General features: G+C 44.1%; 3 protein-coding genes across 3 annotated transcripts; all 3 read right to left on the bottom strand.

Annotated features, from left to right (window-relative positions):
- Window positions 1-29789: 29789 nt before the first annotated feature.
- Window positions 29790-99893, bottom strand: LOC105876178 (uncharacterized). The gene is made up of 12 exons (XM_076008462.1): window positions 99098-99893; window positions 97477-97617; window positions 88589-88756; window positions 47811-47867; window positions 46848-47477; window positions 45518-45754; window positions 45226-45345; window positions 44886-44979; window positions 44445-44557; window positions 43600-43643; window positions 36217-36464; window positions 29790-32776 (listed from the first exon to the last, which is right to left on the bottom strand). The coding sequence occupies exons 1-11, from the start codon at window positions 99104-99106 to the stop codon at window positions 36239-36241; spliced, it is 1839 nt and encodes a 612-aa protein (XP_075864577.1). The 5' UTR covers window positions 99107-99893; the 3' UTR covers window positions 29790-32776; window positions 36217-36238.
- On the bottom strand, window positions 72598-92020 carry LOC142874253 (myosin-7B-like). The gene is made up of 2 exons (XM_076008463.1): window positions 91378-92020; window positions 72598-79077 (listed from the first exon to the last, which is right to left on the bottom strand). The coding sequence occupies exon 2, from the start codon at window positions 74684-74686 to the stop codon at window positions 73883-73885; it is 804 nt and encodes a 267-aa protein (XP_075864578.1). The 5' UTR covers window positions 74687-79077; window positions 91378-92020; the 3' UTR covers window positions 72598-73882.
- A 274-nt stretch (window positions 99894-100167) lies between the features above and the next one.
- Window positions 100168-125461, bottom strand: LOC142874349 (uncharacterized). The gene is made up of 5 exons (XM_076009212.1): window positions 125308-125461; window positions 117435-117502; window positions 113340-113435; window positions 105774-106079; window positions 100168-102275 (listed from the first exon to the last, which is right to left on the bottom strand). Exons 1-5 carry the CDS (start codon window positions 125459-125461, stop codon window positions 102210-102212), a joined length of 690 nt encoding a protein of 229 aa, XP_075865327.1. The 3' UTR covers window positions 100168-102209.
- Between the last annotated feature and the right edge of the window lie 18718 nt (window positions 125462-144179).

Raw genomic sequence — 144179 nt, 5'->3', positions numbered from 1 at the left:
GAAGGCAGCTGTGCCGTGCTGGGTGGCGCCCGGCCTGCGCGCTGCCCGCAGCCACTCTGCCGCGTCGCCGGGCGCTCGGGCGCAGGCGGACGGCGCTGGGCGTCGCGCCCGTGTGGGAGCGAGCGCGGCTCCGCGGGTGTTCTCGCCGCCGGGAAGGGCACTGAGTTTTCTCCCGCCGGCTTCCAGAGGGAGGACTCGCATCCGCCTCGCCGCGCCTCGCCTGCCCGTGTCCGCCAGGCGCGCTCTCGGCGCCCCGTGCACAAGAGGCGTCTTTGCGGGCGAAGACCTGCCCGCGCCGAGCAGCGCGGCTTCCCAGCACGGGGCGCGCCCGCCGCCAGGCCGCCTCCCGGGGCCGCACCGCCGCGCGCCGCGCAGGGGCAGGTGCTGCGTGGAGGCGTTCCCAAGCTGATAAGGGGGAAGACGCTCCAGGCAAAGCGAACAGCCGGCAAGCCCCACGGCCTGAGCGCCGGCAGGTGGCGGGTGCGGGGAGTCAGGCGGGTGCAGGGAGGTGGCCGGTGCGGAGAGGTGGCGGGTGCGGGGAGGCGGGCCCGGGTGCGGGGAGGCGGGCGCGGGTGCGGGGAGGCGGGCGCGGGTGCGGGGAGGCGGGCCCGGGTGCGGGGAGGCGGGCGCGGGTGCGGGGAGGCGGGCGCGGGTGCGGGGAGGCGGGCCCGGGTGCGGGGAGGTGGCCGGTGCGGAGAGGCGGGCGCGGGTGCGGGGAGGCGGGCGCGGGTGCGGGGAGGCGGGCCCGGGTGCGGGGAGGCGGGCGCGGGTGCGGGGAGGTGGCCGGTGCGGAGAGGTGGCGGGTGCGGGGAGGCGGGCCGGGGTGCGGGGAGGCGGGCCCGGGTGCGGGGAGGCGGGCGCGGGTGCGGGGAGGCGGGCGCGGGTGCGGGGAGGCGGGCCCGGGTGCGGGGAGGCGGGCCCGGGTGCGGGGAGGTGGCCGGTGCGGAGAGGTGGCGGGTGCGGGGAGGCGGGCCCGGGTGCGGGGAGGCGGGCGCGGGTGCGGGGAGGCGGGCGCGGGTGCGGGGAGGCGGGCGCGGGTGCGGGGAGGTGGCCGGTGCGGAGAGGTGGCGGGTGCGGGGAGGAGCCCTGCAATGGGAGGCGAGGCTGGTGCAGCCCCCACTCCTGGGGCACTATGAGGAATTTCGATCTAAATTTCAAGGACAAGAACCATTTGAGGATTTTAGGCAAGGGGGCAAGTTGGACGGGTTTATGCTGGAGTGTCGACTGGATCTCTGTGAAGTCCCCGGAGAAGCGTGCGGGCGGGCGGGAGTCGTGCCCCAGGGAGGAGAGGCCTAGCTACCGGGGCGCCGCCTGGGCGCTGCGGCAAGCAGAGGTCATCCAGTCCCAAGTTAAAGAGCTGTGTAGAGGTTTTTTATTTATTTATTTAATTTTCAAACTTCTTTTATTTTCTTTTATTTTTTAAGTGTGCATGCAAGGATTTCTTCCCCCCTTTTTTAATTTCAGCGTATTATGGGGGTACAAATGTTAAGGTTATGTATATCATCCATGCCCCCTACCCCCTTGAGTCAGAGCTTCAAGCGTGACCATCCCCCAAACGTTGCACATCTCACTCACTGTGACAGGGGCTTGCTCTGTCGCCCAGGCTGGAGTGCAGCGGTGCAATCATAGCTCATTGTAGCCTTGAACTCCTGAGCTCAAGCCATGCTCCTGCCTCAGCCTCCGGAGGAGCAAGGGTGACTGAGGGTTACAGGCGCACACCACCAGGCACGGCTAATTTTTTTTTTTCTTATTTTTTATAGAGATGGGGTCTTGCTGTGTTGCCCAAGCTGGTCTTAAACTCCTAGGCTCAAGTGATCTTCCTGCCTTGGCCTCCCAAAGCAAGGTTTGTTATTTAAACAGAGATTATTTAATCTATGTAAGTATTAGTAATAACATTTTGTTTAAAACAGGAATACGTTTTTGGGCTTTGCATATTTTTATATAGCTGCTGCCCACATGTGCCTACTTTGTTCCCCTTCCCTCTCCTTCTCTTTCCTCCCTTCTCCTCTCTCCTCTCTTCTTCTTCTTGGTTTTGTTTTTAAACATTTTTATTTTTTATTTTAGTGTATTATGGGGGTACAAGTGTTAATAACATAACATATATTGCCCATGCCCCTCTCCCACTTCGAGTAAGAGCTTAGATCCTATTTGCAATTTCTCCTAAATCCACTAGGTGGAAGTAAATGATGAGATTTTATTTTTCCATCCCATTACAATATGTGCTCACATTAAATATACAAAAACAAAAGATATTTATTATACATCTTTTTAGAAATATGAAAATTCAAAAGAAGAAACTAAAATTAAACAATACCTATACTATATCCAAAGCTAAACTTTTTCCATGCAATTTATCTTAAATTCCTGTATTTAGTGCTTAATTGGAATCATATTGAAAATATTGTTTAGTTTCTTGATTTATTTTACCTACCGTTGTATCATAAACATTTTTTTCTGTATTATTCTTAAAATTTTAATTTAAATTTATAATTGTTATATATCGTATATACATCTATATCTCTATAGGTACGGAGAAGACTGTTATAGACAAGCTGGTGTCAGTAGCCACACAAATAAAAGTTCCCCACATCTCTGGCCTTTCCAAAGATATAGTCACAGAATTTAACTCGAAGGTCAAAAAGAATGCACATTTTAAGACTCTTGATCTGTTGCATTGTTGCTTGCAAAATGACCCACCGGTGACCAGGCTTGTCACACCTTTGTCTGATCCAGCCTGTCTCATTTCCCTCCCAAATCGAGATCAGCATCCTTTTTCATGTAAAGGAAGTCTTACTCGCATGACTTTACTTCCTAATACATAATGGTAACACAGCTTAGCCAAACTCCTGGATGGACACTGATGTACATAACCAAACTGATTTTTCTTGATTATGAATTGGGCAAATGTAATCAACCTCACAATAAAATTAAAGCAAGAAGAAATGAAATGGCCCCCAGATGGTGCCCTAGAATGAAAATGAAGGTAAATGAAGCCATGATTATTTTTCTTTCTTGTCATGATTTCTCTCTAAGCAATGTTGATTTTGACATAAATATGTTCTAAGGAACTGTTAAGCCTGACAAAAGCAAATGCCCAGACTTAAGAAAATGCAATGTCCAGGGATTTAGCCAGAATTAATGGAAGTACAGAGAGTTGAAAATGTTCAAACTTTAACACTTGGCTATATGGTATTTGTTTGCCAGTTTCCTGAAGAATCTCGTAACGTGCCTAGTGAGGACTCGGGAACAGTAATGAGTCTAGGTCTTCATTTCTAGGCAGGATTCCTAGACCGCAGATTTTCTCTCTTTCATGAGGCATTGCCCCTCCCCCATAACCCCAGGGATTAGACCTAGGGTTATACCTATGCCAAGTAGGAAGTCTGGGATGTATGTTTTCTCCGATGTTCATTACCAAGCCACCACTGGTCTGTTTTCAGTCAATATGGATTAATTTGGCTTTTCTAAAATTTTACATAAATGGAATCATACAGTATATACTTTTTATGCCTGGCTTCATCCACCTGGCCTAATTATTTTAAGATGCATTCCAGTGTTGCCTGAATTAATATTTCATCCCTGTGCCATTGTATGATAGACCACACTTTGTTTATTCATTTACTTTTCTTTTATTATTTCAGAATATTATGGGGGTACAAATGTTTTACTTACATGAATTGCTTGTGTACAGTTTGAGTCAAAGTTATAAATGGGTCCATCACCCAGATAGTGAGCATTGTACTCATTAAGTATGAATTTACCCATTCTCCCCTCACCCAACCTGCTTGATTTCCATTGAATTTTACTGCCACATGTGCATATGAGTGTTGATCTGCTAGTTCTAATTTAATAGAGAGTACATGTGGTGGATGTTTTTCCAATCCTGTGATATTTCACTTAAAAGAATGGTCCCCAGTTCCATCCAGGTTGTTACAAAAAGTATTAGTTCACCATTTCTTTTTTATGGCTGAGTAATACTCTGTGATATACATATACTACATTTTGTTAATCTGCTCATATATTGATGGGCCCTGGGGTTGTTTCCACATCTTTGCAATTGTGAATTGTGCTGCTGTAAACACTCAACTGCAATTGTCTTTTTTATAAAATGTTTTTTTTCTACTTTGGGTAAATACCCAGTAGTGGGATTGCTGGATCAAATGGTAGGTCTACTTTTAGTTCTTCGGGGTATCTCCATACTACTTTCCATAGAAGTTGTACTATTAATAGTTTGTAGTTTCACCAACAGTATATAAGTGTTCCTTTCTCTCCGCATCCATGCCAGCATCTGTTGTTTTGGAACTTCTTGATAAAAGTATCCATTTACTTTTCGATGAAGATTTAGATTGCTTCTAGATTTTTAGATTTCACAAAAAACTACCATAAACATTTATATGCAAGTCTACAGATCCATGTTCTTTTTTTTATCTTGAGAGAAATACTTTGGAGTGGGATCATATATTAAATGTACATTCAACATTTTTTCCTTTTATTTCATCATATTATGGGGGTACAAATATTGTTAGGGCTACAAATATTTCCCCTGCCCCCCTCCCTCCCCCTGACGTGCCAGAGATTCCAGCGTGTCCAATCCCCAGGTGGTGCGCACCGTACACATCATATAAGTATACACCCCTCCCCCCCTCCCACCTGGCCACCACTTGATAAAAAGATTTTTTTTTTTTACATTTTGGTTACATTGTATATCTTTGCTTCTCTCTAAGAAGGGCTAGAGTTATGCCCTTCCCCTCTAAAATGCTCGCCACATCCCTAAGATTGGGTTTCTCCCCCCACCAAATCCCTGGTGAACATTACCACCACTTGAGAACCATAGTTTTAATCATTCAGTGCCAATTTGATGGCGAGTAGATGTGGGGCCCATTTTCTATATCTTGTGTCACCTCACTGTGGATAACGGGCTTAAGCTTAATCCAGGATAGCATAAACAGTGCTAGCTCACTGCCGTTTCTTAGGATTGAGTAATATTCCATTGTGAGCATATACCACATTTTAATTATCCACTCATGAATTGACGGGCACTTGGGTTGTTTCCATGACCGTGCAATAGTGAATTGTGCTACCATAAACATTCGGGTGCAGATGTCTTTGTAATAGAATGTCTTATGCTCTTTTGGGTAGATGCCCAACAATGCTATTGCTGGGTCAAATGGTATTTCTATTTCTAGCTGTTTGAGGTATCTCCAAATTCTTTTCCACAAAGGTTGCACTAATTTGCAGTCCCACCAGCAGTGTAAGAGTGTTCCTGTCTCTCCACATCCTTGCCAGCACTTGTTGTTTTGGGATTTCTTGATATAGGCCACTCTTACTGGGGTTAGGTGGTATCTTATTGTGGTTTTGATTTGCATTTCTCTGATGATTAGAGATGTTGAGCATTTTTTTTATATGTTTGCAGGCCATTATTCTGTCTTCTTTGGAGAAGTTTCTGTTCGTTTCTGTTGCCCATTTCTTGATGGGATTGTTTGATTTTTTTCTTGTTAATTCTTTTAAGTTCTAGATAGATTCTTGTTATTAAACCTTTATCAGAGGTGTAGAGAGCAAATATTTTCTCCCATTCTGTGGGTTGTCTATTTGCTCTACTGATGGTTTCCTTGGCTGTGCAGAAACTTTTTAGTTTGATCAGATCCCATTTGTTTATTTTTGATGCTCCAGTGATTGCCTTGGGGTCTTCCTCAAAAATTCTTTGCCTAGACCAATGTCTGATGGGGTTTTCCCAACATCTTCTTCTAGGATTCTTAAGGTTTCATGCCTTAAGTTTAAGTCTGTTATCCATCTTGAGTGAATTTTTGTGAGAGGTGAGAGGTAGGGATCCTGATTCACTCTTCTGCATGTAGCTAACCAGTTTTCCCAGCACCATTTATTGAAGAGAGATTCTTTTCCCCAGTGTATATTTTTTCAGCTTTATCAAAGATTAGATTACTATATGCACATGGTTTCATCTCTGGTATCTCAGCTGTATTCCAGATATCCATGCTTCTGTTCTTGTGCCAGTACCAGGCTGATTTAACTATTATTGCTTTATAGTACAGCTTGAAGTCAAGAAGATTGATGCCTCCTAGTTTGTTCTTTTTATTTAAGATTGCTTTGGCTATACAAGGTTTTTTCTGGTTCCATATAAAGTGAAGAATTATTTTTTCTAGATCTGTAAAGAATGCTTATGGTATTTTGATGGGGATTGCATTGATTCTGTAGATCACTTTAGGTAATATTGATATTTTAACTATATTGATTCTACCAATCCATTAACAAGGTAGATTTTTCCATATGTTTAAATCTTCTGCAGTTTCTTTTTTTAGTGTTTAGTAGTTCTCCTTGTATAAATCTTTTGTATCTTTTGTTAAGTATACTTCTAGATATTTAATTTTCTTTGGGGCTATAATAAAGGGTATTGCATTTTTGATTTGAGTTTCTCCTTGATGGTTCTTGGCATATATGAATGGTTCTGACTTGTGTATATTGATTTTATAACCTAAAAATTTACCAAATTCAGTTATCAAATCTAGGAGTCTCTTAGAAGAGTCCATGAGGTTTTCTAGGTATAGTATCATATCATCGGTGAAGAGTGAGAGTTTGATTTCATCTGCCCCCACTTGAATGCCCTTAATACCCCTCTCCTGCCTGATTGTTATTGCTAGGACTTCAAGCACTATGTTGAATAGGAGAGGAAATAGTGGGCATCCTTGTCTAGTTCTGGATTGAAAAGAGAAAGATTTCAATTTTTCCCCATTTAGAATGATATTAGCAGTGGGTTTGTCATAGATGGATTTGATCAATTTAAGGTATGAGCCATCTGTGCCTACTTTGTTAAGAGTTTTTATCATAAAGTTGTGTTGGACTTTGTCAAATGCTTTTTCTACATCTATTGAGAGAATCATATGGTCTTTGTTCTTGATTTTATTTATGAAGTGAATTGCATTTATACACTTGCGTATGTTGAATCATCCTTGCATCTCTGGAATAAAGCCCACCTGGTCATGGTGAATTATTTTTTTGATGTGCTGCTGAATTCTATTTGCTAAAATTTTATTTAGGACTTTTTCATCTGTATTGATGAGGGATATTGGTCTGTAATTTTCTTTTTTTGTTGCATCCTTTCCTGGCTTTGGTATCAAGGTGTTATTGGCTTCGTAGAATGAGTTAGGAAGGATACCATCCTTCTCAATGGTGTGGAATAGTTTCTTTAGTATAGGTATGAGTTCATCTTTATATGTTTGGTAGAACTCTGAAGTGTAGCCATCTGGCCTAGGACTTTTCCATTTGGGCAGGTTTTTAATTACTGTTCAAATATCTCAGCTTGAGATTGGTCTTTTCAGGAATTCTGTTATCTTCTGGGTGAACTTAGGGAGATTGTATGAATCCAAGAATTTGTCCACTTCATCTTCGTTCTGTAGTTTTTGGGCATATAGTTTTTTATTGTAGTCCAATATAATGTTTTGTATTTCTGTGGTGTCTGTTGTGATCTCTCCTTTTTCATTTCTTATTGAGTTTATTAAAGTCCTTTCCCTTTGGGTCTTTGTCAATCTAGCAAGAGGGCCATCGATTTTGTTTATCTTTTTGAAAAACCAGCTTCTGGTTTTGTTGATCTTTAGTATAGTTCTCTTGTTCTCCATTTCATTCAGTTCTGCTTTGATCTTCATTATTTCTTTTCTTCTATTATGATTGGAAATTGTTTGCTCTTCTTTTTCCAATTCCTTAAACTTATTCATTAGGTTATCAGTATCTAAGCTTTCTGTTTTTTGGATGTGAGTGTTAATTGCTATTAGTTTTCCTCTCAGGTATCCACAGGTTTTGCTGTATCCCACAGGTTTTGGTAAGAAGTATCACCATTATCATTTTGTTCGAAGAAATTCTTGATTTCTCTCTGAATTTCTTCCTTTACTCAATAATTTTTCAATAATAGATTGTTTAGTTTCCATGATTTTGTGAGGGGTTGAGTGTTTCTATAGGAATTGAACTGTAATTTTATACTATTATGGTCAGAAAAGATACAAGGTATAATTTCTATTTTCTTGAATTTTTTGAGATCTGATTTGCAGCCCAGGATGTGATCAATTTTGGAGTAGGATCCATGGGCTGCTGAGAAGAATGTAAATTAAAGTTTATTTGGATGGAATGCTCTATAGAGATCTGTCAGACCTTTTTGGTCATATAGCAAATGACCTATAAAGGTAAGCCTATCAGACTAACAGAAGACTTCTCATCTGAAACCTTACAAGCCAATCCCTCCTGGGATAGTCTGATAGGCTTACCTTTATAGGTCATTTGCTGCTTTCATCTTGCTTCATGGAGAATTGTTTCTTTCACATTTACTTTGGTCAGCCTAAAAACCATGTGGTGAGGTGATTGCCTTTTCATGTTGAGTCTTCCAGGAATTCTGTGTGCTTCTTGTATTTGGATATCAATATTTCTAGCCAGGCCTGGCATATTTTCCTCCAGTATTCCGTGAAATAAGTTTTCTAGCTCTTGTGAATGTTCCTCTTCCCCCTTCTGGCACCCCAATCAATCTGAGATTTAGCTTTTTAACATAATCCCACACTTCCTGTAAACTTTGGTCTTGTCTCTTGTTTCTGTGTTCCCTTTCTTCTGATTGGTTTAGAGCATAGGCATAGTCTTCAAGTTCTGAGATTCTTTCCTCTGCATGGTCCATCCTGTTCTTTAGGCTTTCCACTGAATTATGAAGATCCTTGCTTGTTTCCTCCATTGCCAGAATTTCTGTTTGGTTTTTCTTGATAGTCTCAATTTCTTTGGAGAATCTTTCATTCATTTCCTGTATGGTTCTTGTGGTTTCCCTATGTTGTGATTCTATTTTCTCTTCAATTCCATTTAGTTTTGTAGCAATCCATATTCGGAAATCTTCCTCTGTCAGTTTACTCATATCATGTAAGTTGGTGTCAGATGATGGAGAATGAGTATTTTGCTTTGGAGGTGACTTTTCTTTCTGTTCCTTCATGTTTCCTGTAAACTTTCACTGGTTCTTTCTCATCTGCGTGCTTTATTGAGGATCGGAGGTGCAGAGACTAGATTATGAGCTAAAATCTGGAATTCTGGAGGCACAATCCTCGGCGGATCTGGGGATATGTGCTGTGAATCTGTACTGTCTTAGAGGAGTCTGAGCCTGTTGGGTTCTCTTTGACCTGTTGTCTTCACCATCTTTTAATAGAGATTAGTGAGATTGGAACCCTTGCTTAGACTCCCTGGAATTATATTCCTCTTGTGAGTGTGATTCCCCTATCAACTGCTCGTATGAAGAGAGGGGCACTCTGATGAGCTATGAGGTTATTCTCTCTTTTTGTTGCTTGTGGTTTGTGAGGGGAGGTCAGTTATCAAGTTTTCCAATACCTATGTAATGAACTCTAAACCCTTAAATGTGGTAAACAGGACTCTCAGCCTTTGGTGAGTGCTGTACCTCTCCGAGGGGATCCTTGGGCCCTGTTACCTATTTAGCTGGGGAGAGATAAGCAATAGGTATCGGCAAGCTTAAGAGATTATACTTCAGAGGTTGCTTGATCTGTGGCTAGAGGGGAGCTGCTAAAAAGTTATTCAGAGATCATTCACTGCATACATGTGGTAGCTCCTGGTAGAAAGTGTCTTTTGGTGCAATTGTTAGGGATTCTCGTTGAGATTTTCTTTCTCAGAACACAAGTCTATAATTTGGCAACTGCCTGGAAACCAAGGACAAGCCCTTGTATTTTGCTTTTAACAGATTATCCAAGCCAACTCGCTATAGTAGGGCATCAACTCTTTTTACTCCACCCCTCCAAGGATGGGGTTTATCTGGATGTTGTGAAGTAAAAGGCTCAGGGCTGTTGAAAATGCCTTGCCCAGCAGCACTGAGGGACCCAGAACAGAGAACGACCTGCCTGGCAACTCTGCTCCTGCATATGCGTGGTCAGGCCCTTCCCTATGGAATACCAGTGGCCTGGTCGCAGACAAGGACCTTCTGCAACCCAGGCAGGCCTCAGCCCTAAGAGCAGACTCCCTCGCTACTGCGTGTTTCCAGGGCTGGGTGCTGATCCTTTGGCTGAAGACTCTGTCTTCCAGGTTGCCTCCAGGATATGGGCTCATGTCTCAGCTTGGGTGTCAGTCTAGAGAGGCTGTTACTAAACCCTTTCAGGGGAGGGGTCTGGGTCTTTGGTGAAAAACAGGCCAGCAGTAGATACTAAGCAATAGGAGATAGCAGTCCAGCCTCTGGTTTCAGCTTGAATAATGGCTTGTTTCACTACTCCGCCCAGGAGTGGAGTCTGTAGTTTTGGAGAGAAGCACCTATCTCAAAACCCCAGAATGTGCTAGGGAACAGTTGTCCCATGTCAGAGTTGGAAAATCACTCTCTTTCCTATTTCCACCCTGTTAGGGCGGGTTCTATTCCTTAGGAGCAAGGGAGAGGCGGTTGGGTGGGATGGGGAACTGCCTGACCTCACCAGGGGACACTACCTGGGGAGCAATCTCTCTCCCTCTTCCCTCCCCTCCCTAGTGGGACTTGAGACACTGGGATCTGCCTCTTCCGCCCTCTCACTGGCGGCTTTTTTGCTGCTGGGGACCACTGAGAGGCTCCGCTGAGGGGTGAAAACTATCCCCTTTCCCTGCGTCACCAGCAGAGCTTGGGCCGCTGCAGACCCCTGGAGGGGATCCGCAGAGGATGACTCTCACCCCCTCTTCCGCCCCTTCACCGGCAGAGCTCAAGCGACTGGGGGCCATGGACAAGTTCCGCCAAGGGGTGAAAACTTTCTGTGTGGCCCAGCAGTGGGGCTTGGGCCACTGGAGACCCCTGGGGAGGGCCCAAGTAAGGTCGCGCTCCCTCGCTCTTCTGCTCCCTCCCCAGCAGCACTTGGGCCACCCGAGTCCACCGGACAACTCAGTCAAAGGAGCAATCTGTCTCACTTTTCTGTCCCTTCACAAGCAAGTGATAAGCCACTGGTGTTTATAGCTCTCCCAGCAAAGGCGACTTTGCTGCTTTGTTCCCTGGAGATTTCAAATTACTTTCCACTCCTGCCTCCTCTCCAAACTGCCTGACCATCCCTGTTACCTCTTCAGGCTGTCTTCCCTGCTTGCCTGGGTGTGGAGGTCGGTGAAGGAGAAGTCGTCCCCTGTGGGATGGATCACACAGCCGTTTGGCTGCCGCTGAGCACAGCCAGCTTGCACTCAATCCCCACTGTGCCACTCAGATTCTCAGACCTTCACAGCAAGTCTTCAGAGTCACTTTCCTCCTTTTCCCAGCACTGCTGCCCCTTGAAGCTTCCTGGCAATTCCCTGAAGCCGATCCTGTGGGAGAACTACCCACTCGAGTGATTCAGGCCGCCTTCTTCACCTCCCACTCCAAGAGCAGAGAGCCAGGAGGTCGTCCCTAATCCGCTATTTTTGATAATCAATCTACATTCAACATTTAAAAAAATAAATTTCATGTGTATATTTAAGGCATACAACATGATATTATGGGATACTTATAGATAGTAAAAACCTTACTACAGTGAGGCAAATTGATGTAGATACCCATTTTTTTTTTGTTTCTTTTTCTTTGAGGGAGGAGTAGCTAAATCTACTCATTTAGCATGCACCCCACATCCAGCACAACGTCCCCACCTGCAGCCTGCATGCTGCACGTTAGAGCTCTAGACGTGTTCCTCCTACATACAGGCTGCTTCGTGTCCTCCGGCCTACACCTCCCACTTCCACCCCTGGTAACTACTGCTCTATTCTCTTTCTCTGTACATTTGAAATTTTTTTGACATAGAAAGAAAAATACTGCATCATTTCACTTACATGGAATCTAGATTTTAAAAAGCCAAAAGTGTAACTTTTTAAGAAATCAACAGAAAGTTTTTGAAAGTAGTTGTATGATTTCAGGTTTCCACTAGCAGCATATGAAAATTACAGTGCCTGTATCTTTTTTCCAATACTTGATGTGGTCAATGTTTTTAATTTGAATCATTGTATAATATGTGCAGTGGTATTTCATCGTGGTTTCAATTTGTATTTCCTTGTGACTAATGATGTTTTATGTGCTTGCTTGCCAAATATGCATCTTCCCTGGTGAAGTGTTTAAATCTTCTGTGCATTAAAATGAAAATTAAATTACTTGTTTTTTAGTATTGGTTTTGAGTATTCTTTACATATTCTAAATACACTTCATTATATATATATATATAAATATATATATATATATGTATATATATATATATATATATATTTTTTTTTAGACAGAGTCTCACTCTCTTGCCTGGGCTAGAGTGCTATGGCATCAGCCTAGCTCACAGCAACCTCAAACTCCTGGGCTCAAGTGATCCTCCTGCCTCAGCCTCCTGGGTAGTTGGGACTACAGGCATGCACCACCATGCCCAGCTAATTTTTTTTCTACTTTTAGATGTTTGGCTAATTTATTTCTATTTTTAATAGAGGAGGGGTCTCACTCTTGCTCAGAACTGGTCTTGAACTCCTGAGCTCAAGCAGTCCTCCCATCTCAGCCTCCCAGAGTGCTAGGATTACAGGTGTGAGCCACTGCACCCAGCCCCTATATATGTTTTGAAAGTGTATTCTGTCAGTCCAAGCCTTGTCTTTTCACTCTCATAACAGTATCTTTAACAGTGTATTTGAAAAGCAGACATTTTTAATTTCAATGAAATCTAATTTATCAAAATTTTTTATGGATCTTGTTTTTGATGTCATATCTAAGAAATCTTTGTCTAAGCCACAATCATAAAGATTTTCCTCCTATTTTTTATTCTAAAATATTTTATAGTTTTAGGTTTACAATTGTGGTCTATTATCCATTTTGAGTTCATTTTTCTATGGAACAAGGTCTATTTTGCTTTCTTGTATATGGATATAAAATGATTCCAACATAGTTTTCTCAAAAGGGTATTCATTTTGCACCCAATTGTCTTTGCAGTTGCCTTTGTCAAAAATGAAATGACCATATATGTGTGGATCGGTTCCTGTGCTCTAAATGCCATTGATCTGTCTAGCATGAGGTCAGTATCACACTGTCTCTTCATTACTGCAGTTTTATAATAATTATTTAAATTGGGTAGTGTTATTTTTCTGTCTTTATTCTTTTTTCAGGTTGTTTTGGCTGTTCTAGGCTTTTTGCATTTCCAAACAATTAATTTTTGTGTATTGTATTCTGAAGCTTGTGTTATATCACAAGTGTTATATCACAAGTGTCACAACAGCAATACGTGATTTAACACTTAACACATAAATTTAACACATAAATCACTTATGGCTTTTGTATATTTGTATATTTCATCAACTTTTCTTTTACATAGACTACCATGTTGCCTGTGAATAAAAATAATTTTATTTTTTTCTTTCTAATATGAGTGTATTTACTCATTTTCCTTATCTTACAGCACTGTATAGAACCTCAAGTACAATGTTGAATAGCGATTATGAGTATGGACATGTCTGTCTCAGCATATTCTTGAGGATAAAGTATTTATTTAATCTTTCACCATTAAATATGTTGTTAATGGTAATATTTGTATTTGGCAGTTACTTGGTTGAGAAAGTTGTGTTTTATTCTTAGTTTGCTGAAAGTTTTTAATATAAATGAATATTGGATTTTATTTAATGATTTTTCTAAATCATTTTCTGCATATCTTAAAATAATACAGTTTAATATAGTGAATTGTATTCATTCATTTAAAATTTTTAAACTAGATTTTCTTTACTAGGCTAAATTCCATTTGGTCATAATGTGTTATATTTTTATGTACTTTTGGAATCAATCTGCTAAGATTTTATTTAGAATTTTTAAATTTATGCTCATGAGGATTGTTTATCTGTAACTTTCTTTGTGTGGTTTTGGTATCAGGGTTATATTGGCCTTATATAATGAGTTGGACAATTTTGTATAGAATAGTTGTATTTATTATTTGTTAGAACTTACCAGTATAGCCATCGGGGCCTGCATTTTCTTCTTTAGGAAAAAGATTCAACTACAAATTAAATCTTTAAAATAGACATAGGGTTCTTCAAATTATTATTATTATTTTTTAAGTGGGCTTTGTGTCTTTCAAGGAAATCTGTCCATTTATTCTAAGATGTTTAATTTATTGGCATAAATTTGTTCATCATATCCCTATATCATCCTTTTAATACCTACAACATCTGTAGTGATGTCATCTCTTTCATTCCTGATATTGGTAATTTCTGTCATTTTTCTCTATTTCCTAATCAAACTGGCTACAGTTTTATCAATTTTATTGATATTTGCCAGGAACTATCTTTTGGCTTCATTGATCTCCTGGATTGCTTTTGTGTATTCTATTTACAGATTTCCTCTCTGATCTCTATTATTTGTTTTCCTATACTTACTGTGAGTTTTGTTTTGTCTTTTCTACGTTTTTAAGGTGGAATCTGAAGTCAATAATTTGAGAGTTTTATTCCTTTCTCATCCAAGCACTTACTGTTCTAAATTTTCCTCTAAGAAGTATTTTAGTGGCATTCCACAAATTTGAATATGTTGTGATTTCATTTCCATTCAGTTTCATATACATTTTAATTTCTGTTTTGATTTTTTCTTGGCCCCATGGGTTATTTAGAAATATGCTAATTTATTTTCAAATATATAAGGCTTTTCCAGGGATATTTTTGCAATGGATTTCTAATTCCCTTGTAGTCAGAAAATATATTTGTAAAGCTTGAATATTTTCAAGATGATTGAAATTGTTTTTATGACACAGAATATGGTTATAATGGTAAATGTGTTGTTGCCATGTGCTTCTAGAATGATCTGTACTGTGCTGGTGTTGGTTGGAGTGTTCTATACATCTCAGGTCAAAAGTATGATAGTGTAGTTTAAGTTTTCTCTATCTTTATTAATTCTCTCTTTGTTCTATCAATTATTGACTATTGAGAGAGGGGAACAAAAATTACTGATACTAATTGGGATATTCCTATTTCACTTGCATTTCTATCCATTTTTGCTTTATGAATTTTGAAATCTCTCACGAAATTTCTCTCTACAAATAACATTATCACCCTTGTGAAGTACAACCCTGAGCCCACATAAGATTGCAAGTCTTCTTTTAGTTGACAGCTCTCAGGAGTAGGAATATAGAACTGATTAAATTATTCCAACTAAAGGCATTTGCATCTGTTGTGTTAACTTTAGGAGTATGCTTGATCTCATTGGGCTACTACTTGTGTAACTGTTCCTTAAATTATTGAAACTATCAACCCTATTGGAGAATCTGTCAAATTAGAATTATGACTTAAATTTAAACTATGTAATTTATTTTAGATTTGTGACTGGTTTGAAAGCTATAAAAGAATTTGATTCAATTTATTAACATAATGTCTAGTGAGATTTGTCATGTTGTCTTAAAGTGATAGCTAAGGTCACAAACAACTCTGTATTTTACAAAACAGCTGTTGGATGGAATCAGCCCCTGCACCCTGAGAGTTTACTGACAGCTTCCCGTTCAGAACTTCATCCTTGACTTGTAGACAAAATAAGATGGAGCCTGAGGACTGGGTTACTGAGGATGTGTGATGTTCACAGTTGGAGACCGTTTCTTTTCCTCCCCATATTTTGGGGGAGAGAAAAGGAGGTGCTCGCTCCCTGTGGCCCAGTGACAACACTGAGGAAATCACTGGGCAATGCTGGGGTGCTTTAAGAAGCAGAAGCGGAGGCCTCCTTGTTGGGCTGGGCGCTGCGGCCCTAGATCCGGAGGCGGCCGCGCTCCCGGGGACTGGGCGCGGGGACGGAGTCTGGAGGGCGGCTGGTGTCCCCGAGGCTGGCGCGGAGGCACTCACCATACACCTTACAGGAAGGGGGTTGCTGCCAGCTGCGGCCTCCGCCTGCTGCAGTCGGGCGCCGGGGCGGGCGGGTTAGGAGGTCCGAAGGGCCGAGGTCGTGCCAGAGAAGGAGACGGAGGTAGCGCCCCGGCCCAGTTTACGGAACCCTCGGAGAGAGCGAAGAGAAACTCAGGGACTCAGGGACTCTGCCCGACCGACCACACCGACGGGCTGTCCAAGGAGGGGCCGGGCGCCCCTCTCGGGCTGGAGGGCGCGTGCCTGCCTCGGCGGGCCCCAGCGGTGAGGCGCCGGCCGGGCGCCTTTGGGTGCCTCGTCGCAGGGCTGGGGCGCCTCCACCCCTGACGGGCCGCATCACCGCTCCCGCCAGAGCCTCCTGCCCGCTCCCGCCTGGGCGCCTCCACGCCTGACAGGGGCCGCGTCGCGCAAGCGCAGCTCCCGCCAGAGCCTCCTGCCCGCTCCCGCCTGGGCGCCTCCACGCCTGACAGGGGCCGCGTCGCGCAAGCGTTGCTCCCGCCAGAGCCTCCTGCCCGCTCCCGCCTGGGCGCCTCCACGCCTGACAGGGGTCGCGTCGCGCAAGCGCAGCTCCCGCCAGAGCCTCCTGCCCGCTCCCGCCTGGGCGCCTCCACGCCTGACAGGGGCTGCGTCGCGCAAGCGCAGCTCCCGCCAGAGCCTCCTGCCCGCTCCCGCCTGGGCGCCTCCACGCCTGACAGGGGCCGCGTCGTGCAAGCGCAGCTCCCGCCAGAGCCTCCTGCCCGCTCCCGCCTGGGGCGCCTCCACGCCTGACAGGGGCCGCGTCGCGCAAGCGCAGCTCCCGCCAGAGCCTCCTGCCCGCTCCCGCCTGGGCGCCTCCACGCCTGACAGGGGCCGCGTCGTGCAAGCGCAGCTCCCTCCAGAGCCTCCTGCCCGCGGGCCGGAGGAGCCGCGCGGCGCCGCCGTGTTGGGAGCCGGGAAGAGTGTGCAGTGGATACGCGGCATGCTGCCTCCAAACGGGCAGGGCCGGTCCCACGCCGTGAGATGGGAGCTCCAGCCCCCCGTGATAGGACTCCCGTGGACGCCAAGATACCGTAAAGGACCATCTGCCCAGTAAAGAGGGGCGATTTGACTCAAACAGTACAGAAGCAATTATGTAACCGAAAAGTTTGTACCCCCATAATATTCTGAAATTTTAAAAATAGACATAATAATTAACCAAAAGTAAATAAATAAAAGTGGTTATTGAAACAAAAAATAACAAGTTTCTTGCTGATAATAGCCCAAAGAGATGCTATTCATAATAAACTGGTTGAGTCAGTACTTTAAGAAATTTGGACTGGCCAGAGCCTGTAATCCTAGCACTCTGGGAGGCCCAGGTCAGAGGATCACTCTAGGTCAGGAGTTTGAGACCAGCCTGAGCAAGAGTGAGACCACGTCTCTACTGAAAAATAGAAAGAAATTAGCTGGACAACCAAAATATATAGAGAGAAGAAACTAGCCGGGCATGGTGGCGCATGCCTGTAGTCCCGGCTACTCGGAGGCTGAGGCAGCAGGATCGCTTGAGCCCAGGAGATTGAGGTTGCTGTGAGCTAGGCCGACGCGAGGGCACTCTAGCCACGGCAACAGACCAAGACTTTGTCCCCCCCCCCAAACAAGAAATTTGTATTATATAATTTTGCATTTGATTGTTTAGATTTACAAGTATAGTTTAAGTGTTCAGAGAAAGTTTGCCTGTTAGGTCTGTAAATCATGTGCCTCAGGCACTGCGTAATTGAGAGAATCAGATATATTACATTTTCTTACCTGGTATTCTTTTCAGTAAACTTTTTAAAGTGAAGGACAACATGCATCCAGAAAGGTGCACTAATAAAAGTATCCGATGTGCGACCTACTGCAGAACCAGCAGGGCCTCGTAGTCACACCCAACTGGGAGCTGGCGCCAGCGCCAAGCGGCCTGCCCGGCATCCCGCCCTTCAGTCCTGCCACGCTGCTTCCCAAGTGTAGCCACCATTTTGGCTTTTAAAACCCCAGATTAGTTCTGCCTGCTTTTGAACACCCTGGAAATTTAATTATTTCATAGGTAGTTTTTCTTTTGTTTTTGCTTTGTACTCTATTATGTTTTCAGAGTTCATCAATGTCTTTGTTCGTTGTCATTGCTTCATGAATTGTGTTTTTAATTCCCTCATTACCCTGAGGATGCTTCATGAATTCTATATAAGGATATCAAGTTTTATTTGCCCATTCTGCTATTGATGGACATTTAGGTTTTTGTAATTTTAGAATATTTTAAATAATGCTACTGTGAGCTTTTTGATACATGTGGTTTTTGGTACATGTGTAGACATGTCTACAGTGTATGTGGTAGAAGAATAATTTCTGGGTCACAGAGTATAAATATTGCCAAAGTTTTCCTGAGTGGTTGTAGCACTTCACATTGTCACTCCAGAATGCCTTCCAGGAGCTCCAAATCCTTGCCAACATGTGGCATTGATATTGTAAAGAAAATTTTTTTGAAAATTCTGTTCAGTTTTTCTAATTCTTTTTAGTGGAAGTTTACTGTGAAACAAGCTGGCCTGCTATTGCTGGGTCAAAGTCTTCTCCCATATAGTTTTAACATTTTTAAGAAAATTTAATTAAAAACTTTCGTAATCAAAGTTACTTGTTTAAGGGGAAGTAAATTTCTTAAATACCTATATAAATTAATTAGTCAGCAAAGCAAATTATTGTTATTTTAAACAGTAAGTTTTATGCATAGAATAACAAGATTTTTAAGTTGACTTGAAAGACTTCAGAGAAAACTAAGTTTCAATGTTTGTAGCCATGCGGAAATTAATCTTAAATCTAGCACCAGGGATTCTAAGAGTATTTTCAGCACATAAATTCTTTCTCTTCCTCCCCAGACTTTGAAGCAGCTCCCTCACTTGATGAGCACATTATCTATCTATCTGCCTGTTGGTCTATTTCTATTTTGTCCATCCTCAGAGATTCTGACTTCTTTAGTTCTACAGGAACAGGAGCAAAATGCATACATACGTGATTCTCTAAAAAGTCTGTAGTCACTGTATTGCACAAGAAAAGGAAAAATAGTAAAGGAAAATGTGAATTGCAAGAATTCCGAGGGCTGAAGGAGATTGGGGAGATGGTAAAAGGGTACAAAATGTCAGTTAGCTAGGAGGAATAAGTTCAAGAGATTAACTGTGATTAATCAAATATATACCTGGAAATTGCTAAGAGAGTAGGTTTTATGTGTTCTCACCACAAAAGAAAAAGATAAGTATTGAGCTAATACATACGCTAGCCATTCCACAATGGATACCTGTATCAAACCATCATATTGTATACCATAAAAAATAAACTTTTGTCTATCAAAAACTAAAATAAACTTTTAAAAAAGAAAGCTGCATTTTTACTCTGAGAGTTGCTGAATGAGCCAATGGGATTGATTTCCAGGGCAGCACAATAAGGGATTATTAGTCCTCCCAGAGAATGTTTAGCATGTGGTGGGCAAAGAAATGCCAATAATGCTGAGTTTGAAATATGGGAGTCTATAAAGAGCTAAGGGAGCAACAAGGACAGCTTTATTGCAGTGACAAACTCTAAATCTTGTTCTCATTCGTGCGAAGAAAAACCCTACTGTGCATCTGCAGACACTTAGGTGTGATAAATATGCACTCTATCCCTGAGGTTCCAGCATCATCTCAATCTGAGAGCTAACTGGCTGGCTAGTTGTCTTTGCTTCTTCCTGCTTTGTTGTTGTTCTCATAAAGGAGCTATAGACTGCAATGCTCAAGAGATACTGATCAGGCTGGATATAGAAAATTTCAGCAAAAGCTCCACAGCTCTTGTCATTCATGTGAAACTGGTGGCTCATTTTAGCCTATCCTGTCTCAGACAGTGGGCACATCCCTGGGGGTGACAGCGGGTGGAGGTTGGAGGTGGGTCTGTTTCCACCAAGCTGGCTAACTCAGGGTCCATCATTCAAATGGAAAAAAATCAGACAGACCCAAGATTAATCTGTTGGTGATCATCCCTTGTTGAAATATATAATAAGTCAATACATATTCCATATATGTAATATGTGCACATCACACATTACATACATACATACATGCACACACAATCCATATTACCATAATACAATTGACGCTTAGGTCCATTTGTACTGATCACCTTCCAAATGCTGGTAGTATTTGGAATCTGGAGATAGAGAGAAAAGTAAGACATTGTTCCTTCCTTCAAGGAGCTCCCAAGTTAGTAAGGGAAGACTGATCTATAAATAAACAGTGAAAAGCAGAGAGACCATTGCTAGGCAATAATACACTTAATAGATGCCAGAACTGTGCCAGAATGTTCTGATCTGTTCACTGTATGTTAATCCACTTATTTCTCATAACTGCCTGAAAAGGCAGTGCACCTTTATTGTCTCTGTTTGCAGATGAATATGTTGAAGCACAGAGAGGTTCACTTGACCGGCCATTCAGTTATGAAATAGCAAAGACAAGCATAGAACCCGGCACATTTAACCACCACCATGCTTCTACCCGTGTGCAGGCAACGTGTAGTCTGCTGGCTGGGTCCCTGCTGCCTGCCTGCACCCCTGCCGTCCCTTCCTCCTTCCCCACCTGGGATGGGCCCTGAGGCAAGTCGTGCACTCACTGTGTGTGCCTCGGCACAACGGTCCTCTCCGCGGTCCTGATGCTAGTGGGGAGACACCTGGAGCATCCTTACTGTTTGGCTGGTTGCTTCCACACCATGGCTGCTGCCCCTACACTGGCTGCAGAGGAGGTGTTGGATATAATGAAGCTGTCCCTTCCCTCTGCACCACACCAGTAGCGGACACAGGCCCGTCCTGAGTCCTCCACCATATAACTTAACACCTGCCTGGCAGCCTGACCAAAACATTAATGCATGTTTGGGACAAGTGGAAGGGAACTACAACGCAAAGCACAACAGAAAGCCAACGATGAGAAATGAGAGTGTGCCCAGAGTTCATGGCTCGACACTTCCTCCACAGGAGCACCCTGTGCACACACATGCACACATACCACACAGCTGATGCATCACACAGACACACACATCACACATCCTCAGACACACACACACACACACCCTGTAATGGGTACACAACACACACAAAAACACACACAACACGCACACACAGATACCACACCCACACAGGCACACAGCGTACACACATATACACCACACACACACACCACCCACACCACACACCACACACTTTGTCTACCAACTTCCCTGTCCCCAAACAAGAAAAAGACTAAGTGCATTGCCCTCAGCACCCCTGGCTACACCCAACCCAAATCCTTCACTCATGTGCAATCACAGTTTTTATTTTTAAAAAATAAAAACATTATTTTTTATTGGATTGGCCTTCTTCAGTAAGACTGATGGCCAGAAAGCTCATTATCTTTAGGAAAATAAACAGAGGAAGCAAGGAAGGAAGGAATAAGGGCAGGGAGGGAGGGAGGCAGTGAAGGAATGAGGCTATGAGGGAGGGGAATTCGTTCTCAGTCCTGGAGGGCGGCTTCCTCGCTTCGTGTGCTCCCTCTTTGAATCCGAATAGCTCAACCCAATCTAAGGATGCCATTTTTTCAGAATAACATTTGATTATTATTATGGATCATTACACATAATAATAATGTGGATGACATTTGAAGCCCAGGAGAAGAGGTCCCCTAGGGGGAGTGTGTCCTAGAAAGAATGTTAACATTTCATCCACATTAACGGAAGGGACAGAATGAATAGTGAATCAGCCAGTGTCCCAGGAGTCTTTCCTCTGGGCCTACTATCATGTGCCTCACTCAATGCTAGAATCACCCTATGAAGGCAAATTGTCCATTCTACACTATATTGGCATCTTTAAATGTTTAAATTAATACATAGTAACATTGACTTTTATTGGATGTGAGCATTATGAATTTTATCACATTGTATAGTATCATGTACCCCAACCACAATGGGGATACAGGACTGTTCCATCACTCCAAGTCCTTCATACTATGCCCTTTGTAATCATATCCACTCCCAAACCCTAAACCAGGCGCCCTCGAACTATGGCCCATGGGCCATATGCGGGTGTTTTTGCCCGTTTGTTTTTTTACTTCAAAGTAAGATATGTGCAGTGTACATAGGAATTTGTTCATAGTTTTTTTAAAACTATAGTCCGGCCCTCCAACGGTCTGAGGGACAGTGAACTGGCCCCCTGTTTAAAGAGTTTGAGGACCCACCCTAAACCTTGGCAACCACTGATCTTTTCTCTGCCATTATAATTCTGTCTTTCTGAGAATGGCATATAATGGTACAAATATATAACCTTTTGAGACTATGGATTCCAACTTTTGGTAAACATGAGTGGAACTGCTAAAATTATTTGTGTACTAGTTCTACCAATTACTGAGAGAAGAGTGTTGACATTTGCAGCTATAATTGTGGGATTGACTATTTGTCTTTCCAGTTCTTCCAGTTTGTGCTCCATATATTCTGGAGCTCTGTTGTCAGGTGCATTTGCATTTAAGATTGCTTTCTATTTTGGTGAATTAACACTCCTATTATTATATAATGTCCTAATTTGTCCTTGGTAATTTCTTTTCTCTAAAGTCTGCTTAATCTAATATTGGTATAGCCACTCTAGATCATTTTTAGAAATTAGTGTTTACATTGTATAACTTTTTCTATCCATTTATTTTTTAAAATAATCATTTTGAGAACAATTTCAGATTTACAGAAAAATTGATACAATATCACAGAGGATTCCCATGTACCCTGCACCCAGTATTCCTTATTATTAACATCTTATATTAGTATGGTACATTTGTGACACTTACTCAGCCAATATTGATACATTATTATTAATTAGCATCTATAATGTCTTCATATTTTCTTTGTTTTAAGGACTGCCTTTTGTGGTGTTGTTACAGGATCGAATCCAGGACACAGCATAACATTTAATTGCCATGTCTTCTTAGCCTCCTCTTGTCTGTGACACTTACTGCCTTTTTGCTTTTTTAAAAAAATCATTTTACATTTTTAAATTAAAATTTTATTGATAATTGTAGAATAAAATGCAACTGTAAGAAATAATACAGAGAGATCTCTTGCATACTTCGCTGAGTTTCCTCCAATTAACATTTTGCAAAACTAGCAGACTGTCAACCAAGATATGGACAATGGTACAAACCGCTGATCTTATTCAGATTTCCTGTTTCATTTGTGCTCATTTGTGTGACTGTGTGTGTGAGTGCATGTAGGTGTGTATTGTTATATACAGTTTTATTGTCCCTGTAGGTTCATGTGCACACCACCAGAGCTGAGATACAGCACAGTTCCACAGCACAAGGGTCCCTGTGTTGTCACTCACATCCCTCCCCTCAATCCCTAACCCCTGACAACCACTCATCTGCTCTCCATTTTCATCATTTCAATGTTTCTGTCACTGCACACATTTTATATAAATGAAATTTATATTTATTTCATTCAACATAATCCTATGGTGATTTCTCCAAGTGGTTATGTGCATCAGAAGTTCTTTCCTTGTCATTGCTGAGTAGTGTGCAGTGGTGTGGATGTACCATTGTTTGCTTCACCGTCTACCCATTGAAGAACTTCTGGGTTGTTTTCAGTCTGGGACGTTATAAATAAAACTGCATTCATGTACAGGTGGTTTATGTGAACAGAAGTTTTCATTACTCTGAGATCAATGCCCAGGAGTGCAATTGCTGGGTTACATAGTAGTTGCCTGTCTAGTTTTATAGGAATCTGCCAGCTGTTTTCCAGACTGGCTGTGCCATTTTGTATCTCCTTGTAGACTAATAACCACTCTCTTTCCTTTCTTGCAACAAGTTCTTTGATTGAATGTGAAGAAGAATTTCTGTCTTTAAAAGCTGCATTGAATCTTCAGGGAAAATGTGTCAAAACCTATGACTAATTCAACATTATCAAAAAAGGTCATCTTTCTGCGTCTTTGCCACAATGTTCTTTCTCCAAGTTCTTCTCCATGCATGTCTTTGTCTTATTCCATGTGTGTGTTAATTGTGCACCCTCTTTCCCTGTCGATCTTTGATGATCTTGCAAGTGAGGAACGAATCTGGTCTGGTCAATCCACAGGGATGGCGGCACGTGGAGGTGGGAAGCGTCTGCGCGGCGCCCTCCAGCTGTTCCCTCCCTAGCTGGCCAGCGCCAGCTCCGCAGCCTTTCCAGGACAGAGCAAGGCTGCCATCCTCACGCCAGCTGTTCTCTCACCTCTCCTGATGGACGTAAATCCTCCCTCGCCAGCCGGTGGAGGGGCGAGGCCGAGGGAGTGCGTTTGTGGCAGAGCCGGTGTGAGCTCACATTCACGCTGGCCCTGCTGAGGGCCAGCCAGCACGGCCACACCAGCTTTGCTCGAACTCAACTTTCCCACATCCAGGTGACACTGAAAGGTGGCAAAAGTATTTGCTTTCATGAAAAATACAGTCTCAAGATCTAAAAGTGACACGTCAGACCTATTGCTGCTTCTCCAGGGGTGACTGGAAATACACATGTGCACTATCGGCTTTTTAGGAGTGTCTTTGGTTTAATTCAATCAAGTCCCATTTATTTATTTTTGTTGCTCTGATTGCCATTGAGGTTTTCTTCATAAATTATTTGCCTAGAGCAACATCTAGAAGAGTTTTTCTGACATTTTCTTCTGGAATTCTTATGGTTTCATGCCTTACATTTAAGTCCTTTATCCATCTTTAATTTTTGTAAGCAGTGAAAGATATATATCCTGTTTCATTCTTGTGCATGTGGCTATCCAATTTTGCCAGCACCATTTATTGAATAGGGCTTTTTTCCCCCAGTGTATATTGTTGTCTACTTTGTCATAGATCAGCCGGCTACATGTGGATGATTTTATATCTGGGTTTTCTGTTCTGTCCCATTGGTTTATGCCTCTATTTTTGTGCCAATACCATGCTGATTTAGTTACTATATCCTTGTATTAATAGTATAGTTTGAAATCTGGTAATGTGATGCTTCCTGATTTGTTCCTTTTGCTTAAGGTTGCTTTGGCTATTCAGCTCTTTTCTGGTTTCATACGAAGCATAGAATTATTTTTTCCAGATCTGTGAAATATGAAATTGGTATTTTGACTGGGATTGCATTGAATCTGTAAATCACTTTGGGCAGTATGGACATTTTAACAATGTTGATTCTACCAATCCATGAACATTATATGTTTTTCCACTTGTTTCTTTAATGCCATCTGCAACTTTTCTCTTCAGTGCTTCATAGTTATATTTGCAGAGATATTTCACCTCCTTGGTTAAGTATATTTCTAGGTATTTTAGTTTCATTGTAGCAGTTGTGAATGGTAGTGATCCTTTTATTTGATTTTCAGCTTGACTGTTATTGGTGTATTGGAATGCTACTGACATGTGTACATTGATTTTGTAACCTGAGATTTTGCTAAATTTATCAATTCCAGGAGTCTTTTGGTGGAAACTTTAGGGTTTTCTAGGTATAAGATCATACCATCAGCAAAAAGTGATAGTTTGACCTACTCTTTCCTGATTTGGATACCCTTAATTTCTTTCTTTTGCCTGATTGCTCTGGCTAGGACTTCTAGCATTATGTTGAATAGAAGTGGTAACAGTGGGCATCCTTCTCTTGCTCCAGTTCTTAGTGAGAATGCTTTTCCCCATTCAGTGTGATGCTGGCTGTGGGTTTGCCATATATGGCTTTTATAATTTTGAGATATATCACTTCTATGCCTAGCTGGTTGAGAGTTTTTATCATGAAAGGGTGCTGAATTTTGTCTAATGCTTTTTCTGCACTATTGAGATGATCATATGATCTTTGCTTTGGCTCCTGTTTATGTGGTGAATAACATTTATTGATTTCCATGTATTGAACCATCCTTACATCTCTGGGGTGAAGTCCATTTGGTCATGGTAGATTACTTTTTGATATGCTGTTGAGTTCAGTTTTCTAGTATTTTATTGAGATTTTTGCAACTATATTTATAGGGAATATTGGTATGTAATTTTCTTTTTTTGTTCTGTCCTTTCCTGGCTTTGGTATCAAGGTGTTACTCGCTTCATAGAATGAGTTGGTGAGGATTACCTCCCTCTTAAAGTTATAGAATAATATCCACAGAATGAGTACTAACTCTCCTTTGTAGGCGTGGACAAATTCAGCTGTGAATCCATCTGGTCTGGGACATTTTTTTGTTGGAAGATTTTTTATTGTGGCTTCGATCTCATTGCTTATTATTGGTCTGTTCAAGAGTTCTATTTCTTCCTGAAATTAAAAAGGTTATGCACAGCCAAGGAAATAATCAACAGAGCAAATAGAAAACTTACAGAATAAGTGAAAATATTCACAAGCTATACATGCAATAAAGGACCAGTAACCATAATCTACAAAGAACTCAAGCAAATCAGCAAGAAAATAAAATCAAATAACCCCATTAAAGGTGGGCAAAGGACATGAACAAAAGATTTTGAAAAGAAAATAGACAGCCAATAAATATATGAAGAAATACTCAACATTGCTAATCATCAGAGAAATGCAAATTAAAACCACAATGAGGCCAGGTGTGGTGGCTCAGGCCTGTAATCCTAGCACTCTGGGAGGCTGAGGCAGACAGCTTTCATGAGCTCAGGAGTTGGAGACCAGCCCAAACAAGAATAAGACCCCATCTCTACTAAAAATACAAAAGTGTTGGCCAGGCATGGTGGCACAAGGCTGTAATCCCACTACTCGGGAGGCTGAGGCAAGAGGATCATCTGAACCCAGGAGTTTAAGGTTGCAGTGAGCTATGCTGATGCCACTGCACTCTAACCAGGGTGTCAGAGCAAGATTCTGTCTCTAAATTAATAAATAAATAAAACCACAATGAGATATTACCTTACACCACCCAGAATGGCTTTTATTAAAAAGTCCAAAACAATAGATGCTGGCCTGGATGCAGAGAGAAAGCAACATTTATACAATGTTTGTGGGACTGCAAATTAGTACAACCTCTATGGAAAACAGTATGGAGATTCCTGAAAAAACTAAAATTCAACCTACCATTTGTTCTAGCAATCCAACTACTAGGTATTTACCCAAGGGAAAAGAAGTCATTTTATCAAAGAGACACCTATACTCAAATGTTTATCACAGCACAATTCATAATTGCAAAGATGTATAATCAACTGAAATGTCCATCAATTCATGAGTGGATAACAAAATGTAGTATATGTACACTGTGGAATACTGCTCAGCCACGAAGCAGGATTACTTAATGCTTTTTGCAACAATTTGGATGGAACTGGAGACCATTATCCTAAATGAAGTATCTAAAAAATGGAAAAGCAAACAACACATGTACTCGCTATTACATTGGAACTAACCGATGAGCACACATGTGCATAGATGGAAGTAAAACACAACTGAAATAAATTGGGGGGAGGTGTAGAAGGAGTTGGGTGAAAACCTACCTACCAGGTACAGTGAACACTATGTGGGTGATGGGCACACTTACAACCATGACTCAAACATTATAAAAGTGATTTATGTAACCAAAAATATTTGTACCTTCCTAATAGTTTGAATATAAGCAAATAGATGAATAGAAGAGGAAAATGTTAAAAATAAATTTTAAGAATAAATAAAGAAATATGTTGGGCTAATAAAACAAGCGCCGTTGGGCTGCAGGGAAGGAGCAGGGTTGTGCACCTCTCCACTTCTGCACATGTATTTAAGTCACTACCGGCCCTGAAGCCTGAGGAGTTCACAAAGCATTGTGTGATTTCAGACTTAAATTGGTAAAGTGAAGGTGGATATGCAAATCTTCCTATTCAGGAACAGAGAATGAGTCCCTGTGGAAAGGAGAGGAAAGGAGAGGGGCCGTGAGGAAAGGCAGGACAGCGTGCACAGCGCGTGTTTAAATGAATGCTTTGCTGGCTGGTGGCCTGCAATGAGGCAAAGTATTGTCTGAAAATCCTCCAAACCCAGCTTCCCCTATGCTTCCTGGAGGCCCTTAGGGAGGTGCTTAGCCATTTGTGGAAAGTCAAGGCGTAGCACCATCACATAAAAGCATCGTACTTAGCAGTAAACTCAGGGTAGACTCTTCATTTTCACTGAAACATCCAAGAGGAATCTGGGACACAGCACGGTTTTCTAGGGTATAGAAAGGTGGATTCTAGATTTGAAGGATTCTAGATGTGGTAGGTTGACTAGATCCCAGTCCTTGCTCTCTAAATGCCCAGTAAATTTCCAGACTTCCCCCCAGAGGTGGAATGGCCTCCAGTGGGAACCACTGGTATCACACAGTGCTCTTAGCAGCACTGGAACAATAGTGTCTCAACTGAAATAAAAGGAAACTGAGGCTCAGAATGAAAACGTGATGCCCTGTCACAGTTAGCCGGCTACTACGTGGGAGAGCCGGGATGGAAATTCGGGTCTGTGTGTGTCAGGGCCCAGCCCTTCCACGAGGCCATGCTGGCGCCAATCTCGCTTGGCTGAGTGAATAGATGAATCAAAAAGTAATAACTGAATGAATGGCCCATATTTGAACTCACAGGTCTTCTACAGCCCCAACCCCCCCTTGCAGGGAAGGAAACTGAGGCCTGCACAGGCTATTTGACTTTGCACTATGGAAGGACTTGTCCACACTCTGGCGATTTCACATTCCGCGAACGCAGCGTGTTCTCCCGGGTGGACGTGAAGACACTGGAGGCAAAACCACGGCTGCTTTCACTGTGTGGGTCTTTACTGCTTCCTTGTGTTTTGTGACCTGCTAACGAATCTCGGCTGTATTGCAGAACTGGGCTTTTTCTTAGCTGTGAGGTTTGGAAAATTAAACAGGTTGAACTAATGTTGCTAGTTTGTGACCTTTTAATGTTGAAAAACTGCATCATTTCTCTCAAAGACAGGTTATCCTCAAACACTTCCACTATTGAAATGATACAGTTAAAAGTATAAATGAAACAAGTTCTAAATAAATTCTAGTTATCAGCCCTTTATCAGATGTGTAGCTTGTGAAAATTTTCTCCCATTCTGTGGGTTGTCTGTTTGCTCTCTTGACAGTTTCTTTGGCTGTGCAGAAACTTTTTAATTTGATCAGTTCCCATTTATTTATTTTTGTTGCTGCTGTGATTGCATATGGGATCTTCTTCATAAATTCTTTGCCTAGGCCAATGTCTAGAAGAGTATTTCCAATGCTTTCCTCTAGAATTCTAATAGTTTCACACCTAAGGTTCAAGTCTGTTACCCAGCGTGAGTTGATTTTTGTGATAGGTGAAAGGTGTGGGTCCTGTTTCAGTCTTCTACATGTGGCTATCCAGTTTTCCCAGGACCATTTATTGAATAAGAATTCTTTTCCCCAGTGTATGTTTTTGTATGCTTTGTCAAAGATTAGTTGGCTATATGGGGATGGTTTTATATCTGGGTTCTCGGTTCTGTTCCACTGGTTAATGTCCCTGTTCTTGTGCCAGTAACAAGCTGTTTTTATTACTATAGCCTTGTAGTAAAGAATGGGCAAAGGACATGAACAGAAATTTTTCAAGAGACAGAATGAATAATGGCCAACACACAAATGAAAAAATGCCCAACATCTCTAATCTTCAGGGAAATGCAAATCAAAACTGCAATGAGATATATATCACTTGTCTCCAGTAAGAATGGCCTTTATCAAAAAGTCCCCAAACAATAAATGTTGGCATGGATACGGAGAGATAGGAACACTCCTACACTGCTGGTGGAACTGCAAACTGGTTCAGCCTCTGTGGAAAGCAATATGGAGATACCTTAAAGCGATACAAGTAGATCTACCATTTCATCCAGCAATTCCACTACTGGTCATCTACGCAAAAGATCAAATGACATTTATAAATGGGAAACCTGCACTCGAATGTTTATAGTAGCACAGTCCACAATCGCAAAGGTGTGGAAACCTAGGTGCCCATCAATACATGAGTGGATTAACAAAATGTGGTATATGTATACCATGGAGTACTATTCAGCTTTAAGAAACAATGGTGAGATAGCACCTCTTGTATTTTCCTGGATAGAGCTAGAACCCATTCTACTAAGTGAAGTATCTCAAGAATGGAAAAACAAGCAGCACATGTACTCACCAGCAAATTGGTATTAATGGATCAACACAATATAGGAATAACATTTATCGGGTCTCAGGCGGGTGGGTGGAAGGGGGGAGGAGGAGATGGGTATATACACACATAATGAGTGAGATGTGCAAAGTTTGGGGGATGGTCACGCTTGAAGCTCTGACTTGAGGGGTGAGGGGGCATGGGCAATATACGTAACCTTAACATTTGTACCCTCCATAATATGCTAAAATAAAAAAAAATGGAGAAACAAACGAAAAAAAATTAAATAAGTTTGGTAGATTGGGCAACTCAACACAAAACACCCAATTAACTCTGCAAAGTGATTGATAATAAGGTTTCATGAATAATGTGAGAAAATGACTTCACTGCATTTGAAAGAAGCTAATTTTCAGAGAAAGATTTGGAAAGCAATTTCTAATTGATAATGTATAAAAAATTTATGATCACTAATTATTATTATTGCCCCATTTAGGAGAAAGCATCAAGTACTCAGCATATCTGTCTTTAGTAATCCTTATGAATTGTAAAATATTTTTTCAATTTTACATCTGAGAAAAGTGAGGCTGAGAAAGTTAAAATAAATTATAGGATCTGGAATCACAAAGCCAGTAGTGTGAGACACAACAATCCCACCTGGGTTTGTCCTGCTCCAAAGGCGACATCTTAAACTTACACCCTGTACTGTATTTATGGAATTTGCCCAGTGCACCCCGACCTTGTGTGTTCAGTGCTAAGGTTATGAGAAGCATTATGTATTTATGTAGCTCAAATGCCCCACATTAACTGTGACTATCAAACAAAGCTATACTCTTTATTAGTTCTAATTTTATTGAGGCAATCATGCACATAATTTTTAAAAAACACTAATAAAGATTCCAAATGAGAATCTTCTCATCTCTGCTTTTGCTGAGGCATGAATACAATAGACGAGTCCTTTCAAAGCAAGGCCAAGATAAAAGAGTTGCACAATCGGTGTGCTAGGAACCTCCCTTCTCACTGAGCTTACCAATTGCACCCCTCAAACAGGCTGGGCTGTGGTTTCCCCTCCTCCCAGGCCAGGTACGAGGTGGGGCTTGCCTCTCCCTTCTAGCTGAATGACTTCTTGCAGTCGGTGCCTGACAGCATATTACAAGTGCTGCAGGAAAGAAGCCGACAGCCAGGACGCCACATGCAGGAAATATTTAACTCAAGGATAAGTCATGAGGTGGAACAGCTCACACAGAAAGTAATTCAGAAATATGTTACTACCTTAGTCTGTTCAGGCTGCTATAACAAAATACCAGAAACTGGGCAGGCATCCTTCTATTCAGTCTTCAAAATTCAACCAGAGGTCATCTCCCCCAGGAAGTCTTCCCTGATGAACCTTCCCACTGAGAGTGAAGTCACTTCCTGCAGTGTTTTCAGTTCATGCATGCCACATGGTATGGTAGTGACACTTCCTTACTGGAGCTTCCTGAAAGCACAGCTATCATCTTGTCACTGTGCCCCAGTGTCAGCGGAAAGCCTGGGGAAGCGGATGCTCAGGGAGTGTTCTCCTACTGGAACAGATTAATGATCAACCAGCCACTGGGATTCTGACAGCCCAACCTAAGGGAGACAAAGTCTTTCAAATAAAATGCTCAAGAAGAGCTGCTTGCCCCCATGTCTTTGTTTGAGAATCTTGCCCTCTGCCTTGGAGAATGGCTCTGTATAGTCAGAGAAGGACTGGGAACAAAGGCCTTCGGGTTTCTTACTTTGCCACTCAGTGTCCATTCTTTTCCTGTGGCAGCAATCCTTAAATTTTGCCTTAGGGGAAGCAACTCTAGGTCCCTGGGCTACAGATGAAGATGCTTCCACCCCAGAATTTCCCAGTTGCCTTAGCCAGTGACAGGTTGAGAGATGCCCAGAGCCAGCACACAGAGATCAAGGAGATGACCCCAGGCTTGGGCTTGGGCTTGAGCAGAGCCGTGTGCAGGAAGAAGTTAAGTCCGCCCATGCTGAGCGTGGATGTGGAACTCACAGAGAGGAGGCAGAACTAGGAGATGAACCCTGACCCAGGCCGGGATATTTTAGTTGTATGAGCTAACTGATGCACTTCTTCATTTAAGCCTGTTTGGACTGGATTTTCTGCCACCCCCAACAGAGAATCCTAACAGATTCCAGTAGTTAAAGACATGCTGGGTTGATCCCAGTACATGCACAGAGACATGCAAATACGTGAACATATAATTTAAGGCACAGATGAGTACAGCTGTCTTTTGTGCTCTATTATCTTTCAGGGCAGGTCAGGGGACAACAAAATCTATCCCCCTGCCCAGCTGCTGACATAGTTTTGCCCAAATAAAGAGCTACGTTGAATGGATGCACCAGGAAAACAGGGTGAGAAGTGGAGGCGGGAATGGTTTGGTTCCTTCCCTGTGAACAGAAATGGTCCCAAGGACTGCGGAGACGGAAAGGACGTTACCCACAGAGCAAGAGGCTGCTCGCGGTCCCTGTGCATCTGGACGGGCCAGATGGTGCAGGTGACACCTGCGAGGCACAGGAGCGTGCACAGAGGATCGGCGAAAATCTGACCCTCAATAAAGTTGACTTTTCCAAGTAAGAAAGGTAAATTAATATTTTCTTTATAAATTGTTAATTTCTTTGACACACGCATCTGAAAGCTGCACATTCTTTAACAAGCGTTTTGTGAAGTTCCATCAGCTGCCACGCAGCAGCAGAAGCGGGAGAACAGGGACCTTCTCGCCCGCACTGGCGGGGACGCAGGGACAGAGTGGCGGGATGGGACGGGAGAGGCAGGGGGGCAGTCAGGTGGGGCAGGTTGCAGGTCCTGCGGCTGCCCGAGTGCCGAAGTGTCACTGGACGTGCCCCCAGCGAGGGGGACTTCACCCGGGGGGCTTCCGCTGGGAATCCTGGCTGACGGGGCTCGTCTTCCCTCCTGAGGGAGAGTCCTGTGGAGATCAGGAAATAAAAGACTCTCATAAACATGGCATATAAAAATCTACAATCACAATATACCTTTTACGCACAGTGGAAAAAATCAGGTATGATCAATCCAGATCCAAGGGGTATTTCACAGGACTTAGGAGTAGTAGGTAAGTTAAGTGGGAAAGGGTAGCAAAAGAATAGTATATAATGACACAAAGCCTCCTAGAGTTTAAGGGAACAGTACATATATATTTTTAAGGACAAGGTTAATGCAGGGAAATTCTAGGACAGAGAATGGCTAACTCTACCTCTTCCCCTTTGCTTCCCTCTCAAATTAATTACACACAGGGAACTGTGCCAATATGAACGAAATAAAGGACACGCAAGCATACTTGATGAACAGGCCACTAAAACGTTTTGGAAGCACACAAATGGTATAAATACAAAATTCCAGATGCTGAAAGCAACGTGGGGAAGGGCAGGAACGTCTTACTCCCTTTGCAGTATGCAAAGGCACACAGACACAAACAGGTGACCAAGGACACCACGAGACAGGAGGTGCTTAAAGTAAGATCACAGTGAGGAAGGACACTGTGGGCGACTGTAACAAAGCTTGGACTATATAATGCACAGCACAAAATGAAGCAGCAGTGGGCACATGTCCGTTTCACAAGGAACGTGCACTTGTCCTCACGCAGCCGTGCAGTGTCTCCTTCACTGCCTAGTGGAGGGAACGTGATGTTGGGGTGCCCAGAGGTTGCCGTGGACATCAACAACCAGTGTCTCGGCCAACAGGTAGAAGGTGTGGTATAAACTGAGGCAGGGCTAGCTGCATGAGTGAACATTTCTGTTAGGCTGGGAGGGGGTTTGGGTTCCGGCAGAGGCGGAAACCGCAGAGCAACCTGCTGTGTAACGCACACACCTGCCTCCCCAAACCAGCTCATGTTTTTCAAAGAATAAAACTCTCCTAAACTTGCTTTGCAGATATGAGAGCAATTGCTAACTGGTAGCTGCTTTTTCCCAAACAGTCGTCTTAAAAGTTTATTACCTTGAACAAAACAAAATAGCAGCTTACATGACGGAATATTTGTTTATGGGAGGGGGGTGGTGTCCTCCAAGCTTTGCATAAGGTGAAGCCTATTCTGAGAGATGTCCCAGTTCAAGACTAAGTGGCACAGTGAGTGTATAACGTGAGCACACTGTGCTCTCAAACTGTTTCCAAAACACACAGACATGTTTTAAATGGACTATTATAATAAGGTTATGGGTATAGAAACTAGTGGTTAAATAACAGAGTATCCTATGTTGTTTTTAACTATATAGTTTAGAATCTTCTTACCCAAAGACCAGTTATAAAGAATCCTTTATGTAGACTCCTTTATACTTTAAGAGAATAGTCAAAATGCCTAAGGGGTCAAGCGATCCCCTTTTTTTCAGGAAGGAAAAACTAATTAGAAAAATTTAACTGTTTATAGACACAGAAAGTGACAGAGAGGCTGGAAGTCTGCAGTCCCACTGCACAGACAGCTGCTGGACTAGACCACCCGCAGGAGTCTCCCCAGGACCACGTTATTCCTGAATTCCATCCAGCTCAGTCATGGTGCCCTTAGAATTCCAAAGGCGTGGTTTCTTTCCTTCAAGGATAAGCAGGGATTCAGAATTCTGATCCTGTTTTTCCAGTGTCTTTCACCAAAATCCTTCCAAAAGATTGGATCTTGGAAACCAGCAGGCTCTTCCTTTGTCTCACTTCCCGTATGCAGACCAAGCATAATCCTTGTTGGTGTCGGCTTCTGAACAGCCTTTCAGCTGGCCCGTCCTCTCCTCTTCTGCTGAGTCTCAGAGCAGAGCCTCAGGCCTCACCTTCACTGGGCTCCCGCCTCTACCCCCACCTTCAGTCTATCCACTCAACTGCCCAGAACTCCCTGAAAAATTAACTGGACTTTGTCACTCATCTACTCACCACCTTTCTGCAGCATGCTGAGTCTTGAGGATCAAGTTCAGACTCCTCTGCGTGACGTGCAAGTCACACATCCTTGGACCCTGCCATCTCTCCAGGCTTTGCCTTCCATCATTTTTCCTGCAACTGGACTTGCTGGCCCTCCTGATGACGTGCAGTCCCTTGGTAAAGCACCATGTTAGAAAACACTTGCAGGACCTGTGTTGTCCTATGCCTGAAGGGCTGGCATCTTCCATTCACTCTTCCAGATTCAAGCAGAGGTCACCTCCTCCATGAAGTCTTCCCGCATGCATCCCCCAATGAGAGCGCAATCACTTGTTGCTGTGGATTCAGTTCATGCAAGCCACACTGTACCGTAGCGACGCTTCCTTCCTGGAGATCCCTCAAAGACAGCTATCATCTTGTCACTGTGCCCCAGTGTCAGCAGAAAGCCTGACAAAGCAGGGGCTCAGGAAATGTTCTCCTAACAGAACAGACTAGTAAAGCAACTAGCCAGTGGGATTCTGATCATCCCCACATGAGGGAGACGGGGCTTTAAAATAAACTGCTCAAGAAGAGCTGCCTGGCCCTGCATTTTTGTTTGAGGATTCTGCCCTCTGCCTTGGAGAATGGCTCTGTATAGTCAGAGAAGGACTGGGAACAAAGGCTGTCAGTTTCCTTTGCCTGCCACTCAGTGTCCATTCTTTTCCTGAGGCAGCAATCCTTAAATTTTACTTTAGGGGAAGCAGCTCTAAGTCTCTGGGCTGCAGGTGATGTTCACTCCACCCCAGACTTCCCAGCGACCCTGGCTGTTACAGCAAGTGTTAGAGCGGGTGGTCCCAAGGACAAACTGAGCAGCACACGGAGAGTCAGAGAATCAAAGTTTATTCGCCAGCAGGCTCAGAGGGGTCCCGCCACCAAATTCTGAGCACATCTACCCGATTTTCCCCACTTTTATTAAGTTGGGGTGGTCCGAGGGTGGGGTATTAGGTGTAGGTTAGTTGATGTGTCGTGTAATCGGTTAATATTATGTTGATACGCCAGGCAATAGATGCAGTGTTGTGCTGATGCCAGGCCATAGACTAGCTGATGGGCCAGGAAAGAGGTCAGCACTATGCTGATGCGGGTCTTCCCTGAGTGGGGGTGTCTCAGGTGCTTGATGCGCCAAGTAATAGATGGGGTTTCCCTTATCATGGCCACCGACAGGTTCAGAGATGCCCAGAGCCAGCACACACAGATCAAGGAGACAAGCCCAAGCTTGGGCTTGAGCAGAACCGTGTACAGGAAGAGGTTGCGTCTGACAGTGCTGAGCTCGGCTGTGGAACTACCGAAGAGGAGGCAGAACTTTTTCGGAAATGGACCCTGACTCTAGGCCTGGACGTTTTTAGTTGCATGACCTAGCAGATGCCCTCTTTTATTTAAGCCTGTTTGGACTGGATTTTCTGCCACCTGCAACAGAGAGTACTAGCAATCCTCTTTATGTTCAATGTGTTTACTATAAAACAACTACTATTACTTGACACTTACCTCCTCAATTTTGTCCTCAATTTCAGGATAATATCAGTGCCTCCACTTGGAGTGTGGACCAGTGGTTTCCCTCCAAGAGAAAGGCTCCTGATGGCAGGGCAGTCAGGAAACACTGGGTTTTGCAGCTCTTGTAGGTGCAGAGTGAACCCGTGCCAACTCGCTGGGTGTTGAGAGCCGAGTTGAGGTGTGGTGGCCACGCTGTTAGGAATGTTTTCTGCAGCAGCTGGCAGGCTGGATTAGAAACCGTGCTGCAGAGATCAGAAAATTAGAGACTCTTACAAACACAGCATTTGAAAATTCACAATCACAACATACCACTTATATGCAGTGGAGAAAATCAGGTATAATCAATCCAGATCCAAGGGTATTTCACAGAACTTAGGAGTAATAGGTAAGATAAGGTAAAGAGTAGCAGAAGAATAGGATATAATGACACAAAGCCTGCTAGAGTTTAAGGGGATAGTACATATATTTTTTTAAGGACAAGGTTAATGCCGGGAAATTCTAGGACAGAGAATGGCTAACTCTAGCTTTTCTCCTTTGCTTCCCCCTCAAACTGCTTACACACAGGGAACCTTGCCAATAGGACAGAAATGAAGGATATGCAGTCATACCTGACAAACAGGCAACTGGAAAGTTTTTGAAGCACACAAATGGTATGAAGGTAAAATTCCACATGCTGAAAGCAAGTAGGAGAAGGAGAGGAACTTCTTACAGCCTTTGTTTATGTGAGAGGGATGATGTCCTTCTCACATAAAGCCTTTAAGCTATGCATAAAATCATGCTTATTCTAAGAGATGTCTCAGTTCAAGTCTAAGTGGTAAAGTGAACATATGACATGAGCATAACATGCTCTCAACATTTTCCCAGAACATACTGACATCATTTAAATGAACTGTTATAATAAGGTTATGGGTATAGAAGATAGTCAGTCATTATTTCATACAGTATCCTGTGTTGTTTTGACAATATAGTTTAGAATCTTGTTATCCAAATGAAATTTACAAAGAATCCTTTACAAAGACTCCTTTATCATTTATAAAGAATAGTTAAAATCCCTACAGGGTGAAAAGAACCTTTTTTTTTTAGAAAGAAAAAACTTATTACAAAAAATGTAACTGTTTACAGACACAGAAAGAGTGACAGTGGCTGGAAGTCTGCAGTTCCACCTGGCACAGACAGCTACTGGACACAACTACCCACAGGAGTCTCACCAGGACAGTATTCCTCAATTCCAGCTCAGCCATCGTGTCCTTGGAATTCCAAGGGTGTAGTTTCTTCCATTTAATGATAAGCAGAGATTCAGAATTCTGATCTTATCCTTCTAGTGTCTTTCTGCAGAAATCCTTTCAAAGGACTGACACCTGGAAGGGAGCAGGTTCTCCCTTTCCCTCACTTCCCCTGTCCAGACCAGCCATGACATCTTGTTGGTGTCAGCTTCCTGACAGCCTTCAGCTGGCCCGTCCTCTCCACTTGTACTGCCAGGGTCTCAGAGCAGAGCCTCAGATCTCATCTTCACGGGGCTCCCTGCCTCTGCCCCCACCTCCAGTCTATCCAACTCAACTGCCTAGGACTTCCTAAAATATTAACTCAACTTTGTCACTCATCTGCTCACAACCTTCTAGAGCATCCTGAGTCTTCAGGATCAAGTTCAGACTCCTCACCCTGGCATGTAAGTCACACATCCTGGGCCCCTGCAGTCTAATCTCTGCCATCTCACCAGGCTTTGCCTTCCATGATGGCTCCGGAAGCTTGACTTTCTGGCCCTCCTGGTGATGTGCAGTCCCTTGGTAAAGCACCAGGTCAGAAAACACTTGCTGTTTCTATGGCTAAAGGGCTAGCGTCTTTCCACTCACTCTTCAAAATTCATCCAGAGATTATTTCCTCCATGAAGTCTTACCCTGATGCACCCTCCCAATGAGAGTAAAATCACTTCTTGCTGTGATTCTAGTTCACACATGCCACATTGTATTGTAGGGACACTTCCTTCCTGGAGCTCCCTGCCAAAGCACAGCTATAGTCTTGTCAATGTGCCACCAGTGTCAGCAGAAAGCCTGACAGAGCAGGTGCTCAGTAAATGTTCTCCTGATAGAACAGATCAGTTAATAATGTAGCCACAGGGATTCCGATAGCCCCAGCATGAGGGAGACATGTCTTTGAAATAAATTGCTCAGGAAGAGCTGCTTGGCCCTGCATTTCTGTTTGAGAATTCTGCCCTCTGCCTGGAGAATGGCTCCATAGAGTCAGAGAAGGACTGGAAACAAACACCTTCAGTTTCCTTTGATTGCCACGCAGTATCCATTCTTTTCCTGTGGCAACAATCCTTAACTATTGCTCTAGGGAAACCAACTCTAGGTCCCCCGGCTGCAGAAGAAGTTGACTCCACCCCAGACTTTTCCCAGTGACCTGGGCCAGCAACAGGTTCAGAGAAGCCCAGAGCCAGCACACACAGACCATGGCGACAAGCCCAGGCTCCAGTTCTAGCAGAGCTGTGTGCAGGAAGATGCTGGGTGTAAACATGCAGAGCTCAGCTGTGGAACTACCACAGAGGAGGCAGAACTCGGAGATGGACCCCGACTCTAGGCCTGGACTTTTTTAGTTGTATGACCTAACTGATGCCGTTTTCACGTTGGCCTGTTTGGACTGGGGTTTTCTGCCACCCGAAACAGAGAGTCCTCAGTGACTCAAGTAGGTGAAGAATGCCGGGTTGTTCCCAGCACATGCACACAGACTCACAGATGCATGTGTTCACATGATGTTAAGGTACAGACAAACACAACTGACTTTTGTGCTGTCTGTCTCTCAGGGCAGGTCAGGGGTCAACAAAACGTACCCCCTGCCCACTGCCGACATTTTTTGCCACAGTAAGGAGCCCGGGTCAATGGATGCACCAAATACAACAGGAGGAGAAGGGGAGGCAGGAGTGGTGTAGCTTCTTCCCTGTGAGTGCAAAGGGTCCCAAAGACTCTGGGGAAAGAAAGGATTTTAGCCTCCCACGGAGCAAGAGGCCGCTCCGTCTGTCCCCAGGCAGCTCACTGCCGACCGGCCAGATGGTGCAGGGAGACCTGGGAGGCATGCCAGCATGGCGAGGCGGGCACGGACAGATGTCCCGCAGTGAAAACTGATCCTCATCAAAGAGACCTTTCTAAGTAGGAAATGTAAATCAACATTTTATTACAAATTATTAAATTTTTTGACATACTAATTTTAAAGGCAAATATTTCTTCAGAAATTATTCATGTTTCATCACAAGTTTTACATAGGAATTAGCAAAACATTTGTTTTTCTCACTTCTACAGTAGGCCTGCCACCTCGATGCAGGAAACAGTAAATGCAGCAAATATCTGCTGAATTCTAAGTCTGTACGATCAAACTCCCAAAAATTCTAATTACAACAGACAGCCCCAATATCACAATGGGCTGCATATTCTAAAAGTTCATCAAGCTCGTTGTTATGAAAGTTTGAACAATGTTTTTTCTCCAGAAAAGTGTGCAAAGTAATGGTTATATTTCACAGTCTAGCACACAATGATCTATATAAGCAAAACAGTAGCTGTATTACATTTAAATCTTAAAGAAATAGCAATGTTTTTCTTAAAATTCAAGTTGCATGAAGTTGAATTCCTATTAATCTTAATTGTTTTGTATCAAGAAGTGATTATCTTTCTTAAAATTCCAAGATCCTAAAGGACAGTAACTCTGGATTTGTTAGCTAGAACATCTAGCCCATATCAGACCATTCTAATACAAAATGTTTTAGTTGCCGATTAAAAGCATACTCAGTGATTAGGAAAAGCAGACTTAAAAATACAATGCAAAAAACACGTGTTTAACGTTAACTGTCATCAGTCCTCCTCTGCTCGATCTCTGTGGCTCAATGCAGCGCAAGTGGAGACGTGGATAAAATAATAAAACCCCTTGACAATTTTAAAATTTTTCCAGTGATATCCAATACTTTAAACTTCTTTGAAAAGATCCTGTTGTGCTTTATCCTAACACTATCACACTACTTCCTTGGGAGGTCTTCAAATGAAGGGAGTGTAAACAGCCTCATGCAGATATCTAAAAGCATACGAAAAAGTGGGGCAGAGCGTCCCTGCTGTGTAGCTTGTTCAGCAACATTATCTTGAGAGATTAGGTATACTTATTGTAAGCTAAGAAAGCTCCTCACATTCTTGTCTGAGCAGTTTATATTAAGAATGAAAGCTGGAATTTATTGAGCCTGTGCTCAGTGGTTTAAGACTCACTGTGAAACTACACCATCTGGACAGAATCAAACCATTCAAGATGTAATCAAGCCTTCTAAAGCCTAAGCCTAGTTGATGTGCACTGTTAGTCTGATGGTTGGGACCAGGCCATGTTTGGAAACGGATAACAGAAGTAGAGCAGCAGCCTCACAAGGAATCAGCAGAAAGTAGGCTGACCTTCAGCACGCCTGGGTTCAACATGAGCCTTACTCACAGTCCCACTCAGAGGTCCCTGTGTCAAAGCAACCACTTGCCAAAAACTATGCACCCTGCCCCCAGACCAAGGATCAGCTGTATTTTACCTCATCAATGGCTTATTTAAAGCATGTAGAGCCTTTGATTCAAACCTTTGCACAGTTTTTATCAGCCATGACCCTTCTCATGTTAGAATTTCATATAAACACATATAAAAGAAAAAAGTCCAACATATTGAAGGCTGAAAAATGGAAGTTATGTGCTTGTTTCTGAAGTTAACATAGGTCCAGGCATCCTGTAGCTCACTAGTATTTTCAATTAGTGAAGGGGTAAGATATATATAGATCAGAGAGAAGAAGAGAAAGCAATAATCCGCCTAAGAAGTAATCTGTTCAGAGAAGGCACACTGTATCCAACTGAAGACTCAAGCATCATTTCTTTGGAGACAGGTCTTGCTCTGTTGCTCCAGCTAGAATGCTGTGGCATGTCATAGCTCACTGCAACCTCAAACTCCTGGGCTCACGTGATCATCTCTCCTCAGCCTCTGTAGTAGCTGGGACTATAGGCCTGCACCACTATGCCCAGCTGATTGTTCTATTTCTGGTAGAGATGGGGTTTTGTTCTTTCTCAGTCTGGTCTTCAACTCCTGACCTCAAGCAATCCTACAGCCTTGGCCTCCCAAGTGCCAGATTTACACGTGTGAGCCACCACACACAGCTACAAGCATTATTTATAAGGGACAAAAACTTATAAGTAAAAATATGACCACTAGTAGTTCAGCTTTCAAACCCAATTATTTTCCACAGTCTTTCATTTTTCAGATAGAAATAAAAGGAAAATGCAGATATTACTAAAGCTGTGGGCACGGTCGTATACGTTTTCGCACTGAGGCTCTGTTCAGCTAAAGATAAAGACCACACTTTCAAAAGCAAAGTATTTCAATCATTCACGGTAAGGGAACCAAGGAGGCCCAGGTCAGGACCCGGAGGCATCAGCTTCAGTAAGGGAGGTGTCTGCAGGGGGAGCACAGAAAGGAAATGACTCCAAAGAAATTAAAGAAGCCTTAAAAACTGTTTTCAAAGAGTGAAATGAGTAACTGTAAGAAAGGGGAATTAGAAGAGCGCAGGCATAATGTGCAGTGCCTGGGGTGTGTGCACCCACAGACACAGGACGGGCACCAGAGGACAGCGCTGGTGTGCACACCTGGAAGAATCTGACTCTGCAACTCACAGTCACATATCCTGAAGTTCAGAAGGCGCTCAGTAGAGCAGTTCAACAATGTAGACGCTTTTGTAAAAATAAGAAAGGGCATGAAGCAACAGTTTTCTAGTCCCGTAGACTGAAATTTGTGACGTTAGAAAGTTCTAATTAAGTCTTCTACTGACATCTTCTAAGCCACTTTTGAACTAGAAGACATGATGGAGAACAGAACTATAATAAAAGAAAATCTACCAGAGAATAAACTACTAATAAGAAATAACTACGCAATCACTCTCCGCAAATTAGCCCAGTTATGATACTCAATTAAGTTCTTAATAGTTTTTAACCATAAGGAAAAATATAACGTTAAAACACATAGGAGTCAGAAAAAAGAACACTGGGAATGTACATATTGCTAAAGTTCACGGAATAATAAACATAGTCTTACATAACAAGCTTTACTCCCCATAACAATTCAAACTGCAGTGGTCTGTGACATAGGGAAATGATAAATAGTTTGGTTTTAGGGAGGAAGGAGGAAAGAAGAATCTGTGCTTAGGCTGTCATGTTAGTGAGTGAGCAAACATTTCTTTACACTAAAGAGAACAAATGGAAGGCTGTGATTAAGGAAACAGAAACCTTACAATGCAGTTTCAGGAAGTAAATGTTAGAAGGAAATACAAAAACAATTTTGGTTTGCTTTCATGACCAAACTGCTCAAATTAGGAGGATGCATGCTGATTTTTATACATTTTTACCCCAGGACTCACTTAGACTTTAGTCTCTTTATTTCTACTTTTGAATTTACTTGATATGAGACTCCTCTGAAAACAAAGAAGGAAAATCCATGCCATCCTGGGAAATTGGTTCTATACAGAATAAAACATATTTAACTACTCTCTACCAACCCACCTTTGTCCTTTTCTCCTCTCCTCCCCCCACACATAACCCTACCCTCATGTTCTCCGAACCTACCTAATTCTACTTTACTGATTCTATTGATTTCCTATTTCATATCCTCAAGAAAGTCACCCGCATATGATGCTGTCTTTATTGACAGATTACTTCATTAGTATTTTAAATCATGTTCATTCTATGTATGCTTGGCCCTGAACCAGATAAAAAACATTCAGAAGATTTTAGACTCTCCATTTCTCTTGGATGCTCAAGTGTCTCTCTTTCTTAGGTAGAGACAGTGCTACTACGTGGCCACCTGGAGCCTTTGGCAAACTGCTGAGCACTCACTGTCTCTACCTTGCTCTCTACATCTCCCAGAGGTGTGGCTCCTGCCTCAGGTCCTCATCCCGCTCCCCCACCACCCCCCGGCCTTTGCTCAAGTTATTAATGTGCACAAAATAATCTCTATTTCCCTATTCACTGTTGTACAATGAAACCAGGGCTTATTTACTATCTGCCTCCTCTAGGAAACCTCCCTGGTTTAACTCCATCCTTTCAATCATCACACACAGCGAGCCAGCCAGGAGGATGGTGCCTGAGATAAGAATTTGGAACCCTAGTATCTTGCTAAAAATTAGCACTCAAATTTAACTTACCTTCAGAGAATACTTACTGTTATTATCTCAATTTTGATTTAAAAAGCAGGAAATAAATAAGATGCTTCCATTTCTCTTGTGAAAAAACAAATTTTCTTGCAAACAGGTACAATTTTATACCATTTTTTTTTTTGCCATTCTGAATCACTGAGTTTCTATCATCTGTAGTTCTCTTACTGCAAATGTACCTATTTTCTCTTCCCTCTCTCGTGACACCAGGTGCTGTGTTATTCTATAAAAAAAGGCATTTTTGTCTTAAACTATTTGGTAAGTACAGTACAGTGAGGAAAAAAATAACTCATCTACATAAACAGGAGTACTCAGTCTTTAAACTGTGCTAAAACATCCATAGTAATGGCCAAAAGATCAGGAAAGGGAGCGAGGACAGCAACCTCTGCCCTCTCTTCTGGTAGAAAAGAATGTAAAAAAGGGCTAAGGTAGGGTGACTATGATAGCGGTTTATAATAATCAGTAAAGTAATAATTCACAGACTACTGAAATCAAAGTTGTTGAGATCACTGCTCGGCCTAACCCTAGCGAGAGGAAGACTGCTGCTTGAACTGGAATCATCAGCATGCAGCTAAGAGAAAATGAGAAAAACAACAAGCCACAACACACACCCAAATCGTTTCTTAGGAAACTAAACTTCTCATAACACACAGACCTCTCAGAAACAGTTCACTTGGAGAGATGTGGAATCACAGTGTTTAAAAATGACAACCACAAACTCAGGCAAAAGTATTTTTCCCACTGCTGGAAAAAGTCACAAAAAGTTATGTATTTATGTTCTTCTTTCCAGGCTTTTTCAAATAACTCTAAGTGTTCTGTTTACTTATTAAGCGTGATTATCTTGAAGTTCAAATAGTAGCTTATAATGGTCATAGGAGTTAGATTTGGCATTTGCAGGTAAATTTAGAAAATGATATATCTAATATGTTATACATATCTAGAAAATAAAACTAAGAAACTAGTTTACATAAACCGATCATTGACATAAAGGGCATTTCAGCTCTTCCTCTCTGATCACTCTTACCTCGACAGATTTCTCCTCCAGTAACCTATAGGTGGCACTGATTTCATCAGGTCCTTGTTGTTTCAGAGACTCCTCGATGTCTTGTTCTTTACACCCCATCCTCAGCAGAATCTCTAAAACAGAAGGGTAAAATACAGTTTATGTGTTTTGTTTGGGTAAGAAATGATTCTGTTACCAGGTAAAAAGATTTTCTTTATTAGACCTAAAAGATCACACATTTTCTAACACAAATGAGCACTTGCTTCTGAGTTACTGGGTGCTACTGTAGGAAGCTACATTTAGTTAAATTTCGAAATATGACAGAACAGATAAGCTGATTCATTATGAACGTGGGCTTAACGCTCCATTATTTACATCTTAGGCATATGCATGAATCCAAACAGAAATATGTTACTTACACAAGCACAGGCACACGTAAGCATGTAGGCACAGAGTAATTACCAATGCGTTTCTCATCGCGGGTGATTTTGTCTTCCACATACGGTGCCAGTTTCTCTGTATGTCCTAAGTTTACCCACTCGTTGTCCATAATTTTCTGAAAAGGTGAACTGTTCATTAGCAGCATAAAATAAAATATTCTAGTAATTGCAATATTTAGGAAACTTTATTTTCAACATTTCACTGACTATAGGTCAAAGGGTAACTTATTTTTTTTTAACGTCTCAATTCCTGCTTAAAATGTCCCAGACAAATATTCAGTATGCCACACAAACCAAGCTAAGTTCCAAAAATACTCTAAAAACTCTCCAAATTTGTTACTTATTTCCACTTGTGTGATTACCTGGAGAGAGTGTTTCTCAAGTGGATTTACCACCAGTAAACCCTTCAGCAGTTTTTTACACTCTCTGGAGACACAGGAGGGGATGTGGTATTTTCCTCTTCTGATCTTTCTTATTACCTCCTGTGAGCAGGGAGAGAGGAAAGAAAACTAGTGAGTCAACTTTTAGGTTAAAAAACAACAGAAAACCCACCAAAACCCCTAAACTGATAGAACATTAAAAGCATAAACCCATATAATTTTATAAAACTCCTTCTAGTTTTGTGTAATACATGGATACAACCGCTTCCTATACCTTAGGATTGTCCCCAGTAGAAAGCATGGTGCCAGTAATAAATACATAAAGCACCACCCCTAGACTCCAGACATCTGCAGTGGGGCCGTGATACTTCTTCCCCTCCAAGATCTCTGGGGCCATGTATAAAGTGGTCCCACAACAGGTCTGCAGTGGAGTGCCCAGGGTGAACTGTAAACTTAGGCCAAAATCGGTGATTTTGATGTTGTGCTTGGTGTCCAGTAAGAGATTCTCCGGCTAGAGGGAAAACATCAAAACAGAAATAAAATTTAACCAAAATATAATTAGAACTATGCAAGATTAGGCATTCCATAAAGAAGCTTTTTATAATGACATAAACATAATATCTCCTAATTAATAAAATGAGAAAACATTTTTTTCTAGAGGAAAAATACAGGTGAAAAATTTGAACTCCCAATTTTATCACATTAACAATCAATAACAGACATGAAGTGCTAGAATAATCATCATTAATTCACATATTAATTTAAATATCAACTGTCCCAAGATAAAGACAGGTTTTGACAGGTGTTTTTCATTTGTTTTGTAAAGACAGGGTCTTATTCTGTCACTGAGGCTAGAGTGCAATGGTGCAATCACAGCTCACAGCAACCTCAACCTCCTGGGCTCAAGCAACCTTCCTGCCTCAGCCTGCCAGGTAGCTGGGACTGCATGCATGTGCCACTATTCCTGGCTAATTTTGAATTTTATTTTTCTTACAGAGATAGGTTTCACTATGTTGCCCAGGCTGGTCCTGAACTCCTAGCCTCAAGCAGTCCTCTTGCCTGAGCCTCCCCAAGTGCTGGGATTATGGGCCACGGTGCCTGGCCCTTTGACAGATTTTTAAATTTAAAATAATCAGGGGCTTTAAGTGGATAGTCACATTTTACAAAAATTGCTACACAGCTCATACAGGCGAGCAGGAGCGTGTGGAGGGAGATTCAGACAGAGATGGCTGGGAGGACGCTCAGGGCTGAATCACAAAGGGCTGCACTCAACTAGTTTGGGTTTCCATCCTAAGGGCAATGGGAAGCCCCTGAAGAGTTGTTTATGCAGAGAAATAACAATCTCACTTGTAGTTTTAGAAAAGTCCATTCTGGGCGCAATGTGGGAAACACACGTGAGAAGAAGAGACAGGGAAAGTTGGAAGCAGAGAAGAACAGGCAGGAAACTAGTGCTATAATCAAGTATGAGATGATGGTGTCTGGCCTGGGACGGTTAAGAGACGGGAAAGCGAGTGAGGGTAAGAGATATTTAGAGAACAGCAGTAAAAGGACCTGGTGACTGAGTGGATGGCAAAGCAGAGGGACACCTGAGGGACAGCAGTCACCAGAATGAGCAGTGAAGGTTCACGTTCAGGAAGGAAGAGTTTGGTCTTTGAACTCGCTGTACCGAGTGCCTGAGGGACACTCCGGTGAAGACAGACACCCTTCTGTCGGCTGGCCCTGGACCCTGGGAGAGCCCCGGCTGCAAGAAGGGACTTGGGGGTCCTCAGCACACAGGTGCCCCTGCAGCTAAGGGAGGAACAGGACCCCACCGAGGGCGGGCAGGAGAGGGACGAGCAAGTCAACGCTGCCATGTAAGGCGAGCAGGGTGAGGACCCGGCTAAGACATGGGTGCAGAATGTCTGGAGAGTAGGCCGTGGCTGGAAGGGGCCGAGGGTGGAGAGGACTCGTGGGGAGAGACCTGTGGACATGCGCGGGCAGCGCTGCTGCTGAGAAGCGAGCGGGCGAGTGGAGGCGACAGGGAGCGGGACGAGGCGGACGTGCGGCCGTCGAGGGCCTTCCCTGTGGCCGAGACGGGGACGCGGTGCGGCTGCCCGCACATCCAGGTTCTGCCGAGACTGGGGGGTTTCTGCCCGATGTTTCCGTTTTCTCTGTGGAGTAGGAAACCTCATCCCATGCGGGGGAGGCCGTGAAAGAGTCGCACAGGCGCTGCTGTTAACAGGAGACGACGCCACCTGGAGAAGCAGAAAAGAACTCCAGGTGGCCCCGAGGCCCCTGTCCAGGCGTGGCCACGCACCTCCGGAGGAAGGACCCCGCATCTCTTGGCTGTGTGGTGACTGTCCTCCACAGACAACCACCAGCACCTTAACTGAAATGTGAATCCTTCTCATGGACCTCACTTTTATTTATTTCTGATGCTCTACCAGAACTTGACTGAAAGGATCCAATTATTATGAGACTGACTTTTCCCTTATTATGTTTAAGACAAAATCTAATGTGCGCCGCACTTGTGATGAGAGAACTGAACACGTGCGGGCAGAGCGCACACTTAGGACACCTCTACGCACCTTCAGATCCCTGTGCACCACCGACATCCTGTGGCAGTAATCCACCGCCGAGACCACCTGGACAAGGAGACACGGAAGGGTCAGTTCTCACAGCTGCAGATGCGTGATTAACATGAAATAACTTCGTACTGTTCACACGTGCAAAATGCTCAGCACCTCAGTGTGTGGATTTCTAAAAGCAATTTTCTTGTGCTTTCAACTTTTCAATCTGGAGAAATTCAGGGGTGAGGGCAAGAAGAGATAGGTGAGGATGTCATTCCTGTTCTCTCCAGTTCTAACTGCAGGTTTCTTCTTGGACTCTTCCTGCTGACATTCCACTTGTTTTTGAGCGTAACGCCGGGATCCAACCAACCGCCTGCATCTGGGGGCCCTGGCTGCCCCCAGGCCCAGGCCCAGATGGCTCTGGTGCAGCCTTCCCACGACTGTGTAACCAACTCAGAACCAAAGTATGCATAGTTAGTAGACTTACTTCACCCTCTGAGGCTCAGGTTCCTCTTCCTTAAAATGGAGGCGTGAGTGTTGTGTTGCGGTGCGCTAGGAAGAGTGCCACGCGCACTGTTGACAGGGACCCCACTTCCCGCACACAGCGTGCGTTAGTGGAGCTGCCATTATTCCTGTGGTCAGCACGTTAACTAAATTGTCTTACTGCCATTTCACATCTACTGGTAACTTTTTTAAACAATCTCCTTTTCTAATATTAAAGTTTAATATGCTCATTATAGAAATTTTAGGAAACATATAAAAGTATATACAAATATATGCCTGTATTACCACTAAAGAAGGAAAGAATCTCTTGTTGTTTTGTATTTGCTTCTAGTCTTTTCTTTGGTATTTTGCATATATATTTATTAATACTATTTTTTTTTTGAGACAGGGTCTTGCTATGTTGGCGCAGGCTGGTTTCAAATTCCTGGGCTCAAGCAATCTTCCTACCTCAGCCTCTTAGATAGCTGGGCTTATACGTGTGTGCCGCGTTCTTAGGCTATGAACAGTAACTTCTAAAGAAGGTTGAGAACCTGGATGTTGTCTAGGTCAAAATACGAGTGTTAGCCTAATTCCCTTGCAGTCATGTATGAAAGAACAGAGGCACTAACACTGCCAGCCCACCAAGAAAGAGGTGAGCAAAAAAGATAGAGCCAGGAATCTATTCTTTTTCTCTGAAAAGAATAAGAGCTCAACCAAACTAAAATGGCGTAAGTAGCAACTGGGCTGGGAATGGTGAAGGAAAACCCACCTGCTCATGAATATGGAAAGAAGGGCCTATGATCCTTGTCATAAACAGGAAAACTTTTTATTTAGCCAAAGAAATGATGACTTACAAGCTCCTGGAATGCATGGCAATTAGAAACAGAAAAAGCAGAAGCACCAGTATCAGGCTTGATTCTTCCAGGTCTAAAGGAGCGGTCTTAGGCAAACACCGCAGCAAGGAGAAGGGACGACATTAATGCCAAGCACTGTAAACCAAGCCATTAACCCGGCTCACTGGCCGGGAAACCTTGCCACACCGGCACTCACAGTCCACACGACGGCTTGTGCTGTGCATTGATGACGCATGCGTCTTGCTCTCGTGTGATGAGGACAGCTTTAAAGCACTGAAAGCTTGTGTTACTTTACAGGCAGCTTTACTTGTAATGTAAATCAGAATAGGTAGCATATACATATATGTTTTCATTACGTTATTTTGAAATGTTCACAATTTGATAAATGAAAAATTAGAACAGTAATATCATGGCTGTCGGCTCAAGTCGACGCTCAGCTGTGCGCCTTCATATCACGGCCGTTGACTAAAGTCGCTGCACACATCCATCTGTGGCTGTCAACTACAGTCGTTGCTGGGCTGTGCACGTTCATCTGTGGCTGTCGACTATAGTCAACGCTCGTACCGAAGTGGTTAATTGTAAAAGCGTGCACACACACACACCCCTCATCAGTTCTGGTCCAACTAATAGGTTTCTCCAATAAAGGCTTCAGAATTTCTGTGGGAACTTAAAATAAAAACCAGAAGCCGGGCACGGTGGCTCATGCCTGTAGTCCCAGCTACTCAGGAGGCTGAGGCGAGTGGATCGCTTGAGCCCAGGAGTTTGAATCCAGCCTGGGCAACACAGTGAGATCCTGTCTCTTAACAAAACAAAACCAAAACAACAACAAACCCAGAGTCATGGCCTCAAGATTGAGGTGAGTAAAGGTCTAAGCCTTTCTGATGAGTTGGACCCCAGCAGGTGGCAGATGGGGCTGGGTAGAGACGGCAGAGAACCGCAGCTGTGGGGTTAAGCGCCAACTGCTTCCTTGGAGAGGGTCCGGACGCAGGCGTGCTCTTGCTGGCTGACATGAGCCTTCCTCAGCTCAATAAGCCATATTCACATAAACGTCTGCAAGTCAGATTCTTCTGAGTCGGAGCAAAATTAAGTTGTATAAAGCAAAAATATTGGTTAATTTATAAAAATGAAGAGTACAGTTATGAAAAGGGCCAGATTGGTTTTCTAGTAAATATCTGAGTTTCCTTTCATACACCACAGAATCAAATATTAGAACTGGAAAGAACAACAGAATTCATCGAGTAGAATTTCCTCTTTATAGCTAGAAAATGCTGAGGATCAGAGAAATTAAATGATAGCCAAAGTTACTTTCAACTTTGATATTTAATAGATTTTAATTCAAAGTACCATTAGGATTTCTTAAGCTTTTAAATTTGAGCAACTCAGAAGTTAAGAAACTTAGAAATGAGTCCTTAACTGTAAATACCCAACTGAGCAAATCAAAGGAGGCACTGTTAGGAGAAAACCTGAAAATCAGCTAAAAGCACCTTTCCAAATGCAAAACTTTAAGTCTCTTATCTGTCATGACAAACTTATACGTGAGGAAAACAAAACTGAAAGGTTCTGAGAGAAATGAGGCCCTACTGCCATTTCAATGTGGACCTTGTAACTGGGAGCAGACAGAGTTCATTTAAAAGCAGGAAAGCACTTGCTCCTTTCCTCCATTCAATCAGCGGTTGCCAAATCAGGGCCTATATGGGCCACATCTGGCCCATCCCAGTTTTTGTAAATAAAGCTTTATTGGAATACAGTCATGTTCATTCATTTAGTGTTGTCTACAGTTGCTTCTATGCTATAACAGGAGAGCTACATAGTTGCAACAGAGACTGTATGGACCACAAAGCCTAAAATGGTCACTATGTGGCCCTTTACATAAAGAGTTTGCCAATTCCTAGTCTAAATAATAGCACTACATAGTTATTACAACGTTGAGGTTTGAAGTCAGAGTGCCTGGGTCTCTGAATCTATGGAAGGTCTGCTACTTGCACTGAATTCTGGGCAAGTTATGTAATCTTCTCATGCCTTAGTTGTGTTCTGTGGAGCAAATGGGCATAATGCTTCTTAACTCACAAGGCTGCTGCAAGATTCACATTGATGTAGCTAAAGTACTCACCCAGTGTCTGGCATGGTCAATCAGTAATAGTAATTATTACTAATAAAGATAGAAGAGTTAAGTCACCTCTATGCTTAAAACCTGCTCATTAAAACCCCCATGTCCTTAAAGAGCAATGTAAAGACAAGCAAAGAGGAAAATCACTAATTAACAGATTCAGTTCTATTTGGTCTTAGCTTATATAAGACAAAACTCATAAATTTTGGGATTCTGCCATTCTTCTTGCTAAAAACTTTGAAATGGCTTAATTAATGTAATCATAGATATTACATCTATAGTTCTAGATTTTTAGGGCTAAATAGTCAAAAGTGAAAGTTAAGAGTAAGATTAATGTTGACATCACAAAACCAGGAATAGGACCCATGGCGACCTCTCTAGCACAGTACCTTAGGTATGAAGGGCACCTAATATGATTTTCTCCAGCTCAATGGCCAATGTCTGCCACCCAGTGAGCCTTCTAAGCACTTACAGAGGCAAACACTTTTTGCTTCAGGGTCTAAGCATGATAGCTTTATTAAATTAACAAACTAAAGATGCAATAATTCCTACCTGGCGAAACTTCTCCCTGGCCTCCTCCTCATGCATTCTCCCTACCTCTTATAAATAATCATATACATTACCTACAATTGAGAGAAATAAAGGTAAGCAGAAGTCCCATTCTGAGAATTAATTTTCCCATCAATTGATAATGTGTCACTTTTAGTAATGCTTTCATTTTTAAATATAGGTATAAAGTTATCCAGAAATATGTGGAATTTAAACTAAGCTGGTCTTAAATTTAGCCATAGACATATAAGTTCACCACTAAAATATTTAAACTAGAGAAAAGCCTTAAAATTAAATTTTCATGTGCTTAATTATATAACATTTATTTTTAAGGGTATGATGCTTTTTTTTTTTTTTTTTTGAGACAGAGTCTCACTCTGTTGCCCAGGCTAGAGTGCCATGGTGTCAGCCTAGCTCACAGCAACCTTCAAACTCCCGGGCTCAAGCGATCCTCTTGCCTCAGCCTCCCAAGTAGCTGAGACTACAGGCATGTGCCACCATACCCAGCTAATTTTTTAAATATATATATATATATATATACATTTTTTTTTGGTTGTCCAGCTAATTTCTTTCTATTTTTTAAGTAGAAATGGGTCTCACTCTTGCTCAGGCTGTTCTTGAACTTCTGAGCTCCAATGAGGTATGATGTGTTTTTAATACCCTTTAATAAAAACTGAGTAATGAAGGCCAGGCGTGGTGGCTCACACCTGTAATCCTAGCACTCTAGGAGGCAGAGGCGGGTGGATTATTTGAGCTCAGGAGTTCGAGACCAGCCTGAGCAAGAGAGAGACCCCGTCTCTACTAAAAATAGAAAGAAATTAGCTGGACAACTAAAAATATATAGAGAAAAAATTAGCCTGGCATGGTGGTGCATGCCTGTAGTCCCAGCTACCCGGGAGGCTGAGACAGGACTGCTTGAGCCCAGGAGTTTGAGGTTGCTGTGAGTTAGGCTGATGCCACGGCACTCTAGCCTGGGCAACAGAGTGAGACACTGTCTCAAAAAAATAAAAATAAAAACTGAGTAATGAAAATTAAAAGTCAAAATGGATGAAGTTAGGTGTGTTAAAAGAGAAGTAGCGGCAAACACAGAGGATACCCTTTCCTCATGGAGTTTACATTCCTGCAGGGGAAGACAGAAATAAGCAAATACACAGAGTGTCAGCGATGACAAGGCTGTGGAGAAGTAGGGGAAAGAAACAGGTAGAGTGAGTGAGTGTGTGTGTGTGTGAGTGTGTGTGTGTGTGTACATGGACTTGCCTGCTTGTGTTTTGCTGACTGCTTGAGGGAGTGCACAAGGTGGTAATCTGGGGTAAGATTCTACAGCGAGTAACGAACAGCAAGGAGGCCATGAGGTTGGAGAAGCGTGAGCAAGGGGAAGGGAGGCAGTCGACGGGGCCAGGAAGGGCCCTGCAGGCCTTGGTAAGGACTCTGGCTTTACTCTCAGTGAGATGAGAAGCAGAGAAGATGAAATGACTGACCTCTTAAAAATAGATCACGGGCTGTCAGAGGGGAAGGAGGTCAGGATGAAGGGCAGGGACAGGGAGACCAACTGGGAGACTAGTCCAATAATGGAGCGAAGCATGAGAGCAACTGGGACGAGAGTGGAAAGTGCAGTGGTGGTGAGAAGTGGGGCTCAGGACAGAGCGAGGGTGCAGTCGGCAGAACCCTTGGATGGACAGGTTGGTGGCAGTTTACACAATATTAATTCTTTGAGGAAGAGAGGTGACATTTCGGGGAATGTATTATTCTGTCAACTGCTCACCAATTTAGAGTAAAGAAACACCACCTCTGAAAGCAACAGAAAAGAATACTGATTTAGAAAATTAGATATAAACTGTTTCTGGGAAAGAACACATGTGTAATTCGTACACATGAGGAATACCTCCATCAGCTTAGTGACAACAATCGACTAAAATATTCTTATACGTGAATTATACCTTGTCTCTGACATTTAAACTCTTAACCCTAACTCTGAATAAATAAATTTTAAATAATGGATAAACATAAAGATTTTTATATTATCATTTGGTTGCATAATGATCTTTTAAAAGGCATTACATACTGTCAATTCATTTAACTATACTGAATTATGAAGTCAACCGTCAGCTCAGTAAAATGTCAGCATTTTCTAAGCGAATGGCCTCTCTATTTGCAGAAATGTACACAATGTGAAAACAAGTGGTTAATAAGTGAAAACAACTAAAGATATGTGTAATCATTCATAAAACAGTTTCGACTCTAAAACATTAATATATTAAGATCACTAGCTGTGGTATAGTAACATAGATAAGGCCCAAGTGTGTCAATATAATTTTAAAATCTTTTTTCTAAATTCAAATGCAGTATAAGCTGGTTAAGAGATTTCTGGAACCATAAAGTCACGCTCATAATCACTAAGTTATACATCAGGAGTTCAACTTTTAAACCAGGAATTAAACCTAGATCTTTCTTTTTGTTTCTTATTAAAAATGTATTAGCACTCTGATTAAGTAACTGAAATGAAAACCTCTAAGGCTGTTTATTGTGGGGTGGGAGGAAACAACAAGCAATGGTTCCCTGCCCAGGTCAGGGGACAGGTAGCTGGATGGACCCTGGACAGCACCGTTCAGAGAGCCCGTAGTTCTAGTTCAGGTTCTGCAACCACATGGCTATGGAACCCTTGGCATAGAACGATGTGAGCTTTAGCTTCATCTATAAAAATTAGAGAGTTGCCCTAGATAATGTCTAAGACTCTAACTCTCAAGTTCTATGATTCTATCGAATGACAAGGTACAAGCCTGGAGGGCGATGGGTGGTCAGTTTAATGAAACTTTTCACAAGGGCTCGCATCTGCAGTAACCCAGGCGTCCTGCAGATGGACAGTGCTCTGTTGCGCTCGTTACAACAATGGCTGAGACAACACACCAGCACCATGGAGTAAGTGCTGTTAGAACGCCGCACAGCGCACCGAGCCCTCTGGGAGGGCTGGGCCACCAGGCCCACTGTGAAGCTCAGTGTGACGTGTTACTGGTCAGGGCAGCGAGGGCCACTGGCTCGCTTTACCCCACGTGTGTCTCTTCCAAAGCCCATCCTCTCTCTATTAAACCCGGATGCCCCTCAGATGTCTGTGTCTTGTCCCTATATGAGAAATCGCTATGACCTGGGCACCTAAGATACACAGGAAAAGAGAGCAACGACAGACTGACAAACCAGACAGGCTACCTGTCGCCAGAGGCTGGGCATCCAGGCCAGGCAGTGAGCCCACAGTGAGGCTGCCCAGCCTCCACTCCCTCAAGGGTACAAGCCTGTCACTCAGCCCGGGCTCACGCGTCATTGTGAAAGTCAAGGGAGATCAGGGAAGAGAAAGCACTTTCTACACTGCAGAGGCCCACACCATTAGCAGGTTATAAACATTACTCTATGGCATCTGCCTATGAGATGAGTAGCAAGGGTTAGAACCCCATAGAGATTTCGGGCCCTGCAATTAACCTTCGGTGCTTCCTACAATATCTGAAGTTTGAAAATCCCAACCAAATTCCCAAACTACACGTTTAAAACATAAAATGTACAAGTAATAGGTAGGACTAGGAAAAAGTGATGTCAGAGGTATGCCTACTAAACCCTATTCTTCTCACAACAGGTTTACTGTTTCTTATTTAATGGTAAACTCACTACAGCAGGGCCATGATATAAACGTCTGTCTCCAGGATTTACAGCGTGGACCAAAATACTAATGATAAAATAAAGCTACTATACTGTAGCGTGGGGCGCAGTGTCAACGCCATTACAAGATGGCGCCTGTTTCCGGCTTTGCCTAGAGCAGTAAACAAGTTCAGCGCACGCGCAATTGTCGGTTACCCTGTGGCGCAAGCATGCAAATGAAGGATCCTACTATGGACCAATGCTTTGGCGGCTCGACAGCTGAGCGGCCTATCCCAGCTTAGGGGTTGTGCTTCTAGGGTATATAGCAGCCTGCGTGCTGCCGGGCTGGGTCTTCCGCATCATGTAAGTCTAAAGGGAACCCCATTAAAGCACTGTCAGAAGAACTCCAGTTGCCGCGTCTTCCTTGCTGGCGAGGCGGGCGCGACACTATAGAGTTCAGCAGAAGGCAAGCCCAATGGCTTATAATTTCATACATTCTTGTTTGTTGAGTGCCTGCCGTGTGCCAGGCACTGTGCCAGAGGCAGGGGACAGGAAAGCTTCTGCCCTCCGCAGACAATGAAGCTCACATGTGGTCCACAAACTACAAGTCCAGCCCAACCTCAACCATAAGATGAGAATCTTTATAAAAGATAGAAGCTATATACATGCATTTCAGAAAATGTCTACATTTTCACAACCTTATAGGCAAATAATGACCAGTCCTTAATCTTTATTTTAAGGAAAATCTAGTCCTACGTACTTTAACCATCATCTCTGCCCTGGGAAAAGAGGGACACCATTGACATATTAAAACCTGATAAAGAAAATCATCTAAGCCACAACACACATTTACTTCAAACAGACTAATACATTAATACATTTAAAATCCAAATACTTGGGATAAACAAAATGTATCCACCCACAATGGAACACCACTCAGCCTTAGACAGGGAGGAAATTCTGAAACAGGCCATGATGTGGATGAACCCTGAAGACCTTATGCTGAGTGGAATGTGCCAGTCCCTAAAGGACAAATACTGCAGTCCCTACATGAGGCACCTAGAGCAGCCAAACTCACACAGCCAGACAGAATGGTGGCTGCCAGGAGCTGGGGAGGGGACATGAGGGGTTAGTGGTTAACTCTGGTAAGATGAAAAAGTTCTGGAGATGGACAGTGGTGAAAAAGGCAAAAAAGAAAAAAGAAAAAGGCAGGGGACACACTAGTCTTTTATATTGCAGGTGATTCTCTGATGCTTTCATAGAGTATAATTAGGCCAAACAATTGCCTCACACAGTAGTCAATAAATGTTTGAAGAACTCATGAATAAAACCATCAGACTGTTCCTTAGACTCTGATATGTTCAAATTGCCAAGAAAAACCATTTAAGAAAGTTAAGGCATATGTGGCTGCTGAACAGCATAAAAATAAAACCTTTCTCATACTCCCATGCACAATTTGGCTCTTTAGGGAAAATTATTTAATGCAAAATGAATTTTTAAAAATTTAAATCTATTATCAAAGATATGCCATTTAGTAAGTAAAGAACTCTAATCGGGGTGTAACTGAAGTAATTAAAAGACAAAAGAAATATGTTTATGTTAGCTAGTCCTAGGCAGTAGTGATAAAGTTTTCTGGTGAAAAGTTGTAATTTCAAATCCAGAGTTGGCTGGCTGGCTGGCCAAAAGGGTTGAAAGTAAAAACAGAGAAAAGAGGTTTTCTTTCTTCCTGATATCATATTCCTTGTGATTATCCTGTTCTTCAAACATCCTATATTTCACTGATTCTAAGATCTCTATTTTAATTAATATCCCTGATATTAGGATGATGGCTTTTTGGTAGCATTTTTCTTCCTTAGTAGTATATAAAAAATAATGCCTTTTAAATGATGGTGGCTTAGATTTGATGAAACAGAGCCTAAGCCTTTTGTTAAAGTATACAATCAAAACCAGCAGTTCTGTATCAAAGCTTTTTCCTTCCTGTGTTTCCATGTTATTCTTACATTCCATGTGCCTCAAGCACTCTTGATAGGCTAACTTTAATACTAGATGTTACCCCTCTCATTTCCTATAGCTGATGTTGATAATAAACTTATGTGGACTATCTTAAGAGTGATTTCACGCTTGAAATACTCTTTTTAGATTGTAGGAGCTATCACTGACATATAAAATACATTTTGAGACATATATTCTACATAAAGCAGTTAAATAATTTAAAAACAGCCTTATGATACATGTGGGATCAAAAGTTTTCATTGGATATATAGAGAGTAGGGTCAGTATTCAGTAATGTGCATATGTTCATTTTGTTCTTATAATACTACGAGGGGAGGTACTTCCTCATCTTAACGTGACCTCATAGCACCTAACACAGAGTTCTACACACGGAGGGCACATGAAACAAATCTTTGCTTTGTAAAAGAATTTCTGTCAAAATCCCTTTTGATAGCAAGTATCCCATCTTTTAAATATGATTCAGTGTACAAGTATTTTCTCTGGAACGTAGTCACAGCACAAAGTATTATAACCTTGAAAATATTAATTCCTTCTTTTTTCTTTTTTTTAGAAACAGAGAGAGAGATTTATTTTAAGGAGTCGGCTCATGAAATCGTGGGGGCTAGCAAGTCCAAAATATGCAAGTCAGGCTGGAGACCGAGGTAAAAACTAATGTTGCAGCCTTGACTCAGAAGACAGTCTGGAGGCAGAATTCCTGAAAATATTAATTCTGACTTCCTATAATTTCCTTCTCTCTACTAATGAAATACAATTACAGTTTCTAATATGTTAAAGAATCAGAAAATTATAGTTATTATCATTATAGATGTTTCTTACTGCACTAAAGCTTTAAATTCAAATGTTTAATACCTAAGCTTTTAAACCTCTCTTCTGTAATTTCAAAAAGCTAATACAAATGATCAAAACTTTGGATATGTATTCTATTCCCCAACCTGGGGTAGGGAAAGGGAAGGAGTCTCTTTCTACCATTTCTTGAATACATATTTAGCTTTATGACATGTTTTCAACAAGGCATTTAGACCCAAAAGTAGTCTAAATAGCAGAAAGTACCTGTATGTGGATGGTGCAACATCATCATAATTTTGATCTCTTGGTAGATCTAAAAAACAAAATAATACCCCAATATAAGATATTAAATATTATATTCCACCATTGCAATATAAATGTAAGTTGTCTCTTAGGTAATAAATTTATTGCTAATGTTTAATATTCCATATGTAAGACTAATATGAAAGTCTAGAGTCATTCTGAAGTAGCTTTATAAGTTATTATCAAATACTTCCATTTATAAAAAACAGCAGATGTCTCAAAGAGGGAGGGTACCACACGCTGACTTTCACTTTGCTATCTTGAAAACATCAAGATTATATTCAGGCAAGAATAGTTTTCTTATGATTAAATTTAGTCTGATTCACTATCTACTCAGGGGTCCCAATTTTGTATGGTCCCAGTGAATTACACCATGAGCATATTAGATTTATAATTCCAAATAATTCTATGAGAATATTTGGAACAAAACCACCTTGGGGAACCTCACTAGAGATGACAGGTAATTTAGCACGGAGGCTGTGATAGTCTGCTACATAGCGACCCTAATGAGTCACCCCTCACAGGTCCATGCTTCTGTGGAGTGCCTCTTCCATACTGACAGGAGGTGTGGCCATGCGGCATGCTTGGGCCACCGGGGCGTTAGCAAATCCAAAGCAAGCAGAGGCTGGGTAAGAGGTTAGGCATTGCGGGGCTTGCTCTCTTGAGCAGTGTAAAGACGCTGGTCAAGCCTCTGTTAGGATGAAGGGTGGTGTGTAGGCAGAGAGACCGGCTGTCCCGATTGCATCCAGCCCCCGCCGACCCACCAGCTGAATGCAGCCACACAAGTGGACCCTGGTGAGACCTTACGAAGAATCGCCCTGCCAAGGCCAGCAGAACGGCCAGCAGAGTAAGGAGAGACATTGAATTGTTGCTGTATATTCACGTATTATAAATTCAGAGAAGGGTCATATTATCGTGGCCTGGGTTAATATGACCTTGAAAAACTACAGGATTATACAGGCCACCTTATTGAACTCCCCTGCAAACAAGAGGATGCCAGGATAAGAAAGAAAAAGATCTTCCAAGGCCCTGCTCTCTTTCTATGGGGAATCTGACCAGAACCTGGTCGACCCGGGATACTAGCACCCACCCAGCAGGCAAGGGCTGGGAAAAGCCTCCAGAGAGGAGGAGCAGCTGGCCACGTGGGAAGGAAGCTGGTGGGAGCTCACAGGACTCTTGCTGCACTTGTCCCTACCCACTGGGTCTCACCTAGAATTGAATCAGCAGCTCAGGGGAGGTGGACATGGGTGGGATTTGACAGACCGAAGCTGTGAACCTGAGCTCAGAACTGAAAAGCATGGAATCGGATGAATAGCCTTTCCTGTCTGAAATACTGGCTCGTTTTTAAAGGCAGGAGCCTTTTATCTCCAACATAAATACTCCCCTTGCTGTTGTGGTCGCTCCCACATTTTGTGTTCCGAGATGACAAGACGGCCACCCACATCCCTGATGACCATTCAGGCTTGAGTTCTTTCTAGCTTCCCTCTGTCAAGCTAACACAAAAATCCTGTTTTCCAATCCACTATAGTTGAGTTGGTAGTTTTAATTTGAATCTCCCAATTACTTCCACAACTGCTAAATTAGCAAATCTCCAATTTAGATACCATATCAATATAGCTCAGGATACTGCACTTAGAGTGACACCCCGACCATGGCCATGGCAACTCTGCACCCTGTAGCCTCTACTTACCCTCCAGCATCAGCTCTGGTCATCCCAACTCCTTTCAGTTACTAGAACACATTAATACTAAGTTCTTTTAAGTCTCTTCTCCCTTTTCATCCTTGAAGTCTCAGGCAGAATCTCTGGAAACTTATATATCTAGGTCTCCTTTGTTTTCCATCATAGCCGTCTGTTCACTTCTCCCCTAGAATGCCCTTCAAGTTGTGATGATACATCTTTGTGCACCTTTTGTCATCACCCTGCCATGCATAGGAGCGTGCCTATCTCCCTTCACTGCACCTAAAACCAACCTGGCACACAGCAGGGACGCCTCTGTCTCACAAACGCCTGCATGAGAGCAGTCCTTGCCAAGAAGTGTGGTTTGCGCAGCCTCCTCCGCACCCCAGTGACCACACTGCTTGTGAAACCTGCACAGCAAAATGCTTGTCACAGAGTCATAATTATGAAGGCTGAAGAGCAGGTCAAATGAAGGCAATCATTTAAAATCCCACTAGCAGTGCAGTGAAACGGAACCAAAGTGAATTAGAGCCAAAGAGCAGGGAAAAGATGGGCTCTGATAGGAATTTAAGGGAGGGAGCGCTCACTTCTGTCGCAGACAGCAGGCACCGGGGAGGCACTAGACTTATGCAGGACTGAAAAAAAACTATGTCCACAGTTGAAAATGCCGTACAAGTGCTCTGCATATGTGAGCAAGGGTGGGGAGGTGCAACCAATTAAGGTATTTAAGGAAGACGAGGACCAAGTGACCCATTCTGGCCAGCGCAGTGTGTCCAAGTGTGGACTCTAGGCCGCCTGCAACAGACTCTCCACGGCACCTGTGCAAACGGCAGGTCCAGCGTCCCACCTGTCACTGGATATGAAATGAGGCCTCAGAATCCTACTTTTCACAAGCAGCTCAGGTGTGGTGGTTTTAAAGTATGTCCATAAATTCCTCCCCTCAAAAGGCAGAACTTAACATCCCTTCCTTCGAGTGTGGGCCGGACTTAGTGGCCTGCTCCAATCGACAGCATACGACAGAAGTGACAGCAGGGACTTCAGGGACTGACCAGACCCTAGCAGGCACTGCAGCTCCCTCCTTGCTCTGACAAGTCACTTGCTCCAGTGTCATAAAGACATTCAAGCACCTTCATGGACAGGCCCACGTGGCCACGCAGCGAGGCCTGTGCCCACAGCCGGCGAGGACCTGCGGTCCCAGCGACAGCCACGTGAGTGCCCCTGGACAGCGGGCGTGCCAGCCCGGGCAGGTCTTTGGATGACTGCAGCCGCGGCTGGCATCCGGCCGAAACCCCTGCAGACAGCAGAGCCTGAGTCAGAACTGCCCGGCCACGTCACTCCCAAATGCCTGACTCAGAAACGGAGAGATGGAAAGTGTTTTTTTCTGGAAGTTCTGGAGGAGGATTTTTAAGCAGCAGTAGATAGCACAGCACACACCACACTGAAGTTTGCGAAGCCCCGAGTCACAGCAGAGGTCACACCGGGAACGCACCAGGAAAACACAAAGGACAGAGGACGGGGCCAGACAGAGAGGGCGAGTAGAAGCTCACTCCCGTGGGCAGAAAGAGAAGCCAAAGACTCCCCAGTGGAGTAGCGTCAGGATGTCGCCAAGATGGCTTTCCGCATCCACCTCACTATCAGAATTGCGTATTAGGCAGAAACTGGCCACGCTGGGGCGCGAACGCTGTGCGATGTGAGGCGAGGGGGACGGGGAAGAAGCAGTTGCCAGTTACCAAGTGCTGGCTGTGTCTGACGCACAGACCAGTGGCTCCAGGTCTGTGACCTTATTTGACTTAATCATCACAACTCCAGCAGGCGAATATGATCCTCTGCAATTCACAGAGAAGGAAGACTGGGGCAGGTGAAGCAGCTCCTTCGAACCCCAGCTAGTCTGCGCGGGAGCCGGGATTCCAGCTCTGAGACGTCTGGCTTCAAAGTCATGCTCATCTCAGGATTCCACGCTGCTACCTTAGAAATTCCCTGCTAAAATAATCAACAACTTTAAGCTGCTGATATAGAAAAGTCCAGAGTAACACGTGGGCACTGGCATAGAACTTTTTAAAAAGTTGACAGTTTGCACAAATTGATATAAAAACGCCAGAGATTTCATAATCTGGGAACCACATGGCTGAAGATAGTTAAATCTGGAAGGAATAATTTATTGAAAGGAAAACATGAGCTTTAAGGAAAGTCCCATAAGGACCATACAACATATTTTTAAAGTTTTAATTATAAAAGGACATTTAAGTAAGAGCAATTCAACTGATTTCTACAATTTTTTTTTGAAACAGGGTCATGCTCTGTCAGCCAGGCTAAAGAGCAGTGGTGCAATCACAGCTCACTGTAACCTCAGACTCCTGGGCGAAAGCGATCCACCCACCTCAGCTGTCATTACAGGCATGAGCCACTGCACCCAGCCTCTACTATCTTAATTCACCTTATTTCTCCATATTCCCTTCTTGATCTTAAATATATACTAAAGAATTAAACATAGAAATGTCAGAAGAGGAAAGAAATATGTCCCAATAGTGAGGACCTGGAGTGTGCAGATGTTATCTTTGGAAAAAGACAATGTTACCAATCAATAGGAAACTAAAAAGAATACAAGAGAGGGCGCATGGGGGATTACAGGCATAAAACTAATCGAAATCCTCACCATCAAAGTGCTTGGGCTGCCTTCTCCAGATGCACAGGTGTGGGGTGGAACAGGCCAGGCAGTCCAGTCCTCGTGCCTGCTCCGCCTCACTGCCACCGCACCTCTGCTGAACAGAGAACGCACCCAAGGCCTCTCAGATAAAACCAAGAGAGAGGCGGACAGAAGTCCACAAAGTTCATGTGGAAGGCATTGTCGAGAAAATGCCTTTGTGTAAAAAGGGAGAAATAAGGCCAGGTGTGGTGGCTCATGCCTGTAGTCTAAGTATTTGGGGAGACTGAAGTGGGAGGATCACATGAAGCCAGGAGTTCAAGACCAGCCTGGGGAGCACAGCAAGGCTCTGTCTCTTAAAAAAATCAGCCTGGTGTGGTGGCACACGCCACTTGGGAGCCTGAGGTGGCAGGATCTTTTGAGCCCAGGAGTTTAAGGCTGCAGCGAGCTATGATCACCCCTGCACTCCAGCCCGAGTGACAGAACAAGACCCTGTCTCAGGAAACCAACCAACCAAGCAACCAACAAACAAAAAAACTCCAAAACAACAACAACAAAACAACAAAAAAGGAAGAATTTGTGTGTTTGCTTCTCAATACATAGAGTATCTCTGGAAGGACACAGAAACTGATGCCACTGGTTGCCACAAGAGCAGGAAAGTTTTTTGCCTGAACAGGGAATTCCTACGAAAGAAAAGACAGCTGACAGTTGCCACAGTTGCACCACTTCCTCTCGACAAGAAGGGAATTTACCATTTCTTCCCATCACACAGGTTGAAGGGGGAAAGGGGGCGCAAGGCAAACGGCTTCCCGGCAGGGGCGCGTGGCAAGTGGGGCGCACGTGAGAGCCACTGCAGCAAGGTTCAAGGGAAGACGGTGGGGAGAGAGATTCTCATCACTGCCTTGAACCACCCTGACTTTAAAATAAAGACTGGGACAGGAAAGATAATACATGACAGGGGAATGGGGTAATCAATAGCACTATGAAGACCACTGGTCGAACACTAGCCAAATCAGTGGCCGCTCCCCCCTACCCAGGAGGAGGCACATACAGACGTGGGGAGATACTAGGCGTGTGGCTACACTGCAGCTTATTTGACCAGAATTGTACTAATGTCATGCAGGTTACTGCTAGACATTTTGGCTATTGGAAACATCCTTGTACATTATTTGTACACTTATGCAAATTACGGTGGGTCTAGGGTGGGATGGGGTGATCCCAGCACACAGCCCTGGTGAGAATGACACCTAGACTTCCTTTAATTACCCCCCAGATTCTCAATTCCTCTCCTCTTTCAAAAGGTAACCTACTTTAAAGATGATTCATTTTACAGTGTTCTGCGTCTCAGAGACGCTTCCACTGCCACTGCCCAACACCTCCCCTCTCTGGAACTCTTGCCTGAGAGGCCTCAACACCCAGCAGACGTTCCGCCCTGGGCCATGCACCGGATCACCACCTCCCAGCCTCGACACACCGAGCCAGGGCCTCTAGGGAGGAAGTACTACGAAGGAAATGTGCTTTAAAAAACAGAGACTCCGCAAATAATTCTAATGCACAGCTAAGGTTGAAAACTACTGATTCAAGCAGGCTAAAGCAACGGTGCTCTATATAACCCAGGGTGGCTGCAGCAAAAGTAGTTGCACTACAGACCACAGGAATAGCATGAACTGCTTCTCTCTGCCTTCAAATTATAAGGTTCCCTGATTTGTCCCATAACTATCCTTCCTTCCCTGGAATGTCAAAAAGGCCATTAATGCTACAGAGCTCTAAGCACTAACTGGCTCTCAAACTAACGCCAGCTTCAAAGAGAGAGCAGCTTTCCTCTTCCTGGGCGGGCGTCTCGTGCTCTAGGGGCGCTGGGCACAAGCGCTAACCCTACACCATCCGATTTGAAAGCAGAAACAAAAAAGGCTTCTAAAATATTGAGAGAAATATTCACAGAAATAACTTCCAGAAATGGAACTGAATTCTTCTAGTTTTCTCTATTATCTGGCTACAACCCTACAATGAAAACCACTTTCCTAAAAGCCCTTTAAGCAGAAGCTGAGAACGTGATGTAAATTTCAAGGGACAAGCCTCATGCCTGATGCATGGGCCGCATAAAGAGTTCACCAGAATGCCCGACGCCACAACATACACGAAGCTGCTGACTTCATGCTTGGAAAAGCTTTTCCCAAAACCATCAGAACAAGACTCCCCTTCACAATAAGACTCTCACCCCTCTTCATTTTTCCTTATTTATGCCGACCTCTTTCACCTGGCAGGATAATGCTGCAGAGAAAATTCCACAATTGGGAGCTTCTGTGGGTAACTTGCGCTCCCTGGTTTAGTTTAACCTGGTCATGGAATGCTAGATTGTCCACTACCTGAAGAGAGAAGAATCTGTGCAGTTGATGACACTTCTTCCTGTACCTCGACAAATACATCAGGTGTTGCAGAGCAGACTACCTGGTTAACAAGGGTAGACTCCACATCTGGCTATTTGATTTTACTTGGTTCGGTTCACGGAGACTCTATCTAAGGAGCATGCTCCAAACTCTTGGCATTTTCCTCCTGACAGTCATAATAGTCTTAGAAAGGGCCCTTCTCTAGCTAGAACAATAGAACGTCAAAAAACACAGGATAATGAGAACACCCTAACCTGTTAGTGCCATGCTGAGACTGGAAACCCAAAATGATGGTAACTGAGAGCAGTGCTGACGCCCTGGGTATCAGTTACACTCCCCCAGGTGAGAGCTTGACCAAAATGGGAGAATCATTAAATAAAAATTACAGGAGGCCACTGTTTTGGACTAAGCTACTGCATTAGGCCCCAAAAGACCAGACTAATAATCAAAATGGAGTCACTAATGCTAAGGTTTCACATCTTCAATTTTAAACTAACTTATCTGATCTTCCAAGAAGTCAGGAGAGAGATAACAGCCAATTTCCCAAACAGGCCAGTTTAATGGGCATGATAATAAAGTTTCCTCCACTTTAATCCTCACACACAGAGAAGTAGCCGAAAGTAACTTCATGTTAATTAAGCAGTTATTTTTCTACTGTTCTATTTCCCTGTCACCGCCTTACAAGAAAAGTAACTTTGAAAGGATTCATACATTCCTTGTTCTTTGCTTCTGTCTCTAAAGCCAACTTCTTCTGCTCAGCTCACTGGAAACTTATTCTATTCTATGGAATAAACTGTTGTTTGAGGAAAGAAGGGAGGGATGGATGGAGGGAGGAAGGGATGGAGACAGAGGAAGGGAGGAGGGAAATGAATGAAGCAAGCAAGCTGACCGAGGTGGGTGTAATCGGATTTCCCCACGAAGAGCCTGATGGAAGGATTCTTATACTCAATAACGCTTCAAATAAACATCTCACCATCTACTGGGTATTTTGTAGGTATGTATTTTTTTCTTCAGTAAATCTCATTAAGTGTTTCAAACATAGGAATTTTCCTTTCTTATAAAAAAAATCTAATTTCAAAAATGGTGGGTAAATCTTACTCAAAAAATGCCTTAATGACCAAACAGGGCAGCTCATGGCTATAATCCCAGCACTTTGGCAGGCCAAGGTGGGAGGACTGCTTGAGTTCAGGAGTTCAAGACCAACCTAGGCAATAGCAAGACCCCATATCCACAAAATAATTTTAAGAAATAACTCAAACATGTTGGTGTGCACTTATAGTTCCAGCTACTTGACCGTAGTCCCAGCTACTCAGGAGGCTAAGGTAGGAGGACAGCTTGAGCCCAGGAAAGGAGGCTGCGGTGAACTATGATGATGCCACTGCTCTCCAGCCTGGGGGACTAAATGAAACCCTGTCCCTCAAAATCAAAGTGTCTTTACTACTGGCTCAGCATCATCAACTCTCTCTCTCTCTCTCTCTCTCTCTCTCTCTCTCTCTCTCTCTCTCTCTCTCTCTCTCTTTCACCCCCTGTCCCCCACCAGGCCCTATTTTTCACAGATGGGGTCTCACTCTGTCACCCAGGCTGGAGTACAGTGGTGCCTTCATAGCTCGCTCTAGCCTCCAACTTCTGAGCTCACAGGATCCTCCTGCTTCAGCCTCCAGAGTAGCTGGAACTATGGCATACACTACCATGCCCAGCTAAGTTTTTAATTTTTTGTAGAGATGAGATCTCACTACACTGCCCAGGCTAGTACTCCTGGCCTCAAGTGATCCTTTCACTTTGGCCTTTTAAAGTGCTGGTATTACAGGTATGAGTCCCCCAGCAGCATCAACTTGGAAGGGTGGATTCTCCACTGTAGGGTCTTGTTCCTGCCTTGTTGAATATTTTAATTGGATGAAGACATCCATATTCAATTTATATAGCACCAAACTACAAGGGACAGCTAATACAAAAGATTCATTATTTAAAAATGCCCCATAGACTTGAGTTATGGCAGGAAACCAATTAAATGAATTTTAGCAGGAATTAAACAAATTCCGGACACAAGGAAAAATCAATTCTAAGGATGGAATAAACTAGGCTTCTGTGGAGGGGACTCCTGTGGGTGGCCAAAGAGGCTGAGAGGATTTACTCTGGAAAAGGGAAAACCAAGAAGACCCAAAATAGCTACCTCTAAGGGCTGGCTGTATAAGGTGTGATAGACTTAACCTCTAAAGCTCCACATGGCAAAATAAAGAACAGTGTCACAGAAGTTTCTAGAAGGCAGATCCTCGTCCAAAGTAAGAGAAAAACACTCTCATAGCAAAGACACCGAACACTGGGACAAGATCTCGTGGCAAGGAGTGTGCCTCCACCCTGTGTATGCTTAAGGCTGGCTAACCTGCCAGCACAAATACATTTCCTTAAAAGTCAATTATTTCATTACATGTTACAAACTTCTTCTTTATAATCAAGCAGTTTCAGTTTAAGAAAAAAGACAGTACCATTTAAACTGGCTGTGGCACCGCGTGGTGACAACTGAGTCTCTGCCCAGAGAAGACGGCATCAGGGCCTAGGCGCCGCGTGGCATCCTCCCGCCAACACGGAATGGAAACTCGCATTCGAGCTCTGCAGCGAGCACGCAAGGGGCTGTCCTCTCATCCTTTAAGGCCTGCGTCAAATCCCACTGCACACCACGTGGCTTGACCCAAAGTCAACAGCACTTATCTGACTCGTGGGAGACATCACAAAGCTTGGCTCAGACGGATAAGGACGTTTCTCAAAGGAATTACTAAGAGTGTTCTGGCAAGGTGTACAGCTAGTGTTACAGCTCTTATGGAACAGCCAGGGTCATAGCTCTTGACCGGGAAAAGAACCGAGGGTCACACAAAGAGTCAGAGAACAGTCTTTATTCTTACAGCAGGTTCAACCCACTTCTGACCCCCCTTCCTTGCTCTCTTCCTGTTTTTATACCCTTGGTAGGACTCAAAAATCGTCCAATCAGCAACAAGCTTTAACATCCAATCAGCAACAGTGGGATCCAATCAAGATTGCGTAGCCAGCTCTGCCAGAGCACAGGTCCGGATGGCAGGCAGGGCGGCCCCAGCAGCGCACCCTCCCACCGGCTGCGCAGCGCCCGCCCACGGGGATGCAGAGCGACAGGGAGGCGGCAAGCTGCTGCGTCGCCATTTTCTGCGTCAAGAGGATGCCCCTACTTTTCATTTCGAATTGACAAGTTCTCTGCAATATTACCTCTTCACCCTGTGCTTTGAGATGTAGGTTGAGGCCAGGCGCGGTGGCTCATGCCTGTAATCCTAGCACTCTGGGAGGCCGAGGAAGGAGGATCGCTCAAGGTCAGGAGTTCAAGACCAGCATGAGCAAGAGCAAGACCCAGTCTCTACTAAACACAGAAAGGAATTAGCTGGACAACTAAAAATATATAGAAAAAATTGGCCGGGCATGGTGGTGCATGCCTGTAGTCCCAGCCACTCGGGAGGCTGAGGCAGGAGGATCCCTTGAGCCCAGGAGTTTGAGGTTGCTGTGAGCTAGGCTGACGTCACGGCACTCTAGCCATGGCAACAGTGCAAGACTCTGTCTCAAAAATAAATAAATAAATAAAATGTAGGTTGTATTATTATTCAGGTATGGCAAGGCCAACAAATCATGAGATGACGCCACTGTGAGGTTGTTCCTCACAGTTCCCAAGAGGAGAGGGCCTGCCGCACCACACAGGGCCGCGCAGGGAAGCACCAGGGTGGGTCAGTGCAAAGGAGCCAGAGCACAGCGCTGGCAAAGCCTGTGTCATGATTTCTGTGGGAAAGGCACGGCAGGGCACGGCGGCTTAGAACTGGCTCACTTGAGTCACTTCAGCGGGCTCCAGGATGCAGACGCTGTCTCTAGTTGTCTGGCACCTGGCCGGGTGATCAGGGCAGAGAAATACAGCCCCTGAAGCAAAGAGCCAGACAGAGGAGGAGGCTTGGAGGAGGGCTCTGAACTGGCCGTTTGCATCTGAAAGGCACTCTCACAGGGGAGTAGTGTGTCACCTCTAAGAGCCAGCTCACCCTGGGAGGGACCAGCAGGGCCCCAGGTGCCACAGCATCAAGACTGCAGAAAGTGAGAATATAACGTCATACACCCTGCTCCATTTCTCCTCACAGCACTGACACGACATCACATGTTGTTTATTGCTGTTCTCCACCAGCATGCCAATTACAGGAAAGCAGGAACTTCACTCGGTTCCATATGGTATCCACAGCACACAGAACAGTCCCCGACATACAGCAGGTGTTTGAAGTCTGACGCTGGGAGTGTACGAGCATGGGAGGCGCACTGAGTGTCTAATGACCACGGATCCCATGTTAACTAACATGCAACAGTGCTCCTAGCACACTGCTTCTCACACGCTCCTGTCACCTGAATGGTGACAAATATGTTCTCATTTAGAGCTCATTAACACCTGACTCAAAACTAACTACACCTATCACAGGATGACCAGCCAAGTATCCATCACTTATGAGTTAGGGGACTTTGAGCAGTTTACTTAATCTCACGGCTCTCTTTCCTTACGAATAGAGCTTACCTCACCATGAAGTAGTAATGATTAAATGAGCTAATACAGGTAAAACACTTAACAGATCAGCATATACTAGATGCATAACTATTAGTAGTTATTCTCAAAAGTAGTCTACTATAATTAAGCCCTGCAAAAAAGATCTAGCTAGAATCTACCATTCAATTCTTAAGCTTTGATTTTTTCCTGTGTGTGTATTTGGAGGAGAAGGGAGATTTAAATAAACAAACAAAACATTCCCCACACGCCAAAAACAAAGCAAATGAGAGAACTACTTAGCAGAGCAGACAATAACGGCAAACACAGAGTCCTTACCGTGTCCCAGGCTTTATTCTAAGCTCTTCTAAGTGCTTTTACTTATTTGATTACATTTTTTAGACAGTGTCTCACTCTGTCACTCAGGCTGGAGTGCAGTGGCATAATCATAGCTCACTGCAGCCTCCAATCCCTGGGCTGAAGCAATCCTCCCACCTCAGCCTCTCTGAGTAGCTGGGACTACAGGGGAGCATCACCAGCTGAGCTATTTCTTAAAAAATATTTTTCTGGCTGGGCGCGGTGGCTCACGCCTGTAATCCTAGCTCTTGGGAGGCCGAGGCGGGCGGATTGCTCAAGGTCAGGAGTTCAAAACCAGCCTGAGCAAGAGCGAGACCCCGTCTCTACTATAAACAGAAAGAAATCAATTGGCCAACTGATATATATATAAAAAAAATTAGCCGGGCATAGTGGCGCATGCCTGTAGTCCCAGCTACTCGGGAGGCTGAGGCAGAAGGATCACTGGAGCCCAGGAGTTTGAGGTTGCTGTGAGCTAGGCTGACGCCACGGCACTCACTCTAGCCTGGACAACAAAGTGAGACTCTGTCTCAAAAAAAAAAATTTTTTTCTGTAGAGACAGAGTCTGCTGCATTGCCCAGGGTGGTCTTGAATTCCCAGTCTCAAGTGATCCTCCCAATCTAGATGTGAGCCACCGCTCTAAGTGCTTTAAAAGGATAACTCGTATAATTCTCATGATAACCTTTATAAAGTACTATTATAATTTCCATTTTACAAATGGGGAAACTAAGACAATCCATGCCGTCTAGCTTCACCATGCTCCTAACCATTACTCATCCTTCCTTCTTTACGTTAACAGTCAGTCTGCTCTCAAGACTGAAAAAAAACATTAGGAACTTTACTTGGGTTACACTTGGTATACTGGCACATGTTAATAAATTCTAGTATTAAATATTTTCGAACAGGTGAACATGTTTCCTTAAATGAGCCATGCTTGCTTGTTAATGACAGATTCAGATTTCATAAAACAAGACCCAGCAAAATTAGCTGGTATAATAAGCAAATTGAAACTGAAAGTGACTTTGTAATATCAGTAAGCAGACTAACATTTTTGTTATTCCCACTGTTTTCAAAACCATTATAGGCACACATTACAGAGTTCTGTAAACATTGACATCACTCACCGCTGGCCTGGTGTCCAGGTGGTAGGAACCACCAGGGCAGCCCCTCTCACCCAGCACTGCCTGGGTTGTGCTCCCAAATCTTGCTCAGGCCTGGGCCCGTGGGCAGGAGCTCCGGCCACTGGCCTGCGGAGTCGCTTCCGCTCTATGCTCAGGAGAACCCGCCCTCTCCCTGGGAAGGGCCTGGGCTGGGTGCAGCTCGCACCTGTAAGTCCTGACCAGCTTGTTGGCGTGTGGCTCCAGGAGCAGGCCCCGGAGAGTGTTCTCCACACAGGCTCCGATGTGGCGCTCAGGGATGCCCCGGAGCCGGGCGTACATGACCAGCATCTCTCGGCCGGTCATGTGGTCCAGCAGGGCGTCAAACTGCGGGCAGTGGCCAATGCACTGCCGCACCTGGGGTTAGACGCAGCCGGGGAGAAAGCAGGTCAGAGGGAAGCCCCACAGGGCCCCTGCCCTGGTGCACACCTTGGCCTGTCTCTGGCCTCTGGGGTCTGTCCAGGGTGGTCCGTGGAACTGTGCCCAGGCTGTGGCAGCTGCCCACGGCTGACCTCACTGAGAAGTGCTTAGCAGGGACACAGGAAGGGTTTGGCTGGCCGGGCCCAGGATCCCAGACCTGCTCGAAGACCTACCATCACTTGGTTTTCACCCTGAAGTCACAGGCCAGCAAGGTCCAGCCTGGAGCCTGGTCCACCACAGGCAGCCACGGGTCAGCGTGGAGTAAGAATGGCTGCACTGAGGACGTGACATGATCTCCATGCAAACCTCACACAGAAGACTTTACAGCTCCTAGCTGGTCACCTGCTCCTTTGTTCCCAGGTATTTAGCGAACATATAACGTGTGCCAGCCCTGGCTTTCTTCCCCCTCTAATGGGACATGTTTGCTGGCAGCTCCTTCGTGGTGGAGCATTACTTGGTCAGTCAGCACAGCAGCTGTTCTCTGAGCGGGTGGCCACATCCAGCAGAGCCAGGACGCCACTGTGTGGCCTCCCAGGGCTGCCAGCCACCACCTGTGCAGGTACCTTCAGCAACTGGCAGGGGACAGGTGTGCCTGGGTTCTGTGGATTCCAGAGACCAGGTTTCCTCACCCTCCTTGGGGTCCCTCAGGCTTTCAGAGTCTGTTTTTAGTGGGTTTAGGAAGAACTCGTAGTCATGCAGACGAACACTTACTGTCTTTGGCTGCTACCTTTCCTGTTCCTTCTCCTTTCCTCCTGGGACTCATATGCATTCGAGACATCCCACCTCCCCTCCATGTCAAGGTCACATGTAGTGCCCTCTCTCCTGCATGTATGTTAAGTTGTTGCGGCAGTGTGTACAGCTAGCGTTACAGATCGTTACAGCTCTTATTCATTTGACCAGAGAAAGAACCAAGCGGCACACACAGAGTCGGAGAACAGCCTTTATTCTTCTACAGCAGGCTCAGCACACCTAGTATTACAGCTGTCTTTGTGTCTTCCAATCTTCTCCCCTTCCTGCCCTTCTGCCCCTGCTTTTATACCCTTGGTAGGGCTCAAGAAGCGTCCAATCAACTATAAGCTTTAACATCCAATCAGCAACAGGCTTTAACATCCAATCAACAACAAGCTTTAACATCCAATCCAAAACAGTGGGATTCAAAAATTACCCAATCAGAATGGCAACCAGCGTGGCCAGAAACAGGCAGGGGCATGTGGGCCTGGGGGCATTCCGGCACAAAGGGTCCCGGAGGCATGTGGGGTCCTGGCGGCTATGTGCTGCAGGGCCCGGCCCCAGCAGCGTGCCTCTAACTGGCCACGTGCAGCACTGGCCCACAGAGATGCAGAGCAACAGGGTGGCAGCAAGCAGCCGCGTCCTGGCACCCTCAATTTTCTGCATCATTCCCCCCTTTTGATGCCCTTATCAGTTTACACAGAGGCATCAACCTCTCTATGAATCTAATCACTACATTGGGCCCCATGGTTACCATAGCTCTTTGACTTTGGTAGTTACAATTCCTGATTGGTTTACGTATTCTTCCCCAGAGAGCCCCAACCAAGAACACAGAGGCACCCCTGTAAACCCAGAAAAGGATTACCAAAGCAAGTTAGTCCAGTCTCTTGGGGCGAAGGCCCCGAGTCCAATTCCCGTGACAGTCCAGACCAGTGGTCCTCATTGAGTCCTTGGCTTCTAGCTAGATTTAGGGACAATCCATATACATTGGTCCTTACGTCTTGGGCATACCTGAGAGCTTGGATGAGCGCCCGCAACTCTGCCCTCTGGCTGACCATCCCTGAGGCAGAGGGGCTGACATGATAACTTCGCTCCCTGTGGTGACTGCGTAGCCAGCCACTGTTTGCCATCCTGGATGTAGCTGCTGTTGTCCGTGTAGAGCTCCAGGTCAGGCCCCGGCAACAGACCATCCCCCAAATCTGGCCGGCTTGCACAGACCTCCTCCACGGCCTCAGCAGTCATGGACCGGGGGCCCTGGCCCGGTAGGAAGGAGGTGGCAGGGTTCAAGGTCCCCACATGGACACCCTGCCCAAACACGCCAGTCCGCCTCATTGACCAGCAAACGAGGCGGCCGTCCCAACACTACCAAGTCCAGCCGCTTGGACAGACATGCCACTGTCCTCTGCCAGGGGCCCACAGTCTACACCCGTACCCCCATAGGTACCTGCCTCTCACCTCTGAGGGCAGCTTGTTCAGCCTTAAGTCAGGCCTGGAGCTCCCGCACCATCTGTTCCAGTGTCTTCTGTTCCAGGTGTGCACTTGTGTCCTGCTCTTTCTTCAGTTCCTCAGCCATCATGCTGGCATCGGTGATGGCCTTTCTGGCCTTCTCTGCCTCCCCACTCAGGTGGGCCAAATCCACCCCGAGCTGCTTCTTCTGGTTCAGGAGGCCTGTGTTCTGCGAATGCAGGAGGTTGAGGCGCTTGGTGGCCTCCAACAGTTCCTGCTCCGCCAGCCACCGGCTGTGCTCACCCTGCTTCAGCGCAGCCCACAGCTCCTCCAGCTCAGAAGCCAACAGTGCAGCCCAGCGCTCCAGGGCCTGCGCCTGCTCTTGGAGCTCAGCCACCAGCCACTGCTCTTCATCCCGCCCTGCCTGCTCCTCCTTCACTTGGGCCTGCAGCAGCTGTGTGGCCTCCTGGGCCTCTGTGGCCTGCTGGGTAGCGTGGCCCAGCTGCAGCTCCAGGTCCCTGAGGTCGCCCTCCATCTTCTCCTTGAGCCTCAGTGCTTCGTTGTGGGCCTGGCTCTCAGCATCCAGGGAGGCCTGCAGGGACTCCACTGCCCGCTGGTGGCTGCACCTCAGGTCAGCACACTCCTTATCTTTCTCTGCCAGCTTCTTCTTGGCCTCCTCCAGCTCCTCGGTCCTCTGGTTGACGTTTGCCTCATACTTGCTCAGCAAGTCCTGTCCCAAAAGAGGCGCCAGACAGTCTGGCATGTGGAGGATCTCATGCCTTATAATTGAATGTTCTGCTCCAACATTCACAAATGTCATCTGTTGGCCCCCTACTTCCATCTTGACTGTGGGTTCCTGAGGGCTGAAGGAACCCGGTTGGCCCAACTTGGAGTCTTGGGCTTCCGGTTTCTGTTGGGGTGTCTTGAACGGGGCCCTCCTTTGCAACAGGTGACTTCTCTTGTGGGGACATTCATTCTTCCAGTGGCCAAACCCCTTGCAATTGGCACACTGGTCTCCCGCCAGGGGCACCCGTCCTCTGGTTCCCCCCTTTCGTGGGGTTCCTGGCCGCACTAGCCGACTTCCCTTGTGGGGGCATTCATTCTTCCAGTGGCCAAACCTTTTGCAATTGGCACACTGGTCTCCCGCCAGGGGCACTCATCTGGTTCCCCCCTTTACTAGCTTACTTCCCTTGTGGGGGCATTCATTCTTCCAGTGGCCAAACCTCTTGCCCGTCCTCCAGTTCCCCGCTTTCGTGGGGGTCTGGGCTGCCTGGATGGATCAGATCTACCAAGGGCAGCAGCCAGGAGGGCAGCCTTTTTCTTCTTCCTTTGATCTTTCTTCCTCTGAGCAGTCCAGTCTCGGTTGACGTACACCTTCTGGGCCACTTCCATTAACTGCATGATACGCATGCCTGCGAATGCCTGCGAGTTTCTGCAGCTTCCTCCGAATGTCGGAGGCCGATTGCCCGACTGATGCTGCATTCACCATTCTCTGGTTTTCGGCCGCCTCCGGGTCGATAGGTGTGTCTATCCGGTATGCCTCACAGAGGGGCTCATAGAAGTCATACGATGACTCCTCTGGCTTCTGGGTAATTAGGGCAACCTTGTTCACGTTGGTCGGCTTTTTGGCCCCTTCTCGCACTCCTTGGAGAAGAGCCTCTTGGTACCGCTCGAGTGCCGCTTGTCCTTCTGGTGCGTTGAAATCCCACTCTGGTTGGTCTCGGGCACCACTGGTGATGCCCATTGTTCCACATCCAGGGTGCCCACTGGCGCCCGTTCCTGCAGCCACTTCCGAGTTCCAATCATGATCCGACGCTGTTCTTCGGTATTGAAGAGGGTCAGCAGGAGTTGCCGGCGATCTTCCCACGTGGGACGATGAGTCTGGAAGACAGGCTCCAGGAGGTCGATAAGGGCCTGCGGTTTCTCTGAGTAGGACGGTGTATGGTGTTTCCAATTCAATAGAGCGGTGGTGGAGAAAGGCTGATAATACAGGGCAGGTTGCCCCGGCTGGATGGTTCCATCATCCCAAACCTGCGACAGACCTCACATTTCATGCAGAGGCATCTGGAGGGCCGGGGCAGACCGCAAGCGTCGGACGAGTGGTGGAGATGCCAGCAATGGAGGAACCGATGGTGGTGAGGTGTCGGATGCAGTCCCAGTCACCACTCTCCACAATGAACACATGAAACTTATCAGCATGCACCTTGCAACTGTTGGCTTGGATTCGAATCCTCCCATGTTCATCCAGCACTCCTGTCCCCTACACCGCCCAACACTCCTTTTCTGAACCTTGTCCCTGCCTAGACTCTCATCCCTGCTCTAGCTCCTAACCAGCACTCCCATTCCCTACGCCACCCAACAACACTCCTTTCCTGCTCTCAGGTGTCCGCCTAGCTGCGTCCCTTGAGGGAACTTAGGCGCGTCTTGGCAATCGCCATTATGCTGACATCACCACAGAACCCCAGATTAGGACCCACTCAAACCCCGTAGCCGAAGCTGTGGGGCTACCGACACAACGTCCGCAAGCAGTCACTGTTCCACTCAGATACATTCCCTCCCCTGGGGGATCCCCGTCCTTAGGAGCCGATGGGGCTCCTCTTCTCACTGACAAGCCTATACCCCAGGAGCCAATGGGGCTCCTCTTCTGTCCCACTGACAGGCCTACCTCCTAGGAGCTGACTGGGCTCCTTTTACGTCCCCGACTGGCCTATACCCTAAGAGTGGATGGGGCTCCTATTCTACCCCAGTGACGGGCCAAACCCTAGGAGCCAATGGGGCTCCTCTTCCGTCCCACTGACGGGCCTACAACCTAGGAGCCGATAGGCTCCTCTTCTGTGACAGGCCGATCTCAGGCGGGTCCCGGGGTCCCTACCTTGTCCAATGTCCTGGCCTTGGTCTGCCGCTCCAGCTGGCTAAGCCCGGCACCCACCTGCTCAGCCTCCTGCTGTTGCCCTTGGCCAACAGCACCGTGGAGGTCAGCACCTGCCGGGAGGCCTGTCACAGTGTGGTCTGCGTCAGTGCCCCTGCTTCCCCCTCAGCAAGGCCTCGGCAAGTTTATTGCCCTTGGCCAACAGCTCTTGGTGCTGAAGGAGAGAGATGCTGCTCGGTGCCGTCCACCATCTGGGTGCAGTCCGCTCGCCGGACATGCCACTGTTCTCCATCAGCACCATTCCCCAATTGTTCGGGCAGCTTCAAGGGGCCAGCCCCGCCCACGCCATTTACCGTTGCCTTGGCTTGAAGGGGCCAGCTCCACCCACGCCATTCGCTGATCTCGTGACTTCAAGGGGCCAGCTCAGTCGGCTTTCCCACTCAGGAAACCAAAATGTTGGGGCAGGATGTACAGCTAGCGTTACAGCTCTCGTTACAGCTCTTATTCGTTTGACCAGAGAAAGAACTGGGCAGCACACACAGAGTCGGAGAACAGCCTTTATTCTTCTACAGCAGACTCAAAACACCTAGTGTTACAGCTGTCTTTGTGTCTTCCGATCTTCTCCCCTTCCTGCCCTTCTGCCCCTGCTTTTATACCCTTGGTAGGGCTCAAGAAGTATCCAATCAACTACAAGCTTTAACATCCAATCAGCAACAGGCTTTAACATCCAATCAACAACAAGCTTTAACATCCAATCAAAAACAGTGGGATTCAAAAATTACCCAATCAGGATCATGCAAACAGCGTGGCCAGAAACAGGCAGCAGTATGTGGGCTTGGGGGCATTCCGGCACGCGGGGTCCTGGCGCGGTTCTGTGCCACGGGAGTCTGGGGTGGCTGTGTGCCGCAGAGGCCCGGCCCCAGCATCGTGTCCTCCAACTGGCCACGCGCAGCACTGGCCAGCAGAGATGCAGAGCAACGGGGAGGCGGCAAGTGGCCGTGTCCTGGCGCCTGCCATTTTCCGTATCGAAGTCACTTAATTTATTTGCTTAAACACGGTGAATAGCTATTGTATAACCTGGGCCTGACACCTGCAGATCTGAGGTCTGTGGGTTTGTCCCTCCCGTGGGGCCTGGAGTCTGGATTCCAGCCACGGTGCCCATCACCTTTGTCTGTTTTTTGTGCAGCACTCGCAGCCTTGGGACATTATTTGGGGGCCTTTGAGTACCAGGGTAAGCCTTTCTCCAGAGAGGACCTAGTGTGCTCTGGCTTGAGGGCCACAGTCCAGAGCCCCTGCTGCCAGCTCCAGACAGGACCCAAGGCCACGTCTTAGGCTCTTTGCCTTTTCATGTCCCTGGCTCTGCTTGGGACCTTCTGCATGGGCAGCAGGGGCAGGATGGCTGCCCTTGGTCGACCTCTACCCTGGGGGATAGCCTGTGGGGTTCAGCCCAATGTGGAGAAACTGTGGCGGGTCCTAGGCCTTCACTTCTGTCCCCTCTTTCAGCAAGGCCTCTGAGCCCACACTGCAGTTGCCTGGACACAAACGGCCTCTGTCAGTGCGGGACATGCCTCTCAGCGCTCTCAGGTGTGGCACCTGTCTGTCCTCCCCATCGCCTGCCTGGCCTGGCCCGGTCACTGCCTTGTCCTGCCATCCACAAGTGTGTGCTGTGCCCACTGGGGGCCAGAGGGTGGCTCCAGCCCTTCCTTTGGGGTTGGCCCCTGTCAGGCCTGCCCCCTGTCCCCTGTGGGGCTCCCTGGCCGTGCCCCCTTCCCGATGTCAGAGCTGATACTGTGGCCCCCGACAAAGACATCCCCGGAAGTGATGCTGTCCTCCCCAGTCAGCATTTTGAAAGTCGTTGTTTTCTCAGCTCCATTGAAGCCCAGCAAGCCAAAGCACTGCCCTTTCTGGACTGTGAGGGAGACCTTGTCCATGGCCAGGAGGGCACCCGCTGCTCATATACCTGCGGTGCCCGATGGAAAATGCCAGAATGAGGCGGCCCACCAGAGGCCGGCGTCAGCTCTGGCTGAGCATCTGCACAGCGCACGTGCAGTGACGCACTGAGGGAGCACCCGCAGCTCGAATGGGAAAGGCCTTGGACATCCTGTCTGTGGTTTGCACGCTTTTTGGTCCCCTTTACACTCCTAAAGATTACTGAGGACCCCAAATGTGGGTTATATTAATGGATATTTACCATATTACAAATGAAAACTCAGCAATTATAAAGTATTTGATAATTCATTTCAAAATAACAAGCCTATCACATGTTAACATAAGTAATTTGTTTGTATGAAATTTTCATCTGTGCTTCTGCATTCAGTCTGCTGTGATGATCACACATCATGTAGCCTCTGGAAAGCTATATACTTGTAAAAGAGAGAATGAAAAAAGCTAATGTTTCAATAGTATTACAAAATGGTTTGACTTTGCAGGCCCCTTGAAAGGGCCTCAGGAAACCTCCAGGTGTCCCCCTGCCATATTTGAGAAAGGCCACACTATGCATATTAACACTGTGCTTTTAAAAACTGCTTAACCGGGTTCGAAGTCTCCATGTTCCCTAGTCATTTATTCCTTATGAACTACAGACAGGAAGTGCTGCGGCAAGACACCCAGGGATTCCAGCCCCAGAGTGGAAGGGCCACCACCCCAACCCCAGGGGAGGCAAATCAGAACTGGGGAAGGAGTGAAGAGTAAATGAATGTGTGTTTCAATGGAAAGTAAATGAGCAGAAGACAATAGTGGCTGCCGAAACACGCAAACACTGATTACTTTTGCACATCTCAACTGGAGAAGAGACAACTGATTCATTTATAGCCCTAGCACACTACCTCGCACACAGGAGCACTCAGTAGACATTTGCTGCGCTGATCTGAGGCTTCAACACCATAATCAGAGATGGAAACAGGGCTTCTGAAGAAATGGGGCTTCTGGTGTTTTCACAGAACAATGTGGTCTTAAAAATTGCATAAATCAAAGGCAAATGAATCAATTGCCTTCAAACTTCACTTTCATTGCTAATTTTATGTGGTACATTTGGATCCCCCAATTCCAAAGAAACCTGCTAGATACTCTGTCCTTTTCTGGCCTCCATCATATTTTCGTCCTCCTCCTCCTTCTGGCTGAATCTGTCAAACAGGCTGCCTTTCCTGTTCTTCCCTCTGGTCTTATGAGAACTGCTCTCTATTCTCATGACTGCCTTCAATCACCAGTTTCTTCTGGTTCTGCTTAATACCCTCCTTCTGTTCTAAGGATTCTCTTCCGATCCTGTGTTTACACATTTTCAGCTTCAGGTACTGCTATTTGAGTAGCATCTGAAGCAAAAATAGGAGCTCAAATACATTCCATTCAGCTTAATAAAACCAGAGAAAACAGTCATTTTATCAAAAGCAACAGCAATCCCCAGAGTGAAACATCATGCAAGGTTGACATTGTTGCGGCAGTGTGTACAGCTAGCGTTACGGCTCTTATTCATTTGACTGGGGAAAGAACCGAGCAGCCTTTATTCTACAGCAGGCTCAGCACACCTAGTGTTACAGCTCTCTTCATGTCTTCCGATCTTCTGCCCTTCTTGCCCCTTCTGCTCCTGCTTTTATACCCTTGGTAGGGCTCAAAAAGTGTCCAATCAACTACAAGCTTTAACATCTAATCAACAACAAGCTTTAACATCCAATCAAAAACAGTGGGATTCAAAAATTACCCAATCAGGATCACACAAACAGCCTTGCTGGAAACAGGCCAAGGCACATGGGCCTGGGGCATTCCAGCACGCAGGACCCTGGCGGCACACGGCATCCCTGGCGACCGTGTGCCACGGGGCCTGGCCCCAGCAGCATGCCCTCCAACTGGCCACACGCAACACTGGCCCGCGGAGATGCAGAGCAATGGGGAGGCGGCAAGCGGCCACATCCCGGCGCCCGCCATTTTCCATATCAACATGTGTATGTGCAGAGATGAAGCCTGAGGGGCAAGTTCCTAATCCCCTCCTCCTCCCACTGCCTGCTGGAAAGACTCAACCAAAATAACCTGGGCCTAGAGCTGGGCCTTGGAGTTCAGACAGAGCTGAGACCCCAAGGTCACCAAAGAGGTGGGAGCTGTCAGTGTCGCTGGTTGCTCTGCCTCAGAAGGTGGAGGCTGGAGCAGACCCCCTCAACCTGGTGGCCGTGGAGTCGGGTGAAGGGGACACAGCAAATGCCAAGGGGGGTCACCAGGTGAGGAGAGGGGAGTGCCACTGCACCTCTGTGCAAAGTTCTGGGAAATTCCATTTACAGTCGCCCTGATGCCAGAAGCAAAGTGGAAAATTACAAAATAGAGATAAGGACAGCTCGGACACAGCAAGGGCTTCCCCAACAATCCTCAACCAAAAGGGCCCGACAAACTCACAGCAAACACCCACTGGAAAAAAGTCCGTATCTGTCCATTCACTACCAGTCAAAAGAGCCTGACACCCTGCTCCTTAAAGGTGTTAAAGCATCCATAACCACTAGCACAGCGAGCAGAAACGATCTCAAATCCCTCAGGGGTACACAGCAGCCTGAAGGATGGAGCATCAGTCAGCTTCCACGGCCGTAACACAACACCAGAAACTCATTTCCTCACAGTTGTGGAGGCTGCAAGTGCAAGATCAGCCCCATGAGTGGTTCTGGCGAAGGCGTTCCTCCTGGCGTGCAGACGGCCGCCTTCTCGCTGTCCTCACACAGTGGTGAGAGCGAGCTCTCGGTGTCTCTCCACGTGAGGACACTAATCCCATCAGTCAGGGCTCACGCCGAGACCTCGCTGAACCTTGACCTTACCATCAAGTAACACAGCTGCGCTGGAGGTTAAGACTTCAACTTACAAATTTGGGAGGATACATTTCAATCCAAAGCAAATGCAGACCAAGCCAAACAACTACAACAGTTGGCTACAAAACAAAATATCAACATGGAAGAATGGTGCAAGCAAGAAGCAGACACAAAATAATACACTGTATGATTCCATTAGTATAATGTTTAAAAAAACAGACAAAACTAATCTATGGCATTGGACATCAGCACAGCCGTTCCTTGGGGGAGGGGATGAGAAAGAGGCAGCAGGAAGAGGATTCTGGGTCAGAGCATATTTTTTGGCCTGGGTCATGGTTATGCAAACGTGTTTACTCTGTGGTAATTCATCAAGCTGTAGATTTATGATCTGAGAACTTTTTATGCCTGTTACATTTCAATAAGAAGACTTTTTGGGTTTTAAATGTCAATGATGACTTTTATAAAACCACAATAAAAAGTCAACAGACAATGCCTAAAACTGAAAAATAAATAAGAACACAAGCATGTTATAAAGATATGAAAGTGAAACCTAAATAATCAGTACAGGAGACAAAGTGGCCATCTGGGGACACTAGGAAATGGGGGAAGGGCAGGGCATCAGGGGGTGGTGAGAATGGGGGTCTAGGGAACTATTGTTTGTAACAAGCCTTGATTCTTTAAACTGTGTAATATATAAGGGCTGTCTGGAAAGTATCCAGCCATGTTGGATGTTCTCCTTATGTTAACAATGGCTGGATACTTTCCCCCTCAGCCTCGTATAACTTGAATAACAATAACTAAATGCAAACGTTTTTGTAGCCATAATGAGAATGTTTGGTTAAGGATGGCAGACTGAACACATGCATTTCTCTCTTCTCCCACCTGATAGGCCAATTGAAAAATAAACACAAAATGACAAGACTGGCAAAGAGAATGGAAGAGGTGCCAACAGTAGACAAGTGACTCCAAAATTTTTGGAAAATAATCTTATGATTGTATAGTGGCACACACAGCAAGCACAGGAAGACAAGCCTAGAGTATGTGAGGGGAAAACTTCACTGTCCAGAGAAAATGACCCTGTGTTGTGTATGTGGAGGGCCCCAACGTAAAGGCCAGCTCTCATCTCAGCCACCATGAAGCTAAGCCAGGCACTCGACCAGTGCCTTCCATATGCCCTACCCCACGGACAGGGAGCTCTCGATCTGCTTCTGGGGCTCCACTCTGACAACATTAGCAGGGAATCAAAGATCTTCAGACCAATGAGGAAAGCCTGTGGTTTTTCCTAGCACTGTTGTCCATGCATGTGTTGTTAATGGAAAACACCAGATATAATTAAGCCTCTTCTTCCTAAAAAAAGGGATACAGTCAATTCCTATCATTCATGGTCATATTCTGCAAAGTCACTGTGATTAGTAAATACTGTACCATTGCTCTTAGAGGACAATACAGGGTTAGGTGCCTGCAAGTCTCTGGTCAAAACATTTTCATCAACTAAGCAATACACAAGTTTGTTTTATGAGTGTATCTGTTGGAGCACACCTTCTGTTACATGTATTACTGGTTACACCAAACTCATTGCCAATAGCTCTGTAACTCCAATACAATTGCAGCATTTTCTCTATAAGACACATCATAGCCTTGCACTTAGGAAGAGTAGACAGTGCTTCAGCACCATGAGGGCCATCTTAAATAGTGAAATCCTCCACAGAAAGCACGAAAATGCAAAACAAAACAAAAAAACAGGTGGCAGTAAACAGACAACAAAACGGACACTTGTTTATGCTATGAGGGCTGAAACAAGAAAGCAAAGTGTTGCCTTGTTGTGAACTCAGCTGAAGATGTGCCCACACATTCAAAATGGCTGCCAAAGCACTGTCCTGATTTGGGGGTTAGGAATAAATTCTATCAGGCAGGTAAACTTGCAAATAAAGAATCCCCCCAAATGAGTGTTAACTATCTATTCTAGACATGGATAGTAGTGATAGTTGCACAATAGTGTGAATATACTTCATGTCGCTCAACTATATGTTTAAAAGATGATTAAAACTATAAATTTTATGTTAGATATATTTTGCCACAATAAAAAATATTCACAAATGTATAATAATTAAGTGATTTTTCATATGCAGCAATGAGGCTTATATGAGGCTTTTTCTGCACATTGATTATACTTCCAAATTGTGCTAAAAGCACACCGATAATCTTTATGCTTTCTAGTTATATCTGTTAGCAGAACATTAAGGCTCTCTTTCACCCTTCTGTTTGCTTGCTTCCAAATCAGCTACTATTAATTTTTAATTGAAGCAAATCATTCTGGGCATTAACTCTTTTTGTCAGTCACTAGTTGTTTTAAATAAAAATTCCGGCAGGGCAAGGTAGCTCATGCCTATATAATCCTAATACTCTGGGATTGCCTGAAGTCAGGAGTTTGAGACCAGCCTGAATAAGAGCGAGACCCTGTCTCTACTAAAAATAGAAAAAACTAGCGAGGCATGGTGGCAGGGACTTGGAGGCTGTTAGTCCCTATTAGTTCCAGAGACTTGAGAGACTGAGGCAGGATTGCTTGAGCCCTGGACTTTGAGGTTTCCATGAGCTATGATGTACTCTAGCTATGTACTGTACTCTAGCTGGGGTGGCAGAGCAAGACTCTGTCTCAAGAATAAAAGAAAAATTCAATTAACCTCTGTCCCCCACTACCCCCGAGAAACTACTCTTGCAGTTCATGTGAGGGGAAAGCTCTCTGAGAGGCTATGAAAACCAGTGGCTGGGGGGATTGAATTTATAGGAAAATATTTAGCTTGAAAGAAATTGTAATATAAAAACAGACAATTTTCCAGAAGCCCAAATAACTTTAAGCTGTGAAAAGTTTGCCAAAAGCAAGACAGGGAGGCAACTAACATCCCCAAATTCATGGTAAATATGGGACAGATGCTTCCATGACAATAAGGATAATGGGAAGCATTTTCATCCGAGAGCTAAATCAGATGAATTTCACAATGATACTTGTGTTTTTAAAAATATATAAAATAAGAATTTTGATGCCCATTTCTCATTGGTTCATGGTCTAAAAATTGAAAATTGAGAATCATCCTAGAGAGTGAAGTGTATCTAAATCGAACTTATACCACAACCACATCTTATTTTTCCCCCAAAATTAATCAATTTATAAACTCAACTAATCTCATCAAAATAACCTAATCAAAATTCCATGTTCCATTTTCAAAACATGGTAATTTGAATCTAAAATTCATCTGGGGTGGGGTGAGGTGTCTGATGCCTGTAATCCCAGCACTTTGGGAGGCTGAGACCGGAGGATCGGTTGAGCCTAGGAGTCGGAGGTTTGCAGTGAGCTATGAAGATGCCACTGCATTCTAGCCAGGGCAACAATGCCAGATCTTGTCTCAAAAAAAAAAATTAAAGAAATAAAAAGTAAAATAAAATAAAATTCAACTGAAAGAGTAAATGGCAATGAAAACTATGAATATTTTGAAAAATAAGAATTATTATTTGAAAAATAAGAATTATCAGTAGGGGATTACACTTCAAAACGTCAAAACATATAATCAAAAGCTGCAGGAATAAAAACACCATGGCATGGGCATGACACTAATAAGAGATCAGAGAAACAAAATGACATATACACAAATTGAGTGTGTGGTAAAGCAAGTATCTTCAATCAGTGGGGAAAGAACTGAGGGCTCCTGACAAGTGCTCATACACATGAAAAAAAAAAAAGAGAGAGAGAAAAAAGAGATCCCCACACCTTATACCAACCTCTCCAAACAGGTTCAAATGTGGGTTAAATGTTCAAATGTGAGCCATAGGAAGAGTATTAGAAGATAATACAGCATTTTTTTTTAAATTAGGGAACAAAATAAAAATTTCTCGTAGAGACATGAAACACAAATGTAATCAAGAAAAAAAAATGAAAAAATTTACCACATAAAAACTTAAAACTGGCCGGGCGCTGTGGCTCACGCCTGTAATCCTAGCTCTTGGGAGGCCGAGGTGGGCGGATTGCTCAAGGTCAGGAGTTCAAAACCAGCCTGAGCAAGAGCGAGACCCCGTCTCTACTATAAATAGAAAGAAATCAATTGGCCAACTGATATATATATAAAAAATTAGCCGGGCATGGTGGCACATGCCTGTAGTCCCAGCTACCAGGGAGGCTGAGGCAGAAGGATCGCTCGAGCCCAGGAGTTTGAGGTTGCTGTGAGCTAGGCTGACGCCACGGCACTCACTCTAGCCTGGGCAACAAAGCGAGACTCTGTCTCAAAAAAAAAAAAAAAAAAAAAACTTAAAACTTCTTTTAAAAAGGATATAATAAATAGTAAAAAGAAAAATCTAGGGAAAATGTTCCTAACTTATACAACAGACAGATGATTGAAACATAAAGAGTTTAAATCACTAAGATTTAAAAAGACCAAAAAAAAAATACATATACACAAATATAAGCAGGAAACTTATTTTAAAAAGAAAATATGAATGGCAAAAATATAATATGAAAATATCATAAATATATGTAGATGTCAGGGGAAAGTAACTTTTGTTCTTTCACATAATTTTTTGCCCATCAGTGCTTTGGTTGGAATGTTTGTTCCCTCCCAAACTCAGGTTGAAATTTAATTGCCATAGAAACAGTATTAAGGGGTGAGACCTTCAAGAGGTGATTAAGCCAGGAGGACTCTGCTCTCTTTTCTCCCGTTCTCTCTCCTCCTCTTCCCGTCCCTCCTCCCCTTCCCCTCCTTCTCTCCAGGCTTCCTCCCTTTGTCCTTCCAGCATGTCAGGATGCAGCAAGAAGGCCCTCGTCAGAGGCAGGCCCTCAGTCTTGGACTTCCCAGCCTCCTTGACTGTGAGAAATAAATTTCTTTTCTGTATCAATTACTGGGTCTCTGGTTCTGTTACAGCAACAAAACAGACCAAAACAATCAGATAAAATTTATCTACAATATGGCAATGGTGTGGGGAAATGGACATTCTCATTCATTTTGGTAGGATAATAAAGTAGGTGAATCCCTTTTTCAAAACTGATTTAGCAGTATCTATGACAATGTCAAATATTCACCTGCTTTGACCAAGGACTTCTAGGAACCTACCCTACACAAACATTCTTAACAGCAGCACACAAAGTTATACAAAGGAATGTTCACTGCAGATCTGTTTCTAACAACAAAAAAATGAGAAACCACCCCAGTGCCCACTGACAGCTAATAAACTATGGCACCGCCATGCGCTGAAAGACCACGCTGCCAGTAAACTGAGTTACGGTGGATCTCAGAGTGCTCAGACCCAGAGATTATATTACCAAGTTTTTTAAAAAAACTTACCATTATGTTCCATTAGAGTCCCTTTTGTGTTAAAATAAATAAAAAGTTAATGTCTATACAAAAAACTCTGAGAATATATACCAAATTGCTAAAAGTGATTTCTTTGAAGAAAAAAATTTCAAGGAACTTTTACTTTCTGCATAATAGATTTCTATAATATTTATATTTTATATGATTTTGAGTCATATCCAGACTAGAAATAAAAACAGGAGTAAAATGGCTTTGCTCACAGCTTTTTAGAAAATGGCGAAAACTTTTAAATTAAGCCACTCTCTGCTAGTCATATTCAAGCGCTTCTGGAGAGAGAAGCCACTAGAATTAAACACGCCAGTCAGACTCCAGCCACTGTAAGGGAAAGGGGGGTCTGTCCCTGCCCCCCTGCTCTGCTGGCTGCCGCTGCGCCCGCAGAAGGAAACTGGCCAGTGACCGCCTGGGACTGCTGGGAAGTAAACTCGGAGGTTTGGTTCCTCATCTCAAGAAAGTTTTGACTGAAGAAACACAGGGACAGCTCTATCCACCCTGTTGTTTAGATTCCAAAAGCAGTCCAAGCGACTCAACCACTAGGAGTCCTAACTAAAAATCCAATGGTATTTCGTCACTAAAATTGAGGTGAATTGTGAAGAGGCAAAGTTCTGGTTCCAGTCTTTACCTAAGATTCCACTTAGCGTCGACCCACGCTTCCCACCTTCCCCAAGTCCCGGCTCGAGGCTGTGCTGCTGCACACGGCTGCTCGCTGGCAGAAGGCCGGCCGGGGCTCCTGCTCCAGCAGCCCCAAGCCAGGGGGCCGTGGGCATCCACGCCATGGCACTTCCGTCACAGCGTCTCGGCACATCCACCAGGAGGGTCTGGCACAGGGAGAGCATTTCTTTTAAAAGCTTCCTTCAAAAGTATTATCACATTCATTCAACAAGTATTTATTAAGTGCCTAAGAGGTGCTGAGCACCATGTGCAGTACTTCCGCCCAGCCCTGCAGGCTAGGGGCAGCCCAGCAGACTAGACGGGGAGAGAGACAACTCAGTGATTCCAGCACAGTGTAACTGGTGTCAGACAAGGGCCGAGTCAGGATTTTGCCCCGTCCCGTGCCTGAGGAGAGAGGTCTGTCAAGGACTACTCCCCAGAGTGACCCCCTTGGAAGGGTGAGGAGCATTTCAGGCAGAGGGAAGGGCAGGTGCAAAGACCTAAATGTAGGAAACTATGTCAAAGCAGCAAAGCAGACTCCACACCACACAGGAAGAATGTGAGCAGGAGTTAATTTCATGGTTTTAATGGGTGTATGTTGATAAATAAGGAGTAAGGTTGATCGAAAAGCCCGTATGACAGAGGCTAGGAAAGTGCGTGCCTTCTTGCACTCTAACCCATCAAACACAGCTACGAGAAAAGTATTTAGAGAGAAGAAACCTCTTGAAGAAAAATCTATAAGTATACACATACTATACATCTGCAAGTACCATGAGCACATACACATAAGTGCATACTTGAAGTTCAAGGCAATTTTTACTGTGGTGGCAGACATCTTACTACTGAAAAAGAATAAAGCGCTACCCATTCTTAAAGATAAAGACTACTCAAACACTCAATATAATATGCACAACATTTAAAGTAATGGGAAAGCAAAAGCACTCCCAGACAATATGCATTTTATGTTCTTTTAAAAAAGTTTCATTAGCTTAGAAATAGGCCCAAATATATACATACATTCTTCCTCTTTCTCTCACATACAATTAAACAGACCAGGTGTTGTAACAGAGATAAGCATAATTTGCATTTACCTCTCTTGCTGTCAGCAAGTGCCTCTCCAGCCTCACCACACCGGAAGCCCCCTCACCCCGGCTTTGTTGGAACCGGTAGTTGCCAATGACATTGCAGACAGGCTGTTTGCTTCCATAGCAACCTCCGGTGTGAGAGGTGAGTATCAGACTGTCTCTGGGAGACGTGTCCTGCAACACGGCACACGCAAAGATACGGGATCAAAGACCACATCGTGCTTGCCAAGTTTTAAGAGCCTATAGTTGAAAAAACAACACTGCTTTAATTTTAATCCTAAATTATCTAGCACTTCAAAGGAATTTAACCACGATACGAATTTGCGAGGAATGTCGAGAGACAAATATCAAGTGTTGAAGTTCAAGGGGGTGTTCAGAAAGCGGCTATGCATGTTGGGTGTGTGGTGTCAGACACAACAGGGGCGAAAGGACTGCCCCCAGGCCACTGCGCCCAGCTCTTCCACCTGCAGCAAGCGCACCGCACGCGGACCCGCACGGGGCTGGAAAGCAGCAGAGCAGCTGTCACCGTTCCCCAGAAGAGGAAGCGGCCACAGAACTTGAGAGAGATCCAAAAAAATCTGGATTCCCAATGTCTTTCTACATTATGCTGCTAACAGTTTAAAACAATGTGCTCAAAGAAGCAGCCGGACTGTGTGGCCCTTGAGATATTTGTGGGATAGTTGAATAAAGCACTCGACATGCGCAATGAAGGCAAAGCAAAGCACACACGCCGTAGCCCTCTGAACACTCGGGCGGAGGAATGTGCTTCTGCAGGCACGCCGCGCATTCCACACGCACAAACACGCCTCTGCTCCCGACCCTCAGCCCCGCGTGCTGCAAGGGGTGGACGTCCCACCCTCCGCCCTGTGGCGGCCGCTGCTCCCGCTGGAGGGAGGGAGGGAGGCTTCTCCACGTGCACACGCCCTGCTGTTGCTGCCTGCACACTCTTCTCCTTGCCAGCTGTCCATCCAGAACCATGCCCTCCCCTCGCTCACTTTCTATACCTACAGGTCAAAACAAGCCTCATGCAGTTGGTGAACTTAACAAACTACTTTGCAATGTTGTTCATGTCAAAGAAGATGAAAGCATCGTTGCTGTCGATGTGTTTTGAGACAGGTTCTCACTCTGCGGCCCAGGCTGGAGTGCAGCAGCATCACCACAGCCCACTGCAGCCTCCTACTCCCCGCCTCAAGGGATCCTCCCTCTCGGCCTCCCACAGTGCTCAGGTGACAGGAGTGAGCCGCCACGCCCGGCCTCGGCTCCCATTTTTAACTTCTAAGCCTAGACTCTTCCCATCACACGTCCCCTTAAGAAAGCGGCCTACTCTTGTAAAAAAGGAGAAAGAAGATAATCTCATTGGCATGAATTATAGATGGGAGAAGCTGAGGACACAGGGAGAGAAATGATAAATCCGTAGTCAAAGTTCATATAAGGTGAAAAATAAATAAAAAAAAAAAGAAATGATAAATCAGAAGACCACAACAGACCATTAATGCTGATGATGACTAACATTTACGTATTACTTAGTATGTGTCAGAGATTCTTCTAAATGCTTTATCCATTTGTCTCATTTAATCTCTCAGTAATTCAACCTATATTAACTGGTCAGCTGCAATAAATTACTTGCATGTTCTAGATATTTGGAATAGTATCAGGAACAGAACACATATTCCTGCTCTCATAGAGCTTTTAGGATTACAGGGAAAACTGACAAAACACAACAAACATTAAGAAATCTGTAAGCTATAGGGTATGTCAGGGAATAACAGATGTGATGAAAGAAATTAGATCAGGCTGAAGGGGGTTGGGAGGGCCACAGGGAGTCAGAGCATGTCTCGCTGAGGTGACATGTGAACAGGAGAAGAGGAGAGAGCATTGGTCATGTGGATATTTGGAAGAAAAGGGTTCAAGGCACAGAGAACAGCCAGTGCCAAGACCCTGAGGCTGGAGCACCCCTGATGTGTTTAAAGAACAGCAAGGCGACCCCTGGGACTACCAGAGCAGTGAGCAGGTGAGACGAGGGGATAGGGTAAAGGGTAAAGGAGACCAGATGAGGGAAGCCTTTGCCCTTTTAACACCCCTATGAGGTCGTTATTATTACCAATCTGGTTTTATGCATGAGATAACCAGGGCACACAAAAATTAAATAACTTGCCCAACCCCACACCACACAATGGTAGGTCAGATAACAAACCCAAAGGGGCACTATTTTGATGGTTTAAAAACGTGATCCAAAGTGTCTGACACACTTCCCATTAGGAAGGTGGGCCCCTTTCCTTGAATCTATAGGCTTCTGATTGCTTCAGCCAGGACAGAATGGCAGAAGTAACGTGACGTGATTTCTGAAGCTATTAATAGGCCATGAAAGGCAGGACTAGCTTTTGCCTTGTTTGAGGAGACACTGAATCACCACGGAAGAAGTGCAACCACACGAGGCCTCCTGCGCAGCCGCTCTGACCACGCTGAGCCAGTCTTCCAACCAGACCTGCTGAAGGGCCAGACACGCCAGCAAGGGAATGGTCTGTGATGTAGGTCCTCCAGCCCAGCTGCTCTAATCCCCCTGTCCTTTCCATCCCCCCTGGAACTGAGGTCCCAGACATAGGGGACAAGACAGCAGTGTTTGAATTCTGGACACACAACCTGTGAGCACAGCAACATGGTTGTTGTTTTACACTCAGTTGTGCAGTGGTTTGCTCCACGGCAATAATAAGTAGAGCTATGTAATAAGTAGGAAATAAATGTTAAGAACCTGAACTAAGTTACCAGATATGGGGGGAAATGCTGGAATACGTTACCATAGTATGAAGAAAGTTGTTTATAACTGAATATCTCGAATATCTTTATATCAGTCTTCTCTTGATGACTTTAGAGAACATAATGGCTCCTCAATCCACTCCTTCAGTAAAGCTAATACATGCCTGCAGCTAGCACTGGCAGGCCTAGGATGGTAACGGCTAGGAAAGGGAGGACAGGCAGGGGCTAGGAAAGGGAGGACAGGCAGGGGCTAGGGAAGGGAGGACAGGCAGGGGCTAGGGAAGGGAGGACAGGCAGGGGCTAGGGAAGGGAGGACAGGCAGGGGCTAGGGAAGGGAGGACAGGCAGGGGCTAGGGAAGGGAGGACAGGCAGGGGCTAGGGAAGGGAGGACAGGCAGGGGCTAGGGAAGGGAGGACAGGCAGGGGCTAGAGAAGGGAGGACAGGCAGGGGCTAGGAAAGGGAGGACAGACAGGGGCTAGAGAAGGGAGGACAGGCAGGGGCTAGGGAAGGGAGGACAGGCAGGGGCTAGGGAAGGGAGGACAGGCAGGGGCTAGAGAAGGGAGGACAGGCAGGGGCGAGGGAAGGGAGGACAGGCAGGGGCTAGGGAAAGGAGGACAGGCAGGGGCGAGGGAAGGGAGGACAGGCAGGGGCTAGGGAAGGGAGGACAGGCAGGGGCTAGGGAAGGGAGGACAGGCAGGGGCTAGGGAAGAGAGGACAGGCAGGGGCTAGGGAAGGGAGGCAGGCAGGGGCTAGAGAAGGGAGGACAGGCAGGGGCTAGGGAAGGGAGGACAGACAGGGGCTAGGGAAGGGAGGACAGGCAGGGGCTAGGGAAGGGAGGACAGGCAGGGGCTAGGGAAGGGAGGACAGACAGGGGCTAGGGAAGGGAGGACAGGCAGGGGCTAGGGAAGGGAGGACAGACAGGGGCTAGGGAAGGGAGGACAGACAGGGGCTAGGGAAGGGAGGACAGGCAGGGGCTAGGGAAGGGAGGACAGGCAGGGGCTAGGGAAGGGAGGACAGGCAGGGGCTAGGGAAGGGAGGACAGGCAGGGGCTAGGGAAGGGAGGACAGGCAGGGGCTAGGGAAGGGAGGACAGGCAGGGGCTAGGGAAGGGAGGCCAGGCAGGGGCTAGGGAAGGGTGGACAGGCAGGGGCCTGGGAAGGGAGGACAGGCAGGGGCGAGGGAAGGGAGGACAGGCAGGGGCTAGGGAAGGGAGGCCAGGCAGGGGCCTGGGAAGGGAGGACAGGCAGGGGCTAGGAAAGGGATGACACGCAGGGGCTAGAGAAGGGAGGACAGGCAGGGGCTAGGGAAGGGAGGACAGGCAGGGGCTAGAGAAGGGAGGCCAGGCAGGGGCTAGGGAAGGGATGCTAGGCAGGGTCTAGGGAAGGGAGGCCAGGCAGGGGCTAGGCAAGGGAGGCCAGGCAGGGGCTAGGGAAGGGAGGCCAGGCAGGGGCTAGAGAAGGGAGGCCAGGCAGAGGCTAGGGAAGGGAGGCCAGGCAGGGGCTAGAGAAGGGAGGCCAGGCAGAGGCTAGGGAAGGGAGGACAGGCAGGGGCTAGGCAAGGGAGGATGGGCAGGAGCTAGGAAATGGAGGAAAGAGGTACAAACAAAAATATGAAAAGATTCTGTCAAAAATAGCCCCACACACCTTCAGTAACAGCAGCCGCTGCCATAGTAGGAATTATCCCTCTGGACACTGAACTATAAGCCTAGAGGTCTGCTCCTCTCCAGGATTCCTATTCCAGAATCTGCTGTGTAGTCAACACAGTCATAAAGGTACTGAGTGCATAACTAATGGGCTTACGGTGAACTTTGTTGAGACTTCATGTGAAATCCTACCAATACACATTTTCATGTAAATTGTCCATGACATAAAACCCACAATACTTAGGCCCCATCCAAAAGCAGCTGCCTAACTATTAACAAGAAATACAGACAAAAATCCCCCTGCTGTTGGAGCTTCACCTTTGAACCCCAAGATCCCACAGAAACAATGCCTGAATAGTCTACATAAGAGGACATAGGACTAGCCAGGGCTGAGCAGCTCAGGGGCCTGGAGGACAGAGTTAAAGAACTCTAACTTGAAAAAAAAGTTGGACTCCAACAACAACAACAACAAAAAGTGCTTTCTTCCACCCTCCCCATTGCTGTGTGCAGTCAGGTGCATGTGGGCAGCACAGGTCCCTTATTACTATCTGCAAACCAACTCCAGTGCCCCATGCTTTAACCTCTCGTGTACAATAGGACATTGAAGACTCCCAGCTAGGTAGTTTGTTTTCTCCTTTGGGTTTAATTTGAACTTTTAAATTGGATGTGAGTCAATCCTCTTTGAAAGTGAAGATAAAAGATACTAGTAATTTGGCCAGGTGTGGTGGCTCCTGTCTGTAATTCTAGCACTCTGGGAGGCCAAGGTGGGAGGATCGCTTTGATGCGGAAAATGCTGGACTCGGGACACCGCTGCTTGCTGCCTCCATGTAGCTCCGCATCTCCGCGGGCCAGCGCTGCACATGGCTAGTTGGAGCTCGCTGCTGGGGCCAGGCCCTGGCGCAGAGAGGCGCCTGGGGCCCCATGTGCCGGAATGCCCCAGGCCCACGTGCCACTGCCTGTTTCCGGCCACGCTGTTTGCGTAATCCTGATTGGGTAATTTTTGAATCCCACTGTTTTTGATTGGATATTCAAGCTTGTTGGTGATTGGATATTAAAGCCTGTTGCTGATTGGATATTAAAGCTTGTAGTTGATTGGACTCTTCTTGAGCCCTACCCATGGTATAAAAGCAGGGGCAGAAGGGCAGGAGGGGGAGAAGATGGGAAGACACGCAGAGATCTGTAACAGTAGGTGTGCTGAGCCTGCTGTAGAAGAATAAAGGCTGTTCTCCGACTCTTCGTGTGCCGCTCAGCTCTGTTCTTTCCCTGGTCAAAAGAGCTGTGACAAGAGCTGTACACACTGCCGCAACAGCTTGAGCTCAGGAGTTCCGAGCAGCCTGAGCAACACTGAAACACCATCCCTACTAATAATAGTAAAATTTAGTCAGGCGTGGAGGTGCACGTCTGTAGTCCCAGATATTTGGGAGGCTGAGACAGGAGGATTTCTTGAGCCCAGGAGTTGGAGATTACAGTGAGCTGTAACGATGCCACTGCAATCCAGTGGGGATGACACGGTGACACTCTCTGTCTTCAGAATAAAAATACAAAGAGCAACAGAAGACTAAACCACCTCTCCTCCAAAACAGTAAATTTTTAGAGAAATAAGAAGACAAGGGAAAAGAACTTTGAGTCTCTATGGGTGGCCTCTTGGGGCAAGGCAAATAGCCTGGCAGATAAAGCCCAGTTAGTAAGTTTGTTAATAGCGATTCCTCTGGTATCATCTCCAGGCCGAGCAGGTCTAGAGCCGCCCTCACTGGGACCCTTGGCTGCCTGGTAGACAGGGCGGCGGGGCCCCTTCTGTTTTTATAAATCTCCCCTGCTTTCAGGCAACAGACGGAGGGCAGAGAGCTCTCCTGCGTCTGCTGCTTCTTCACTGTCCACAGCTCGACAACCCTTCAGACCGTGGGAGGCACTTTCTAGCCCCCACACTAGGCAGCATTCAGACGGCCCTGCTCTGCCTCTGCCCCTGGCCTGCACAGCCGTGGCCATGGTGACAGGTCATGGGGTGCAGAGTTACTTATGATTTATTGACATACGCAGACAGCAGTTAGGCATGGCCGTTGTCTAGAGCACTTGTGTCTCCCTCCAGTTCTTGTCCTCTCTCCCTTCTCTGCCTCTCTGCCTCTCTCCTCCTGTCCCTCTCCCCTGGAGTCCAAGCTGGGCCCTGTCCTCTAGTCTCAAGACCCCCACATCCGAACCTAGTGCTTTTGGCCTACTTACCTGCCTGCTGACCCTCAGCCCTGTCCTAGTCAGGTTGATGCTCTTGCCTGCTTCTTCTGTGGCACTTTTGCTAATAATATTCCAGCTACCTACAACATGGTCACTATTTTTCTCTGTTCATCCAGATCATTCAGGTTCTACTAAAGTCCCTCAGATCTATGAAATCTTTTCCCATGCCAATCTGTACTGTTCTTTTTTCAAACTTGATCAGTTGTCCTACATACTTGACCATCTCAAAAGATCAATCAGCCTATTTAAATTGAAAATAAGTAGCATAGCGCCACATTTTGTTTCAACGGCTCATAATGCCAATGTAAAATGACTTTGTGAGAATTTCGGGTAGCCTTCTAAACGCCACAATATACACACACAGTTCACATGGCTGCCGGCTGTCCCTATTCATGTCCCTCGGGCCTCGTGAGCTGAGAAGCAAGGCCCCTTCAACCCAAGAGGACGATTCATCCAGCTCGGGACGCACGCCCCCCGCAGACTGGCTCGTTCCTTTGAACAAATGACTGGGGCCAAGGGAAGGGGCACTAGGTTTGGCCCAGTCTCGGTAACCCTGATGCCGTGCGGTTAGATACTGTGACTGAGGTCCCCCAGACCGACAGCGAGCAGGTCGCCCCCGCAGTAGGGGGCGAAAGTCAGCAGGCAGAGTGGGCAAGTGGGTGGGAGAAAAGCAGTTCCTCACAGGAAGGAAGGCATAACAGACAGAATCAGCAACCGTCCCCTAAAACAAAGATTCTCCTCAGTTTTGGTCCGTCCCCTTGGTGTAGAGAAAGCAAAAAAGCTTTAGAAACTATAAAATTGAGAACTGAACTCTCAGCCAGTGGTAACTGCTAGAGGACAGCCTCATGTGAATATACTGATTTTCCTTAATTACACCTTCTTCCATTTGAGTGTCTGAACAAATTTTATGATGACCAGATGGCACGGAACATCTAAGATGATAGTGTTGTTCTCCGTCTTTCAAAGAGGAGTGCACTGAGTCTTGGAGGAATGAAAAACCAAACCAACCCAGCCGTGTCTAATAACATTCACAAGTCCATTGTCTGGGGAAAGTAAAGGCTTTTCAGTCTGCGTCTTATCCTGTCCACAATGGAGACTTCCAAATTTCAAAATTTCAGAGGATTTTCTTTTTATTGGAAGATGACATTAGGGTATGCAGTAGCTGTGGTCCGAATGTGTGTTTCCCCTAAATTTATGTTGAAATCCGCCAATGTGGGGGGTTCAAGTGGGGCCTGTGGGGGTGATTAGGTCATGAGGGTGGGGCCCTCACGAATGGGACTAAAGTCCTTATAAAGGGGCCCCAGAGAGCTGCCTTGTCCCCTTCCACCATGTGAGGACACAGCAAGAAGGTGCCATCCGTGGAACAGAAGGCTGCCCTCACCAGACAGACAATCTGCTGGCACTTTGATCATGGACTCCCCAGCCTCCAGAAATGAGAAATAAATTTGTTGTTTATAAGCCACCCAGTCTATGTATGGTGTCTTGTTATAGCAGCACCCCCCAAAAGACAACAGATCTACAGATCTATTTGCTTTCTTTTCCCAGTGTCCTCAATGAAACTCTTCACATCCTTTCAGGAATAAAGCAGAAGGAATGTTGTTTAAATGGAACGAATACACTCACATAAGGAGGAATAAAAATTCAGCATTCAAATCTATAGATTTCCCCGCCAATGTTTTCTGTGCCCATCAGCCACAGATCTCCACTCGTGTCTGCTTCTGAAGGAGCCTGTTCCCACGCACTGTGGCTGACCAGACAGCGACTGGAGTATCACGGCCCCCTGGGAGGAGGGTGCAGCAAGACATTCTCCCCTTGTTTTCTTTGGCCAACAAGTTTCTGACCCACAGAGCAATTTAAAAAATTGCCTTCTAAGCCCTGCATCTAACTTTGGTGGTTTTTTGCAATGTGTTCTTTCAAAACAATTTTTCATAGATAATATTTTCACAATTAAAAAATTAAAAAATGTTGAGTGAAAAATCTCACTTTCACCCCATTGTCTTTCTAGTTCTCACCCTACTATACCTAATAATAACTCCTTTAATCAGATGTATATAAATAGTATATAGACTTTTAATGTAAATGTGAACAAATATGAACGTATATTCTCATTTTACCCTCTTTAAAATAAGAGGCATGGCCAGGTGCAGTGTCTCACACCTGTAATCCTAGCACTTTGGGAGGCCAAGACAAGAGGATCACTTGAAGCCAGGAGTTCGAGACCACCCTGGGCAACACAGCAACACCCTGTCTCCACAAAAAAGAAAATAAATTACCCAAGTGTGGTGGTGTACATCTGCAGTCCTAGCTACTTGGGAGGCTGAGGCTGGAGGATCTCTTGAGCCCAGGAGTTCGAGGTTGCAGTGAATTCTGATCCTGCCGCCAATTCCAGCCTGAGTGATGGAGTGAAAGCCTGTCTTGAAGGGGAAAAAAACAAAAAATCAAACAACAAAACAAACAAGAGGCAGTACTATCCTGAACCTTTCTTTCTTTTATTTAGCATTGTGTCTCAAAGATCTTTCATGTTGGTAAATAGAGAGCTTCCTCATTCTTCTTTTACACTTGCATAGCCTTCCATCAAGTGGATAGACTGTATTTATTTAACCAATGATCTATTAACTTACATGTAGATTGGCTTTTATCTCTTATTCTTAACAAATAATGCTGCAGTGTTTATTCTTATACATACGTCATATATGTACAAATACATCTGTGGGATAAATCCCCAAAATGGAATTGTTAGGCTTAGTAGTTAATAAATTTGCCATTCTTGAATTTTTGTTTTTTTTGGTTTTTTTTTTTGAAACAAGTTCTCACTTTGTTGCCCAGACCCCAGACTAGAGTACAAGTGGTCTGGGCTCAAGTGGTCTTCCTGGCTCAGCCTCCACAGTAGCTAGGACTACAGGCATGCACCACCATGCCCTGCTATTTTTTTAAATTTTTTGTAGAGACAAGGTGTCACTATGTTTCTCAGGCTGGTGTCAAACTCCTGGCCTCAAAAGGTCCTCCAGCCTCAGCCTCCCAAAGTGCAGGGATTATAGGCATGAGCCACCACACCCAACTTACTGCAGTGTTTCTTAATGCAGTATTACCCTTCTTCTCTTGGTGAACTCTTCCTCATTCTCCAATGCTAACATTAAACATTAGCTACTCCTTGAAGACTTTCCCAATCCCCTTTCAGAAGACAGTCACTGCTCCCACCGTTGTGCTCCTACTGCACCACAGCTGTAGCTCCATTATAGTTCTCAGCCCTTCGTTCTGAGATTATTCATGGTATGGCAGTCTCCTCCACTAGTCTATAATGCTGAAAAGCAGGGATGCTGTCTGCTCTCGTTTGTAACTCCAGCACCGTGGACAGTACCCAGTGTGCTCAATAAGGATAGATAAGTGGATGTGTAATGGCATCACTATGACTGGGGTAAGTTCCAAAAATTATGGTGCTTTGGAGAACCTGAGACAAATGTCAAATACTAGAGTGTACTGTTATGCTTTCGTATTTGGCCTGGCTGGGTGACTGAAGAGAGTTACCAGACTAGGAACAGAGAACAGTAAGCCCAGATAAGTACTGGATAAGGTTCCTGTTGGAATCAAGCATCACAAATTGATCTTTCACCACATAAGCAAACTTAGATTGACTGTGGAAGCTTACAACAGGAGACTTGAACAGCCGTGTCTCAAGACGCATGGTGACAGGTCAGTGCTTCTGAAACAGAAGAGCTTCTGGCTTCTCTCCCTCTTGCGCTCTCTCTCTCTCTCTTTTTTGCTTTAAAACAGTGTCTCCTCTGTTGCCTGGGCTAGAGTGCCATGGCATCAGCCTAGCTCACAGCAACCTCAAACTCCTGGGGTCAATCCCTCTGCCTCCCAGATTTCTAGGATTACAGGTGTGAGCCACCTCACCTGGCCCATGGGCTTCTCTTGTGAATGTCTCCAGAGGTGACTCGGCTCTCACCATTTTCCATCTCTAAGTTTTCAAAATTCTCAGGAAAGATCTAACATAAAAAGACATGTATTTTAGGTGATGGATATCCCAGTACAGTGACTTGATCTTTACAAATTATATGAATGTATTAAATTATCACTTCTACTGTGAATGTATGTATCAGTAAAAATTTTTTGAGTCTTGGGAAGGAGCCTGACAGGTCAGCAGGTCTCCCCTTGGCTCATTCAGTCACAGCTACAGGCCAGGATGAGCACGCAGGCACGGCCTTCGGGGGAACGGTGATGTGCCAGGCAGCCACTGCAATTTCCGACTATAGCGGCGCGAGGAGGCAGGCAGTGGCTTCCTCTCAGGTACATGTGGTAGAGTGACAAGGAAGCCAGGGAGAGGCAGGCAGGCTAAGGGGCAGGGTTCAGACAGGAGAGCAAGCAGTGGCATCCTCTCAGGTACATGTGGTAGAGTGACAAGGAAGCCAGGGAGAGGCAGGCAGGCTAAGGGGCAGGGTTCAGACAGGAGAGCAAGCAGCAGTCTAGCCGTCAGGATTAGACTAGCAGCCAAATGTGGAGCTGCAGCCAACTGAGCACATCTGGCCCCACGTCAAGATCGGCCCTGGGACCCAGGAGAGGTGGGAGCCTGCCTTTGGCAAATGAGCGGAGAGCAATGAGATGGATGTTCAGGCTGGAAACCAAGCTGGCCCTGGCATCCACCACTCCTGCATCTGGAACTTGGAGCAGAGCTACCCACGTGCTGCTCTTCATTCACCTGCCAGCTGCCACCTGGAGGACAGCCGGGCGCAGCCTGCCTTCATCCCCACAGCGTCCCCACTAAGCACCCACGTGTTTCACCGTCTCCCAACTATTGGTGCCTGTTGTTTTCTTCTACTTGATGGCACCCGACCTTGAACCCAACCTGTCTGCCGGTGTGACTGAGGAAGGGCAGGACGTGGCCTTCACTGTGTGCCCGCTGTGCTCCGGACGTGGGGATGGGCGTCTCACGTGCACACTCGCATTGTTAGTCCTCACACCTGCCACGTGAGGGAAGAATTAGCTCTAATTTTTTTTAAGAACCACTTTATTGAGCTATAATTGTCATACAAAAACCTGTACATGTCTAATATATATGACAATGAGCAGAGAAAAGTATGAAACCAAAACCACAATCTAGAGTTTGGAGACACCCATGAAACCATCACCGCAGTCTACGCTGTAAACATATCCCACCTCCCAAAGTTTCCCCCCATGAGTAGACCTCCTATAAAGATGAATTAATTTAAGCCAAGGAAGGCAAAGTACCTTCATCAAGGTTATCTGAGACCCCACTGCCTATATCCCCCACCATGGCACCTGCTAACTCATCTCAATTTTATCACACACGCACAGGGCCCATGGCGCCAGTCTGGATGGCACCTAAACGCCAGCCATGATGTCGTGTCCATGAGTCAGGAAACCTCGACTCTGGCCTCGGCTGTGCTATTAATTCTGTGGTGGTTCAGTTTCCCATGTGTAAAGTGAGAAAACTGAATTAGCTAAATCCAGACCCTTTTATTGCTCTAGAAGTGCTATGCCTCTGGTTTCATAGCTTTTAAGGCAAATAGAGATTGCTTCTGCTTTAGAGAACTTTAGTCTACAGATCTATGTCTTACTGGGGCTACATTGTGTTAGCCTCTGCAAAACTATGCCAGCATCCTTGAAGTTCTTCTTTTCTCCTTTGCTAATCTTTCACATAATGTATGATTCAACAAAGCAGAATTGAGTACCACACAGGATGATTCCCAAGGAAACTTTGAATTCACCTAAATAGTTTCTCAGGTATAATTTATTATGTTCTTTACATCTCTGGATTATAAGAATGATTTAGAAACTGCCCCTCCCCATTTTTGGTAGTGGAAATCTTTGGCACATGAAGTCCTTATTCAGAATTCTAAGATGTAAACCAAATGTCAATGGACATGAAAAAAGTTATTATATCAACAGCTAAGAAAAAAATCCTGCAGAGAAAGATTTTTTACTTTTATGGATAGAAAGTGAGGCAAACTTTCATACACTAGAAGTTAAAAGCAATGTGGAAGTCAAAGGGCTGCACAGAAGAGAGTAGAGACAGGGCTCAGCACACACTGGTAGGCTGGAGCCCAAGACTCCTGAAATTGGTGGATAGATCTTTTAAGAGTGGACGTGTCTAATCATTTCTTTAAAATTGGGCAGCCCCCAAACTACCCTTTTTTTAAATCAGTCAGCCCATGAGCCAGAATGGGTCTGAAGAGAGTCCCTAATATTCAATTTATTTATTCATGTATTCATTTTTCAGAGAAGGGGTCTTGCTGTGTTGCCAGAAGTTCTGGGATTATGGCAGTGCCCACTGCCCCCAGGCCCTACTATTCGGTTTTAAAGTGTGAGGTGTCTGTGATGTAAATCCTGCCCTTTTCCTCAATTTTGTGTGCTATACACTTAAACACCCTTAGGTGAGTGAGGCTTTTTGTTTGTGCAGGGTAGGTGTGGGGGTGAAAAATAAGGAAAAGAACTGAGTTCTGCATAAACCAAATTAATTCACTGAAAGCAGAAACTATCATTTGTCAAGTGCTTCTGGGTCCCAGGCAATATATTAATGCTTGGTACATTTAATCGTCAAGACCTGAAGTCCCCAACCCCTGGGCCACAGACCAGTACTGGTGTGTGACCTGTTAGGAGCTGGGCCACACGCAGGAGGTGAGGGGAGGAGAGTGAGCGAAGCTTCATCTGTGCTCACGCCCATTCCCCGTCACTCACGTCACCCCTGAGCTCTGCCTCCCGCCCTCCCAGTCTGCGTCTTCCACGGAACCGGTCCCTGGTGTCAAAAAGGTTGGGGACCACTATTCTGAAAACTTTGGGAATGAGGTGCTATTATTATTCCCATTTTGGAGATTATTGAACTAAAACCTAAAGAAAATACATTATTTGTATGAAGTTACCCAAGAAGCGAGTGGTGAGAATAGGACATGAATTCACGTTCACTTGACTCCAAACTTCTTTTGTTTTTTTTTTTGAGACAAAGTCTCACTCTGTTGCCCAGGCTAGAGTGTCGTGGTCTTAGCCTAGCTCACAGCAACCTCAAACTCCTGGGCTCAAGCGATCCTCCTGCCTCAGCCTCCCGAGTAGCTGTGACTACAGGGATGTGCCATCATGCCCAGCTAATTTGTTTTCTATATATTTTTAGTCATCCAACTAATTTCTTTCTATTTTTAGTAGAGACGGGGTCTTGCTCTTGCTCAGGCTGGTCTCAATCTCCTAAACTCAAACAATCTGCCTGCCTCAGCCTCCCAGAGTGCTGGGATTAAAGACGTGAGCCACCCACCGCACCCGGCCCAAACATCATTTCTTACCCAGTCACCACCCTATAGGGCTGCCCACGATGGGTGGGGACTTAATCATGGGGACTATGAAAACTTGGAACAAGGGGCAAGTTATGCTTTATACTCTTTTCTTCATCCTCCTGAGTTAGTTTTTGCTATTAAAATATTTTGTATTTTATAAGTAAAAGTAATTTACTAGATAAATATAAACATGGTGTCAACTTCTGTTAGTACTATTATGTAGTGTTTATTAACTTACAATTTGCTCACTATTATACTGTGTAAGGTAGGTAGGTAGTCACACGGCAGAAGGCAGTATAAGCATGGTGGTTAAGACTGCGTATCTGAATCCTTCACCTGGACATTTCTTGACTATGTGAAACCAGGCTGATTAATTAACCTATTTGTATCTTCACTGTCTCCTTCATAAAATGAAGTTCATAGGCCAATGTTATTACTGTATAGCCACACCTTCATTTTTGACCTAATCTCAATCACCCAGCTTGATCATCCATGTGTTTTTCTCCAGACTTGGATCTTAACAATTTTTGGCTTATTCTAAAAATATAAAAATCTTTATAAAATAAAAATGACAGTTAGTTAGAGATCAAACAAAATAAAAAAAAAAAAGAAAACTTCTGAAGACAATTCTATTACTGAAATTTCAAAATATTTCCAGCAATAATATTATTATCTAATTGAACATAGTTTCCCATGGAGATAATTTTGAATGAGGCAGTATTACTTTATCAATATCTCAAGTACTATAAAATAGAGGAAATCACATACACCCTCCCCTTGTGGGCTCTGGATCCAGATAGCTGGGAGCTCAGTATCATATCCTCAGAGAAATGCCCGAAGTAGTATTCCCTAGCATAGACACATCGGGAATTAGGGCACAAAGAGCAGAGTTAACTCAAGTTTGGGGATGTGGTTCTTAATTTTCCTAGTAACTAAATTCTCACAGATACCCAGTGTTCCCAGAGTCTGTCACCGCTCACGGCCACCCCTGTCTATTCTCTGACTCTATCTACTTCTTTTGGAATTTGCCAATATGCTGTCTCCCCAATTTACATAAACACCCTGGACTTTGTTCCTATTTGGACACTAGCCAGCCAAATTCAAGTCTTGTCTTTGGTTTTCATAATACCTGACTGCCAGATTTGAGGTTCCCTAACTTAACTGGCCCCTGCCTTTGTTTCCAAGTTTATAGCTACACTTCTTTGTTTGGCCCAGACAGGTACCACCCATAGTTCAAGTACAACACAGCCAACCTATCTTCTAGAGCCTGCGGGTGAAGGTAAGTAAGTGCTCACCCTTGGCTAGGAAAATCTGGAAGGTAGAAGACAGGAACAGAGCCACATAATGACAATAAAACTAGTAGGCTGGAAAATGAGTAACAGGTCATAGGTGAAACTAGATTAATTATAATATATTCAGTATATCATTAATTTCTTGTATTTATAAATGACTCAGATATGATAATCAATCAATATGGTATATCATAGTATCCCCCATTCAATATTTATTGTTGGAGTTTTACTTATGGTAGAGAACATCATAGTGATTTTCAATTTCAACACAAAAAAGATTATATTCATTTGAATAGTTTTGTCATTTTTTTTCACTCACATTGAGGCAGACAGAGTTCTTGATGTATGCAGTAAATCTGAAATTCTTGGCTGGGCACGGTGGCTCACGCCTGTAACTCTAGCACTCTGGGAGGCCAAGGCAGGAGGATCGCTTGAAGTCAGGAGCTTGAAACCAGCCTGAGCAAGAATAAGACCCCATCTTTACAAAACAATAGAAAAAATTAGCCAGGCGTGGTGGTGTATGTTTGTAGTCCCAGCTACTCAGGAGGCTGAGGCCACAAGATTGCTTGAGCCCAGCAGTTTGAGGTTGTAGTGAACTATGATGACACCACTGCACTCTAGCCAGGCAACAGAGCAACGACGCACGACTTGCTGTGTACAGAACACATGGCACGTATAGTAAGTATAGTAACAGTGAGGGGAGGGGAGGGGAGGGCAGGGGAGGGGAGGGTTGGGTTTTAAAGGGTGCTGGATCAACATGAGAATATACACATATTTAAAAAACCCACGATCTTTACCTTACACCATTTGTAAAAAAAAGTAACTTGAAATATATCATGGGTGTAAAGATTAGAGTTAAACCTACATAATTTTTGGATGAGAGCAATGAAAAAGTCTTTGTGACATTGGGTTAGGCAAAGTTTTCTTAGGACACAAAAACATGAACCATAAAAGAAACATTAATGAACTGAACTTCATCAAAATTAAAAACTTTTGCTTTTCCAAAGATATTTTAAGAACATTAATGATAAACCACATAGAAAATACTTAAAAATTCTTATCCTACAAAGGACGCATGTCTAGAATATATAAAAGTCTCCTACAATTCAATAATAAGCAATCCAATTAAAAATGGGCAAAAGATCAGACTACACATTTCCTTTTTTTTTTTTTTTTTTTTTTTTTGAGACAGTCTCCCTATGTTGCTTGGACTAGAGTGCTGTGGTATCAGCCTAGCTCACAGCAACCTCAAATTCTTGGGCTTAAGCAATCCTCCTGCCTCAGCCCCCTGAGTAGCTGGGACTACAGGCATGCACCACCACACTAGGCTAATTTTTTCTCTATATATTTTTAGTTATCCAGATAATTTCTTTCTATTTTTAGTAGAGATGGGGTCTCACTCTTGCTCAGGCTGGTCTTGACCTTCTGACCTTGAGTGATCCTCTCGCCTCAGCCTCCCAGAGTGCCAGGATTATAGGCTCGAGCCACCGTGCCTGGCAGAGACTACACATTTCACTAAAGAATATTTATAAAACCTGGCAAATAAGCATGTGAAAAGATGCTCAACATCCTTACTCATCAAGGAAATGTAAATTAAAACCACACTAGGGTAACACAACAAGGCACCAGAATGATAAAATTAAATAAGTGACAGTGCTAATGTTTGGAAAGGATATGAAGCAACTACTACTCTGAATAACAGTTGGGCTTTTCAAAAAACAAAGTTAAAATACACTTACTATGCACCCCAGCAATCTCACTGCTATTCACCCCCCAAAAAACAAAAACATTTATCCACTCAATACCTGTACTCAGGCCAGGAGCAGTTGCTCATGCCTATAATCCCAGCACTTTGGGACAGACACCAAGATGGGAGGCTCACTCAAGGCCAGGAATTCGAGACCAGCCTAAGCAAAACAGCAAGACCCTGTCTCTACAAAAAAAATAGACAAATCATCTGGGTGTGGTAGCACTTGACTGTAGTACTAGCTACTCAGGAGGCTGAGGCAGGAGGATCACTTGGGGCCAAGAGTTTGAGGTTTGTAGTGAGCTATGATGACACCATTGCACTCTACCTGGGGTAACAGAGCAAGACCCTGTCTCAAAAAACAATAGCAATAAAATAAAAATAAATAAACAGTAACAAAAGAGAAAAATTAGGTGAGTGGGGTAGTGTTCAGCTATAGTCCCACCCAATTTGGAGGCTGAGGCAGGAGAATTGCTTGAGCCCAGGAGTTGGAGGCTGCAGTGAATTCTGATTGTGTCACTACACTCCACCCTAGGCAATAGACCAAGACACTGTCTCTAAAAAACCCAACCTGTACATAGATGTCCATAGCAGCTTTATTTACAATGACTGCGAACTGACATGAGAGAATGTTTTGGGATGATGAGAAGTTCTGTATCTTGATTTTGCTCATGATTACAGGACAGTATATAGTTGTAAAAACTTAAACTATATACTTAAAATGAATGAATTTTATTGTATGTAAGTGATATCTCAGTAAAACTAATTTTTAGAAAAAAGAAAAAGTAATTTGATTTGCTTGGTAAATCCAATAAAGCATCTATAGCTTTTTGAAAGAAGGGCAGGGCAGGGAAGGAGAGGGGAGGGTAAGGGGAGGGCAGGGAAGGGCAGGCCAGGGCAGGGAGTTCTTCAACCAAAGCAGTTTCCAGTGGAGATCTCACATCTCAGAGCCACACTCAGTTGTTTGCAATGTCCAAGCTAAATATGCTGATACCAACAGATGAAACAGGGAAGTAAGAAGGCAAAACATGATATATCAAGAAGTATTATTTTCTCTCTTCCTAGAGGCAACTTGGTACTGAAAGGTACCTGTGTGGCCTGAGTAAGTGACTTAACTTCTCTGGGTTGGACTCTATCTCCACCTCCTCTCTTCCCTCATCATTCTTTTTAATTAAAGATAACAGTAACTGCCTTGATGCACTATTATGAGGTTTAAAAAGAAAGCCTGTAAGGCACCTAGCTCCAAGTAGCTTAGTGGATATTACTATTAAATGTAAAGGATGCGTGAATGTTTTCTGTGGATGCCCACAGAGGGACGTTGTTTACATTACAGGATTAATTCCCAGAAGGGTAAGAAAGAGTGAGCATAAGAGAGATGCACCTGCCTCTATCGGGGAAGCAGAAGTGAGAGACCCCCAGGGAGGGGCAGTGCTGGCTATTCTGTGTCCCCTAGATCCCTGATGCTTCCCAGGAGGCTGTCCCAGAAAGCGACACTGGAGCTCCCTTGCTGGCTAGCTACCAGTCGAGTTTGGCCAAACAATATTTGTTTGAAATATTGAACATATTTCAATACAGATAGCTACAATTTTCTCTGATGATCTGGACCTGGGAATTTATGAAAAAGCTTCCTTTTTCCCTTTGGCTCAGAAATGAGAGAAAAGAGTAACTAGGATTATTATAGTTAGAGGACCAGAGGAATGGAAGAGTTGGACCAGAAAAACTCCTGTGTTTACTTGTTTTCTTTTAGCTTATAGAATATTCCATAGTATTAGCCAAGACACAGTGAGCCAGAGCTAGCAGTAGGATGTTGATTGTTCCATCTTTCCACAGTCATATAAAACCTATTTTTTAGGGTTTTTTTCTTCTTTTTATTTTATTTTATTTTATTTTAGTGTATTATGGGGGTACAAGTGTTAAGGTTACGTATATTGCCCATGCTCCCCTCCCTCCTCGAGTCACAGCCTCAAGCGTGACCATTCCCCAAACGTTGCACATTTCACTCATTGTGTTTGTATATACCCCTCCCCTCCTGCCCCCTCCCACCTGTCTGACATCCAATAAATGTTATTCCTATATGTCCACTTAGGTGTTGATCCGTTAATACCAATTTGCTGGTGAGTACATGTGGTGCTGGTTTTTCCATTCTTGAGATACTTCACTTAGTAGAATGGGTTTGAGCTCTATCCAGGAAAATACAGGAGTTGCTGTATCACCATTGTTTCTTAAAGCCGAATAGTTCTCCATGGTATACATATACCACATTTTATTAATCCACTCATATATTGAGGGGCACTTGGGTTGTTTCCACAACTTTGCAATTGTGAATTGTGCTGCTATAAACATTCGAGTGACTTTTGATCTTTTGGGTAGATGCTCAGTAGTGTAATTGCCGGATCAAATGGTAGATATACTTGTATCACTTTAAGGTATCTCCATATTGCTTTCCATAGAGGTTGAACTAGAACTAGTTTGCAGTCCCACCAGCAGTGTAGGAGTATTCCTATCTCTCCACATCCACATTAACATTTATTGTTTGGGGACTTTTTGATAAAAGCCATTCTCACTGGAGTTAAGTGATACCTCATTGTGGTTTTCATTTGCATTTCCCTGATGATTAGAGATGTTGAGCATTTTTTCACGTTTGTTGGCCATTATTGTGTCTTCTTTTGAGAAGTTTCTGTTCATGTCCTTTGCCTAGTTTTTGATAGGGTTGTTTGATTTTTTCTTGATGATTTTCCTGAATTCTAAGGAGATTCTAGCTATCAGCCCTGTATTGGATGTGTAGCTTGCGAAAATTTTCTCCCATTCTGTGAGTTGTCTGTTTGCTCTCTTGATAGTTTCTTTGGCTGTGCAGAAGCTTTTTAATTCGATCAGGTGACATTTATTTATTTTTGTTGCTGCTGTGATTGCCTCTGGGGTCTTCTTTACAAATTCTTTGCCTAGACCAATGTCTAGAAGAGTATTTCCAACGTTTTCCTCTAGAATTCTAATAGTTTCACACATAAGGTTCAAGTCTGTTACCCAGAGTGAGTTGATTCTTGTGAGAGGTGAAAGGTGTGGGTCTTGTTTCAGTCTTCTACATGTGGCTATCCAGTTTTCCCAGCACCATTTATTGAATAAAGATTCTTTTCCCCAGTGTATGTTTTTGTATGCTTTGTCGAAGATTAGTTGATTATATGAGGATGGTTTTATATCTGAGTTCTCAGTTCTGTTCCACTGGTCAATGTCCCTATTCATGTGCCAATATCAAGCTGTTTTAATGACTATAGCCTTGTAGTATAGTTTGAAGTCTGGTAAATTGATACCTCCTATTTTGTTTTTATTGCCTAGGATTGCTTTTGTTATACGGGTCTTCTCTGGTAAAACCTATTTTTTTAATCTCAATACTAAACTGACATATTTTAAACTCACAGCACTTCTGATTCATAGAAAGTTTCTGTCCAGAATTGAAGCTTCAATTTAAATGTTACTTCTGTGAATATATTTATACTCAAGATCTTTTTACTTTCATTATTCATGTAGTCTCATTACAATTTCTTATGTGTCTAGTTCCTAACAAAACTAAATGTAACAGAATATTACAAAAGACCCCACTATAAAATTAAATTACATAATAGCTTTTCTTAATGTTGTGTTATTTAATAAATAATTCACTCTTATTTTTCTCCCTAATTTTTATGACAGATATTTGAAGGATCTTTACCTTGGAAGCCTCATGGTAGATGGTGTAGTTCAAACATTCTTCAAAGAATTTTCAAAACACTTACACCACTTGATATATTATTAACTGAATTCTATCATTAGTAAAAAATACTCCAGACAGAGAATGAACAGGCAAGGCATGGACTAGGAGAAAGAATCAGAATATGTGTATCTGACAAAGGATTCATATTTAGCACTTCTATAACTCAGTAAGATAAACAACTTACAATGGGTAAAAGCACTAAATGAAAAACATCCTTTGGAATAAGTACTAAATTCAATATATTCCCAAACAAATATAATCAAGTTACTTTCTAGGAAAATCTCTGATTTGGACCTTTTTTTGGTAGCTTTAGCTAATTGTTCCAAGTGGATCATGGTCCTCAGTGGCATTTCTTAGATATAAACTGCTCTCCAAGAGAGCAGTTATTTCAGAAGGCTGCACTTTTCTCTCTCTCTCTCTCTCTCTCTCTCTCTCTCTCTCTCTCTCTCTGTGTGTGTGTGTGTGTGTGTGTGTGTGGCTATTCTTAATTAAAGGTTGCAGGATCAACATAAAGATAAACAAAGAATTCCCCCAGTTTGTTGCCTCTGAATCACAGTGGAACATTCAGAAGCAAATATCACAAAAGAAACATGAGTCCTCTGGTACAAAACTGTCACTGTTGGTCACCCATCTGTAGTTTTTTAAAAAGATGTACATCATTAAGTTTTTCAGGCTTTAACGTGCTGTAAGTTAAAATCTATATGTAGTAATATGTAAACCTAACATTCTCAGTACTGCCTTGTCAGTCTACAATTTTAAAACATAAGCCTTTATATAATTTTGTATACATATGGAGATACAATCAAATCACCACCAATACTCTACAAGGCAAAAGGGCATCTAACACTAAAACATTGCAGAATGCTGTTTCTCTGTAAGGCTTTCCCTTAAAGGTGAGTAAGCAAGAACATAAATCTGTACTTGAAAGCATCATACATTTGCCATGGCATAGCTATCCTCCAGATAACTTACTTATAAACAGTCATTTTCTTCTAACAGACCATCTTGAAAAATCATAATATAATTAGATGCTCCAAATCTGATAACCTTTTGCTCAATTTATCTTTTTAACTGGTAAATGAGTTATGGTTAATTTGAAAACTCCAACTGTTTTATTACCTAGAATTCAGGATAAAATATTGTAATATACAGAGCATATACAAGTGGGAATATGGGCAACATTATTCAACTGAGATTGCATTTGGTCTGAGATGTTACTGGTCACAGTAAGATGAAAATGCTGTTTTCCAGTGTATTTGAATTGTGCACTCATGGACTGCATACTTTTAACATTCCCTTATTTTCATTTTGATCTGATAACTCTGATTTACCATGTTTTCCTATTGATCCATTAGAAAAGTATATTGTGGTAGGGAAGTCAAATAAAATTGAAGATATAGGTTGAATATCTCTTATCTGGAATTAAATGCCTTATCTGAAATGCTTGGGACCAGAAGAGTTTCAAATTTCAGATTTTGGAATATCTGTGTTATATATATACCTATCAATTGAGCATTGAACACCTGAAATCCAAAATACTCCAATGAACATTTTCTTTGAGCATCATGTTGGGGCTCAAAAAGTTTTAGGTTCTAGATTTCTGATTTTCATATTCGGGATGCTCAACCTCTACTAAATTCTTCCCTTTCCTCAACTTTTTTTGACTATGACTCACAGTAAGAAACACTTTATAATATATACATATATAATCACATGTTGCAAAAATTTTATACAACTTTATTTTGACCTTGCATGTGATGTGCTATGATATTCTTTTCATTGATATAGCTGTACATGCAGTATATGATATAATCTGTCAACTGATGCATTATGACTGGAAGAGAGTCCTTGATGGTCACGATTTCTGTGCTGTTTCATCTGGTGACCTCTTTAAACATTGAGCTCAACACTGCCTGACAGTAAATGTACATAAATGGGGGAGACTTGTGATATCCAACTAACAATACCAGTATAGTAACCAAGGGCCTTGCCTCCTCAAAGTTCCCTTAAAAATCACTGATATGAGACAGATTAAGAACAAAAAAAGGCATAGAGATTGTATTTAATGTGTATACCTATGTCAACAAAAAAAAAGACAAACTCTGTAAGATAACGTTAAAGAGATTTACAATGAGCCAAATTTGAGGACCATGACCCGGAGCCACTCCCAAGAAGCCTTGAGCAAGTGGACTCGCTGTGGCTGGGTTACAGTTTGATTTTATACATTTCAGGGAGACAGGGGTTACAGGTAAAGTCATAAATCAATACGTGGGAGACATACATTGGTTTGACCCAAAAAGGTGGGACATCTCGAAGAGGGGGGCACTTACAGGTTATAGGTGGGTTTAAAGATTCTTTGACTTGTAATTGGTTAATAAACATGAAATGAAGCTTTATCTAAAGGCTTGAAATGTTTTAAGATAAGGAGCTCTGTTAATCAGAGACAAGTAATAGACGTATTTGTTGTGTAAATCAAGGACCTGAAGCTTTGTCTTGCACAGCCTTAGGGCTGTTAATGAGTTACAAAGGGTGTCTCCAAGAAGGGAGGGGGCATGGTGAGGCATGTCTGACCTCCCTCTTCGTGGCAGGTAATTTAGTTTTAGGATATCCCCTTGGCTAAGAGGGGATCCACTGAGTCAGCTGGTGGGGGTGGGGGAAGCCTTAAGATTTTATTTTAGTTCACACACAGGAGGCTTAAGAATGAAGCCCCAAAGATACAACGGAAATTGTCCATTCTTATGCTTGGCTTCAACAAGGTATGGACAGCCATGTAGAAATGTGACTGGGCAAAAGGGATGTTATTTAATGTTAAGAGACCGAGTGGGAAAACATCCTGGCCTCTCTGAGCAGCATCCTTCCTTCTGGGTAGGGGGCAGGGCCCTCTCTGGAATGGGGGACTTATGACTTATAGTGAAACTAGCAATTTCAAACAGACAATTTCTTTATGGCCAGTGTTTGCACTGCATTATTTTAGGTTTTATGGCTGGATTTCAGGAAAAGTGGTTCTGGTTTCTATTGCCTGCTTGGGGAAGAGGGATTCTAGTTTCTATGGCTAGCCAAAGGGAAGAATGGTACTAAAAGGCAGGACAGGAGGAAGCCAGAGAAAAACATTTGCCTCTGAGGCTTTCATTCTAAGGTATTGTTTTCTGAGCCCCATCATTAGTGAGTACTTTTAATCTCTTGTTTGATTTATCCTTCTACTAACTGAGGGAATTGAAGTCCACCATGATCTCCTACTATTTTTCTGAGTGATCAGAATGAGGTTCAAATGCAAAAAACTGTGGTTGTGCCATCCTCATATAATCACCAGCCGCAGGATTACTGAAGTCAGGAGACCTTGCTTGGCACAGCAGCAATGATTCCAATAAAATTGCTAAGAAAAACTGGGAATATCGATTGACCTCACGTTTTGTCACATACCATTTACAGATCCTTACGTATATGAACTCATTCCATTTTCAAGCAAGGTTAACATAGATTCTATTTTTATCATTTTACACATGAAGAAAAAGTGGTACAGGTACAAGTTCATATAGCCAGAAAGTGGAGAAGACAGGATTTGAACCCAGAATAAAGTTAGGCTTTTACGGATGTGTAATAAGGTTTTCCTTAAAATGGTCAAAAATATGAGTTATGAGGATAATATTCATGGCCAAATGCCATCTCAAGTTAGTGATATGCTCACCACAACATAAAAAGACAGGTACTAAAATATCTCTGCTTTAAGAAGCATGGAGAAATATTTTTCAAATTTATATAGTTCGAATGGTACAGATTTAGATATTAAGTAAAGGGAGTTGGGAAATCATACGCCTTGAATTGATGGTTTATTAAAAATCTCACAAGAAGGGAGTAGTAGTGCAACAAATGTTGCTGTCAAATAAAGTGAGAGTGGAGAGAAGCTCATGGTGCTTAGCAACATGGACATTGTCTGCAACACAGATAAGAATGATCTCTTCTAAGTTGAATGGTGAGAACAGTGTATTTGGAGAAAGCTGAGCAACGATTAACAGGTAAAGAGGTGCAGGCACTCTGGGCAAATACAGTCACACCTTGTTTTATTGCACCTCACTTTACTGCACTCGTAGCTGCTGTGGTTCCAGGTTGGAGGCCTGCGGTAACCCTGCAGGAGCAAGTCCACTGGCACCACCTTCTCCAACGGCACCACCTTCTCCAACAGCATATGCTCACACCATGTCACTGTGTCACATTTTGGTAACTCTCATATTTCAGACTTTTTGATTATTATTGTATCTTTGATGGTGATCTGTGATCAGTGTCCTTTGATTTTACTATTATAGTTGTTTGGGGTGCCATGAACTATGCCCATATAAGATGATGAACTTAACTGATAAATGTATTTGTTCTGACTGCTCCACCGACCTCCTGCTCCTTTGTCTCTCTCTCTCATATTCTTTATTTCTTCAGTCACACAATATTGAAATTAGGCCAGTTAATAACCTTATAGCGGCTTTTCAGGGAAAGAAATCACTTTAATCTCACTTTAAATCAAAAGCTAGAAATGATAGCTTAGTAAGGAAGGTACGCTGAAAAGTGAGCTGAACCAAAAGCTGGGCCTCTTGTATCAGTTATCCAACTTGTGAATGCAAGGGAGGATTTCCTTTCTTGAAGGAAATTGAATTTCCTTTCTTGAAGGAAATTCAAAGTGCTACTCTAGTGAGCACACAAGTTATAGGAAAATAAAATAGCCTTATTGCTGAAAGGGAGAAAGTTTAACTGGTCTGGACAGAAGATCTAACCAGTGACAACATTCCCTTACCAAAGCCTATCCAGAGCAAGACACTAACTCTCTTCAATTCTATGAAGGCTGAGAGAAGTGAGTTAGCTGCAGAGTTTGGAAGCTAGCAGAGGTAGGTTCTGGAGTATAAGGAAAGAAGCCATCTCCATATATATTATAAAGTGGAAAGTGAAGCAGCAAGTGCTGATGGAGAAGCTGCAGCCAATTATCCAGAAGGTCTAGCTGACATAATTGATGAAGGTGGCTATAGCCAACAGCAGATTTTCAATGTAGACAAAACAGACTTATATCAGAAGGAGATGCCACCTAGGACTTTCATAACTAGAAAGGAGAAGTCAATGCCTGGCTTTAAAGCTTCAGAGGACAGGTTGATTCTCTTGTTAGGGACTAATGCAGCTGGTGACCTTAAGCAAAGGCCAACACACACTTACTAATTTAAACGTCCTAGGGACCTAAAGAATTGTGCTCAATCTACTCAGTCTGTCCTCTATAAATGGAACAACAAAGCCTGGATGACAGCACATCTGTTTATAGCATGGTTTACTGAATATTTTCAGCCCACTATTAAGACTACTTAGAAAAATATTTCTTTCAAAATATTTTTGCTCAATGACAGTGCACCTGGTTACCCAAGAGCTCTGTTGGATGAACAAAGAGATTAATGTTGTTTTCATGGCTGCTAATATAGTATCCATTCTGCACATATATCATATAGTAATTTTGACTTTAAAATCTTATTTAACAAATGTATATTAATACAGCTATAGCTGCCATAGCAGTGATTCCTCTCATGGATCTGGACAAAGTAAAATGAAAAGCTTCTGGAAAGGATTAACCATTCTAGATGCCATGAAGAACATTCATGGTTCATGGCAGGAGGTCAAAATAACATTAGCAGGAGTTTGGAAGACATTGATTCCAACCCTCATGGATGACTTTGAGGGGTTCAAGGCTTTAGTGGAGGAAGTAACTGCAAGTGTGGTGGAAATGGCAATAGAACTAGAATTAGAAGTGAAACCTCAAGATGTGATTCAATTGCTGCAATCTCATGATCAAACTTGAATGGAAGAGGAGTTGCTGCTTATGGATGAGCAAAGTGGTTTCTTCTTCCCTTTTTTTAAATTTCAGAATAATATGGGGGTGCAAACACTTTGGTTACATATATTGCCTTTGAGCCATCTAAGTCAGAGCTACAGGTGTGCCCATCCCCCAGAAAGTGTGCACCACATCCATTGGGTGTGAATTTACCCATCCCCTCCTCCCCCCTCCCACCTGCCCAACACTCCATTGTCTTCGGGATCCATATTTTGAAACCCTTCACCCTGACCTTTTTTCATATCCATAGTCTCTTTCATTTTTCTTGATTTGCTCTGTCCTAAGTCCTGTGAAGTCATGCACAACATCTGGACATGGCTTTCTGCAGCAGGAATTTATTGGTTTGGCCTTGATGGCTTTCACGGAGGCCATAGGCCATCTCCAAAGGTGTAATCCTTCCAGACTTCAATGATGTTCTCTATTGGGGTTCTTTTCCATAGCATTGACCACCCTTTCGATAGAGCATCACGTGGAATGAATCTTAAATGTGCTTATGACCTAGATGATGAATTAGAGATGCTACATTTGGGGAAAAATAGACCACTTGGATGCCTTCAGTGTTGAACTCTTGGGGTTCTGGGTAGCCAGGAACATTGTCCAACATCAAAAGAACTTTAAAAGGCAGTCCCTTACTGGCAAAGTACTTCCTGACTTCAGGGACAAAGCATCGATGGAACCAATCCAGAAAAAGGGTTCTCATTGTTCAGGCCTTATTGTACAACCAGAACACTTCGTAGCTAGTGTTTACCTTTTCCCCTCAAGGTTCAGGGATTAGCAGCTTTATAGGTAAGGGTAGACCTGATCCTAAACTTTGACTGCATTTGCACAAAACAGTAGTTGGCCTATCCTTTCCTGCTTTAAGGTACAGGCTTATCTTCCTTACCAATAAAAGTCCTTTGTGACATTTTTTCCAGATTGGGACACTTTAGTCTGCCTTTAAAACCTGCTCAGACACAGATCCTTTTTCTTTTATCTTGACACTTTTTAAGCCAAATCTCTTTCTAAATTTATCAAACCATTCTTTGGTGGTATTAAATTCTCCAGCTTTAGATCCTTCACCTTCCTTTTGCTTTAAGTTGTCCTACAATGACTTTGCTTTGACTCAAATTATATTAGAGTATAGGTATGCCTTTCTTATAGCAATCCTGCATCTACATAAAAGCTGCATTTTCAATACAAAGTGAAAAGGTACTTCACAAAAAACGCAAGGTTTCCACACCTGCTGGCATAGCTTGAGTGAATTTCATGAGTTTCCTTTTATTTTTGTCCACATGCTGGATACACTTATCTTGAAAGGCAGCCAACTGCAGCTGCAGCCCTCAATCTACAGTATATACCAAGTGATTCAGCTTTTCCTTGTAATGTCATGACTTTGCTTCTTGGGAGCTCTGCCAGCATCACTAGTGGCACTGTGTATGGGTCACATGGTGTTATTCAAGGTTTACAATATTGAACCAAACATGATGAAAAATACACAAGAACCATGAGATATCATTTTTTATGATGATATGCAATTTACTGAAGAGAAAAACTGCCCACAAGGATGACTAGCTTCATAGGGCATTTTAAGCAGATATTTGTAACACTTGAGCTCACCATAATAGCAATAGCAGATGGCCTACAAAATTATTACAATAGGACAGTATGAGCAGTTTCATTTAATCCTGCATTTAATTATAATGTAGTTATGATTTAACACTGCATCTTTATGTTGTTTACATTTATCTTGACTGAATGGCACCATGTCTGGTTTGTGTTTGCGTGTATAATTTTTGATAAATTTTAACTTTTCATAATAGATTTGAGTATAATTTATAGTAGTCAATGATAAAATATACTAGTATCTATATATATATTATGCACTCATGACATACCTACCTTTTTCCTACCTTTTTTTTGATATTTCTAGCCTGTGTAGTTTGTCTGCAAGTTTTTTCGAATTATAACAAATGTCCAAAAATTTTTCCAATATATTTATTTAAAAATATCTGTATATAAGTGGATCTATACAGTTCAAACTCATGTTGTTCAAGGGTCAATGGTACTTTAAAAAGATCATTTAAATTGATAAACCTGTAAGCAGGATAATCAGACTCATGTGAAAAAATGTAGAGCACAGAAGAGCACAGAACATTGAACTATAGAGTAATAAAGAATATTTTTAAAAAGGAGTTGTTACCATGAACATATAAAGAACAAACTGTAGTTCTTGAACGCCCAGAAAAAGAAGTTTTGCTTTTTGTATTGGCCTCTGCTTGTTTCCTCGCAGCAGTGTAACACAGACCAGAGCATTTGGAGCATGCAGGTGCTGACCTCCAGGGACGCAAGGCACTTCTCCAAACGATGAACTTCTACTGTCACTGAAGACATGGAGCTTAAGCCTAAAAGAAAATGGCACATAACTTTCCCACTATTTTAGGATTTCTCTGGAGGTGGCTTTGTATGATGTGAAAGGAAGAATGTCTGTTGAAAGTTGGACAGATTACAAATTCACACTAAATGAGATTTCTTGTGGACTGTGGAATTCAGCTATGACTGATGCTGAGTAGCTGGGGGAGTATGGAGGAGAAAAAGATTTCTGCCCCAGAAAATGAGTTAGCATGTGGGTATAATATCGCTGAAAGAAGGAATCTTTCTCAGAAACCTATTAATATAACTTATTCACCCACTAGATATTTGCTAACTTTTGACTTTGTGCCAGGCATTGTTCCAAATGAGATGCTAATGTGATGAAAATGGATGTGAGTCTGGCTCTCATAATATGACGCTCCAGGTCCTTGGAAGGACCACAAAGGAGGAAACCATTGGAGGAGGACTAAGCGCTAATAAGAGAAAGCCAACTCTGTGGTGGGGACCGGCTAACGCAGGGCTTTGTGAATTCCACTGGGAGGTCAGGGCCGACACCTCTAAGAAAGCGAGGTGAAGCCGAGCCTGAGAAGGAGACCAGAAGCTGAGCAGCTTCGGGGCAAGCAGAGAGCACCAGGGAGCACCAGGAAGTGTTTTGGGATGAGGAAAGAAAATCAGCAAGGGCCCTAAAGTGACAAATAGCTCACCCTATCCTAGGAAACCAAGGAAGGCTGACATTGGCTAGCTGGAAAAGTAAGGAAGGACAGGGCATCTGGGTTCACAAGGTTTGACCCCTCATAGAGTAAGGGTGGGAAATGCAGGACAGGAGGTGAGGCCGCAGACACAGTGAACAGGAGAAGGGGCAAAGGAAGTAGTGCTTCCAAGGCTGGCTTCAAGTAGAGCGGCTAAAAGACAAAGGGACCCTAATGCAGGATTGCTGGCAACAGACTCAGTCTGTTGTTGTGATGACCATCTCTTCCTCCTGCTCTGTTAGTGTTTCTAGCCCATGATGCTGGCAATTAAGAAGCAGGAGAATCTAAGCTCTAGTTCAGGAATGGGTGGCAGAGAGTGGTGAGATGCTCCTGCTCTGAAACTGCATTACACATCTGTGGAAATCTGGACAGCATCTGAACACACTCTGCGTAGCTGGACACAGCTTCTAAACACAAAAGACTGCATTCTGAGCAAGAAAATATGGGTAAGAAAAATCTCCCCACAGATCACAAACAGAAAAATGAAAATACTGAGAACAAGAAGGCTTACAGGTGCTAATGCCCACATTCCAGTGGGGTTGGGGCAGCAGTTTCACAGAAACTTCACCTTCATTGTTCCTTTTCTTTCCTCTCTTCTTATTCTCTTCTGAGCCCTCAGAAAATACCTTCAGATGATCCCTCCTTACGGAATCCTTCCATGTGCTCTTCGTTCAGCCATGAACATCATAGTGATGTTTCAACATTTGTCGTCTGTGAGAATCTCTCCCACATGAGCCCATGCTGGTTATGACGAACAGTGGAGGATAAAATGACATCAGTATTGGTGGCTCTTGTCACAATACTTATGCATGACAGGTGTGTTTATGTCCTTCTTCTAAATTCAGTATGAGAAACTCTTTTTGGGGTCATACAGAAGAGTTGAGGGGAAACAAAAATAAAACAACTTATAGGTTCAGTGTTTATTTGAAACAATCAGATGTTATTCAGAAAGATAGAAGCAGTTTATAAAATGCCAGGTGTAAGAAAGCTCCAACCCTATATAATTAATGTCTTGCACATTATTTTTAAAAAATTTGTTATTTCTTGAGTTGTCTATCGTCCTGGTGGAAGCTCTTATTAAAAATCATTCTTGGTGCTTTCAAAATCCAATGGACAATTTATCAAATACCTTGGTTTCCTTATTTCCAATGATCTTTCCCTCTACATGACCTTAATCATCCTCTCCCTTGGATGCCACAAAAACTTGATAGTAGCATTACCTAATCACCTCCAAAATCTCAATATAAGTGTTGTTGAACACTTACATTGGTGTTGTTGGAACTCCATCACCTATATTTCAGGTCCACTGTTTCTAATATGCTACTCCAGCCACTACCCAACACTCAGACTTCCAGGTCACTGACCGCTGCTGCTTTTTGACTGCTCATCTCTGCCACCAGACCCTCAATTTTCCAACCACAGAAGATTTCATTGTCTATTTCTCTGACCATTCCTTTTAATACAGTTTCAACTCTCATGATCTTCCCAACCTCTTTTAAACTTCTCTGGCATAACTTCAAGCCTGATTAGACCCCAATTTCCTGTACGCTGCAGTGTACACCCATGAAGTGGATATAACTAAAGAGCAACATGAAACTGTGCTAACCAAGTTCATATTCTGTTTATGACCAAACCTTAAGGAAGCTAGTGCCATGTGGCAACAAGACTGCATTTCCTAAACATTTTGTCTCCCTGCCCCAGCCCATGGAATGACTATTTCATGCCTTTTCCCCTTTGCTCAAATCGCCAGGGACTGCACCCCTCTTTCCTCTCTGCTTTGTTTGCTTCCTGCTTCTCTGGGATATCAGGAGCCATCAGAGCAGAGCCACCTGTCTCCCCCAGCAAGCCTGTCACTACCTCTCCGTCTGCACACCTCTGCGCCTCGTCTAGTGCAGAGACTGGAGCGCCCTACTCCTGAGACCAAGACCATCACCCTCCTGCCATCTCGAGGACTGGCTCTTGCACTGTCTCCATGTTCTCCTGCAGCACAGAATTTTCAGTCTCTTCTGGAGATGAGCATAAAATGTGCAGTAATTCTCCCGTTTAAATACTTCCCCTTGACTTCCACGTTGCCCTCCAGCCACCATATCTTTCTCTCCACTCTCCCCATTTATAACAAACCTTCTGAGAGGAGCCGTCTGCTTTTCTGTCTGCACATTGTCTGCCCTCATTGCCACTTGAACTGACTTCAGTAAGGAATCCATCCCAACACTGCACAGGAAGTGCTCCTGTGCCAGTGGCCAGCGCCTTCTGGGTGGCCACTAGGTCTCACCTTACACGAGATGTACCACGAGGGCTGGAGCAAACTGATCACAGTTGTCTTGTGGACACACTCTTTGCTTGTGGCCATGAGGCACACACTCTGAGTTCCCATGTCTCACAGACAGCTCCCCAACACCACCTTCCTGCACTTGTTTCCTCTCGCCGGGCATCTGAGTGCTGGAGGCCCAGGGCTCAGCCCTTTGTCTTCTCTCTCCTCCTGGTGTGCAGTCCCCTCCTTGGGGGTCTTATCTAGTCTCCTGTCTCTAAAAACTAACAATGCCCCAGGACTCCCCAGACTTTACCACCAGCCCGGCCTCTGCTCGGAGCTTTAGACTCGTTTGCCAAGTGACTCCTTGGCAGCTCCATCGAGATGGGCTCTCAGTTTCGCCCACACCCCTTTCCCCACATCTTGGCTAATGGTATCGTTTTTTGCTCAGTCATCCAGGCTCATGTCCACCCAGTCCTACGGCAAGTCTTAATGGCTCCACTCTCAAAATATATCTGCAACCCAACTGCTACTCACCAAACTCCCTTTTCTCAATCTACTCAAGCCACATTTTCTCTCACACGGGTGACAGAATAACCTCCAGAGTCAACTCCTTCCTCCTTTTGCCCCACTCTACATTCTTGAAAGAGTGACCTTTTAAAAATGCACATCTGATCATCACTTCCTTCCCTCACAAACTTGCAAATGTTTCCCATGCCTGCGATGAGAAACAGCCAACATTATCACCTTGATCCCCAGCCCTGCGGGACTCCCCTGCTTGTCTTCCCAGCCTCAGCCCTGTCACTCAGCTGTACCAGCTGCCCTACTCTTGTTCCTATCCCTTGAATGTCCAAGAATATTCCTGCTTCAGGGCCTTTGCAATCGCTGTTCCCTCCTGTGGATCTCCACTGAGCTCATTCATCCACCCATCAGGCCTTTACTCAATTTCGACCTCTTGTAAACATCGCCCTCCGGATTCATTGTTGACGTATCACGCATATTATGCATCCACTGGTCACTTGCTTATAGGTTCACTCCCCACTAGAACCCGAGTTTCATGAGCATAGGTGCTACATTTTTCGTACTCAGTGCCTATTCCTGCCTGAGGCTGGCGACAGCAAGGAAGCACAGCGCTTTGCTCAGGATGGTTGGGTCTTTCTCAATCTGTCTGAGGTTTCTGTCAGTGCCTTTGCTTTTCACCACCCCCGCTTTGATGAGATCTGGAGGAAGGCTGAGTGTGTGGTGCCTGCTCAGTGGTCAAGTTTCCATACCTGGATGACAACCATCCAAATACCCCCCAAGCAATTCTACCCTTTGGTCCCTTCTTCCTGTGTGGTGGGAACATTCCTCACACCACATTCTCCAATCCTGGCTTGCAATAAAACTTTGGCTCTGGATACATAGCTTTGAGAATGAATAAAACCCTTGATTTCAGGAAAAGAATTATTTAAAGTCCATATTTCTGTTTGTGAATGTCCTTTCCTAAACAAACCAAAAAGTAGTAGGGGTAGAATGAACAATTAAAAGACAATCATGACCAAGGTTTTCATTCTGTGATTATTTGACAATTCACATCATATCCAGCCAGAATTTAAAGTTGTAGAGTCTGGTGGAGTAGGAAAATTCCCTGACCTTAATGTTGTGCTCATTGACCAGTGTGATTTCTCTAGGGTTTTAAAAATTAATTTATTGCTTTAAAGTATTGATTAAGCACCTTACAGTGATCAAGGCACTGTGTAATATACACAAATTAATTAGATTTGGCTGCTACCCTCACAGATCATACAGCATAGATGGGTAATAGGCATATATATATAAATAATAAATGTAATAAATTATATAAGAAAAAATGAAGGGCTGTGGAAACTAAGAGGCTGTGGCCTGTTGGAGGGCACTGTGGAAGAGGCATCATTCGAACCCAACCTCGTAGCGTAGGCAGACTTAGTTACAGATCTACAAAGGTGGGGACGAGACAGCCAAAGCATGGATCTATACCAATCAATGAATAAACAAACATAGTTTATATATTAATTCAGCAACTGAAAGCATTAGGATTACTAGATAAAATACAAGATGTCCAATTAAATTTGAATTTCCAAAATAAACCCCAAAATTTCAAATAACAGTGAATGTTTTTATCAGTATACGTATATCCTCATATTGCATGGGACCTACCTATACTCAAAACAGTGTTTGTTTTATCTGAGAAATTCAAATTTAGCTGGGCACCAATATTTTTATTTGGTAGATTTGGCAACTCTAATATCGAGCAGGGCCTACATATCAGGACCTGTTCTAGGTATTGTTAATAGGAATTTGAATCAAAGGTAAACACTTGCCCATAGTTCACGGCTTGTTTGTTGGAGGATGTACCCGTAACCCTGTGGACTCAAGGTCCACTATGCTAAGGAAAATCAGACCCATGAAAGTTGTTATAGATGTTAATGTTATGATTGCATGTCAGTTTGGATGTGTTAATAATAAATTATTTGCTATTATTTATGTACATTTTTGTTGATTCTAAATAAGTTTTATTTCAATCTCTGACTGTGGGCTAAATCATATACATTCTAATTAAAAAAATTACATTTTACTTAGCAGGAAGATGATGTAGATGTACTTTTTCCTCCTGCTCCCACTAAGTACAAATAAATACCATGAGCAATAAAAAATATATATATATATATATATATATAATTGTGTTAAACCTGAAAAGACTCTGAAAGGTGAAGAGGAGAAGGTAGACCAGTTAGGGACACTGGGACATGAGGACAAACTTATTGGTGAGTTCCCTGGGAATCTTCCTTCCTTTTTTTCCTTTTCTTTTCTTCTTCCTTACCTTCCCTTCTCCCTTCCCTTCTCCCTTCCCTTCTCTTCTCTTTTCTTTCTTCTTTTTTTTTTTTTGGCCTCATATATCCTTTACTGGATAACGGAGAATCCAGCAACCTAGGAATATCAACTGGTGCAGACAACAAAAGTCACAACAAAAGCCTGCTCTCTCCAGTGAAAGGACCAGGAATGGGGAGCCCAGCAAGGCAAAACACATCTGGACGGCAGCTGCTCTACTCCAGCCAAACACCACACAACAGTATCTGTGGCCTCAAACATACCACTCTAGCAAAGAGGTTTCCACCCTGCCACGCTATAACGAGGTGGCCAAAATAAGTGTTCATGGATTGGAAGACTCAACAGAATAATTTTTTCTAATTTCAATTCCCTCAAATTGAGACACATTTTGAATGCAATTCATGTACATATCTCAGCAAGGCTTTTTGGAGATGCAGACCAGACCAATCTAAGCTGTGCAGGGGAAGACACAGGACCTAGAACAGGTAAAACATTCCTGAAAAAGAATAAAGTGGGAGGAATCAGTCTACACAATTTCAACACATTATATAACTACAGTAACTGAGGCGTGGTTACCGGAAGGGAAACAGGCACATATATCAAAGGGACAGGACATGGAATCCAGAAATAGTTGACAGGAGCGTGGTTAACTGATTTTTGACAGCGGTGCAAAAGCAATTCATAGCAGATTCAGAGGGAGAAAGAGAAAGTGTCTCATAAATGGTGCTGCGACAAGAGGACCTACACAAAAATTAAAACACCTTAACCTAAGTCTCACACCTTATACAAATCACAAATCACTTAAATATAAAAAAACAAAACAAAAGCTTTTCATTTTTAAATGAACAAATCACTCAAATATAAAAAACAAAACTACAAAACTTTTAGAATACAAGAGAAAATCCTCACCTTCTCCTCCCCACCCCACCCACCCTGACGCCATGGGAGGCCCCAGGCGCCTCAGTGGCTGTACTGGCTGCTTGCCAGGGACCCACGATGATGGCAGGGAAGCCCCCACTGAACAAGATGCCCCTTCATCTTGCTTGTCCTTAGCTAAGAGCTGAGAAAGACCAACAGGTCTTCCACAGGAGGGGCTCCAGATGAGCTGTTAGACCAGGATCCCTTCTGAGCTCCAGCTGGGAGAAAGAAGTCAGATCAGACCTTCATGCAGGGCCATCTCTTTGTAAAGTGTTAGCACCAAGCTGTGGCTTCCATTGGCATCCTTAGTGTGCTCTTCATGCTGTCTGCAGGGACAAGTCCATGGTCAGGCTGTGGTGGGCACAGACTGGACAGCAAGGTACCTCCCACCTCCTTTCCAGGGCCTTCTGAAAGTTAAACTATTTGTTATGGCCTGAATTGCTCCCCCACCAGATACCTATGTTGAAGCTCTACCCCAGTGTGATGGTGTTTGGAGATGGAGACGAGGGAGGCACGTTGGGTTTGGTGAGGTCATGAGGATGGCCATCCTGCTGGGATTAGTGCCCGTGTAAGAAGAGACATGGAGCTTACCCCTTCTCTCTTTCCCCGCTGTGTGAGCACACAGCAAGCAGGTGGCTTTCTATGAGCCAGAAAGAGGGCCCTCACCAGAAACTGGCCATGCTGGTGCCTTGATCTCAGGCTTCCAGCCTGTAGAGCTGTAATAAAATAATTTTATGTCATTTAAACCACTGAGTCTATGGTGTCTTGTTATGTAGCCCAAGCTGATTAAGACACTACTATAAGGTGACCTAAAGTCCAGCCATGGTGGTTGGGAGGCTGAGGGCACAGGAATAGAATATGGCTGTGATTTAGCAAACAGAGCCCTGACCAATGCTCTACCCCTTTTGGGAAGAGGCACTCAAAAGAAGGAGGCACAAGGAAACAGGCAAGTGTCAAAAGCAAGCACCTTGACAAAGCTGACTCCAGAAACCTCCCTGTGAAGCTTGTCCACTTGTCCCCAAGATCACTGCAGGGCTTCAAAGTGGCACAACTGACAGGAGCCTCTGAAGGCTACCTGAATTCCTGTGCTCTGACTTGCTGATGTTCCTGCATGTCCACATGGCATCTGTGATGTGGCTGTTCAGTCCGTCTGACAAGCTGCAGTCCCCACTGGAAGGGAGAGTGAGCTTTCCGGCTTTGCCATGCTGGCTGCTGAGAGCCTCGTTCATGAGCGTCAGCCCCTCAGAGACGGGGCCAGGCAGGGCTCCGAAGCCAGGCGCTGCGCCTCCACCTATGGACTGTGGGTCTTCCCCAAGGCCAGCAGCAGCCTCAGCGCCTTCAGACCTCCCCAGTCCTGTCTTTTCCTTCCTCTGCCTTCTCCCAGCGGCAACAGCCCCTCTTCCCCTTCCCCCTTCCCCCCTCCGGCTTTGCTTTTCTTTTCTTTCTTCTCTCTCTCTCTCTCTTTTCTTTTTTGTTGAGACAGAGTCTCGCTTTGTTGCCCAGGCTAGAGTGAGTGCCATGGCGTCAGCCTAGCTCACAGCAACCTCAATCTCCTGGGCTCAAGCAATCCTCCTGCCTCAGCCTCCCGAGTAGCTGGGACTACAGGCATGCGCCACCATGCCCGGCTAATTTTTAGTTGTCCAGCTAATTTCTTTCTATTTTTAGTAGAGACCGGATCTCGCTCCTGCTCAGGCTGGTTTCGAACTCCTGACCTCGAGCGATCCTCCTGCCTCGGCCTCCCAGAGTGCTGGGATTACAGGCGTGACCTACTGCGCCCCTGGGGAGGCCGTCCCTTTTCTTAACAAACATACAGCCTTTCTCCAACTCAAAATTAATTAATTAATTAAGGAACAAAGCAAAACTTAAAACGTCGTTCCCCCATCTGTTTCGGTCACCTGCTTTACTCAGGACACTGTGAACTTGACCCTGTCCCTGCGTCCTTCCCGAGGCCCTGGCCCCGCCGCCTGTGCTGTCCGGGCGGGCACTGCCGGGGCCGCCGCCCGCCAACCGCCCAGCAGGCGGGGCCGCGGCCGCTGACGGCATCCGCACCACGGCAACACCCGAAAAGAAATTTTCAAAATGTTAAGATGTCTGTTGGAAAACAGACGCAGCGCTCCCAGAGGATGAGGCTTACCGGCGGTGCGAGGCCGGCCCGCACGGCGCTGGGACTGGGGGCGCTGAGAAGCCGCCGGGACCCTCGGTTCTCGTCGGGAAACTGCCGCAGACGGACCGGAGAGGGGGAGGGCGGCGGAGCGAGCGCGCCAGCAGGCACGCGGGAGCGCGCGGGCAGGCGCGACGCCGACCGGGACCCCGCGCACTGAACCGCGCACACCACGCCTGTGCGCCTGCGCGAGGGCCCACGGCGAGCGCGCAGCCGCAGCCGCAGGCCGGCCGGGGCGTCGCCGCCACGGTTGGGATGTGGTCGTTTGTCACCGCCAAAGCTCATGCTGAAGTTGGGTCCCCGGTGTTGGAGGGGAGGCCTAAAGGGAGGGGTCGGGTCGTGGGGCCAGCTCCCTTAGGAGTAGGTTAACGTTCTTGGGGTGAGCGAGTCCTCACGCCTTGAGTTCCCGGGAGAGCTGGCCTGGGAAGAGCCTGGCCGCCTCGGGCCTGCTCCCGCCGCGTGACTGCACTCTCTGGCCGCTCGCCTCTGCCCTGCGTGCAAGCAGCCTGAGGCCTCACCAGACGCCCAGTCTCCACTTTTCCAGACATGAGAATTGTGAGCCAAATACACCTTTCTTTCTTTCTTTATAAACTGCCTGGCCTCAGGGATTCCTTTGTAACCACACAAAACAGACTGAGGCACTCTGCTGGAAGCCTCCTCCCTCTTTCAGAAGGTGACCACTTTCTCTCTTATGCTATTCATGTGCACATTTAAAACTCCATAGTCTTTGTACCGCTCATGCATTCCTAAAACTTGCATTTTAGTTTTCCCCTTCTTATACACTTTGTAATGATAACCTAAAATATGCATTTTTTCAGTCTATCTTTGCTCACTCAGTATTATTTTTGTTTTTCATATTCATCTGTGTTGTGGTGTTAGCTGTGGCTCATTGGTTTTCATAGTAGAATAGAATTTCATGGCATGAATATTCCCAACTATTTCCTATTTTTTTGTTGAACATTTGAATTGTTTCAAGTTGTTGGCTACTATGACTATCGTCTGTTGCTCTGATTTTGTTAAGACTGTTGATACACATGCTAAGTCACAGCATGTACACATATTCAAGTTCTTACTGCCACACAGACCAATGTCTTATAGAATCCAGGGACACAGGCTGGGCTGGTTCCCAGAGGAACAGAGACCTTTAAAAGATGTAAGAAAGTGACATAAATACTTGTGGAGCTGGAGATATAAATTCGTGTGGAAAACAGGAAATAAATGGGGGATCTTAAACTGCAAATGTTAGGCCCCACACACTGGCTCACACATGTAATCCTAACACTTTGGAAGGCCAAAAAGGAAGGATCGTTTGAGCTCAGGAATTTGAGACCAGCCTGAGCAAAGTGAGACCCTGTCTCTACAAAAAATAGAAAAATTAGACAGGTACTTGGTACTTAGGAGGCTAAGGCAAGAGGATCACTTGAGCCCAGGACCTTGAGGTTGCAGTGAGCTATGATGCCACTGCTTTCTAGTCAGGGTGACAGAGCGAGAACTTGTCTCAAAAAATAAGAAAAAGAAAAGAAAATTTTAACTAAAAGACTTGACAGAAAACAAAATATTTCTTCCAAGAATACCTAAATGTAATCCTTGATGCCAGATTGCCCCTCAGAGACCATGGTAATGATTTGTGCAGTATTATACTTGCAGAAAGGTCACGTTAGCCTTGTGTAATCATGGGTAGGCTGATTTCCACAACTAACTAGCCTTGGTTCACTGCTCAAGTTCATTTTATTGTGAAACTACAGGACATGGTCATATGTTTAAGAAAACTTTTGATAAGTACTGAGACAAGTATAATATTTTAGATTTGAAGTATTTTATAAATATTAAATATATTACATTTTTCATCTGCCTGTAGATTGAGACACTATTTAAATAAAAAATTGTCTAGAAGAGAAAATAAATCATGTGGATTTGGCAGGGCTGAAAATTTGAAACTCTTGATGCTTTGTATCCAGAGAATTACACTAGAGGCAAGCTAAACTGTGGCAGAACATTACACTGCTTACGTGTGGTTCCTAGACCATCGGCAAGTAAATAACACCACAAGAGAACGTTCTGGATTCAGTGAACAAGTTGCTTCCATAGCTTCTGGATATATTGAGAAAAAATACTAGCCTGTAAAATTAAAAGAAAATAACTGAGTGCTTCCTCAGTGTGTGATGTGGGAATGCATAACACAGTTTCTCTTCCAGGGGAATGTACTATACTACAGAAAAAGCCCTTCACAAATTGCTGCCTTGTTACACGGACACGGACAGAATGTCCACCTGGAATGGTGGGGACGCTGGGGCATCTGAGGCAACAGTCACCGTGGTCAGACTGGGTGGCCTTGGGCAAGTGACAATCTCTGTGATTTCCTGCCTTTCCCTTTTTTCATGAGACAGTGCCTTCCTTGCATGGCGGTGTGAACAGTGAGGAGTGTGTGGGGAATGGATCCCATTCCCAGGAACCTTGTAGGGACTCCATAACGGGTGTTTTCTTAGCATTTATCCAGCAAGTAATTCTTGAGCACCTACTATTTGCCAAGAACATTTCTTGGTGCAGGGAACAGTGGACACTGTGGGAGAAACCTCTCCTTCATGGAACTGCTATCGTAGTGTTTCTGAGGGGAAAGAGCAAATGCAGCCACAAGGACTTCAAGTGCATGGTATCGCAGGACATAGTAAGTGCTATGGACAGCAGGAAGGGGGCAGGGAGAGCTGCTGTCCCCTCCATGGGAGATTGTGGCAGCCTCAGACATGTGCCATTTGGATCCTCTATCGACAAATAAGCTGCCTTTCAGCTGTCAGGTGTGCAGCTGGCTGCAATGTTAGAGGCAAGGACCCCCAAAGACCCTCAACTCCCCTATGACTTTTCCTACGCAAGGGCTTCGCCCTGGAAAATTCCAGCTATAGCTCCGAAAAGAATGCATTCCGTGAAGTGCTGACCACGAAATGCTCCAGGGAGTGCTGACTGCAATTGTTCCCGACCACCTGCCAGGTTGGGGTTGAGTAATCAGTCACAAACAGCTTCGATACCGATAAGACGATAAGACGCTGATTGGGGCTGATTAACCCAAACCCAAGACTCATCGTCACCCCACTCTATTTTTCTGTTTCTACTTCCTTGTTTCTGTATGCTTATAAAACCTACTAAGAATCCAAGTAAAGTAGACCTTGACAACCCTTTGCTTGGTCTCGTTCCTTTCTCTCGCCCATCTCTTTCAGGCACGGTCCCCCTTGACCCCACGAGTAACAGAAGGTCCCTCGGGCCGGGACACTGCAACAGTGAGCTGAGGACACACTGTCGATAGGCAGCCTGGTGACAGCATGGCTGTGTCCTGGGGCCTGGGTATTTCCTCTCTGGGCAACCTTTGCTCTGGAGCTCACCACCGGGCTGGCCAGGACTCTGTCAGAGCCGCGCTGTGGCCTGAGGCTTTTCTCTGCCAGCCATCTTCCTCCCTCTCTCCTTGCACAGCTGCACAGCTGCTCACAGCCAGGGGCTCTCCACGCCTCTGCTGCTTCCTGCCCTTCACCAGTCACAAGTGCCTCTGTCTTGGGTCTGCTTCCTGGAAGATACACCTGACACAAATGGGCACCTGTGGGAGGAAGGCGGAGGGAGACGTCCCAGTGGAAGTGTACAGGGACAGTCCCTGCACTGCCGGTGAGGTACTGCCGGTGAGGTGTTCCCGGTAATCTGCGGAGAATCCAGCCCCACCCACACCTCTGACCCCAGCCCCTGCATCGGTGTGGGGCAGAGACTTGTCAGTGCTGACACTAGAAATTCATGGATAAGTATCCAGCTTTAGAGAGACAGTTGTTCCAACTGTATGACCTTATTTGAGTAAGTTATGTAATCCAGGAACTGAAAGTATCTCACCAACCCGACTCCCCCTTTCCACTGCAGCGAGTGTGGGAGGAGAGGGGAGTTTATCATGGCTCCCTCGGCACCTGCTGCCAGGAGTGAGCTGCAGCTTCACACCTGCTGTAGGCTGAGTGGTCACCAAACCATTTCTTTTTATTTAGAAAGGCTCACTGGTTATGAATACAGGGTGGCACACAGGGAGAGCAGTTTGGCTCCCTGGCAGCTGCAGTGGAACTCTGAAAGCAGCTCACATCACGAATGATTCTTTGAAGGCTGTCCTGCACTGGCGGGAGGCCGCGGGTAGATGGCACAGTGGGGAGGGAGCATGGAAGCTGTGCCGCCAGCTGTGCACGAGCCGGCTGGCCGTGGCAAAGCCAGTGCTTTGGAAAGGGCCCTTGGGAAGCTCTGGGGGGACACATGCTGCCTGTCATCTCCACCAGTCCTCCTCTACAGCTCCTCTCCACAGGTGTGTTCAGCACCCACACAGCTCACGACTTGCAGCTGCCGCTGAGACAGAAAGGCATTCTGGAGGAGCCACCTCGCATAGGTAACATTTGAGCCAGAACTCGAACCGTGCGGGACTGTCCAGGTGGTCAGCAATATCGTGAGGAACGAGAACAGCGTTTGCAACACATAATGGTAAGAGACCAAAGATGAGTCATTATATTTTCATTACGTAAGAAAATGTTCAGAATTGCTACTGGAACTGTAGGCAAGTGACAGATGGCAAAGTTCCTTTGCTACATACTTTATATGCTGAGCGAGCAGCCCCATTCTACAGACTACTGTTTTGGAAAATCCATGTCACATATCCCAAACTCCCTTCATGTGTGATAAGGACAACTGACGTCAGGGACAAAGTAATGAGTGGCTAGAGGAAGCAGCTACTGTCAGAGCATACTCTGGAAAGGGATAAGAAGTGTCTGTTCTCTCCACCTTCAATCACACAAAAGAAATTTTTCCATTGGCTTGGCAAGATACAAACTTAGTCAAGAGTCATTCCTTTTTGACTTTATTTTATTCCTATAAATGTTCCCTCAATTCCTTTAGCAGGGCCAACACTCATCGTTAGCTAACAACGTAGTGGATAAATCAGTGGTCCCTGAAGAAAAGAAAACAAACTCCTACAGTCAGGAAGTACCACTGAAAACAAAATACAGACATTGGGACCTCTCTTCAATTTTGCCCAGGGCCAGACTTGATCATTGTTTTTTATTCTGGGAATCATATCATTGAACTAAAAATAAAAATGTCTTGTATTTTTGTTATTTAGTTCCACACTGTGCCATTATCCTTAAGCCACACCAGAGTGAAACTGCAGCAAACACAGTGACATCAAACTACGATACAAGTCCTGTTGCGAGTGCAGATTTGGCTGCCCGCTCCCCGAGAGCCAGGCACAGCTCCCACAGGTGCTGTGCTGCGTGGCCAGATTGAGAGCCACACTTGAGGCGGGGCATTCTGGATTCTAATAACCATATCCAGAGTCAAGCCAGCAAGGAAGCTGCTGCAGCTTCTACACCAGGAAGTTGCTGGCTCTGAACTCTCACTACCATCATGGTTAGCTCCACACAGATCTAAACCTCTGATACTATAGCCACCTGTAGCATGGAGTGGCCTTCCGGTGGTTTCATGGATACTGGAACTCAGTGAGAGTCATGCCTTGCTTAATGACAGGGATTTATTCTGAGACCTGCACATTAGGGGATTCCTTATTGTGTGACATCATAGAGCATACTTACACAAACCTAGATGCAATAGCCTACTACAGGACCAGTGATGGGGCTCGAAAACTGGCACCTTAAAATATGGCGCTTTGTACATGCTAAACTAAAAGGAAGCCTCGAGATCTCTCTGACCTCTCCCTTCACCGTCCATCTGTCTCAAACACAAGCTTTGGAAAGAGGAAAAATGATATAGGTCAGAACTTTACATACATATTTATCTACGTAAAGAAAGGGAAAGTGTTTGAGAAGGAGTTAATAACTTAAAATCTTTTGTTTTTCTCACTCTTAACTGATCTAATAGATAACAGCATGTTCAGTATTATCATGTCAACAATACACCATGTGATTATAGCTTATGCATAAATGAAAAGAATGACAGCAATGTTGTAAAGAACAGGAGGCAGGAATTAGGAATACCCTGTTAGGAGGTACCTGTGGTACTTGTGAAGCAGTATAGTGTTATTTAAGAATTATTACATTTATATTAGATGTATATGTGTATATGTGTTTTATATATACATACATATTTATAGCTTATATATGTTTTTGTATATACACATATACATATATATAGCATATATATTAAAAACCCTAAGGTAAACAGTTAAAAATAAAACAAGCATAATTGATATGTTAAGAGAGGATAGAACATAAATCAAACCAGAATAGTCAAAAAAAAAAAAAAAGAACAGGTGCAACGAATAGAAAACAATTATAAATATGACATGCATTAACACAACTATATCAACGCTCACTTTAATGTGAATGGTCTAAACACTCTAATTAAAAGACAGAGTATATAAAAAAGAAGACCAAAAAATATTAACAGATTTAGACTTAGGGCCATCAATCAACTGAATTTAATTGACATTCATAGAATTCATTACCTAACAACAGATTAAACATTCTTCTCAAACTCACATGAAGCACAAAATAGCACAAATTTGGGCCACAAAATACACCCTAAACTTTTAAAAGAATAGAAATCATATAAAATATGCTCTCAGACCTCAATGGCATTAAATTCGAAAACAATAACAGAAAAATAGCTCAAAAATCCCCAAATATCTGGATATTAAACAAACCACTTCTAAACAACACATAGTGAAAGAAAAAGTGGCAATAGAATTGTTAAAAAATATTTTAAACTAAATAAAAGTGACAATACAATGTGTTAAAATTTGGGATCAGAGAAAGTAATGTTTAGAGGGAAACATATCATTGAATGTACATTTTAGAAATGAAGAAAGATAGAAAATAAATATGCTAAGCTTCAAACTTGAGAAACTAGAGAAGGAAGAGCAATAAAACCTGAAACAAGCAAAAGAAAAGAAAAAATAAAATTAGAACAGAAATCAAAAACATTGAAAGAGAAAAACAATAGATAAAATCAATGAAAACTAAAACCTGTTTCTTTGAAAAGATAAATAAAATGTACAAATCTCTAGTTAGGCTAATGAGGAAAAATAGAAGACCCAAATTACTAATATCAAAATGATTGCCATTCCCACTGATCCCATGGACATTAAAAGAATAATAAAAATATGAACAACTATGCCCCCATATTTGATAATTTTGATAAAATGAACCAATTCCATAAAGAAAACACATAGTGTACCTAAACACATACAAAGAGAAATGGATAATCAGAATATGTCTATATTGATTTAAGAAAATGAATCAATAATTAATAATACTTCAGAAAACCCCCCACAAGGTCCAGATGGTATCACTGGTAAACTCTACCAAATATTTAATGAAAAAAAGATACCAAATCATCCACAATACTTTCCAGAAAATAGAAGCAGAGGGGAACTTCCTAATATATTCTGAGGCCAGCATTACCTTAATACCAAAGCCAGACAGAAATTTCAAGAAAGGAAATCTAAGACCAGTATCTTTCATGAATGTAAATACAAAAATAATCAACAAAATATTAGCAAACTGAATCCAGAAATGTATAAAAGAATTATACACCATGATTAAGTGAGATTTATTCCTAGGATGCAAGGATGGTTTAACATGAAAAATAATCAAAATAATAAACCACATTAATGGAATGAAGGAGAAAAAAAAACCCACATGATCACATAAATTGATACAGAAAAAGCATTTGACAAAATTCAATATCCCTTCATGATTAAAACACTGAACTACCTCCTCATAATAAAAGCTGTATATGAAAAGCCCACAGCTAACATCATACTCAATGGTGAAGGACTAACAGCTTTTCTACAGATCAGAAACAAGACTAGGATGCTTGTTTTTGCCCTTTCTATTTGACACAGGACTGGAAGTCCCAGCCAGAAGCAGGAAAATCATTTCTCTTTGCAAATGGCATGTTCTTATATGTAGAAACCTCCAAAGATTCCACAAAAGAATTGTTAGTACAACAAACAGAATTATCAAAGTTTTAGCATAGGAAATTAACACACAAAACCAGTTTTGTTTCTATATACTAACAATGAACTATTAGACCTAGAATTTCATTTTCAGACTGTGACATATTATTATTATATGAAAATGAAATTAAGAAGATGTTTTTGTTTACAGTAACATCAAAATATAAAATACTTCAGAATAAATGTAACTAAGGTGGCTAAAGAGCTGCACATTGAAAACTAAAAAACATTGCTGGAAGGAATTAAAGAAGGCACAAGTAAGTGAAAAGACATTCCATGTTCATAAACTGGAAAACTTAATATTGTTAAGGTGATACTACTAACCAAAGAAGTCTACAGATTCAATGCAATCCCTATTAAAATTTCAATGGTGTTTTTGAAGAAAGACTAAATCCATCTTAAAATTCATAAGGAATCTGAAGGACTGAAAAAAATCTTGGACCCTCAAAACAATCTTGAAAAAGAAGAACAAAATTGGAGGTTTCACATTTCCTGATTTCAAATCTGCAGTCATGCAAACAGTGTAGTACAGCCCTTAGGACAGTCATATAGACTGGTGGAATAGAAGGGAGAGCTCAGAAATATACCCTCACATATCTAGTGAATTGCTTTTCCATAAGGATCCCAAGATCATACAATGGGGAGAAATAGTCTATTCAACAAATGGTGTTGAGGAAACTGTATATTCACATACTAACAAACAAATGATGCTGAACCCTTGTCTTATACCATATGCAAAAAAAAAAAAAAATTAACTCAAATAGATCAAAGACCTAAAACTATAAAACCCTGAAAAGAAAGCATAGGGGAAACTGCATGACATTGGATTTAGCAATGATTTTTTGGATCTGATACCAAAGCACAAGCAATAAATCTAAAAATAGACAAATTAGATCACATCAAAATTAAAAACTTCTGTGCATCAAAGGACTCAATAGCAGAGTGGAAAGGCAACCTATGGAATGGGAGAAAATACTGACAAATCATATATCTGATAAGGGGTTAATATCCAGAAAGCATAAAGAACTTCAACTGAAAACAACAAAACATAACCAGATTAAAAAATGGGCAAAGGATTTTAATAGACATTCCTCCAAAGGATATATACAAATGGCCAATAGGCATATGAAAAGATTCTCAGTATCACTAAGTATAGAGAATTGCAAGTCAAAGCCACAATGAGCTATCACCTCAAACCCATTACAATGGCTATTCTAAAAAAATAAAATCACAAGTCTTGGTGAGGATGTGGAGAAACTGGAATCCTTGTGCATTATTGGTGAAAAGTTAAGATGGTACAGCCACTATGAGAAACAGTATTGTGGTTCCTCAAAAACATTAAACACAGAATTACCAATGTGATCCAGCAATCCCACTTCTGGGCATATATGAAAAAGAACTGAAAACAAGGTCCTGAAAAGGTATTTGTACACTCAGGTTCATAGCAGCAATATTCAAAATAGCTGAGAAGCGGAAGGCTGCAAATGCCCACCAACAGATGAATGGATAAACATAATGTGCATATAACTGTGATTGAATATTACTTGATCTTAAAAAGGAAGGAAATTCTGACACAGGCTACAACATGGATGAACCTTGAGGACATTATGCTTAGTAAAATAAGCCAGTCACAAAGAGACAAACACTGTGTGATATTTAAGGTAGTCAAATTCACAAAAATTTAAAGTGGAATGATGGTTGCCACGGGCTGGAGGGAGGAAGAACTGAGGAGCAGTTTTTTAATGGACATAGAGTTTCTGTTCTGCAAGATGAAAAAGTTCTGGAGATTGGTTGCACAAAAATGTGAAACTCCTTAACTCCACTGAACCATACACTTAAACATATGTAAGATCACAAGTTTTATGTTATGTGTGTTTTACCACAATTTATAATAAAAAAATTAATAAAATATACCATATTAACAGCATAAAGAAAAATAACCACATCAACTCAGTAGATGCAGAAAAAGAATCTGACAAAATTCAACATTTTTTCAAGATAAAAGCCCTGAAAAATATGGAATCAGAAGTGACTTTCTTCAACCTGATAAAGTACAGTTAGGAATAAACCACAGACAACATAAAACTTACTGGTGAAGGACTAAATACTTTCCCTTGAACATGAGGAAAAAGACAAAGGTATGAACTCTTGCAACTTTTTATTCAACATTATACTGAAGTTTCCATTTAGGACAATTAGGCAAGAAAATAAAAGATATTTAGATTGGAAAAAGTAAGTAAAATTATGTTCAACTGCAGATGATATAATCCTGTATATAGATAATCCTAAGGAATCCGCTAAAAATATTGTAACTAAACAAAAAATTAGTTTATAAAAGTTAAAGCATGAAATCAACTTACAGAATTCAATTGTATTTCTGTACAATTTCAATGAAAAATATGAAAATGAAATTTAAAAACATTTTAATTCACAATAGCATCAACAGGAACAAAATAGAAATGAATTTTAAAAAGAAGGGCAAAACTTATACACTGAAAACTACAGAACATTGTTGAAAGAAATTAAAGATGATCTAAATAAATGGAAAGATATCTTATGTTCATTGATTGAAAGAATATTGTTAATGTAGCAATGTTCCTCAAATGATCTACAGATTTATCACAATCTCTTTCAAAATCTCAGTTGGCTAATTTTTTTTTTTTTTTTTTTGGAAATTGATGTGGTCATCGTAATATTCACATGGAAATGCTATGTTCCCTTAATAGGCAATACAATTTTGAAAATGAAGAACAAAGTTGTAGCATTCACACTTCCCAATTTTAAAATTTATTACAAAGCTACAGTAATCAAGACTGTATAGGATCGACATAAGAATAGATACATACATCATCAGACTGAATGAAATCAACCCTAGAAATCAACCCTTATTTTTGTGGGCAATAGATTTTTGACAATAAGGCCAAGAAAACTCAATGAGGAAAAAATAGTCTTCTCAGCAAATGGTGCTGGAACAACCAGATACTCACATGCACAAAAAAGATTTGGGACCCTTCCCTCACATGATAGATAAAAATTTGCTCAGAATAGATCCTGTACCTAAATGTAGAAGTTAAACGTATAAAACTCTTAGTAGACAATTTAAGTACAAACTTTAATGACCTAAGGTTAGGCAATATATGACATGAAAAGCACAAGCATTAAAGGAAAAGAAATACATATTGGATTTCATCGAAATTAGAGGAAAAACTGTGCTGCAAATGATACCATCAAGAAAGTGAAAGGACAACTCATGCAAGGGAAGAAAATGTTTGCAAATCAGACATCTGATAAGGTACTTGTATTCAGAATGTATAAAGAATTCATAAATTCAATAATAAAATGTAAATAACCTAATTACAAATGTGCAAATGATTTGAATAGACACTTTCCAAGGAAGGTACAAAAATGACCAACATACAAAATACACAAATCATTAGCCAACAGGGAAATGGAAATCAAAACCATGAGATAGCATTTCACAGCCCCTATGATGGCTCTAACAAAAAAAGACAGTCAAAAACATGTGTTGACAAGGATGCAGAGAAATTGGAACACTCATAGAATGCTGGTAGAAATGGAAAATGGGGCAAAAACTTTGGAAAACAGTTTGGTGGTTTCTCAAAGGTTACACATAGATCTACCATATGACCCAGCAATTCCACTCTTAGGTATATCCCAAAGAGAAATGAAAACTTATGTCTACACAAAAACTTATACATATGTGTTCAAGGTAGCATGATTCAAAATAATCCACAACGGAAAACAACTGCAATATTTATCAACTGATAAATGAAAAAAGAAAATGTAGTCTATTGATACGATAAAAATTATTTGTCAATAAAAAGATACTGATATGCTATAACATGGATGAATCTAGAAAATATTATGCTAAGTAAAGAAGCCAGTCACAAGAGGCCACAAATTGTATTATTGCACTTTATGAAATTTCCAAGACAGACAAATCTACAAAGGTCTAGGTGAATGGCTGCCTATGGGGAATGGGGAATGACTAGTAATGGATATGAGGTTTATTTTGGGGAGTGACAAAATGTTCCAAAATTGATTATGGTATGGTTGCACAGCTCTGTGAATAGAATAAAACACATTGAATTATAACTTTAAATGGATGAATTTTATATAATGTTAATTATAACTCAGTAACGCTTTTTAAAAAATGATATCATTTAGCTGCCCATGCAAAATGAAGGCATTTTTTATAATTACAGGAATTCAGAGAGAATTCAGCCAGTGAATCTTCTCTGAGGAAGATGCTTGAAGCTCTTGACCCAAATGTTAACTGGAGCAGAACAAATATGTCCAAACAGCAGTAGATAATTAGTAAACAGTGATGGGCATGGACTGTTACAACAGGCAGAGTTAGTAGATAGTGATGATGAGGCTGGGATCCAGGTGTAAGGGTCACTGCACATTTTTGAAATGGAACATACTGCACTGTAAGAGACCTTTAATAGCAGCTTGACACACACGAACCTCTCCAGCCAATCTCAAAATTTATAACCCCGCTAAGTGAGATCTCCTAATCAGATCTCTTGAGTGTGGGGAAGAGTAGAGAAGGAATAAGGTTCAAAATGCTGTTTTTTCATGGGGAGAGAAATGAGTAATAAGTCATCTTAGTGAGTGGCCTAATAATTATTTTGTTTTTATTAATCGATTATGATAAAGAAATAGACTGTGAAGGATGAAAATATTAACATTGGTAGAACTCAAAAGCAGAGTTAGACTCAAAATGTAAGGGAGGAAGGGACAGAAAATGACAAAAGCAACAAAAATACAGAATGGGAGAAAAAAAGGAAGCATAGACACAATATAACATTGTTATTACAAAATCATGTGGACATAACAATACCTAGGGTATCAGTTGTCACATTGTCTTTAAAGACTTCTGACTGGGGTTACAGTGCAGATAGCTCTATGCCTTAATTTATCAACACAGCTTACTGAGCCCTGCAATGTCTCTTAGAGCAGCCACGGGTCGCCCGGGCTTCTGAGTTCCTGAAATGTGGCGAGTCCAAGTTGAGACAGATTGGCTGTAAGTGTAAAATACACACTGGATCTCATTTAAAGAAACCCTAATATTGACTACATGTTAAAATGATAGTATTTTAAATAAAATGTATTATTAAAATTCATTTCACTTTTTAAAAAACTTCAAAAACGTATCTCATAGAAACTTTAAAATGACACATCTGGCTCGCCTTATATTTTGTTTGAACAGTGTGAGTTCAAACACTTTTCTGCGTTCTTGGACAAACCCACTGCAGCTGGGCATTTTGCATTCTAAACAAAGGAAGCAGACAAAGCAAAGGGCCCTAACAGGCGAGGCAGCTGTGCCTGTGAATGAGTTGCACAGCGGCGTAGGGCAGTGTGACACGGAGGGCGTGGGTTGGCATGTCCGGACAGAGTGGGAGGGGGGAGGCCGGGCAGGCTCAGGCCGTGGGCTCCAGGCCCGCCCGGCCGGACAGGACCTGACCGGACCAGGCCAGACCAGACCAGAGCAGACCACGCCTGCGGCAGGGAGGGCGGGAGGACGTCGCGCTGTGCCAGCCAGCCTGCGACAGATGCTGGGACCGGCAGAGGGTATGGCTGGGCCCTGACGTCATCTTGGTGGAGTCCCCTGGGCTCGAGGACCCAAGAGGCCCTTGGGGAGCGGCTCAGCGGCCTCCTCCCGTCCGTGGTGAGGCATTTGCTCTGCACCAGGGCGGTTAGGAGCTGGCTCTCCAAAGGAAAACAGCTGGAGCCCGAGCTGAGTGGCTTTGGCAGATAATTCTGGGGTTCTCTGCTGTGACGCCCCCATGTTGGGAAAATATGATTGAGGAATTAATGAGATATGGCTCATGAGACCATCATTTTATTGTATAACCCAATATTGCTATATTAAAGACAGAAACAGGAGTTTGCAGGGTTTTGTCCTGAAGGAATGTGTGAACTCAATGGTTCACTTATCAGAGGCTGCTATCATGGGAGAGCTCTCAGATCTCCGGTAGGGATGTTTTCCAGGAAGGAAATGTTTCCCAATATCTCAAAATCTGTGAGCTTCCCTGTGTCTTGAAAGACAAGGCAAGGCAGATATGGCCCACAGGATGGGAGCCGGAGACAGTGAGTGCACTTTGCCCAGAGATGTGCCCCTGTAGTTATAAACAACCTGTTTATTAGAGATGGGCTTCCTGCTGTCTCCTGTCTGTCTACCTTTAAGTCCACCATAACTAATCAGAGAAATAGAGTCACTATACCTCTTTTGTTATACCTTTGTTAATTGACAACTACCGCTTAGAATTTAGAAGTTAGCCTCTGAAAGACTTTGTGCCTGTTTGTTCACCTAGATAGATTAGAAGCCCCTTGAGAGGACTTTTGACCCCCAACCACTACCTGTATCCCCTAGCAACTGCATTCCCTGATATGCAAATATGTTACCCTGACAACTGGTAATTGATGTCTGTGATTATAAAAACCTGTATGAATCTAACCATATTGCTGGCGGTTATGGAGATATGCCAGTCTCCTGAGTGCCCCGCTGTGTTATATCTGATCTATGTATATATATAAACTGTACCTTAGTCTCTGTGTATTCTTTTATTTCTCTCTGCTGCCTATCAATTTCCTTATCCTCTGTGGGGACCCCTATCTTAGGGACTTGGCTCCGTGGGGAGAAGTAGCTGATCTCCCCCAGGGCTGCCTCAACTACTCTCAATGGCTCCCCTGCCAGGGCTCACCCCCACAGGGAGAATGTCCTATTCGCTGCTGCAGCTCCTCCCGGCGGCAGGGCAGGGCCGAGGGCAGGGCCGAGGGCAGGGCCGAGGGCACTGCAGCCTGGCCGGCTGGGAGCTGCATCCCACAGGGCCACACTCGGCCCACCCGCAAGGCCGAGTACACGGAGACCAAGTGCGCAGCCTGCGGAAGCCACAGGGCGGGCGGAGGGCAGGCCCGCAGGGTCCTCCTCACCTGTGCGGAGGGGCCTCGTGGGTCCCAGTGGGACTCCCGATAAATTCACCACGGCCGCCTTTCATGGGAAATGATAAACAATAATAAACCTTAATAATAAACCTCAGCACCTGTCAGTGCCGGGTGTCCACGTGCAGACTGCCATAGCGCATCCAGCCAGGGGCACCGGGAGCCGAACAGGTGGCGTACCCTTGGAATTAGTGGGAGGGACAGGCACACTGCTGTTCCCACCACATGGCGGTGGCTGGCTCCCATGGGTGGTATGGGGCTACCCTGCGGAAAAGAACAGCGCCGGGCAGCACCGGTGCCAGAGCGCTAGGGATCTGCTCAGGCCAGAGCACCGGTGCCAGAGCGCTAGGGATCTGCTCGGGCCAGAGCTCCTGTGCCAGAGCGCTAGGGATCTGCTCGGGCCAGAGCACCGGTGCCAGAGCGCTAGGGATCTGCTCGGGCCAGAGCACCGGTGCCAGAGCGCTAGGGATCTGCTCGGGCCAGAGCACCGGTGCCAGAGCGCTAGGGATCTGCTCGGGCCAGAGCACCTGTGCCAGAGCGCTAGGGATCTGCTCGGGCCAGAGCTCCTGTGCCAGAGCGCTAGGGATCTGCGGGCCAGAACTCCTGTGCCAGAGCGCTAGGGATCTGCGGGCCAGAGCTCCTGTGCCAGAGCGCTAGGGATCTGTGGGCCAGAGCACCGGTGCCAGATCGCTAGGGATCTGCTCGGGCCAGAGCTCCTGTGCCACAGCGCTAGGGATCTGCTCAGGCCAGAGCTCCTGTGCCAGAGCGCTAGGTATCTGCTCGGGCCAGAACTCCTGTGCCAGAGCGCTAGGGATCTGCGGGCCAGAGCTCCTGTGCCAGAGCGCTAGGTATCTGCTCGGGCCAGAACTCCTGTGCCAGAGCGCTAGGGATCTGCGGGCCAGAGCTCCTGTGCCAGAGCGCTAGGTATCTGCTCGGGCCAGAACTCCTGTGCCAGAGCGCTAGGGATCTGCTTGGGCCAGAGCACCGGTGCCAGAGCGCTAGGGATCTGCTCGGGCCAGAGCACCGGTGCCAGAGCGCTAGGGATCTGCTCGGGCCAGAGCTCCTGTGCCAGAGCGCTAGGGATCTGTTCAGAGCATCACGGAACGCTGCAGGCTCAGTTGTCTCTTTCTGGAGGCAGCCAGGCGAGGGGCTTAAAATCACCAGCCCTGACCGCCTGAATTGAATTCACTAGCATGGCTTTGTTTAGACTTTCCCCCGTAGTTGATGTTTTTGATTTTATAATGGTCTCTTTTCATTAAATTTTTTTTTTCTATTTTTTAAGAGATAGGATCTCGCTCTGTTGCCCAGCCTAGAGTGCAGCGGAACGATCATAGCTCCCTGCAACCTCCAATCCTGGACTCAACCCTCCTGCTTCAGCCTCCCCAGTAGCTGGAACTGCAGGTGTGTGCTGCCACACCCCCTATTTCAAGTTTTTGTTAAAAGTACTAATCATTAATGAATGTTAATTTTATTATTTTTTTCTGCATGTTTCTGAGATGGTCCCTTGCTTCATAAATGTAATGTCCCCATTAACGAGTAGCGCTCTGGCACCGGAGCTCTGGCCCGAGCAGATCCCTAGCGCTCTGGCATATATAACTAGTTACTTTTTAAATGTAGTTTGTAGATCTTTTAGTTTTAATTAGAGTGTTCCATTTGCACTTAATAGATTATCCTCTTTACAGTTAATGAAATTTGTGATGTACTTGGGGGTTAAATCTACCATCTGTGCTTCCTGTTTTATATTCTCTGAGCACTGAATCATCTTGGGGAAATTGGAAATTGATTTTAAATAAAATTGTAGGTTATGAAAACTAATTACCAGAAAGAAAATTTTATGAATAAAATAGAGTTGACAAATTTTCTTCAGTTTTCTGAAATTAAAACTTGTCATCTAACAAAGAATATTAAAAGTTATTCTAGTTATCCACTTACAGCCAGTCAGCCTGCCATGCATCATCATGTGAGAAGGCATCAGAAGATTATCCTCAAAAGCTTTCCTAACAGAAGCCCCCGAGCTACTCTCCAAACATAGTATGTGTCATACGTATGTATGTGTGTGTATACTGCCATGGACTTATCTATTTAGAAAACAGAATATATTTACTGATAAAAGACGTATTCTATACTGCAGGATTCCAAACGTGGCTAGACATTAGAATCGAAAAACAAGTTCCTTACAAAGACAAGATTCTAGATTCAACATGACTCAACCAGCCTGGAATAAACTGGGCTCTCAAGTGATTCTGACAACTGCTGTGCTTTGGAGAAAACATCCCTAAGGGACTCTGAAGTGAATATGCTCATGGTAATGTAGAAGCATGCTGTGTGCGACTCACAGCACCTGAGTCTCAATCATGCATGATCTGCACCACAAAAGCTAGATGTATTTTCCCCAAATAGAGATGTATTTTCCCCAAATTCACTTACATGCTGGGCAAATATATATGCACAGCTTAAGTATTGTTGGTGCTGGCAAACAGGCATAATTAAAGCTCCTATTCCAATTCGCAAAGATCAGAATGACTTGTTCCATTAGAGTTGCACCTGTACCCTACGCTGGCATGAAGTAGACACCAAGAACTGTGCGGGGGCAGTGAGTGCAGTGAGGGTGCTGTGTGATTCCTGCGTGGGCCGCAGGGCAGCCGGTTCACCCACCAGAAAGAACGTGCTGGCTTTGGAGAGACGAGCGGCAGCAAGGTCTCCCTGAAGACTTGCAGGAAGAACTGAATGTGTGTCCCCTGCCCTGGGTTCCTTCCAGCTCCATCACCTGTGAAATAAAAGAAAAGAAAAGGGAAAATGATTTGGGCTTTGCTGTGGGAATATTTTCAAGTATTGCTTTTGA

The sequence above is a fragment of the Microcebus murinus genome, chromosome 12, assembly GCF_040939455.1.
Source record: "Microcebus murinus isolate Inina chromosome 12, M.murinus_Inina_mat1.0, whole genome shotgun sequence".
Taxonomy (NCBI): Eukaryota; Metazoa; Chordata; class Mammalia; order Primates; family Cheirogaleidae; genus Microcebus; species Microcebus murinus.
The sequence above is the reverse complement of the archived record's forward strand: the minus strand, read 5'-3'. Positions and strand labels throughout refer to the sequence as shown.

What these genes read in the sequence shown, in the direction of transcription:
- LOC142874253 (XM_076008463.1), bottom strand. Translation starts at nt 74,686, where the DNA reads ATGGAAGTAGGGGGCCAACAGATGACATTTGTGAATGTTGGAGCAGAA.
- LOC105876178 (XM_076008462.1), bottom strand. An exon ending in ATGTACACCACCACACTTGG is followed by an intron (nt 88,757 to 97,476) that starts GTAATTTATTTT and finishes GCCGTGTTGCAG; the next exon opens with GACACGTCTCCCAGAGACAG. An exon ending in ACTTGCTGACAGCAAGAGAG is followed by an intron (nt 47,868 to 88,588) that starts GTAAATGCAAAT and finishes CTCCTTGTCCAG; the next exon opens with GTGGTCTCGGCGGTGGATTA.
- LOC142874349 (XM_076009212.1), bottom strand. Translation starts at nt 125,461, where the DNA reads ATGAACGAGGCTCTCAGCAGCCAGCATGGCAAAGCCGGAAAGCTCACT. An exon ending in GTCAGAGCACAGGAATTCAG is followed by an intron (nt 117,503 to 125,307) that starts GTAGCCTTCAGA and finishes ATTTTCTTTTAG; the next exon opens with GCTTAAGCTCCATGTCTTCA. An exon ending in GCAGCTACGAGTGCAGTAAA is followed by an intron (nt 106,080 to 113,339) that starts GTGAGGTGCAAT and finishes TGGGTTTTTTAG; the next exon opens with AGACAGTGTCTTGGTCTATT.